Here is a 144,179-nt window from a genome sequence, read left to right on the forward strand (position 1 = left end):
ACATTTGAAAATAACGGCTCAGATGTGCACACTTCTATAAGGTATCCGACTCTTTCTTGTAAAATACCGCGAGCCACCCCAACCAATTGCAGCCCCAGACGCTGCGAAAAGAAGTGGACCGTGTCATCTAAGTGGAGGAAAAAAGTGCAATCGTACATCTATCACAGGCAACGATTGTAAACAATTTGTTTCTAAGAAACACACAAACATATTGCAACGTGTAAAGATTGTGACAAATTTGAAAATCCTGTATTCTAATGTTTCCTAGTTATCTCGATTTTCAGTAGAGAACCTTAAGAACCTACAAATTATGTTCAGACCGGTAGTGGTCTATTCAGTGACTGTACTCTTGCTCAGTGTTGTTTATTCTGATAACGTCCTGAGTGTAAGCAGCTACCTACTATTTTGTCTGTCAAATTCTGGTTATATCTTATTATATATTTGATTTGTAATCTGGTGAAATCGGCGCTATTTAAAAGGTGTACATTCTTTCTTTCAAAAGATTGTGTTACCACCTGTAACGAAATATATTTTTGCTTTAGTTACTTGCTTTTCAGATTTTATAGTTTATTGAGGTACGAATTCTAGTTTACACTGGAAAAATACATTATAGTGAAAGGCTGTAACAAGCTCAAGAACCAAATATGTAATTCAGTTCGATTTTACCTACCTTACATCGAAAAGAGGACTGCTACATGAGCGGAAAAGCCGATTTCCTGGAGGCAGCAATCAGCACTGCACGCGTCCGCTCGTGCCATTTCACAGGCACACCCACCGGAAGGTTAAAAATGAATCGTCCACTTCGGGTGAAAGATTGTAAACATTAACTGGAATATATTCGATCGCCGTACAGGCATGAAGGACTGGACTAACCGAACCATCACCATGCGTAAACGTCACCTAAGCCCGAGAGAGAAGCCGTTCTATTCGGAAGGAATCTTCACAATACAGGCATAAAAATCAGAAGCAAAATGAGCAGCACCTATCTGATCAGACGTAATTCGAATCGCATCAGCCAGCCATTCGTGAATTTCTAGAGAGTGTGGTTGCACATACACTTGCCAAACAATCGAACAGAATCCCAAATGACAGATACACTACTGGCCATTAAAATTGCTACACCAAGAAGAAATGCAGATGATAAACGGGTATTCATAGGACAAATATATTATACTAGAACTGACATGTGATTACATTTTCACGCAATTTGGGTGCATAGATCCTGAGAAATCAGTACCCAGAACAACCACCTTGATACGCCTGGGCATTGAGTCAAAAAGAGCTTGGATGGCGTGTACAGGTACAGCTGCCCATGCAGCTTCAACACGATACCACAGTTCATCAACAGTAGTGACTGGCGTATTGTGACGAGCCAGTTGCTCGGCCGACATTGACCAGACGTTTTCAATTGGTGAGAGATCTGGAGAATGTGCTGTCCAGGGCAGCAGTCGAACATTTTCTGTAACCAGAAAGGCCCGTACAGTACCTGCAACATGCGGTCGTGCATTATCCTGCTGGAATGTAGGGTTTCGCAGGGATCGAATGAAGGGTACAGCCACTGGTCGTAACACATCTGAAATGTAACGCCCACTGTTCAAAGTGCCGCCAATGTGAACAAGAGGTGATCGAGACGTGTAACGAATGGCACCCCATACCATCACGCCGTGTGATACGCCAGTATGGCGATGACGAATACACGCTTCCAATGTGCGTTCACCGCGATGTCGCCAAACACGCATGCGACCATTATGATGCTGTAAACAGAACCTGGATTCAACCGAAAAAATGACATTTTGCCATTCGTGCACCCAGGTTCGTCGTTGAGTACACCATTGCAGGCGCTCCTGTCTGTGATGCAGCGTCAAGGGTAACCGCAGCCATGGTATCCGAGCTGATAGTCCATGCTGCTGCAAACTTCGTCGAACTGTTCGTGCAGATGGTTGTTGTCTTGCAAACGTCCCCATCTGTTGACTCAGAGATCGAGACGTGGCTGCACGATCCGTTACAGCCATGCGGATAAGATGCCTGTCATCTCGACTGCTAGTGATACGAGGCCGTTGGGATCCAACACGGCGTTCCGTATTACCCTCCTGAACCCACCGATTCCATATTCTGCTAACAGTCATTGGATCTCGACAACGCGAGCAGCAATGTCGCGATTCGATAAACCGCAATCGCGATAGGCTACAATCCGACCTTTATCGAAGTCGGGAACGTGATGGCACGCATTTCTCCTCCTTACACGGGGTATCACAACAACGTTTCACCAGGCAACGCCGGTCAACTGCTGTTAGTGTATGAGAAATCGGTTGGAAACTTTTCTCATCTCAGCACGTTGTAGGTGTCGCCACCGGCGCCAACCTTGTGTGAATGCTCTGAAAAGCTAATCATTTGCATCTTCTTCCAGTTGGTTAAATTTCGCGTCTGTAGCACGTCATCTTCGTGGTGTAGCAATTTTAATGGCCAGTAGCGTATCATGGGGCGGGCAGAGGACGCCGTCACCACGGAACAGACCAACAAGAAACTCCGGAAGGCAAGAATGGTGCGACACCGGCCGACATAGACACACATACACAAGCCTGAGACACACGCGGCGCTGCTGTACAAGCGGAAGTAAGAACGACCTGCTCGCTCGATGCGCAGGCATAAATCTATCACCTCCGGCAAACCTCAGAATTCGTGCTGTTCTCGGTCACATTGCGCTCAGTGTGCCAGAGCCTCGTTTTTTAAATGACGTCTCTGTTAGACCGGTTTCGGCGACTATTTTTTTTTTAGCCAAGCGTCTAGTGATGCGTTTTCTCTTCACTCTGTATAACTGAACAGTTAATGTACATTTAATTTACTCATGTCTATAATAAATTTCGTACAAACGGTGTGTATTAGCTTCCTTTAGCATAGGACATGGTATGAACAGAAGAGTTTGGATTCCACATAGAGGTGTACTTTCAGCAGCGGAGAGTGGCCGCGCGGTTTGCGGCGCCATGTCACGGACTGAGCGGCCCCTCCCGCCGGAGGTTCGAGTCTTCCCTCGAGAATGGGTGTGTATTCTCCTTAGCATAAGTTAGTTTAAGTAGTGTGTAAGTCTAGTGACCAGTGACCTCAGCAGTTTGGTCGCTTAGGAGTTCTCACACATTTTCAACTTTCAGGGTACGAGGGGCCCTCTGGCGGTCACGCTCCTCTAACCACTTCTCTCCCATGCGCAATTCTGGCGTTAGCGATAACAGAGAGCGCTAATTATGCGCAGCAGTATGTTTTCTTTCATTGTGGCTTCTTTAGTTATTTGTTTTATAGTTTTTATATCATTCTGTTCACTATGAAAGCTGTTTATTTCTTATGTCATTATCTAGAATATTAGCACTTGAGCATATGTCAATTACTGTCTCTTAACTCTTCCTATTTTCAACAACCTAACTTTTATCGTGTTCTACTTAATCGCTTTTTATTACTGTAATGCTTATATGCCCATTATAAATTTTAGCGATTATATCCCCCCTTTATTTTACGCTGTTCAGTTAATCATTGAAGACTTATGTATGCCTACATAAGCGACATCTGGTGAACTTACAACACAAACATCTTGTGGCTACGGTATGGCAGTTTGTTTTGAACAGTAGTGCTGCTGAGAACATGCCTCGTGCATATGCTGTGATATATATATATATATATATATTTGACGATGCTGCTGGTGCTGATTTTGCATTTAACATTTGTCAATGCCACTATGGCTGCAGTAAATTAGGACATTGTTTTTATAAAACAGGTACGCTTCTTCATACTTAAGCGCATAAATGCATATGTACGTCAGTAATACTTTTCACTATGCTCTGTTTATTGCTTTAAGCTGTAGACAAACTGCTAATGTAGTTAAGTTTTTTATATTTTGCTGCAGATCTGAAGATGCACATTATACACCGAAACGGGTAATCTGTTGACAATAAATTATTTTGTGACCATAGACGCAAAATAAAGGAATGTTATTTCAGAAATGGGTTCCGCAATGTAGTGAACATTTTAGCGAGTGTGGCTGTTGGAAGATTATTTATTCTTATTTCTAAGAACAGTGATATAGCATCTGAAGCGAAAAGCTGTATTAGTCTTGTAATGAGTGAACATGGGAAGAGAGGAATAGAGCGAGGGATAGAATAACAGAGATAAACACAATATCCCACTGACACCCAGCAGGTATGTTTCATGACTATGTGAGATATGTATTTAACGCACACATGTCAGTTTTAAATTAGTTTAGTGAAAAATTTAAGGGTTATTTGCGCTTGGTAGCAGACCGATCTGTTCTGACGTGCTTTACCTCTTGTGATATGTATTATTATTGTGAGTATATTAGTGGCACATGGTCTCTAATGAAACTAATGACAGTCGCGGTGGGCGTTTTGTGTTACTAAGACGGAACCGACGAAATAAATGTAGTCTTAGTACTGTCTTTGACGACTTCTGTGTTATCCTGCGATCATCACAGACCTTTTGTGAACGTGGCGGTACAGGGCGCTACAATCAGTTAAAGTTTGTGAGTATGCTTCCTATGCAGACGACTGGAGGAGGTTCAGAATTATATCCAACCAGTGGAACAAGGCTACAATATGAGTGTTGTGTGCAATTCTTTTTAGGGATTTGTAATTGAATAGTTTAGTTTGTAACCAAAAGTGTAATAAAATTTCCCCCACGTATAGGAGTATAAAAAATTGTTTCCGAATCATAAGCAACGGTGAAACATAAATATATTGACATCGGCTGCGTATAGTGGCTATCCTGTACAGGCATGCTAGTGCGAAAGGTAACGGTTTATGTGTGAAGTTCTTAAAAGAGAAATCTAAGTATAGAGATATTAGATCACTATATAACTGGAGCACAATTGTTTTGATTCAAAACTTTCTAAAACTCACTGAGTATAAAAATACATCAAGTCAAAGTGATCATTGTATTCGATAAATGCAGGATCATTAAGTAGAAATAGGTGTTTATCGTTGAAGAATAACCATATAACTTAGCTGCTCCATAAGGACACTAGTGGATTTGACAACATATATATGGTACATACACTTAAAGATTGGCCTGAAGATATTTAAAAATAGGAAACAACCCGTGAACGTTCATATTACTACTGGGCATACAATAATAGCAATCCACAGCAGTCGTTAAATGGCTTATGGAGCTATGGAAAAATTTCTGGTGATTGGCGAGATGTTTATACCATTAATAATGACAAAAAAGACAACCGAAATAATTTTAAAAGTTTCAGAAACATATATCTTTGTGTTTCAAATTATGAGACGAATTGGTATGTTGATGGCAAGTAGACTGGGTAATCGCGCTTGGAACTCAAACAAAGGTTGCGACAATGATTGCAATTAGATTAGATTAATACTAGTTCCATGGATCATGAATACGATATTTCGTAATGATGTGGAACGAGTCGAATTTTCCAATACATGACATAATTAGGTTAATTTAACAACATACATAAGTTAATATAACAACTTTATTTTTTGTGTTTTTTTTATTTTTATTTGTTTATTTTTTTAATATTTTTTTTTCTTAATTTATATCTAAAAATTCCTCTATGGAGTAGAAGGAGTTGTCATTCAGAAATTCTTTTAATTTCTTCTTAAATACTTGTTGGTTACCTGCCAGAATTTTGATACTATTTGGTAAGTGACCAAAGACTTTAGTGCCAGTATAATTCACCCCTTTCTGTGCCAAAGTTAGATTTAATCTTGAATAGTGAAGATCGTCCTTTCTCCTAGTATTGTAGTTATGCACACTGCTATTACTTTTGAATTGGGTTTGGTTGTTAATAACAAATTTCATAAGAGAGTATATATACTGAGAAGCTACTGTGAATATCCCTAGATCCTTAAATAAATGTCTGCAGGATGATCTTGGGTGGACTCCAGCTATTATTCTGATTACACGCTTCTGTGCAATAAATACTTTATTCCTCAGTGATGAATTACCCCAAAATATGATGCCATATGAAAGCAATGAGTGAAAATAGGCGTAGTATGCTAATTTACTAAGATGTTTATCACCAAAATTTGCAATGACCCTTATTGCATAAGTAGCTGAACTCAAACGTTTCAGCAGATCATCAATGTGTTTCTTCCAATTTAATCTCTCATCAATGGACATACCTAAAAATTTGGAATATTCTACCTTAGCTATATGCTTCTGATTAAGGTCTATATTTATTAATGGCGTCATACCATTCTCTGTACGGAACTGTATGTACTGTGTCTTATCAAAATTCAGTGAGAGTCCGTTTACAAGGAACCACTTAGTAATTTTCTGAAAGACAGTATTGACAATTTCATCAGTTAATTCTTGTTTCTCAGGTGCGATTACTATACTTGTATCATCAGCAAAGAGAACTAACTTTGCCTCTTCATGAATATAGAATGGCAAGTCATTAATATATAATAAGAACAACAAAGGACCCAAGACTGACCCTTGTGGAACCCCATTCTTGATAGTTCCCCAGTTTGAGGAATGTGCTGATCTTTGCGTGTTACGAGAACTACTTATTTCAACTTTCTGCACTCTTCCAGTTAGGTACGAATTAAACCATTTGTGCACTGTCCCACCCATGCCACAATACTTGAGCTTGTCTAGCAGAATTTCATGATTTACACAATAAAAAGCCTTTGAGAGATCACAAAAAATCCCAATGGGAGGTGTTCGGTTATTCAGATCATTCAAAATTTGACTGGTGAAAGCATATATGGCATTTTCTGTTGAAAAACCTTTCTGGAAACCAAACTGACATTTTGTTAGTACTTCATTTTTACAGATATGTGAAGCTACTCTTGAATACATTACTTTCTCAAAAATTTTGGATAAAGCTGTTAGAAGGGAGATTGGACAGTAATTGTTGACATCAGATCTATCCCCCTTTTTATGAAAAGGTATAACAATAGCATATTTCAGTCTATCAGGGAAAATGCCCTGTTCCAGAGAGCTATTACACAGGTGGCTGAAAATCTTACTTATCTGTTGAGAACAAGCTTTTAGTATTTTGATGGAAATGCCATCAATTCCATGTGAATTTTTGCTTTTAAGCAAGTTTATTATTTTCTTAATTTCAGAGGGAGAAGTGGGTGAGATTTCAATTCTATCAAATTGCATAGGTATGGCCTCTTCCATTAACAGCCTAGCATCTTATAATGAACACCTGGATCCTACTATATCCACAACATTTAGAAAATGATTATTAAAAATATTTTCAACTTCTGACTTTTTGTTCGTAAAGTTTTCATTCAGTTTGATGGTAATACTGTCTTCCTCTGCTCTTGGTTGACCTGTTTCTCTTTTAATAATATTCCAAATTGTTTTAATTTTATTATCAGAGTTGCTGATTTCAGACATGATACACATACTCCTGGATTTTTTAATAACTTTTCTTAATATAACACAGTAGTTTTTATAATTTTTGATAGTTTCTGGGTCACTACTCTTTCTTGCTGTCAGATACTACCAACTCTGTGTGCTTGTTGTATTCAGATTTAGTTTCCTACACGCAATAGAAATTGTGTGCTGATACATACGAGAAGGCGTTTGGTGTGAGCAGGCACTTGAGGGAGAATGCAGATTTCACTGCGGTTTGACCCTGGTGATGGCAGAGGCGGCTGCGTTTCAGACCGGACAGCTCACTTGCAGCCCAGGTATGTCGCGGAAGGCCGGAGGTATTGTGCACAGGGATGCAGACGGCGGGCCGTGCTACCGCGAACAAGACGCCAGGCCACTATGTCACTATGCAATTGCGGAACCCATTTCTGAAATAAAATTCCTTTATTTTACGTCTATGGTCACAAAATAATTTATTGTCAACAGATTACCCGTTTCGGTGTATAATGTGCATCTTCAGATCTGATGCAAAATATAAAAAACTTAACTACTGAGTAGAGAGTACTACAGTAGAGAGTCCTCTAGAGCGACCAGACAACATACCGAGCCTCCGGCCCCGTTTTCAGACACAGCCCACCACCGCTGCACCGTTTAACTTCTACATCTACATCTACATTTATACTCCGCAAGCCACCCAACGGTGTGTGGCGGAGGGCACTTTACGTGCCACTGTCAGTACCTCCCTTTTCTGTTCCAGTCGCGTATGGTTCGCGGGAAGAACGACTGTCTGAAAGCCTCCGTGCGCGCTCGAATCTCTCTGATTTTACATTCGTGATCTCCTCTGGAGGTATAAGTAGGGGGAAGCAATATATTCGATACCTCATCCAGAAACGCACCCTGTCGAAACCTGGCGAGCAAGCCACACCGCGATTCAGAGCGCCTCTCTTGCAGAGTCTGCCACTTGAGTTTGTTAAACATCTCCGTAACGCTATCACGGTTACCAAATAACCCTGTGACGAAACGCGCCGCTCTTCTTTGGATCTTCTCTATCTCCTTCGTCAACCCGATCTGGTACGGATCCCACACTGATGAGCAATACTCAAGTATAGGTCGAACGAGTGTTTTGTAAGCCACCTCCTTTGTTGATGGACTACATTTTCTAAGGACTCTCCCAATGAATCTCAACCTGGTACCCGCCTTACCAACAATTAATATTATATGATCATTCCACTTCAAATCGTTCCGCACGCATACTCCCAGATATTTTACAGAAGTAACTGCTACCAGTGTTTGTTCCGCTATCATATAATCATACAATAAAGGACCCTTCTTTCTATGTATTCGCAATACATTACATTTGTCTATGTTAAGGGCCAGTTGCCACTCCCTGCACCAAGTCCCTTTCCGCTGCAGATCTTCCTGCATTTCGCTACAATTTTTTTAATGCTGCAACTTCTCTGTATACTACAGCATCATCCGCGAAAAGCCGCATGGAACTTCCGTCACTATCTACTAGGTCATTTATATATATTGTGAAAAGCAATGGTCCCATAACACTCCCCTGTGGCACGCCAGAGGTTACTTTAACGTCTGTAGACGTCTCTCCATTGATAACAACATGCTGTGTTCTGTTTGCTAAAAACTCTTCAATCCAGCCACACAGCTGGTCTGATATTCCGTAGGCTCTTACTTTGTTTATCAGGCGACAGTGCGGAACTGTATCGAACGCCTTCCGGAAGTCAAGAAAAATAGCATCTACCTGGGAGCCTGTATCTAATATTTTCTGGGTCTCATGAACAAATAAGGCGAGTTGGGTCTCACACGATCGCTGTTTCCGGAATCCATGTTGATTCCTACATAGGAGATTCTGGGTTTCCAAAAACGACATGATACTCGAGCAAGAAACATGTTCTAAAATTCTACAACAGATCGACGTCAGAGATATAGGTCTATAGTTTTGTGCATCTGCTCGACGACCCTTCTTGAAGACTGGGACTACCTGTGCTCTTTTCCAATCATTTGGAACCTTCCGTTCTTCTAGAGACTTGCGGTACACGGCTGTTAGAAGGGGGGCAAGTTCTTTCGCGTACTCTGTGTAGAATCGAATTGATATCCCGTCAGGTCCAGTGGACTTTCCTCTGTTGAGTGATTCCAGTTGCTTTTCTATTCCTTGGACAGTTATTTCGATGTCAGCCATTTTTTCGTTTGTGCGAGGATTTAGAGAAGGAACTGAAGTGCGGTCTTCCTCTGTGAAACAGCTTTGGAAAAAGGTGTTTAGTATTTCAGCTTTACGCGTGTCATCCTCTGTTTCAATGGCATCATCATCCCGGAGTGTTTGGATATGCTGTTTCGAGCCACTTACTGATTTAACGTAATACCAGTTGGGCGTAACACGTGTCCAAGGACTGTCGTGGGCGAGGGACTTCATGGAAATACTGTCGTCTCTGAATTTGCAAAAGCATAGGCTGTTCCCGCAGATAACACCTTGAGAAAGCGTACCTAAACGTCACCTAGCTTTAATTATTATCACATGGCTGTTGGTCCGCCAAACTGATACAAAGACAAGTAAGCCGATTCTTTCCTTTTCGTTTTCCCATGGTGGTGAAAACTCACTGGTGGGAATTACACTCGTATTGCTGAATGGTCCGTGACATAGCTCCTCAGTCCCACTTTTTAGATTACGGTTGGTGGTTAGTCAGTTGATTGTAGAAATAGTTTTACACAGAAAGGATAGAAACCATTACAAAAATATACCGTCGACCAGTGTTATTGCTAAATTCATCAGTTGATCGATAAACATGAGACGTGTGGAAAACAGCCACCGGAATGAGGAAAGTGTTTTTGGGGCACGTATGCTTGGTACGCAGAAGATAGAAAAAGATTTAGACTGCGTGCTCTGGCAGGGACAGTACACAAGGGATCCAGATTCTAGGGAGTGGGTGTCTGCGTTTTTGTCTTATATCTTTTTGTTGGGTCACTGGTTAGCTTTGCTATGTACTTCTAAAGAAAATTATAGTTTTATTTTTGTACTCCTCCATTTTAATTATTACCATGATGTTGCCCTTGTATGATTTGTGATGAGTCCTCCATTGTTTCTGAGTTTATTCATTATCTTTCTGGGTGTTCGTCTTCTTCCTTACTGTTTTTCCCTGTCAATACGTTATTCTTGTATCCCTTTATTACGCATCTAATTTCCTCTGGAGCCATCTCTCTCGTTAGGTCTCCATTGTTTTATTATGTGCTCACTTTCTGTTATTAAATTCTCCACAGTCTTGTGTGCATCCTGTATGTTGGCACTGTATTTAGATTATCTATCGAGCAGGTTTAGTTCTTGTTCCGTGAAGTGTATATGAATGTGGTTGACCAATCGTACATGAAGGGTGTGGTTTGTTTTCCTATTTTTATGACATAAGCTGGTGTGTTACTTTCCAGAACTGTGCGTAGCTTTTGTTGTTGTTTTCCTAATTCTGTCTCCAGGCTCTTTCAGTTATAAAACGTTCTTTCACATTTTTAAACTAAGTGTTATTGATACTTGACTCATGATCTGTGCAAAATTCCGCCAGGCGAATACATCCTTTATTTGTTTCCTACAAAATAAGTTTTCCCACTACTTTTTCTTCCAATCCTTAACCTGTTATTGAGTTTCTGTCCCCCATCCCAATTAAATTTTTGTGTCCCTTAACTCTCTGAATAATTTCATTCATCTCATCATACATTCATCTAATCTCTTCATCATCTGCGGAGTTAGTTGGCATATATCTTGTATCATTGTGGTCATTGTGGACTTCGTGTCGATCTTGTCTAAGATAACGTATTCACTATTCTATTAACAGAAGTTTACCCATATTCTTAATTTCTTACAAAAATATTCAAATATGTGTGAAATCTTATGGGACTTAACTGCTAAGGTCATCAGTCCCTAAGCTTACACACTACTTAGCCTAAGTTATCCTAAGGACAAACACACACACCCATGCCCGAGGGAGGACTCGAACCTCCGCTGGGATCAGCCGCACAGTCCATGAATGACTGCAGCGCCTTAGATCGCTTGGTTAATCCCGGGCGGCTTTAATTTCTTAATCATTATTAGACCCACCCTTGCATTTGTATTTATAAGCCTATTCACCTCAGCATAAGTCCTGTTCCTCCTAAATCACACTAATCACTCTTTATCTAACCTTAGTCTATCCATTTTCCTTCTTAACACTCGCCAAGTGTATTTATGTTTTTCCCATTTTTTGCTGCAGATCTAATGAGGGTATTTATAGACCGAAACCGGTAATCTGTTAACAAAACGTTTGTGACCATAGACGTAAAGTAAAGGAAACTTCTTGTAGCATTCTCGTGGCATATCACTACTGTCATTATACCTGCAGTTTCGCCTTTGTAATCAGTGTCACACATATTGAATGCATCACGTCTTGACCATCACTCCATGCATATCCTCCTATCCATCACTCTGGTCTGTCTCCTTCTCCCTCGCTCTCTGTCCATCTCCTCCTCTGCCCCTCTCTCTCCACCTACTCCCGTGCCTCTGTCTGCTCCCATCCTCTCCCTCTCACTAACTATCTCCTCCTCCCCTCTCTCTGCTCAACTGTATCCACCTACATGATACCCCTGAAATGCATTCTGATACTACCTGTATAGCATACCAGGTGAGCAGAGCTGTGTAGATATCAGGCACTATCAACGTTTGTCACCCCACGCCGCATCCCAACCGAAAAGGCAAACAAGAACGTTAATTAATATTGAACTGTAATCTAGCTCTGAGCTATGTTCGAATTCTCAGATTTCTAACTCATTGGGAAGATTGTTTAAATCAACTATAGAATTTGTACCCAACAGACAGACAAGGAAGAAACCGGCTATAAAAGTGTTAAAATTTCCAGGCGTTCCGACCGCTTTTTAATACTTCAGTCTAAGAACTCTCCAAGTAAATCCAAAATATGCAGTCATAATATAAACTGAGGCACTTCACATGCATGGTAATTCGATGATTGCTATTTTTCTCATTTTAACTGAATCTTCCGTTTGCTCTTGGTAGAACAACATTATAACAAATGAAGATTACTAGTTTACTTTTATTCTACAATATTACTTTCATTGTCTTAACTGACTTTCGGCTTACATGGCCGTCTTCAAACATTTACTGAGTATTGTCACTAAATAAGTTACAATATGTGTAAACAACATTGGAAGATAAGTTACATGTCTAGATTGAAGCATAAACGTACAGTAAGTAACTTCTTCGATAGTGTGGTGGCAATGCAATACAAAAAGTAAAACTTGAACAGTAAATAAATAAAAACGGAGTAGACAGGAAAAAGCTTTAACGCAAAATATGAACAGCATGCCTACATGACAGTTTCTATTAATAAATAAAACCAGTAAAATAAAATAAAATTAGTACTTGACAAGACTACTTCAGGAGGTATACAACATGGAGAGTAATACACAAACCAATTAAAAGAAGAAAGAATTATCAATGTAACTACAGAGTATATAACCAACGTATTAGCCAACAATTGGGTATACAAAATTACTTCTTCTGATTGTGACAAGTTTTACATTTCTCAATCAGGCAGAGACATAGCTATTAGGATGGCTGAACACAAGCTCAGCTGAAGGTTGCAGAATTCTTGCTCCACATTTGCTGAACATGTACTGAGTGAAGATCACAACCACCAGCCAGAGTCCAACACCCATCACTTAGCAAATAAAGGCCATAAACTCATCCTGCTGGAAGCCCTGGAAATTAACAAACATCTAGCTCACAGTCCAGATCTAATTTTAAATGACAAGGCACAGCTCAACACTTCCCTTCTCCTAAACTTCACATAATCATCTGTTTTTCTTTTCTTCACACACTGTCTGTTCCTACAAATTCCCATTTTTCTGTATTCATTAAGTTCTTTTATTTTATTGAAATTTTCTATGTCATCCATATAAACTGTAGTTTCAATTTTAAGGCTTTCTTTAAACTGGTACTTGTATTACTTTCCCATTTTTAATGCCCCTCGCAGTTGTCTTCAAAAATAATGTTTTTATTTTACTTGGATCATTTATTTAATGCAAACCGTTACAGAGTCACTGTTTTGAGTATAATGTTAATGTTTTTCCTGTTTGCTTCTTTTGTATTTGTGTATTGTTCAGCGTTTTTTACCTTTTAAAATGCAATACCACCACACTCTAAAAGACTGCATTTACTGTATGTTCTCTCACACTCCTCTATTTTCCTACATTTATCCGTTTCTGTTTATCTTATTAATATTGCTTAAGTTCCCTACATATTCTGCAGTTACATTTATAATTCTTTCTTCTTTTAATTGATTTGTACACTCCTGGAAATTGAAATAAGAACACCGTGAATTCATTGTCCCAGGAAGGGGAAACTTTATTGACACATTCCTGGGGTCAGATACATCACATGATCACACTGACAGAACCACAGGCACATAGACACAGGCAACAGAGCATGCACAATGTCGGCACTAGTACAGTGTATATCCACCTTTCGCAGCAATGCAGGCTGCTATTCTCCCATGGAGACGATCGTAGAGATGCTGGATGTAGTCCTGTGGAACGGCTTGCCATGCCATTTCCACCTGGCGCCTCAGTTGGACCAGCGTTCGTGCTGGACGTGCAGACCGCGTGAGACGACGCTTCATCCAGTCCCAAACATGCTCAATGGGGGACAGATCCGGAGATCTTGCTGGCCAGGGTAGTTGACTTACATCTTCTAGAGCACGTTGGGTGGCACGGGATACATGCGGACGTGCATTGTCCTGTTGGAACAGCAAGTTCCCTTGCCGGTCTAGGAATGGTAGAACGATGGGTTCGATGACGGTTTGGATGTACCGTGCACTATTCAGTGTCCCCTCGACGATCACCAGTGGTGTACGGCCAGTGTAGGAGATCGCTCCCCACACCATGATGCCGGGTGTTGGCCCTGTGTGCCTCGGTCGTATGCAGTCCTGATTGTGGCGCTCACCTACACGGCGCCAAACACGCATACGACCATCATTGGCACCAAGGCAGAAGCGACTCTCATCGCTGAAGACGACACGTCTCCATTCGTCCCTCCATTCACGCCTGTCGCGACACCACTGGAGGCGGGCTGCACGATGTTGGGGCGTGAGCGGAAGACGGCCTAACGGTGTGCGGGACCGTAGCCCAGCTTCATGGAGACGGTTGCGAATGGTCCTCGCCGATACCCCAGGAGCAACAGTGTCCCTAATTTGCTGGGAAGTGGAGGTGCGGTCCCCTACGGCACTGCGTAGGATCCTACGGTCTTGGCGTGCATCCGTGCGTCGCTGCGGTCCGGTCCCAGGTCGACGGGCACGTGCACCTTCCGCCGACCACTGGCGACAACATCGATGTACTGTGGAGACCTCACGCCCCACGTGTTGAGCAATTCGGCGGTACGTCCACGCGGCCTCCCGCATGCCCGCTATACGCCCTCGCTCAAAGTCCGTCAACTGCACATACGGTTCACGTCCACGCTGTCGCGGCATGCTACCAGTGTTAAAGACTGCGATGGAGCTCCGTATGCCGCGGCAAACTGGCTGACACTGACGGCGGCGGTGCACAAATGCTGCGCAGCTAGCGCCATTCGACGGCCAACACCGCGGTTCCTGGTGTGTCCGCTGTGCCGTGCGTGTGATCATTGCTTGTACAGCCATCTCGCAGTGTCCGGAGCAAGTATGGTGGGTCTGACACACCGGTGTCAATGTGTTCTTTTTTCCATTTCCAGGAGTGTATATTACTCTTCTGAGGTATGGGGTTGATCTATTATTCTGTTATTCTGCGCAATGGATTAATCTGAGATGTACCCTTTACCCTGTGGATCCCACCCCCACACTACTACAGAAGTCAGACAGACGCTCCTAACGTTCTAAAGAGAAATGCCTGAAAAACTTTCAGCAATAAATATCTTCTGGAGTCGTCCACTGTAAGGAAATGACATAAAAATGCACAAAATTTCTTATGTAACTAGTGGGATACTTGGGTACTGGAGTAGTGCTAGTTAGTGTAAGAAAAACATGAAACTAACGAAAGTTATTATTTATTTTGCAAAAATTCTGAGAAATCACAATGACACTTTTAGTTATGAATTGAACAAGTTATATCCTGGTTCTTTTCGGAATGTGAAGTTACCTTTAAAGGATAGGATTCGCTAATGAAATTTCTATACAATGTTTAAGATGCTTGTTGCCTTGGCAGAATGGCTGAGAGGCACGCCTTCTCAACTTGAATAATTATCCTTTAGAATGTTGTTAGGTACGGTTGAGGCTGTCATGTGTGAAATGCAGTGAAGTGTACTGTTGTGGAGGAAATATGGGGCTCACAATAGCTGTAGCGCACAATACCGTAATATGCGATGACTGCTGTCTGCGCTGCTGGCTGCTGACAAATAAGGTAACTCTCGTTCTATCTGGATTCACCTTCGCCAATCAAACTCTCCCTATGCCTTGATGAAGTCAAGTCGCCCCTAGTCTAACTATTGGCTTGGTACACTGGTCAGATAACCAGTCCACCGCGATGCCACTTAAAATTCGCTCGCAGGGTTTAACTATAACTCTCTCCATTCACACCGCACAATAAGTGTGTTGGCCAACACAGTGAACAACGCTTAATCGCAAGGACTCAATATAGAGTCGCCCTTTGATTCGCTCTCGACACTTTCCCAGTGAAGTACTGAGGAAAGACTTGTTCCTTGCTCTTTCGAGTACACGTACGAGCGCACACGCTCTCGTTACGTGTTCTCGCTCCAAGAGCGACAACGGAATGGCGCCTCTCCAAGCCAGACGTGAAGGGGTATATCTTTCGGTCTCTTCCATTATTCCTTCAGCTCAAGGCGTTAGAAATATCGTCTGCCAATCAGAATTGCTCTTCTAAAACGGGAGAATGACGTTTCGTTTAAGACGACTCATCCGGAAACTTGTAGTTTCGGCGTTTGGTGTTTTCTGTCTCCCTGTGAAAATCTCTGAAACTGCGTGCTATGTGTAAAGAATGCGTAGGCTGGCCGCCTGCACACAATGTAGCGGAATTTGCTTTTAAGCCGAACACGGGGTTGTTCCCCCCTTTCCACACGGGCCCACGCTGTCCGCTACGGGCAGTCACCGGCCGACATTTGCTGGGTCATCCTCTGAAGGGCCTGGCGTCCCACTGAGAGGCCTCTCTCCGGAACTAAAAGCCTCTGTGGCCGTCGTGTCTGGAATGTATGTGTGCATGCCAGCCTCAAGTATTTCAACTTGTCAATTGCATATCGTTTACATGAATTCATACAACATTGACTTTATCTTATCGAGTTTGGGTTCGAATGAAGCGTCTTGATGTGCGGAACATGATTGTGAGGGAGGAATATGTAAGCACTGAAGGTCAGGAGACCACGAGATCTTACCCTCTCAATGTTTTATACCTCCTGAAGTAGCCTTGTCAAGTACTAATTTTATTTTATTTTACTGGTTTTGTTTATTAATAGAAACTGTCATGTAGGCATGCTGTTCCTATTTTGCATTAAAGTTTTTTCCTGTTTGCTCTGTTTTTATTTATTGACTGCACAATTTTTAATTTTTACATTGCATTGATACCACACTGCCAAAGATGTTATTTACTGTACGTTTCTGCTTCAATCTAGATGTGTAACTTCCCTTTCAGTGTTGTTTACAAATACTATAACTTCTTTGGTGACAATACTTAATAAATGTCTGAAGACGGCCTAGTAAGCCGAAAACCGTTTAACACAATAAAAGTAACATTGTAGACCAAAAGGGAAGTACTGCTTTTCATTTCCTATTTTTCTCTTTAATGTCAAGTTTTCTCATTTTTAAGAATGCATCATTAAGTTTACATGTTTTGAGAGATAAATTAAATACATATACTTGCAGGTTCTTGATCTGTTCTGTGTAAAAGTTACGAATCTAGTAAATATTTTGAACAACGCAGTAAGCCTCGAAAGTAATGTTAGGTGACCGCCAGCCAGGCTTTAGAGTGCATGTCTACGCTGGACTGCCCTTTCACACAGGCGCATTTAATCTGTAGCCGCACCTTCGTCGCTGCTGTGGCGTACGTGCCTCTCTCTAGGTGCGAATGAAATCACTCAAGCGCACACGTTTGGAAAGAGGGACGCACCAACATTCGTGGCTCTGCTTGTGTGTGGGGCGCTCACCGGTGCCCGGTGACCAGAAGCATGTCACACAGGGGCAAATGCAGCTTCAGGTGCACCACCGTCGCTGCAACACTCTCTTCCGCCGCGTCAAGAAAAGATCCGACAATGATCCTCATGCTGACAGTCCAGGGTGCTCTAGACGTCGCGGCGCTGCCCGTGTGTGTGCCTGCTTCGCAGCCAACATCCACATTTCCTGGCTCAAGGCGCGTGACGTGACGGTACGATCCCACATGGTTGAACAGTGTTATCCCCTTGGGCACCAATCCGTGCAGCACGGCTACTCAGATGCTACAGAGCTTTGAGTATGGCTCGCCTTAACCCTTAGATTCTGTATTCACATGACAGTGAAATGCCGACCAACGTGAACAGCGACGACAAACCACAGAGTCGAACTGAACAGGTGCTGGTGAAAGTTTCTCCTACCTACATCAGGCATAACATGCGTCTTTTCGCATAGAAATACAACAATCAAACCAGATATCTGAATGAGAAGTTCACTGCAAATCGTTCCTTATATACACAATCCTTATGAATTTGCTACTATCTAATTTCGGCAGTCGGGCTGAAAATCTAATCATTTGCCCTGTAGTACGTTTCTGGCAATCCGACGTTTACTGCATGATGTCTTTATGGTGAAGTAGTTTTCATTCCCAGTTATGTACAAACAAAATAAAATTTTACAGTGCCAAAGATAAAGACAGTCCATTAGTAATATGAACCTATTTGAAATGACATGGAATATCTTTCCTCTGAGTTTCGAACTGACTTATGTAGATAATTCCAGGGAACCCACAACTTAATGTGGGTTGAGAAACACGTCTCAATTCAGCGTTTTCTAGATATACAAATTATAGTGACGGGTGATGGAAGTGATAAGAGAGGGGGATAGCGATTATCGTTGAACCACTGGTTTTCACTTATACCGTTTTTCTTTTCACGCCTCTTTACCCAGACTGTTTAAACTGGTTTCTGAAACAACCGAGTCACGATTTTTTACTACTATTATTTCCGGTAATAAACGCAGAAATCAAGCAAGATTGAAAAAGTTTGACTCTCTAAGTTTCAAGATACATAGAATCAAAATATTAAATGAAATAGGCAAATAAAAGAAAACAGTCCGTCCATATATCGCTGCTTTTATCGAAAAATGATAAGTGGTAGAATACTGAAAAAAATCTGTAATATTCTTCTTTTGTTGCTAATTTTTTGAAATTCTACTCAAAAATCACGTTGTAAATGGGAATCATACCATATTTTGGAATTACGAATAGCTAGTGCTAAAAGGTGAAAACTGAGATTGAAAAAGTCTGTTTTTCGTGTTTATATGTCCGTTTCCAAGGGCTGCAAGCTGCTGAATGCATATTATGTAGAAGGTTAGTTACATTCTATTTTTTTTGTGTTCAATGAATGAACTGTTGTTAAGTTTTTTAATTTTTTACCGTTACTATAATTTCATTGCTCTTTTATTATTCCATAGAAATGGCAGACAAATCTTTAATCTCTTACAGCAATTGAATCACTTTACTTCATTCCTACATCACTTCGTAAAAATGTTTCCAGACTACGGTTGGTACCAATACGCAAGACAACGGACGTCCGGCGACGGCACCGAGAAAGTATCGTGTAGACCACGTAGGGGCAAGTGTTGCAGACTCCATGTACATGCCCTATCTTAAGCCACGACACACGGCAGCAGGGACATCGTAGTCTCAGCAGTACTGTAACAGTTCTTATTCCACGTACTTGTTGCTGCTCGCTTCTGACAGCACTGTTATTAAAATAGCACTGATGGCTCTGACCATTATATACAATAAGGGAATATTTGAAACCAATGCAGCTTTTACGAATAAAAATTACTGCTTTATTTGAATGAAGGTATATTTAAAAACAAAAAAATAGTACTGTAATATGGCTAATTAATATTTTGGCTTCTTACTCGGTTATAAGTAAAAAACGAAAGAAAAGATCATTTATTTCTAATTTCTGCTACCAGTCACTTTTTATTTTATGTTTAATCTAACATAATGCAACGCGTTTCTAACATGTTCTGTTCATCTTCGTGCGTTTATACATACATTCATACATACAGAGATATGTTACTTAAAAATTAACAGTCTTAAACTAGATTAATCTAGAATTCTTTGTCCATTGTTTGTTACAGTAGCGGCTGGTGTGGAATTTGGGGGGGAGGGTGCAGTCCGCCACCTTGTGTTGTGTGAATAATATTTACACGTACGTCGAAGCAATTTGTGCAGTGAATATACGTTGGCAATCAGTGACAAAATACAATGTGCAATAGCGTAATGTTAATCAACAACTCCGCCATTACAGCAGTGATGCAAGTGAAGCAGCAAGATGATGAAATCGGTGTGATATCATACATAATCAACCACAAGGAAGAAAGCCAGCAGAAGACATCACTGATTTCAATTTTTCAATTTCTAGCCATCCACTGCCCCCCCCCCCCCCCCCCCCGCCTCAAATGCCACACCAACCGATACAGTAACAAGCAATGGACAAAGAGTTCTAGATTAATCTAGTTTAAGACTCTTTTTTAAGTAACATATGTATGTACAAACGCCTGAAGATGAACAGAAGATGTTCGAAACGCGTTGTATTATGTTAGATTAAACTGGTAGCAGAAATTATAAATAATTATCCCACACAGTCACAGTTCACAAACATAGCCATTATGGCCGAGAATAAAACGAAAAGGTGTAACTAGGACTATACAGATACCTAGAAATACCGGTTATTCAGAACTAAAATACTGATATAGGTTTTAACCGGTCGGTTTTTCCCACCCCTACCCACGCGATTAAACTGCAGCCACAGGTGTGCTGTGGGTAGGAGAGGCCAGCAGTGTCGCCTCCTCCCGGCCCTCCGTGACCGCGCTGCCAGTTCTTGCTGGCGGCCGCGGCAGCGGTCGGCGGTGGTCCGCGACGTCTCTTTCGGTCGGCGTTTCTCCCGCCGTGTTTTGTCCGCCACGCGCCCCTCCAAGGCCCCCGCCGCCTCCCGCCTATAAAGGCAGCCCTTTAGACGTCAGCACACATTCCTTAAGAAACCACTGGAAATGACTCAACTACAGGTAGGTGGCAATATAATGTAGAATGCCGATTTATTACTTCAGAGCGTAAAAGTAGAAGAGCACTAACACACATTTCTATCTATGCTCTGTATTTGATTTCTTATTATACGAGTCTGAAAGCACAAAACCTAATTTTTACCACAATTTCGTTGGTTTAGAATATGGCCATTTTTCTTAGGTGTATGATTGTTACTATTTCACTAATTGCAACCGAGAAAATTTGCTCTTAGTAGCCGAGCTGTTCTAGGCGCTTCAGTCTGGAACCGTGCGACCGCTGCGGTCGAAGGTTCGAATCCTGCCTCGGGCATGGATGTGTGTGGTGTCCTTAAGTTAGTTAAGTTTAAGTAGTTCTACGCTCTACGGGACTGACGACCTCAGAAGTTAAGTCCCATAGTGCTCAGAGCCATTTGCTCTTGGTAAGTGCCAAAATGTACACTACTGGCCATTAAAATTGCTACACCAAGAAGAAATGCAGATGATAAACGGGTATTCATTGGACAAATATATTATACTAGAACTGACATGTGATCACATTTTCACGCAATTTTGGTGCATAGATCCTGAGAAATCAGTACCCAGAACAACCACCTCTGGCCGTAATAACGGCCTTGATACGCCTGGGCATTGAGTCAAACAGAGCTTGGATGGAGTTCACAGCTACAGCTGCCCATGCAGCTTCAACAAGAAACACGATACCACAGTTCATCAAGAGTAGTGACTGGCGTATTGTGACGAACCAGTTGCTCGGCCACCATTGACCAGATGTTTTCAGTTGGTGAGAGATCTGGAGAAGGTGCAGGCCAGGGCAGCAGTCGAACATTTTCTGTATCCATTTAGTCCCGTACAGGACGTGCAACATGTGGTCGTGCATTATCCTGTTGAAATGTAGGGTTTCGCAGGGATCGAATGAAGGGTAGAGCCACGGGTCGTAACACTGTTCAAAGTGCCGTCAGTGCGAACAAGAGGTGGCGGAGACGTGTAACCAATGGCACCCCATACCATCAAGCCTGGTGATACGCCAGTATGGCGTTGATGAATACACGCTTTCAATGTGCGTTCACCGCGATGTCGCCAAACACGGGTGTGACCATCATGATGCTGTAAACAGAACCTGGATTCCTCAGAAAAAATCACGTTTTGCCATTCGTGCACCCAGATTCGTCGTCGAATACACCATCGCAGGCGCTCCTGTCTGTGATGCAGCGTCTCTGAGCTGATAGTCCATGCTGCTGCAAACGTCGTCGAACTGTTCGTGCAGATGGTTGTTGTCTTCCAAACGTCCCCATCTGTTGCCTCAGGGATCGAGACGTGGCTGCACGATCCGTTACAGCCATGCGGATTAGATGCCTGTCATCTCGACTGCTAGTGATACGAGGTCGTTGGGATCCAGCACGGCGTTCCGTATTACCCTCCTGAACCCACCGATTTCATATTCTGCTAACAGTCATTGGATGTTGACCAACGTGAGCAGCAATGTCGCGATACGATAAACCGCAATCGCGATAGGCTACAATCCGACCTTTATCAAAGTCGGAAACGTGATGGTACGCATTTCTCCTCCTTACTCGAGGCATCACAACAACGTTTCACCAGGCAACGCCAGTCAACTGCTGTTTGTGTATGAGAAATCGGTTGGAAACTTTCCTCATGTCAGCACTTTGTAGGTGTCGACACCGGCGCCAACCTTGTGTGAATGCTCTGAAAAGCTAATCATTTGCGTATCGCAGCATCTTCTTCCTGTCGGTTAAATTTCGTGTCTGTGGCACATCTTTGTGGTGTAGCAATTTTAATGGCCAGTAGTGTACTTTGAGAATATTTCATGGAAATGCTATATCTTTGATGAAAAATATGGTTAATCTCTGAAAAGTTATATTAATTTTCTTCATATCCAGAATTCGGTGTGATTTATCTCCACGTTTCGATACGTGATTCGTATTCTGAATCTCGTCGCTCTTTACATGTCTAAAATAGGACAAAGATCCGTATCTTCTCACTACAGGGTGTTTCAAAAAGGACTTCATAACTTTGAAAATTCATATAAATTAGTTCATGGCACCTACAGAGGTGGCTGTAGTGTCAGTTTGTAGGGAAATACATCACGTTTTCCGAGGGCAGTTAGCCAGTGCCAAATCGCACCGCAAGGAGCGCTAGCCGCTGTTGCAGTAAAGAAGGCTGCCTTCACTGGACCCGAGCGTGCTAACTGTGTGTTTTGGTTCGTAGAATCGAAGTCGGCGACAACAGCTCACCGTAATTTCCGTACACTAAAGATCCTCATAGTAGGTGTACAACTTATGAGTGGCATAAATGTTTTGTAGAAACAGGGTGCTCGGTAAGACATGGGAAATCATCAGGTCGGCCAAGCACATCTAAAGACATCGTTGAGCGAGTGTGACAACGTTTTGTCAACAGTCCTACGATGTCGGCCAGTCGCGCATCTCACGGACTGAATAGCCCACATTCGACTTTTAGGCGTTTGTTGAGAAACCGTTTGCGTAGACTGACGATCGTACAAGCAATAAAAGACACTGATAAAACCGATCACAAGAAATTCTGTTCGTATTCTTGGACAAAATCACCTTTTCTGACGCGTCGACGTTTCGCTTAAGTGGCAGGATTTAGCGAAATGAAAATCCACATCAAACATTGCAACATGTTCGTGACAGCCAAAAACTGAACGTGTTTTGCGCATTGAACAAGAACAAAGTGTACGGCCCTTTTTTCCGTGAGAGAACCATCAACGGGATAGTGTGCCTGAATATGTTACAACAGTCTTTGATACCACACATCGATGACGATGACCAAGAACGAAATGTTTACTTTGTGCAAGATGGTGCACCACTCCATTACCTGGCTGACGTCCGTATTTTCTCAGTAACCGCTCTCCAGGTCAATGGATTGGCCGTGATGCGCCAACTGCATGACCCCCACGATCCTCAGATCTGACACCACTCGACTTTTTAATGGGAATATGTCAAGGATATCGTGTTTGTACCTCCTGTGACGGCTTCTCTGCCTGAACTTAGAGCAAGAATTTACGCCGCCACTGAGCAAGTTACATCTGCAATGCTACAGCGGGTTCGGGAAGAAATTGACTTCCAAAGGGATGTGTGCAGGATATCCAACGGAAGCCACATACAACATCATTAGTTCGAGGCAAAATAAAAAATAAAAAAACTTGATGTGTTTCTCTACAAAACAACACTAAACCCAGCTCTATATCTTTTTTCAATCAATTTATATAAATTTTTAAAGTTTTAAAGTCCTTTCTGAACCACCCTGTATATGTTTACATTTTCATTGGACTAAAACTTTCATGCAAGGCAATCTAATATGAATATTTAGAAGAGTAACTTCGTCCGCCCCCGGTAGCTGAGTGGTCAGCGCTACAGAATGTCTATCCTAAGGGCCCGTGTTCGATTCCCGGCTGGATTCTCCGCTTAGGGACTGGGTGTTGTGTTGTCCTAATCATCATCATCATTTCATCCCCATGGACATGCAAGTCGCCGAAGTGGCGTCAAACCGAAAGACTTGCACCCGGAGAACGGTGTAACCGTCGGGAGGACCTAACCACACGACATTTATTTTATAGTAACGTCTACTGTGTTTTGTTGATCAAACTTTAACCAACGGAACTGAGAGCAAAGCATGAAAAATAAACAGAAGTTTAATGGTGAACTATGTCTTGGGTGACGTATAGTGTTGTACATAAATAATGAGGTGATGAAAGTAATGGGGTACCTCCTAATGTCGTGTAGAATAGTTGCTTGCGAACAAGGTGTCCACAAATAGCTGCAAAAGGTGTTCAAATAGCCGAAATTATCTATTTTCAGTCAATGATCGGATCCCACATCAACACAGCCCACTCCGCTACGGAGCAACCACCAGCTAGCAGGGCACGATTTTCCAGTTGTCTAGAGCCCAACCAATACGGCCACGAGCCCAGGAGGGGCAGTGCAGGCGATTTCCTGCTGTTAGCAAAGACACCCGTGTCGGTCGTCTACTGCCATAGCCCATACCCCAAATTTCGCTGCACTGTTCTAACGGACACAGTCGTCACACGTCGTTGATTTAACGCTATGTTGCGTGTCTATTACCAGCGACAACTCTACGCAGACGCCGCTGCTCTCGGTCGTTAAGTGAAGGCCGTCGGACACTGCGTGGTCCGTGGTGGGAGGTAATACCTAACATTTGGTGTTCTCGGCATACTCTTGACACTATGGATCTCAGAATATTGAATTCCCTTACGATTTCCGAAATTGAATGTCCTATGCATGTAACACCAACTCCCATTTTGCGTTCAGAGTCTGTTAATTCCTGTCCTGCCGCCGTAACCATATCAGAAACCTTTTCACATGAATCACCTGAGTACAAATGACAACTCTGCGGATCCATTGCCCTTTCGTATCCCGTGTACGTGATACTACCGCAATCTGTATGTGAGCGTATCGCTAGCCCACAAAAATGTCAACAAATCTACTTGCGCTCCAAACAGCACGATGTAAGGCAATGATTAAGTGATTACAATATAAGTTAATAGTGAGCAATTATTTTTGCCGCTTTTTTGCTCGTAAATAACAGTAGTTTATTTGACAAAAATTCACTTTTTTACGCGTTTTGGGAATAATCTTTTATAAGAAGATCAAGACTTTCTATCTGATGTTATTAGAGGCTATGTCCAGAAAGCGTAATCAAGTAAATATTATCAAGTGCAATGTTGTTGTTAGCGACCGAAAAAAGCGATGAGAAAGATGTGTTCAGTGTTTACGCAGTGGCCCTGGGCTTCTGTACGACTTTATGCCGCAACTCAGATCTGAAATATTTGTTCTAATATTTATTCTAATAGGATATACTGAGTGAACGCCTTATTTGTAGACCTATTTACAAGCTACGAGTTAAAGAAGTGTTGATACAGCACATACATGAAGAACGTAGAGTTATTCTTGTCAGTAGCTCGCAGAAGAGTTTCTGTGAAGTTTGGAAGGTAGGAGACGAGGTACCGGCGGAATTAAAGTTGTGATTACGGGGCGTGAGTCGTGCTTGGGTAGCTCAGTTGGCAGAGCACTTGCCCGCGAAAGGCAAAGGTCCCGAGTTCGAGTCTCGGTCCGGCACACAGTTTTTTTCTGCCAGGAAGTTTCATACCAGCGCACACTACGTTGCAGAGTGAAAATCTCGTTCTACAACGATTACATTCATAGATGATACAGATTCACGGTTTCTGATTAGGGAGTTTGTACTTTAAAATGAGAAAGTTACTTATATGTTCCTATGTGATTCAAATTGATGATAAAAAAATTGGAAAAACTATTTTCCGTAAAGTTATCCCTGCTTGTTGTCTTCAGTAAAATATGGAAGGAAAATTAGAGTTTAACATCTTGTAGATGACGAATACTTAAGATAGGGTTTTGAAGCACTGATTGGGGGAGATAAAGCAGCAAATCGGTCGTTTCAAAGGAATTATCCTGGAATTTTGTCTTCAGGTCTGCTTCCAGAAAATTTAGTTCGTCGTTGATCGAGGGAAGCATATTGAACATATGGATTAGAGGATGCAGATTATGGAATTTGTGTTGTATGATAGAGCCAGATGTTCTATTGTACTAGTAGGTGAATCGAAGATTACTATGTTCTAGCATACTGGAGTAGTCAGACTGCTAGGTTATTGTTTGCTCATGTTAAAATAGGGAGGAACGGAGACAAAAAGATCAGCGCTTAACGTCCCCTGATAGACGTTCTTGTACAAGGAGTATTAGCTCAGGTAGAACAATATAAGGAAAGAAACCGAACTAAGGAATTATTTTTGAATTCACGTCAATTGATTCAGGAAAATTCAGATAAATTCTCGATGGGAGATGGAGATTAGAATGTAAGTTCTCCCAAAAGCAAGTCGGCATGTTGCGAACGGTTTTAAGACAACAGGTACAGTAAATAAGGCACAATTCATTCCCTTCTAGGATTTCGTGGATGGATCTGCATGGGCAAAGATGAGGCGAATGACATTCTTGAGTGTGGGGACGACTGAGAGAGGAGAGTCGTACTTCTCGTCGCTGTGAAACTCTACAGACCAGTGTCACCAGAGGAGGCATGAGGTAACGCACGGCAGTGGTGGCAATGGCGTGGTGTCGCGTTCCGCATCTCGCACTCCCGTCCTGTTGTTTGGTGACGCCCACGCCTCCGGAACGGCAAGTGTTGACGCGCCGTTGTGCTGCTACTTTCACAGCCAGCGGTCGCAGGCAGCAGGAGCCATCTGTGTGCCTCTTGTGTAACTGCCACGCAACAATTACGACTCGCGAAGGTAGCTGTCACTTCACCCCCGTGGTGGCGTGCAGTGCGTGGTTGCCTGTAGGCACAGGGAACCCAAGCTCGTGTAAACTGGAACCAATGTCACAAGATTTACTATATTCGTGCGATGATCCATTCTCCATGAAAATATCAGCCGTTCGGTAGGAAAGATAAGTGAGAGCCCCCCATATCCGGCTCGAATTTTTCCCTCTGTATTTGATCATACTAAGAGGCGTTGTGTGATCTAATCTGTGCGTCATACCTACTGCACTTTTTTCCTCGAAAACATTGTTTATAATTTGTTCCGGGTAGAATACGTTTTAAGCGAAACGATAAGGCGGAATAGATGGTAAAACCTTTCATTGGGTGGAAACTACAACAAAATTAATAAAAAGAATTAAACTTCAAAGTTTCAAATGAGATCACCTCATAAAATTAGTAAAATTCGTTAAAACACTGTAAACTGAGCATTTCGGTAGTAGGCTACCCATTGTGACCATAGCACGATATAGTCGCCATACTACGCACTGAACATACACTTCCAACTACAGTACTGGCTGTTGAGATGGCACGCCATTCTTAGGCTTCCGGTGTCCAAGAAGCACAACCCGACCCAACTGCAAGGAGTGCGTGGTGTCACCGGCGTTTCGTATTTGTCCAGTCTGAGCCTGTCCTGTAGTGCTGGACACATACGCACTATCCCCTATCGTCGTGACAGTAGTCTGGGAGCGGCACAGGTACATGCATATCCGTTCCCCGTAAGTTCACAGGTGGTTGCATATGGTACCTCAGTCGCCCTTATCAATTTCCTCCTCTCCTGTTCTATTCCCACTTAGCATGTGGCACCTAGGACAGACGGAGAGAGTTCGTATGAGTTCCAGTTTCTCTGCTGCTGCTGTTGTAAGATGTTTGTGTGAGGATGTGATATCTTTCTTCTTTTTGAAAAACACAGTCTCGAAATTTTGACGGTAAGCTTTTCTGCGATGCACAGCGCCTCTCTTTTAGTGTCTGCTCCGGAGTTCTGGCACTTATGTAACGAATCCGTGATGAAAGAAGCCGCTCTTCTTTGGATATTTACCCTATCTGATACGTTTACCAGAATGGTGAGATACTCCCAAGTAACCGTCGAACGTGCGCTTTGCAAATCAATAGTTAGGTGTGTAACTCACATTTCATCACGTTCCTTCCCATGAATCTCAGTATGGTATGTGCCTGTACTATATTTCTGTGGTCGCCGTTATATACCACTCTGCACTTTAAAGTCATAGATATCACAACCAACGTCACACGGCATCACGTTTACCGTATCCTTCAAGTAGGGTTCGATATAGTCCCACACTGTCACTGTGTGCTACAATATTGTGAACTAACGAAACTTCCTTTCCACCTCTGTGACTGGACTTAGAATTCCTAGAACATAGACTTCAATAAGCTGTTTTCGACAGCGTGGAAACGTGAGACATAAAGAGACTCCGAGCGTATCCCTCATAGCTTTGGGAGCCCCGTGGGTCTGTTCTGCATGGTGGTTTACGTTAGACACTTCTAGAGGTTGTAGAGGGGACTAAGCAGATCATGTTTTACGTGGAGACCCATGTCCGGAAACGTCACCCAACAACGCTACAAAGCGTCAAAATTATAGTATATATACAGGGTGTATATATATACACAGGGTGATTCAGTGACGATGTTAGAAACTTTCTGGGGTATAGAGAAGAAGGAACGTGTGAATTTGAGGTAAGGGTCTCTGTGCCGAAAACGAAGGAGTCGGAAGTCACAAGCGAGAACTGTGGTGACACCTCTGACACTGCGATCGATGTAATGGTACTGTTCTTACTAAGACTGTAGGATAGGCAAGTTTTAGAGATGCTATTATGGACCTCAGTAAGAAAACGTCTAGTATCATTGACTCTAAAATGCATACCTTAAGAACTATGTGCACTTGTTCAGTAGGGCAGATGTGTTTCACAGTACTGAAGATGAACAAATGCTGATAGCTCCTCAAGATGCGTTTTAGAATTCATGTTTACTGGACATTTTTCCTTGTTTTGGTCCATATTACCACCTCTGAAAATTGCTTATGATTTTCGACTCGTTCATTTCCGGTACAGGGACCTCTCGAAGCCCTTAACGCGAACAATGAAACAGTCTACATACAAGGACCGATACTTATAGCGAGAAGTGGTGATTGTCCATCAAAGAAAACAAATCTAACGTATTGCTCACAAACAGTCGGGACACTCATTACTGTTCAACTGCGCTAGTGGTGGTAAACCATGTGAAAGTGGAACAGTGGCCGTTAAAAGATCCTAACCGACAGGTACCAGTTTCGTTAGCGTAGCGGAAACGTACCTCTCCGCCTTTCCTGCGAAGTCTGAATCATCGTTTCTCATTTATAATCTTGTGTATGGGCCTTTAATTAATGGGGAGGGGAACTTAGGGTTTAACGTTCCGTCGACGAGAGTGTCTGTATGGACGGAGAAGCAGCTCGGATTGATGAAGCATGGAGATAGTAAGTGGCGCCCCATTGCAAGGGAAACACCCAGTATTCGCCTTAAGCGATTTAGGAACAAATGTGGCTTGTACTGTAATACAAGTCCAGTACCTTTACCAGTCCGTGAACTGGCTGATTAATTTATAGTGTAGCGTCTGTCTTTATAAATAAGGATAAAAAATAATTTATTTCAAATATGGACGCTAAATTAAACGACGATATGTATAGTGCAGGACACAGATAAAGCTGAGGTAACAATGTGATTACAATTGAAGAGCTATCATGCTATGTGTTTCCTTCTTCGTTAAGTGGTGTGCTCTCACATACTAAAATTGCTGTCTGCAATTATATGGCTCATGTACGTACTACTACAACCAGTGACGCTGTGGGAGTTAACTTCGGTGACTTGTTCATGTCAAACGGAATAAGTGCAGGAAATGTTACACGAGCTCACTGTATTGCACATTGTTGTTGTTGTATCAGTCCTGAGACTGGTTTGATACAGCTCTCCATGCTACTCTACCCTGCGCAAGGTTCTTCATCTCCCAGTACCTACTGTAACCTACATCTTTCTGAATTTGTTTAGTGTAATCATCTCTTGGTCTCCCTCTACGATTTTTACCCTCCAGCTGCCCTCCAATACTTAATTTATAATCCCTCGATGTCTCAGAACATGACCTACCAACCGATCCCTTCTTCTAGTCAAGTTGTGCAACAAGCTCCTCTTCTCCCCAATTCTATTCAATACCTCCTCATTAGTTATGTGATCTACCCATCTAATCTTCAGCATTCTTCTGTAACACCACATTTCGAAAGCTTCTATTCTCTTCTTGTCTAAACTATGTATCGTCCACGTTTCACTTCCATACATGGCTACGCTCCAAATAAATATTTTCAGAAACGACTTCCTGACACTTAAATCTATACTCAACGTTAACAAATTTTTCTTCTTCGGAAACGCTTTCCTTGCCATTGCCATTCTACATTTTATATCCTCTCTACTTCGACCATCATCAGTTATTTTGTTCCCCAAATAGCAAAACTCCTTTACTACTTTAAGCATCTCATTTCCTAATCTAATTCCCTCAGCATCACCCGACTTAATTCGACTACATTCCATTATCCTCGTTTTGCTTTTGTTGATGTTCATCTTATACCCTACTTTCTAGACACTGTCCATTCCGTTCAGCTGCTTTTCCAAGTCCTTTGCTGTCTCTGACAGAATTACAATGTCATCGGCGAACCTCAAAGTTTTTACTTCTCCATGGATTTTAATACCTACTCTGGATTTTTCTTTTGTTTCCTTTATTGCTTGCTCAATACACAGATTGAATAACATCGGGGATAGGCTACAACCCTGTCTCACTCCCTTCCCAACCACTCCTTCCCTTTCATACCCCTCGACTCTTGTAACTGCCATCTGGTTTCTGTACAAATTGTAAATAGCCTTTCGCTCCCTGTATTTTACCCCTGCCACCTTCAGAATTTGAAAGAGAGTATTCCGATCAACATTGTCAAAAGCTTTCTGTAAGTCTACAAATGCTAGAAACGTAGGTATTCCTTTTCTTAATCTTTCTTCTAAGATAAGTCGTGGGGTCAGTATCGCCTCACGTGTTCCAACATTTCGACGGAATCCAAACTGATCTTCCCCGCGGTCGGCTTCTACTAGTTTTTCCATTCGTCTGTAAGGAATTCGCGTTAGTACTTTGCATCTGTGACTTATTAAACTGATAGTTCGGTAATTTTCACATCTGTCAACACCTGCTTTCTTTGGGATTGGCATTATTATATTCTTCTTGAAGTGTGAGGGTATTTCGCCTGTCTCATACATTTTCCTCACCACATGGTAGAGTTTTGTCAGGACTGGCTCTCCCAAGGCTGGCTCTGCCCAAGGCAGAGACTGCACATAGAGATCATAAACTTCCGTTTGCTCATGCCGTTTTGTAGCCGGTCTCTTGCGTGTATTCATTGGCGGTACAATGTATCCATTGTACCACCAATGAATAATGAACGCTATGAAAAATTCTGAAAAGGGAAGAACAGAAAAACTGGTAACTCTGAACGAAAGCGTGAACAATGGTGAGGAACTGTTTTGTTCTTGATGATGGAATAAACACCACAGCAACAGCTTACAATAAGCAATCATTTGAAGTTGTTCAGATGAAAAGCATTTATTTTATTGACTTCCTGCAAACAGCTGATATGGTCATTAACACAACTGAGATTAATATAAATTCCCGATTAAAACCACCATACTAGCGGTAAATCGGCTAAAAAAGACTCTGATGGCATAGTGTGATGGAAAATGAAAAGAGTGTTGTGAAAAGGGTGGCGAAGTGAAGATTTCCAAACTATTAAGTTCCGTGAGGTCACTGGTGCAAAGGGTGTGTATTTGAGAGAAGAACAGAGACCTGAATAGTATGATAGAATGAAACTTCCTGGCAGATTAAAACTGTGTGCCGGACCGAGACTCGAACTCGGGACCTTTACCTTAGGCGGGCAAGTGCTCTACCAACTGAGCTACCCAAGCACGACTCACGCCCCATCCTCACAGCTTTACTTCTGCCAGTACCTCGTCTCCTACCTTCCAAACTTTACAGAAGCTCTCCTGCGAACATTGCAGAACTAGCACTCCTGAAAGAAAGTATATTGCGGGGACATGGCTTAGCCACAGCCTGGGGGATGTTTCGAATCTCAGTCCGGGACACAGTTTTAATCTGCCAGGAAGTTTCATATCAGCGCACCGTCCGCTGTAGAGTGAAAATCTCATTCAGTATGATAAAATGCTTACTTGAAGTGCATAAACATTTTACTGTGGTTCAAAATGGTTCAAATGGCTCTGAGCACTATGGGACTTAACTTCTTTGGTCATCAGCCCCCTAGAACTTACGACTAGTTAAACCTAACTAACCTAAGGACATCACACACATCCATGCCCGAGGCAGTGTTCGAACCTGCGACCGTAGCGGTCGCGCGATTCCAGACTGTAGCGCCTAGAACCGCATGGCCACTGCGACCGGCAATTTGAGGAGTAAAATGATAGGTAGTGGTAGAAATATTACAAAACTTCTCTGCTGGACTTCACCCGTTTAGCAGTTCAGTGGAACTTTATTTAGAAATGCTAGTGTTTGATTTTTTTTTTTTTTTTTTTGACCATGACAAGTGATAACTTGCTTTCCAAATCAATAAGCAAGTGATAATGTCGAGTTAGTGCAGTTTTGTATTCTAGTTATTTGAGGAAAGTTTATTCTCACTAGCCTAGAAACTACATTTTGTTACTTATCCTCTTTAGTATGATAACCCTTCAATCGGCAGACACTTTCGCAATATAACAATGCTTCCTCTTACGGAAATCGACTTGAAGCCGCGAGTAATTAGGCAACTGAGGAGGGGCACTACAGCAGTATCGTGTGGTATAATTTGAGAATGTGGATCTAAATGGAGGCGTATTAGTTTAGTCCGTGGGATTGTGGTGGTAGTCAGCGTATCTGCCTGGTAAGTGGAAGACCGAGGGTCGAATCGCTGTCCAGCACAACTGTCAAATTTCCCCATTGATATAAACCAGTGCCCACTGACAGCTAATGTCTTTAAATCTTTTGTGTCTTTATAATGTCTTTTAGTCGTAACGTCAAAGTAAAAACAATATTTGTTGTGTAAGCTGTGCAGTGATGGGATTCTAGGTGAGAAATTAAATTCTGCTGGATATTTGTTGACATTCCTTGTTGGTAACTCACAGGAACAACCTTCGCTTTTCCTCGATAAGTCGACATTAATATGGCAAGTGGTAACTTGCTTTCCATGTCACGGAGCGAGTGATAATTTTTTTTTTTTTAATTGAGTTTCGATTCCCCTCGAAGGGGGCGAGCTGAGTGATAATGTGGAGGTAGTGTATATTTATGTTCCAATTACATCAATAAAGTTTATTCTCAATAGCTTAGAAAGTAAGTTTTGTTACTTAACCTCCTTAGTATGACTCTTGACTTCCAAGTCAACATGCGAGTGATAATGTGGCGTTAGTGCCTATTTATTTTCTAATTATTTGAATGAAGTTTGTTCTCGATAGCCTAGGAAGTACATTTTGTCACTTAGCCTCTTTAGTATGATAATCGGGGATCGATGAGCTACATCAGATACAACGACTGGTCTTCGACCCCCACCAGATGGCAGGCGTGCAGCCTTGGCGACTGGTCACGATAGTAACAGCGGCTTAAGACTCAACATCGTAGGCAAGATTGTTAATCAAAATAACAACATAGCTTTCGTTGCTATTGTAATTTACAAGACTAGGAGTCATTTTTTTAAAAAAGGGAAAAAGGCATCTATCCGTTGCTACGCGATCTATGTGTTGCGGTCTTCAGCGTTTTTCAGTTCTACAGGTCTGTTTGTGAGCTTGACTCTCACGCCTCCCACATTACGGCTTATCGATCGCGCCGCGCTTCTCCATACTGACTCTTACAAGGAATTCTTCTAGGTCTACTTATTATGCTACCCTTTCGTAATTACGTGCACGTATTTGTAGTTTCAAACCATGATCGAATGGCTGTTTTGTCATCCATTAGCAGGCTTGACGTTGCTTCGCTCCGCCGATGTACCTCGGCGCCATTGCCATAACTAACTTCGATGTCGAGTTTTCGCAACACTGACTGACACGTTTGACTCTCGACTGCTTCAAATCTCGGTGTTAGTGCAGATATACAAACAGTATTTAGGCAGCAAGAAGACAGTTTCATTATCAGCAGACTGGGCAGTAAATTTCTAAATGTACGCTTGTAGCCCAGAACGTGCTTGTGGCGGAGACTACTGTCCGCTGTCCACTATGATTCCTTCCCTTCCCATTCCCAAACGCGAATGGTGCGTGGGAATAACCACTATATGTAACTGACTGAACGCTAAATGAGCCCTTATTTATCTGACTTTCCCACCACAGTCATTTCGCGAGATGTCGTTGTTGTGGTCTTCAGTCTGAAGACAGGTTCGATGCAGCTCTCCACCCTAGTCTATCCTGTAAAAGCATCGCCATCTCTACATAACTGGCGCAGCCTACATCCGTTTGAAATTGCTTAACGTACTCAATCCTTGGTCTTCCTCTACAATGTTTACTCTCACACTGCCTTCTTTTATCAAAATGACAAATACCTGATGCCCCAGGACGTGTCTTATGCCTCCTTTTTTCAATAAAGAACCATAAATTTCTTAATTTCCTCACCTCGATTCAGTACCTTATCATTTGTTATACGATCTACCTACTTAAGCATTCATCCATAACATCGCATATCAAAAGGTTCTACATTGTTCTTGTCTGGTGTGCTTATCGTCTGTATTACAGTTACGCCCGAGGCTACCATTAGAAAATACTTTCTAACACATTTACATTCGGCTACATTCCGTTACCCTTGTTTTACTTTTTTTCGTGTTCATCTTGTAATCTCTTTTCAAAACACTATCCCTTCCGTTCACATGCTCCTCCAAGTCCTCTACTGACAGCATTAAAATGTCATCGAAAATAGCAGTTATTTTTTAGTCCCCTGACCTTCAATTCTCTTTCCAAATTGCTCTTTCGTTCCCAGCACAGCTTCCTCAATGAGCGGACTGAATAACACTGGCGATCGGTTACATCCCTGGCTCACTCCATTCCCAACCACTGCTTTCCTTTCATGCTCTTCGACTCATAGCTGGTGTGTGTTATAGTTAAAAGCCGTATATACCATTTTGTTCCCTGTATTTGTCTCAGAATTTCAAATTTTGTAGTCCAGTCAGTATTTCCATCACTTATTTTAAGTCTACAGATGCTATAAATATAGGTTTGCTTTTCGTCAACCTATGTTCTGGAGTAACTGATGGGGACTGTACTGCCTCGGATGATCCTACATTTCTGTGGAGCTGAAACTGGTCTCCCGGAGGTCACTTTCAACTTGTTTTTCTTCATTAAATAATTCAATTCAGTATTTTGCAACCACGACTTACTAAACTGATCTTTCAATAGTATTCACATTGGTCAACAACTGGCTACTCTAGAATTGGAATTATCACATTCTTCCAGAAGTCAGAGGGTATCTCCCAAGGATCTCAGAAATTCTGAGGTAATGTCTTCTCCAGAGGTTTACTCTTAAATATTTCAGTACTCTGCTTCCAGCTTTGTCACGTCTCTAACCTCATCTTCACCTGCATTCCCCTTCCTTTCCATAAAACTGTCCTCCAGTTTGTTTCCCTTATATAGATCCTCTATGTACTCAGTCCATCTGAACCCTGAATATTCATACAGCTACTTCTCTTTTCTCCAGAGATCTATTTTCTATTTTCCCCTAGTTCAACATGCTTCTACACCCTTGTATTTGACTTCTAACAATTCCTGGTTGACCATTATGCACTTCCTCTCAACCTCATATTTTGGATGTCTGTACTCTCTTTTGTCTACTTCATTTACTGCCTTTTTTATATTTCTTCCATTTTCCTATTAAATTCAGTACCTTCTGTCTTACTCAGGGAATTCTACGCTTTGTTTTTTAGCTGCATTCGCTATTTCATCTCTCAGGTCTGTGCAACTACCTTATATTATATTTGTTTTGCCTGTTTCAATCCACCATTGCCTAATACTCCCCCTGAAATTCTCGATAATCTTTGGTTCCTTCATTTTGTCCAGGTCTCGTCTCTTTAGTTCCTAACTATTGCAAATTATTCACTTTAATCTGCAGTTCATTAACAATAAGTAGACTCATGCTCATAAATTAAGGATAATTGCAGAATATGGTGCCACACAACGTGCCACTACACAAAACTGGCGCTAATAGCATAGGCACGTAGGGAACACACACGACACAGATCTGTAAGTCCACGGTATTGGTGATAAGTTGAGAAAACCGTCCCGAAACACATGTGCTACAAAACGCCACTGTTTCCTGCCCATGTACCCTGACATCAATATGGGATATGATCACCATGCACACGCACACAGGCCGCACAACGAGTTGGCATACTCTGGACCAGGTGGTCGAGCAGCTGCCGGGGTATAGCCTCCCATTCTTGCACCAGTGCCTGTCATAGGGGTTTGAAGACGTGCAGCGATACGTCGACCGAGAGCATCTCAGACGTGCTCGATGGGGTTTAGGTCTGGAGAACAGGTAGGCCACTCCATTCTGTTTCAAGGCACTCCTCTACAATGGCAGCTCGGTGGGGCCGTGCGTTATCATCCATCAGGAGGGAGGTGGGACCCATTTGCACCCCTGAAAAGGCGGACATACTGGTGCAAAATGACGTCCCGATACATCTGACCTGTTACAGTTCCTCTGCCAAAGACATGCAAGGGTGTACGTGCACCAAACATAATCCCACCCCACACCATCAAACCACGACCTCTATACAATTCCCTTTCAAGGACATTAAGTGGTTGGTATCTGGTTCCTGGTTCACGCCAAATGAAAACCTGGCGAGAATCACTGTTCAGATTATACCTCGACTCGTCCTTGAACATAACCTGGGACCACTGTTCCAGTGACCATGTACTGTGTTGTTGACACCAGGCTTTACGGGCTCTCCTGTTACCAGGAGTCAGTGGAATGCATCTTGCAGGTCTCCGGGCGTATAGACCATGTCTGATCAGTCGGCTGGAGACAACTGTTCCAGTGGCTGCGATAAGGTCCCCAGTAAGGCTACCTGCAGTACTCCGTGGCCGTCTGCGGGCACTGATGGTGAGATATCGGTCTTCTTGTGGTGCTGTACACTGTGGACGTCCCGTACTGTAGCGCCTGGACACGTTTCCTGTCTGTGGAATCGTTGCCATAATCTTGAGATCACACTTTGTGGCACACGGAGGGCCCGTGCTACGACCTGCTGTATTTGACCAGCCTCCAGTCGCCCTAGTATTCTATACCTTATAACGTCATCAATATGTGCTCTTTGAGCCATTTTTAACAGACAGTCACCATTAGCACGTCTGTAAACGTCTGCACACTTACTCGCTGCACCGTACTCTGACATGCACCAACGCACCTCTGCGAATGTGGACTGCTGCCAGCGCCACCGTGCGACGACCGCAGGTCAAATGCACTGCATGCTGATACCCCGAAGTGATTTAAACCCGCAAACAGCCCACCAGAACGTTGTTTCACCATGTATCTGCATTATCCTTAATCTATGAGAATGAGTGTAGTTGTCAGAATCCACATCTTCGCCTGGAAACGTCTTTAGTTTATAATCTTGTTTCGAAATCTTTGTCTTACCATCATAAACTCAATCTGAAACTATCCAGTGCAAGTCTCATCCATGTATACAGACAGCCTTCTTTAGTGATCCTTAAACCAACCGTTACTAATGATTAAATCATGCTCTGTACACAATTCCTGTTTCATTCCTTTACCTCAATCTATGTTCTCCCACTCTTCTTATTCTGTTCTTTTTTCTTACTACCTGATTCCAGCCAACATTCAACCAAGACAATTAAATTTGTAGTCTTCCTTAACTATCTGAATAATTATCTTTCTCTCATCACGTTTTCTTGCAATGTCGTCATCATCTGCACTAGAGTTGGCTTTTATGTCAATTTTGCCTATGATAATGCGTCCACTATACTCTTCATACTGGCTTACCCGATATTTTATTTTCTTGTTCATTATTAGGCCTATTCCTACATTGCCCCTACTTGATTTTCAGCTGATAACTATGCACTTACCTCACCAAAACTCCTGTTCTTCCTGCCACTGCACATCACGAATTCCCACTGTATCTAATTGAACCGAATACAAATTCTTTTGCCGGCCGTTGTGGCCGAGCGGTTCTAGCCGCTTCAGTCTGGAACCGCGCGACCGCAACGGTCGCAGGTTCGAATCCGCCTCGGGCATGGATGTGTGTGATGTCCTTAGGTTAGTTAGGTTTAAGTAGTTGTAAGTTCTAGGGGACTGATGACCTCAGATGTTAAGTCCCATAGTGCTCAGAGCCATTTGAACCACTTTTACAAAATCTTTAAATGGTTTCACGAAGCAATTTCGACTTTTTTCATGGATTACCTTTCAAAATCAGTGAGTACACCTCTTATACTTTCGCTCGTTTTGCTATGCATGCTTTATAAGAACTGCACACGTGCTACTACAGCATCCGTGACACTAGGATCTTACACGTTGCTTCCTGTACAGATACAACGCAATTTTTGGTAGAACTCTTCCAACAAGTCTCATTCTTCCATCAGAAACAAAATTAAAGTATTATTTAACCATAGGGCAAGAGCAGTTTCGTTGTAGTATGATAACCTCAGATGACCTAAATTGGTCCAATTTTTCAACAACAACATAACTGTCTTCAACAATGACGTTTTGAATAATTTCTAAGTTAATGTTGTTACACAGTTCCTCCTTATTAACACTACCAAAAAAGTCTTTTTATTAGGTAAAATTATTTTTAATAATTGTGTTTAGAGACTTTCTCTAATACTGTAATATATAGAAGACTCTAAGACAAACAAAAAGAAAACTCATTGCTAAGGGATCATCAGAATGGGACAGAAATTGTTAGATGCGACGTACATGTACAGACAAGCAAATACCATTTCAGAAAAAAACTGGATGATTTATTCAAGAGAAAGAGCTTCAGAAACTGAGCAAGTCAATAATGTTTTGATACACTTCTGGCCCTTATACAAGCTGTTCTTCGGCTTGGTACTAATTGACACAGTTGCTGAATGTCCTCCTAATGAACATAGTGCCAAATTCCGTCCAACTGGCGCGATAGATCGTCAAAATTCCGAGCCCTGCCCATAATGCTCCAAAAGTTCCCAATTGAAGAGAAATCCGGCGACCTTGCTGACCAAGTTAGTGTTTGACAGGTACGAAGATAACAGTGGAGACCGTGTGGGAGCGAGCATTATCTTGCTGAAATATAAGCCGAGGATGGCTTGCCATGAAGGGCACGTACCGCTGTGCTGTAATGGTGCCACAGATGACAACCAAAGGGCGTCTGTTACAAAAAGAAATCGCACCCTACGACACCACTCTTGATTGTTGTCCCACCGCTGTTCTGGTCTCCAGACACTTCTTCGGTCTGGAATCTCTTTTAATGGAGTGCAACTGTCTTCAGTGATGAGTGCAGCTCCCAAATGAGGTCCAATGACCAGCAAAAACGAGTGTATAGACGTCCCGGAATGCGGTGGAGTACCAACCTGACTGTCGCCCCCCATACAGTCCAACAACCAGTAGTGATGGTCTGGGGTGTCATTTATTTTCATAGCAAGATCCCTTTGGTTGTCATCTGCGGCACCGCTGCAGCACAGTAGTACTTTAACGATATTCTGTGTCCCGTTTTCTTGCCCTCCTTGCAGTCCTTGGCCTACGGAGTATCGCCTCAGTTGTGCGACTGGATTCGTGATTTCCTGTCAGAAATGTCACAGTTCGTACTAATAGATGGAGAGTCATCGAGTAAAACAGAAGTAATATCCGGCGTTCCCCAAGGAAGTGTTACAGATCCTCTATTGTTCCTGATCTATATTAACGACATAGCACACAATCTGAGTAGCCGTCTTAGATTGTTTGCAGATGATGCTGTAATTTACCGTCTTGTAGAGTCATCAGATGATCAAAACGACTTGCAAAATGATTTAGATAAGATATCTGTATGGTACGAAAAGTGAAAATTGACCCTGAATAAAGAAAAGTGCGAAGTTATTCACAAGAGTACTAAAAGAAATCAGCTAAATTTCGATCAGGCGATAAGTCACACAAGTCTGAAGGCTGTAAATTCAGCTAAACACTGTGGGATTACACTTGCAAATAACCTAAACTGGAACGATCATATAGATAATATTGTGGGTAGAGCAAAGCAAAGACTGCGTTTCATTGACAGAACTCTTAGAAGGTGCAACAGGTGTTCTAAAGAGACTGCTTACATCACGCTTCTCCGCCATATTCTTGGAGTATTGCAGTGCGGTGTGGGATCCGCATCAGGTCGAAATAGATACGTGAATTGGAGTGGCAATCATTAAAACGGGATCTTCTCATGAAATTTCAATCACCAGTTTTCTCCTCCGATTGAAAAAACGTTGAGTTGGCACCCACCTACATAGGGAGACATCACTATAAAATAAGAGAAATCAGGGCTCGCACAGAAAAATTTAAGTGCTCATTTTTCCCGCGTGTCGTTCGAGAGTGGAACGGAAGAGAGAGACAGCTTGAAGGTGGTTCATTGAACCCTCTGCCAGGCACTTTATTGTGAATAGCAGAGTAATCACTTAGACGTAGATGTAGACATTTCAAAAAGACAATATCCGCCCGCACACGGTGAGAGTTTCTACTGCTTGTCTTCGTGCCTGCCAAACCCTATTTTGGTCACCAATGTTACCGGATCTCCCAGAATTATGGGAGGGCCCTCCAAACTTCTCCGGATTTTAACGATCTAACACGCCAATTGGGCAGAATTTGGCACGTTATCACTGAAAATCCAACAACTCTATCAATCATACGAACCCAAAGAACTTATCTAAGAGCCAGACATGTATCAACGCTCATTTTGTGAAGCTCTTTCTCTTGAATAAATCGTCACTCATAATTTTCCTGAAATTGTAATTATTGTTCATCACATCTACCAATTTCCGTCCCGTCCTTCGCCGTACGTCGTTTTTGTTTGCCTTAGAGTGAAAAAAAATCATGATTTTTATTAACAGTGAAACATTAATAGCATAAGCACAGACGGCCGCAGTAGCCAGTCGGGAGTAAAAGTTACTAGTTCTTCCTTTTATTGATTTGGAGAGTGCTACAGCATAGCGGTGAACACTTAACAACAAACAACGAGACTACTGTGGTATTGTCAGCAAACTTGTGTTCACTGGGACAGAAAGTTGCTCCCAGCGCTCAAACGTGTTGGAAAGGTCGATTGGCTGGCTCTGTTAGTAAACTTTCAAGGCAAGGAACAATTGTTAGGTGTCCCTGTAATACCAACATCTTCTTGAAAAGATTAAGCCGTGGTTGTTTACCAGGTACTAGAGAAGAGGGGGTACAGGTGACGAAATTCAGGCATTTTGCTATCGTACGAAAGCAAGCAACACAGGTCGAGCAAATGGCGCCTGCACAAATTTCAAAAATTATTGTCTTGGGTTGTTATACCTCCATTGTCTTCATCGTCTATCTGATTTGGACATGGAACTTTTCAGGAAATTTAGAGTAACGTGATCGAAACTCGACATAGGGCTCACATAACCGGTGGCAGGAACTACCTGATGGTACATGGTATATGTGTGTGAAATCTTATGGGACTTAACTGCTAAGGTCATCAGTCCCTAAGCTTACACACTACTTAACCTAAATTATCCTATGGACAAACACACACACCCATGTCCGAGGGAGGACTCGAACCTCCGCCGGGACCAGCCGCACAGTCCATGACTGCAACGCAAGACCGCTCGGTTAATACCGCGCGGCGAATTACCTGATGATGCGCGGCCTATTTGACTCTGAGTTCTTGAAAACCTACATTCTCCGCAGAAACAACGGCGAGACGATTACCGAGAACTGCTGCAGTTAGTAATGATCATTCTCGGCAGCCTTCCAAAGAATGTGATATCGTTTCGGATCCCAGGAGCTGTAACTCATTCCAGGTGGAGAGCAAAGACCATAAGTATATATATACACTCACCTTACACATATTTCAAGATCAGTTTCATTTACGAATGTCTGATATGGAGAACAGCTCTTGACAAGAGTGTGTACTTTTCTTGTACTTTTATGTTCGAGCTTGGTTTCTGTCACCAGAAACAATTACGGTACATTAACATGATTTCCCACTCAAGAGTCAACTGATAAATTATTATCATACTGATCCAGTAAACAGGAAGACTGCTGCAAAACAAGCTTCAAATCACCTCCAGCACCTAGCACGAGAAACAGTGCCTTTAGCTTTGTTTGAAAACAGTGTTCCAACAAAGGTCAAGGACAATATAGCTCAAGTTGGAATTAGAAAAAGATAAAGAAGAGGAAGAAGGGAAAACCAAGTTTATACGAATATTGACTTTTCATCTTTTGTAACACCTGTTACGAAAACTTTCTTCACGGCATTTTATCAGTATCGATTTTCTCGTTAAAGACCCTTCTTCACAGAAAGACGACTCCCGTTACTAAATTACCATTTTTATGAGATAGATATCGTGAAAGGTGTTCCGGAAATAGACGTGAGACTCATTCAGGGCTACAATAACATTCTCACAAAAGACGAATCTGAGAAACAAGTTCTTTTACAAATCACTGCTGGTGACTAAATAATACCCAGGTGCTACTTTCTCCTCGGAATAAATAATATTCATTCAATCAAATTATGTTTTGATTGTACAGAGATGAATGTATTAAAGTGATTATTTTAACTAAAAATGTGTGCTTTATCAAAAATAAACTTGGTATCTCTTAACTTTTTCGTTTTGTAATAGATGATGCTGGTGTTATGGTCCAACGTCAAGTAGTTTGGCCGTTGGTTTGAGATGAAACTTTTCACAGGGTATGATTTGTCAATTGGAACAAAAGTGGGTTGTGGGAGAAGCAAAATTCTAACTTTCAGAAAATCTCGTATAGCTAAGGGCCATCCTAGCTGATCACTTAATGTATGGATATGCGGTATACGAAGAGGTATAAAAAGACAGCCAATCTTTTAGGCCACATTTCTGATACGTGTGCTAGAGATTTTCTTCTACAACTCTTCGTAGTACCTTACCCATGGGAAACACAACGCTGTAGATTGTGCTCTAATATCATAAGAAACTCTTTCCTAGACGAACAGTTCAAATTTTCTCAGTCTATGTTTATATTACATAGTCTTTTTCGTATTTGCGTGATTAATGTGTCAGCCGGCCGAAGTGGCCGAGCGGTTCTAGGCGCTACAGTCTGGAACAGCGCGACTGCTACGGTCGCCGGTTCGAATCCTGCCTCGGGCATGGATGTCCTTAGGTTAGTTAGGTTTAAGTAGGTCTAAGTTATAGGGGGCATGACCTTAGAAGTTAAGTCCCATAGTGCTCAGAGCCATTTGAACCATTTGATTAACGTGTCCCGAGTACTTTTGGTAGATAAGGTTGCACTGGGATTGAAATCCATGTCCTCTCTCATACGCGTCTGGTCTGTCTGGCTTGGCCGCTTCCTCTCGAAATCTGAACGAAAAATTAGACATGAGAAACTGGATAATTGTCGATCATTGCACAGCGTCACTTATATTGGGATCGAGAGACAATATGCGCAATTGGGAACTGTAATGAGGGCTAAAACAGCGTTCCTTCAGTAATAGAAAAATCTTATTGGTATTGTTTGCTTCATCCTTTGACAACGACTGCGATTCTACTTCACCCTTTTTTTTATTAATCCATTGCCGTTTTGAGTAAATACCATGCAGCCTCCATCACCACAACATCTACTGATTAAAAAAAGTATTGCAATCACATGTACAGCAAATTGTGGTTGGTGAAAGGTCACCAACTTGAAACTTAGTTGGAACACCACAGGCACCGACATATTGCCGGTTGTATGCCCCTGTCTCCCTCCCAACTCTGAGGCTAGTTACCCAGCCAGTTGTAGGTGGAACCTACACAGTGCAACTCGGGATTTACGCTAATTTCTTGTGAAGTGATAATGTGATTTTGCTAAAAACATTCTAAAGCCAAGGTCGCATAAATATTTCTTCATGTAAAACAACTAGTTTCGAAAGACTTTGCTGTCATCTTGAGATCTTAAAATTTTTTTTTATGAAACATGTTCATTTTAAGTTGGACCTCAAGACGAATGGCCATGTGGATAAAAAAGAGCAAATAATGACTGAATTTTCTCATTTTAAGAAGACAGTAGAAGCGATCTACTTTATGTGTTAAAAACATTTTAAAGACAAGACCACGTAAATATTTCTTTATTTAAAACAAGCGGTTTCGGCAGACTTTATTCTCATCTTCGGGTCTTCAAAAATAATTTTGTTAAGAAACACGGGACAGCTACTATATGGTGAAGATTAAGGAATACGGACAAACGGCAATGTCTGCTGATCGAAATTCGTGACGCTCTGATTTGGAACAGATAATTATTATACGTGGTAGCCACAATCTCGTAAGGATTTCTTGCTGATTTTGTAAGTGGTTCTATTTTTTGAACCAAGGGTAGAGGTGGTGTCAGTGTGACGGTGATGTGTCAGTTTGCTTCGACAAGCGATTTTTCTGAATGCGATATCATCCACACGAAAGAATGTGCGATTTGAATCAAATCCTGATGTCGAGTCGCACGAACAAGTTGGGGAGTCCCTGATTTCTTTCCGTAAACGGAAGCGCATCTTTGCTGCATATCCAATCCGGAATCCCAAATCTTACCGAGACAACCGGTTGTATACTGTAGCACTGGGGATCTCTCCGACACGAATTTTCTTCACACTCTTCTTCTTCGGTGTTTTGTTCTCTCATGTTAAGTTCAGAAACATTGTCGAATGGGTTAAAATTCAGAGTAAGTTATGCTTTACTTCCTTCGTTAGAGAATCCAAGAATGTGTTTTGTTGGAGGCCTTCGGGCGATGGCACCTGGAGAAAGTTCATTCAAGTTTCATGCCAATACAACTCCAACACTTCCTCTTAAAATGAACGTATTTGTATCTCTATATAACTGAATGATTGAGAGATGACTGTACAGTTAACAACCCAACCTACACTAACTGATCAGAAGTTCCCGGACACGTATTAGTGGACATTAACACCGGATGTATGTTCATATTTTACCTTATGGTGGCTTGAACTCTGCCTGGGGCACATATCATAAGGTGCCCGCTTGTCTGTGGAGGAATGGCAACCTATTCTTCCCCAAGAGCCGAAAATACAGAGGGTACTGACATTCCACGCTCGCTGAGGTATCATCACATGGGTGTTACACAGGGCTCAGGTCGGGAGACTGAGCCGGCCAGTGAATTTCAGGATAGTTATTATCCACATACTATTGGTTCACAGATGTTCCTTGATGAGAGGTGTATTGTCATGGGATATAGTCATAGTCTGCGAACAGTTTCTCTACTGTTCACTCTACACAACGCTGTAAAATGTGTCTACTTCCATCCGAATTTTGTTAAGCGCAATAAAAGGACCATGTCCTAACGACTAAAATCACCTGCATACCATAACACCACCCCTTGCTGCACTGTTGACACTATATGTGACTCATGCTAACATTTACCAGGCATTCACCAAACCCAAACTCGCCGTCACGTTGCTTCAGGGAGATTTGTCACTCAAAAACGCTAATTTCCAGTTGTCTACTGTCCAGAGTCGTCACTCTTTGCTTCCCCTCACGCCTCGCTTAACACTGACTACAGATACATGTGACTTATGAGCAGCTGTTCAACCATTTCATCCCATTCTTTTAACACCCTACGCACAGTCATTTTACGAGCAGAACTGCTAGCAGCAATTGGAACTCACATGTGATTCCTTGCGCTGGTTACTTCCGACTTTTTACAACCACCCTCCGTAATGCTCGACTTAGTTTAACTGTTAGTTCCTTCGCGTTACCGCTTAACTTTCATACCACCATCCATCGATTTGGGTGGCTTTAGTGGGGTTGAAAAGTTCCTATGGGGTTATTACTCAGGTGATATCCAGTGACTAGTCCATTTTCGAACAGCTGCGCCGACCGACGCATTTTGTTGTTACCACCTCTCTGCTGACAACACAACATTCCCCAGCACTCTTAACAGTGGTGGATGCGCCTATAGTGACATCTGGTGGTCAATTCCGAATTACTTAGGGATGTTGCGATACTTTTGACCAGGCAGTGAATGATCAAAATTTAGTATAGTGTAAATAGCCTGTCAAACTGATGAGTTTTCGTAATCGTCATTGGCACTCTTCTACACACTGAGGGTAATCTCAGATCGGAAAGGGTGCAGGAAGGTATACTTATCGGCCAACCTGAATTCCCCAAATTGCCCTTCAGGTAGACAAACATGTTACCCATTAAACGGGTGCATCTGGCTACGACATCTTGAGGCCAGGTAGTAGCTTGAAGCTAGCAGAAGAGACGAACATACTAGCGTTGAATCTAGTGGCAAAGAAAGAAGTTACAGAAAAGTGACATTACATATATTTGATAACGGCATTAATGATGGAGAATAGTGTGAAAGTAATATGCACTTTATGAGATTTTACCTTCAGACATTACTGGAACGTGCAGTCTACTGCTGAACGGAGTCGGAGGTGCTCGGAAAAGAACAATACAATGCCAAATATTTTAGTATGGGAGATAATTATGTTTTGTCTTGGCGCATGGAACACTATAATCATGATCCAACTTCACTGCAGGAAATATATAGGAAGTCGTTAACAACTGAAATAAAAGAGAGGAAAAAGTTGAATAAGTAGGATATGCGTTTAATTACCTAAGGAGCAACATACCAGAAGATCCATTACTCGCGCAATTCGCTATCTCACAGAAAATTATAGTGAAGACTAAAATTCATCTTTGTCTCATTATATGGGAAGACAATCCCTCTGCCGTTTTGAGAAAGACGAATATGTGCGTCTTAGAATGGGTTCATCCTAAAATTTCCATTTTTATGAGAAGCTTGCGAAGAGCACAAATAAACTTTTACAGGGGATGAATATTGTCAGCTTTGTTGCCGTACCAAAAACTGACAAAAAGAGAGAAGTGTTTATCGACTACAAAATTTTGTAATCGGCAATTACTGAAACGGACAGACTGTGCTTTCTAAAGTGTGTTTCTCACAACCGTTAGATCCTATTCTTAGCTTCAAAAACACTTTCAAATGAAGCTTGTTACTAAATAATTCCTTTTCGCCATCTATCTGTCAGTTACTGTATTTTAGTTAATAATTTACTTTTATAAATTTTTTAATAGAAATGTAATGGAGCACTTTGGCTTAACATTACAAAGCCCTTAGTATGTAGCTTATTGAACTGTTGCGTGAAGTGGCCAGGCGATAATCACAAGTCTGTTGCTAGTTGAGAAGGTCTGGTGTTGGTGATAAGGAAAGTTTTGGACTGCTTGCGGAGTTCGTGTGTTGACCAGGTAGAGGTTGCAGAGCTCGTGTGAAATGAACGCTAACATATTCTGAAGGGAGGAAAGGAGAGGGTCCGGAACACGACTATTGTGATTCGAGTTCAGGACGAAAGGCGACGTATTGACAGACACAGGTGTGATCTTCATTACAGTGGCGACCCCCCGTTGGACTACTTTGTTAGTGACTTGTATAAATGGACAAAATGAAATTGGCCCGGAAAATAGTTGGGTTGCTTATCTTAATAGAAAATACACTAACAGTAGGAAGTAGCAACACCAAAAAATAATTAATATAGAGGAGTGAAATTTTGGGAACACATTTGTCTAGGTAACGATCACAGGTTAATGTAAGCGCGAAATACGCAACTGCAAATCTGAAATTCTGGTACATTAATAACTGGTGTAGCCTTCAGAATGCTGGACGCAAGCATGGAAACGCGCTTGCACTGTGTTGTACAGGTGCTGCATGTCAGTTTGCGGAATAGAGTTCCGTGCCTGTTGCATTTGGTGGGTCAGTACAGGGACAGTTAATGCTGTTTGTGGATGGCGCCGAAGTTGTCGTCCGATGATGTCTCATATACGCTCGATTGAAGACAGATCTTGATCGAGCAGGCCAAGGCGACACGTCGGCACCCTGTAGAGCATGTGGGTGAGCGTTCTTTTGGAAAACGCTCCCTGGAATGCTGTTCACGGTTGGCAGTAAAGAAAGTCGAATGACCAGACCGGCGTACAAATTTGCAGTCAGCCTACGTGGATCAACGACCAGAGTGCTTCTGCTGTACTAAGAAATCGCACCACACAGCATAACTGCAGGCTTAAGTCCACCGTGTGTAGCGCGTAGATAGGTTGGTTACAGGTCCTCCTTCTAACTGGCCTCCTTCTAACCACCACACGGTCGTCGCTGGCACCGAGAGAGAATCAGCTGCCCTCCAATGAGATCTCATCTGATATCAGTGAAGTCGCAAATGACAGTGGTTTTGGCTCACTGGAATGCACGCAACAGCGCATCTGGTTATGTGCTGTCCTTGAAGTAACCTATTTGCAACAGTTCATTGTGCCTCTGTGGTGCCAACTGCTCCTCAATTTGCAGTTGTATTCGGAGAACCCCAAAACCAGGTGTTTTTCATATTACCTGCATTTTGCTGCCACCTACTACCATGTACTACATATCAGCGACCTCAGTAGTCATCAGACATTGTGAGAGAGTAGAACGGGCCGCTCCGCGAAACTCACGGATTTCGAACGTGGTCAGGTAATTGGGTGTCATGCATACATCTGAAGGCGAGATTTCCACACTCCGAATCATCCGTAGGTCCACTGTTTCCGATGTGATAGTGAAGTGGAAACGTGAAGGGACACGTACAGTACAAAAGCGAACAGCCCGACCTCGTTTGTTGACTGACAGAGGCCGCCGACAGTTGAAGAGGGTCGTAATGTGCAACAGGCAGACATCTATGTACACCATCACGCAGGAATTCCAAACTGAATCAGGATCAACTGCAAGTGCTATGACAGGCGGGAGATGAGTAAACTTGGATTTTATGGTCGAGCGGCTGCTCATAAGTGACACATTACACCGGTAAATGCCAAAAGACGCCTAGCGTAAGGAGCGTAAACATTGGGCGATTGAACAGTGCAAAAACGTTGTGTGGAGTGACGAATCATGGTACACAATGTGGCGATCTCATGGCAGGGTGTGGGTATGACGAATGGCCGGTGAACGTCGTCTGCCAGCATGTGTAACGCCAACAGTAGAATTCGGAGGCGGTGGTGTTATGGTGTGGTCTTGCTTTTCATGGAGGGGACTTGCACCCGTTGTTTTGCGTGGCACTATCACTGCACAGGCCAACACTGATGTTTTTAGCACCTTTTGCTTCCCACTGTTGAAGAGCAATTCAACACGATCGTGCACCTGTTCATAATGCACGGCCTGGGCGGTGGTTACACGACAATAACGTCCCTGTAATGGACTGGCTGAACAGCGTCCTGACCTGAATCCTACAGAACACCTTTGGGATGATTTGGAAGGCTGACTTCATGCCAGGCCTCGCCGACCGACATCGATACCTCTCCTCAGTGCAGCGCTCCGTGAAGAATGGGCTGCCGTTCCCGAAGAAACCTTCCAGCAGCTGACTGAACGTACGCCTGCGAGAGTGGAAGCTGTCGTCAGGGCTAAGTGTGGACCAACACCATACTGAATTACAGCATTACTGATGGAGGGCACCACGAACTTGTAAGTCATTTTCAGCCAGTTGTCCGGATACTTTTAACGACATAGTGTATGCGCCAAACGCCGAACGATATGGTCCACCCTCTCGATAGTCCCATTTAGCCCGGTCTTCTTGCGACCGTTCATTCTCATGACCATCTCTGCCTGCAGTCATGTACCGTGGCTACACTCCTGCCAAGTATTTCTGAAATATCGCGGAAGGAACATCCGTCTTCTCGTAGCTCTATTAGGCAAACTCGTTCAAACTCAATGAGGTGTTGTTAACGGTGTCGTTGTCGCCATAAAGGCATTTAACATAAGCTCACCATGTCCAATCTCGAAGGCAACTAGCCATTACGACTGTCACAGCGTATATTTAAAGCAGACCAGGTATGGATTCTCATAGTGGCACTTCTAGAGCCACTCATATTCGACTGGCGCGTAATATGAACAGATACGATCTTTAACGTGTAGAAACAAGCGCGCCAACTTTAATTTATGTCGCAGAACTCCCTCTTGGTGTTGTGACTTTTTCCCGTCACTGTATTTTCCGGGCCAGTTTACGCTTTCCTACTTGTGGGCGGACAGAGGGTGAGGCAGGTGCGTTGCGCAGGCGGCCGGAGTGCTGCTGCCGCTGCTGGCGGTCGCGGTGGGCGCCGGGAACTTCGAGTCCTTCGGCGACTTTGGAGGCGAGCGCGGCATGACGCTCATCCCGGACCTGGACGCGCAGTTCGACTCGTCGGGCGCCTTCCGAGGGCGACAGCCCGCAGGTATGTCACGTCCACAGAGTAAGAAAGCTCTGGAATGAACACAGAATACTGTACATGTCACCAACATCAAACCGAAAATGTCACTTGACTTGTGTATAACACACTATTCAGAGCAGAGACTGAAACTGTAAGATTTCATATCTATATATTACTGTACGTACCGGCCCACACTTCACTGTGGGTCAGTTTGCTTAAACGGAAAAGACAGAAGAGAAATCACACGTTTATACCATGTATGGTAATTGTATATACGTCCTAATCTTCCTCTCCTCCCTGTCTCTATCCATCTCCCCTCCTCCTCCATCTCCTCCTCCTTCCCCCTCTCTCTGTCCATCACCTTCTCCTCCTCTCTCTTTCCGTCTTCTCTTTCCGTCTTCTCTTCCCCCCTCGCTACCTCAATCTGCACTAATATCTCCCCCCTCCCTCAGTCCATCACCTCCTCCTCACTTTCTCTATTCATCTTGTCCTCCCCCTCTCCGTTTATCTCCTCCTGCAAGTAAGTAAGTGCCTAAACATCGACTGCAGTAACGTCTAAAGGTACATTTTGAGATTCTTTGTAACAATATATGTTGCTGTTGTGGTCTTCAGTCCTGAGACTGGTTTGATGCAGCTCTCCATGCTACTCTATCCTGTCCAAGCTTCTTCATCTCCCACATTCTATTATCCTCGTTTTCCTTTTGTTGATGTTCATCTCATATCCTTCTTTCAAGACACTATCGATTCCGTTCAGCTGCTCTTCCAAGTCCTTTGCTGTCTCTGACAGAATTACAATGTCATCGGCGAACCTCAAAGTTTTTATTTCTTCTCCATGGATTTTAATACCTACTCCAAATTTTTCTTTTGTTTCCTTCACTGCTTGCTCAATATACAGATTGAATAACATCGGGGAGAGACTACAACCCTGTCTCACTCCCTTCCCAACCAGTGCCTCCCTTTCATGCCCCTCGACTCGTATAACTGCCATCTGGTTTCTGTACAAATTGTAAATAGCCTTTCGCTCCCTGTATTTTACCCCTGCCACCTTCATAATTTGAAAGAGAGTATATAAAGAGAGTATATATATATATATATATATATATATATATATATATATATATATATATATATATATGGTGTTACAAAAAGGTACGGCCAAACTTTCAGGAAACATTCCTCACACACAAATAAAGAAAAGATGTTATGTGGACATGTGTCCGGAAACGCTTAATTTCCATGTTAGAGCTCATTTTAGTTTCGTCAGTATGTACTGTACTTCCTCGATTCACCGCCAGTTGGCCCAATTGAAGGAAGGTAATGTTGACTTCGGTGCTCGTGTTGACATGCGACTCATTGCTCTACAGTACTAGCATCAAGCACATCAGTACGTAGCATCAACAGGTTAGTGTTCATCACGACCGTGGTTTTGCAGTCAGTGCAATGTTTACAAATGCGGAGTTGGCAGATTTGATGTATGGATTAGCACGGGGCAATAGCCGTGGCGTGGTACGTTTGTATCGAGACAGATTTCCAGAACGAAGGTGTCCCGACAGGAAGACGTTCGAAGCAATTGATCGGCGTCTTAGGGAGCACGGAACATTCCAGCCTATGACTCGCGACTGGGGAAGACCTAGAACGACGAGGACACCTGCAATGGACGAGGCAATTCTTCGTGCAGTTGACGATAACCCTAATGTCAGCGTCAGAGAAGTTGCTGCTGTACAAGGTAACGTTGACCACGTCACTGTATGGAGAGCGCTACGGGAGAACCAGTTGTTTCCGTACCGTGTATAGCGCGTGCAGGCACTATCAGCAGCCGATTGGCCTCCACGGGAAAATCTTCTGCGAATGGTTCATCCAACAATGTGTCAATCCTCATTTCAGTGCAAATGTTCTCTTTACGGATGAGGCTTTATTCCAACGTGATAAAATTGTAAATTTTCACAATCAGCATGTATGGGCTGACGAGAATCCGCACGCAATTGTGCAATCACGTCATCAACACAGATTTTCTGTGAACGTTTGGGCAGGCATTGTTGGTGATGTCTTGATTGGGCCCCATGTTCTTCCACCTACGCTCAATGGAGCACGTTATCATGATTTCATACGGGATACTCTACCTGTGCTGCTAGAACATGTGCCTTTACAACTACGACACAACATGTGGTTCATGCCCGATGGAGCTCCTGCACATTTCAGTCGAAGTGTTCGTACGCTTCTCAACAACAGATTCGGTGATCGATGGATTGGTAGAGGCGGACCAAATCCATGGCCTCCACGCTCTCCTGACCTCAACCCTCTTGACTTTCATTTATGGGGGCATTTGAAAGCTCTTGTCTCAACAACCCCGGTACCAAATGTAGAGACCCTTCGTGCTCGTATTGTGGACGGCTGTGATACAATACACCATTCTCCAGGGCTGCATCAGCGCATCAGGGATTCCATGCGACGGAGGGTGGATGCATGTATCCTCGCTAACGGAGGACATTTTGAACATTTCCTGTAACAAAGTGTTTGAAGTCATGCTGGTACGTTCTGTTGCTGTGTGTTTCCATTCCATGATTAATGTGATTTGAAGAGAAGTAATAAAATGATCTCTAACATGGAAAGTAAGCGTTTCCGGACACATGTCCACATAACATATTTTCTTTCTTTGTGTGTGAGGAATGTTTCCTGAAAGTTTGGCCGTACCTTTTTGTAACACCATATATATATATATATATATATATATATATATATATATATATATATATATATACGGGGTGAGTCACCTAACGTTACCGCTGGATATATTTCGTAAACCACATCAAATACTGACCAATCGATTCCACAGACCGAACGTGAGCAGAGGGGCTAGTGTAATTGGTTAATACAAACCATAAAAAAATGCACGGAAGTATGTTCTTTAACACAAACCAACGTTTTTTCAAATGGAACCCCGTTAGTTTTGTTAGCACATCTGAACATATAAACAAATACGTAATCAGTGCCGTTTGTTGCATTGTAAAATGTTAATTACATCCGGAGATATTGTAACCTAAAGTTGACGCTTGAGTACCACTCCTCCGCTGTTCGGTCGTGTGTATCGGAGAGCACTGCAACATACATCGCGTTTCTACAGAATGATCTGCCAACGTTGCTCGAAAATGTCCCACTGGAAACGCGTCGACGTATGTGGTATCGGCATGATGGTGCATCTGCACATTCCGCAATTAACACTAGGCTGACTCTTGACAGGATGTTCGACGGGCGTTTCATAGGACGTGGAAGACGCATAAATTGGCCAGCCCGTTCTCCTGATCTTACACCTCTGGACTTCTTTCTGTGGGGTACCTTAAAGGAGAATGTGTACCGTGATGTGCCTACAATCCCAGAGGATATGAAACAACGAATTGTGGCAGCCTGCGGCGACGTTACACCCGATGTACTGCGGCGTGTACGACATTCATTACGCCAATTGCAATTGTGTGCAGCAAATGCTGGCCACCACATTGAACATCTATTGTCCTGACTTGTCGGGACACGCTCTATTCCACTCCGTAATTGAAAACGGAAACCACGTGTGTACGTGTACCTGACCCTTCATGGAAATGTACATGTGCGTCAGTGAAAAAGACCAATAAAAAGGTGTTAGCATGTGGACGTAATGTGCTGTTCCAGTCTCTTCTGTACCTAAGGTCCATCACCGTTCCCTTTGGATCCCTACCTAATTCGGTGCTCTCCGATACACACGATCGAACAGCGGAGGAGTGGTACTCAAGCGTCGACTTTAGGTTACAATATCTCCGGATGTAATTAACATTTTACAATGCAACAAACGGCACTGATTACATATTTGTTTATATGTTCAGATGTGCTAACAAAACTAACTGGGTTCCATTTAAAAAAACGTTGGTTTGTGTTAAAGAACATACACTCCTGGAAATTGAAATAAGTACACCGTGAATTCATTGTCCCAGGAAGGGGAAACTTTATTGACACATTCCTGGGGTCAGATACATCACATGATCACACTGACAGAACCACAGGCACATAGACACAGGCAACAGAGCATGCACAATGTCGGCACTAGTACAGTGTATATCCACCTTTCGCAGCAATGCAGGCTGCTATTCTCCCATGGAGACGATCGTAGAGATGCTGGATGTAGTCCTGTGGAACGGCTTGCCATGCCATTTCCACCTGGCGCCTCAGTTGGACGTGCAGACCGCGTGAGACGACGCTTCATCCAGTCCCAAACATGCTCAATGGGGGACAGATCTGGAGATCTTACTGGCCAGGGTAGTTGACTTACACCTTCTAGAGCACGTTGGGTGGCACGGGATACATGCGGACGTGCATTGTCCTGTTGGAACAGCAAGTTCCCTTGCCGGTCTAGGAATGGTAGAACGATGGGTTCGATGACGGTTTGGATGTACCGTGCACTATTCAGTGTCCCCTCGACGATCACCAGTGGTGTACGGCCAGTGTAGGAGATCGCTCCCCACACCATGATGCCGGGTGTTGGCCCTGTGTGCCTCGGTCGTATGCAGTCCTGATTGTGGCGCTCACCTGCACGGCGCCAAACACGCATACGACCATCATTGGCACCAAGGCAGAAGCGACTCTCATCGCTGAAGACGACACGTCTCCATTCGTCCCTCCATTCACGCCTGTCGCGACACCACTGGAGGCGGGCTGCACGATGTTGGGGCGTGAGCGGAAGACGGCCTAACGGTGTGCGGGACCGTAGCCCAGCTTCATGGAGACGGTTGCGAATGGTCCTCGCCGATACCCCAGGAGCAACAGTGTCCCTAATTTGCTGGGAAGTGGCGGTGCGGTCCCCTACGGCACTGCGTAGGATCCTACGGTCTTGGCGTGCATCCGTGCGTCGCTGCGGTCCGGTCCCTGGTCGACGGGCACGTGCACCTTCCGCCGACCACTGGCGACAACATCGACGTACTGTGGAGACCTCACGCCCCACGTGTTGAGCAATTCGGCGGTACGTCCACCCGGCCTCCCGCATGCCCACTATACGCCCTCGCTCAAAGTCCGTCAACTGCACATACGGTTCACGTCCACGCTGTCGCGGCATGCTACCAGTGTTAAAGACTGCGATGGAGCTCCGTATGCCACGGCAAACTGGCTGACACTGACGGCGGCGGTGCACAAATGCTGCGCAGCTAGCGCCATTCGACGGCCAACACCGCGGTTCCTGGTGTGTCCGCTGTGCCGTGCGTATGATCATTGCTTGTACAGCCCTCTCGCAGTGTCCGGAGCAAGTATGGTGGGTCTGACACACCGGTGTCAATGTGTTCTTTTTTCCATTTCCAGGAGTGTACTTCCGTGCATTTTCTTATGGTTTGTATTAACCAATTACACTAGCCCCTCTGCTCACGTTCGGTCTGTGGAATCGATTGGTCAATATTTGATGTGGTTTACGAAATATATCCAGCGGTAACGTTAGGTGACTCACCCTGTATATATATATATATATGTGTGTGTGTGTTAATGAATTAGGTACCTAAAAAACAAACTAGTGATGTATTCAACATTGTGTCGAAATCTCAAAGCCGTCAGTCAAGAACTTTCGGATATTAAGGATTCTGAACGAATCAACGATTTTAGTTTTATAACGTTTTCTTTTTTAGTACATGTCGTTCAACTAGCTATATAAAAAACATATGAGAATTCGAATGTAGCGTTACGTCAAAATTTAAAAGCATTTCGTGAAATGCTTTCAGAAATTTGAGATTTTTGAAGAAGCGAAAATCTACGTTAGCACCTACATAGTAACTGTGTATGTTTCTACTCCCTGATCTCCGAAAGTTTTTGACCGAATGCTTTGAAATTTTTACACAACGTGCACTGTAATACGCGTATGTTTTTAAGTACCTTTTTTAAATATGCTTAACATATAGATTTTTGAATAAATATAATAATTGGGAAACGATGTTACAAAAATTGTCAAAAACTATATATATACCAAGTAACACCACTGTATTAGAACTTTCAGAGGTTCATGACTTCCAACAAACGAACATTACATTTTTATTCATATAGATCGACAGCAGTGTTGAATAATTATTGCTGCTTCGGAAACACACCGTAATACTTAAAAGAGGAAAGCAGCTTCAATAAGTAAGCACCGGAAGATCGATTTACAGAGCCGCTTTACTTGTTGCAGCTATTAAGACATGGCTTACTAACGAGTCAATATCGAACAACTAGCTGACAGGCGCTAGACAAAAGTAAGAGAACGCTTCGAGAAATGCATGTTTGAATGCAGATGCTAACGAAGTGTGTAGGTAGCGCTGTTGTATCTGACCACAGACGGCACCTTTGCTGTGTCCTCATTGCGTTGCAAGTGTCTGTCGAGATGAGCACACTGCTCTCGGTAGTTCCGAGTGGGTTATTACGGATCTAAGCGAATTCGAATGTAGGCAAATTGTTGGTGCTTGTACGGTGTCTGCTTCCGTAACCAAAGTAGTCTAAGTATCTGGTGTCTCCGGACGAACCGTATCGAAGATTTATACCACATACAGGGAATTCAGAGAAACGTCATAAGCTAAGTCACGATGCGGACGAAGATGCGGACGTAGAGTGTTCGTTACAGAAGGTCACTGAACAGGGTTGTGATGAAAAATAAGGGAACGTTAGCTGCAAAAGTCACTGCAGAGTTGAATGTTGCACATGCAGCCCAGTTGAAAGAGCTCGCATCGTCCTGAACTGATTTTGTGTGCACAAGGATGAATTGTAGCATCTCCCGGGCCACCAGTCACCATGTTAGGGAGCCTTTATGGTCTACTCTTGAGAGAAATGTGCGTGGCCGCAATACACGCCCATCAACGTGGATTATGCAACTATAGTGCAGGGGAATGGTGTAAGATACCCTTGAACAGCATGCGAACCTATATTTATCCATTTCGAGACGACTGGAAGCTGTTTCGGGTGCCGTCAGCCTCCTTTATGAAGTGTCTAAATTATTTCACCAAAGATATATGTGTTTTTCTAATGCGCCGTTCACTTGAGGATAGAACACGTTAGCCTTTATCCTTACGAGCTTGCAGTGTCTCTTAAATACCTGTCTTGAGGAATTCGTCACTTGGTCTCTCAGTACTGCTGAGAGAATACCATACCTGATACAATTCCTCCTATCAAAAAGATTTATGTATTAGTGTCTGTGTCATTAATTTCAGACTGTACGTATCTCCAAATCATTGTGTTTGTTTTCAAGTAGTCACAATAGGAAGCTGGAGTACTAGGACCGATGTCATGGACAATGAGTGTGTGCAGTTAGTAACTTCCTTTTCATAAAAAGAATGAATATTAAATATCCTGCAAGTAAAACCGTAATTGTATCGTCCATAGAAATCCGTCAAAGTGTGATAAAACGCTAATTGTCTGGAAATATAGTTTCAGATTCAATATTTTTTCTGTGCTCTTTGTCATAGGATGAAGCCACACACCGATTCCGCCGCTGCATAATTTATTAAAGCGTAGGTCATAAGCAGTAAAAAGTAAATAAATAAACAAAAATAAAAATATCAGTGGCTATCCCTTTTGTTCATAGAATGAAGCCTTACACGACAAGATGTCATTGCTGCTGACAAAACTTCCTTGGTGTGTGGCCATGGTCCATGGAACTTCTCTGTTCCTAACGTTTCGTCGAGAGCAGATCTGGACATTGTCAAATGTGATTCTAAATCCGCTTAGTCTCACCAACCGACGGGTCGGACGTCAGAGATCTACATAGGCTTGGTAGAGATTTACACGTGGTGGATAAAGATGGGCGGCCCCGGCGGCCGAGTGGTTCTAGGCTCTTCAGTCCGGAACCGCGTGACTGCTACGGTCGCAGGTTCGAATCCTGCCTCGGGCATGGATGAGTGTGATGTCCTTAGGTTAGTTATGATTAAGTAGTTCTAAGTTCTGGGGGACTGATGACCGCAGATGTTAAGTCCCATAGAGCTCAGAGCCATTTGAACTATGTTTTTGGATAAAGATAAACCTTCCCAGAGAAGAAAATAGCTATTTACTTGTTGCCTGCCAAAAAGCTGATTATCGATTCTGTATAGCTACTGTCCATGTATCACTAAATTTCATGGATCCTTCTTTTTTGTTAAAATTATAACCATTTTAGTCGCTTTCGATGGATTTTCTATACAGCCGTCGATAGCAGTTCGTCGCTGCAGATAAAATCTTTTTTTCAGTAAGTGTACTTCATGATTTCCTGACTCAAGAAATGTCCTGCTATAGTAGATTTTTCTATTTTCTCCAGATGGCGAAGACTTTTATATTCCTCCAATGAAGGCGTAGTCCTCACCACACGTACTCGTAATTTCATATACCCTGCATTCCGACAGATGTGGACATTTAACCTTTATATATCGAAGCATTTTGTTGGTGTAAATCCGGTCTCGAGTTATGTTTCTGGAAAACTTCTCCGATCTGGCCAGTTATTTTTTAATGAAAGGTGCAGAAACCATGATTTTCCATAACTGTTTTTAAACCTTATCCTTTTGGCTACGGTTATTTTTTTTGTAAACCTCTAATCATTTCTTTTCATTAATAGCTATCTTTCTCGAAAGCCTACTCAAATATTTTAACTCAGCGTCCAGGTGTTCCGGCGTGCCAGTTCTTTTCGTTGTTTCAAACACTCTCAACGACACCCCTATTTTGCCGCAGATGATGGCTGGAGTTCCGTATGTGAGGCTTTCCGAAAAACTTCATGTTCCAACATTCTAGTATGCCAAGAGAATATTCCGTTTCATTCTCAATTTCCAGGCTAAATTGTTTTTCTTTTCACTTTATGTTATTTAGGTAACAAAAAACTCTTGTAAAGCTCTTTTACTATGTGACCGGACCACATATGCATTATGCACATACCAACCCTATCGGGGCGCTTTCTTATTTGTTTTTTCTGAAGCTGATAGTTCGATTTTTTCCATATAAAACTATCGATCGTAGGACCTAATGTGTTACCACTGGGACACCATCAATTTAAAACGTATCGTATCATAGGAACTGCCTAAAAGTAAAGCAATGTCTACAAAGAACAGTCAAATCCCGGGAGGAAACACCTACTATAATATCGTAACTTCGTTAACTAGAATTATAGTGTTTAAAGACTGGTTGTCGGCGCATACAAAAATATCTTCAGGAGCCAAAGTCAGCTCTTCAGTCTTCTCAATGAAACGTGAGTCTCTTAGCCACGTGTCAGTTTTCTCAATATGTCCCTTGATGTCTCCCTATTTGATACGCGGGAGGATTGATAGCACTAACAATGGGCGTCAGAGGAAGACCAGGCCAAAACATCAGGGAGAAATAGCGTCAGCCATCAATATGAATTTCTCACCTGCTTTTTGAAATGAAGTAGATTACTTTTCCAGAAAATTAGTTTTCTGCATTATGCCAGCTGTACGACGTTTTTTTTCCATTTTCTCCTACTGTCCTGGTATTAAAAGACCAACATAGTGTTCCGATAAAAAAATTATTGCTGGAAACAAGTAATAGTCTTACAACCACGTAACAGTAGCACAAAAGACTAGATTTAAACACAACGATGGAAGAACGTAGTTTCTCTCCCTTTTATTAAAAATGTAACTGATCAGCTAGGAAATATTTTACAGAAACATAACGTTAGACTGATTTGTCAAACGTTCTTATCTGAAAAGAATAAACGCCCTCATGTGTCGGCATGTAAGGTACATGAAATTCCATGATGATGATTTATGGTGGAGGGCGCTAAATGGTTCAATTGGCTCTGAGCACTATGGGACATAACTTCTGAGGTCATCAGTCCACTAGAACTTAGAACTACTTAAACCTAACTAACCTAAGGTCATCACACACATCCATGCCCGAGGCTGGACTCGAACCTGCGACCGTAGCGGTCGCGCTGTTCCAGACTGTAGCTCCTAGAACCGCTAGCCCACCACGGCCGGCGGAGGGCGCTAAACAGCTAGGTCATCAGCGCATGAAATTCCATACACGTACGGTATTACAACTACTTAGAGAGGTTTAAATAGACGGCTGAAGGAACTAAATGTCTTTGTGAACTATGGAAAATAGGAAAACCAACTGTAGCAGAACATTTCTTGAGTCAGGAAATCATTAAGTTAGCTTTTCGCATTCAGAATATTATATACATCACAAAGTACTATGAACGTCCATATGGAGAAGCCGAGAGATAAACATGAGTACAGTTTTAACAAAAAAGAAGAATCGTTGAAACTTTGTGATATATCCTTAGTGGATTTTCGAACGAAAAGTCGGTAGTTTGGTTTTATCTCTGGAAAGGATTATGTCTACCGATCATTTCCAAAGCTTCACCACACCCCGTATTTCACAATATTTATATTGCTTTTCGACGTCCGACCTGTCAGTTGGCAAGACAAAGCAAAAACAGGATCACGTCTGACAATGTTCAGCTCAGCTCTGGACGAAGCGTTAGGAAATTAAAAGTTTCGAGGACACGACCATACAACCCGTAAGATTTAGTAATAGGTATCCCTTATTTTTCTGTATCAAAAAAGTGGGATCTATGCTGCGGTACTTGTCGGGAAGAAACCAGTTCTCCTTGCATTTATTTCTTTAGAGCTTTAAGCAATGTTCATTCGAGATACTAAACGCAAATTTGTATAAAGCTCATGAGGCGTATGTGCATAACCCTCAGTGCCTATGTCTGTATTACGAGCAATGTTATAAAATTGTAACCCTAAACCACACTATGGTCACATGATGTTTGGAGTCATTTTTACGTGTGTTCGCGATAAAAATCCTGTTCTGTAAATCTGAATGGTAACTCCAAAGGTATTCATAATCGATGCTTTGTGCATCCGATACGAATTCTGCAGAAACTCAACGCTCCACAAATGGCATCTACTTCTTTACCCTGTCATATGGACTTCAGGGTCCTCATATTTATATAGTTGCTGTACGTTAATATAGTGTTTCTTTCAGCTTCTAAACCACGATCCTAATTTCCTGTAATGACATCGGAAAGTTTGTGTAAACTTGAACAATAATTTTAAAAAAATCATTCCATGATGAACTCAAAATTTTACGTTACTGATTACTCCAGTTAGTTCTGAATTCTTTAAACCATCAACAGTAAAATATAAAATAATCCCTAAGGTAGGATAGGATTTTAGAAAACTTTTTTCTGTGCAGCTGAAATCTTGGAGTGGGGGTGTCGTAGCGGCCCCCTATTATTAGAGGGCCCGCAGAATCGACGCGCTAGATAGGTTGCCGAACCCTTTTCAGGATTGCGGAGAGAAACATTGCCAGACAGAAACAATAACAGACTTTCCAAAAAAGACATGGAACTACTTCGCCAGAAAAAATGTGGCATTGTTCCACCAATCGGAACTCATATGACTCATGTAGCACTCCGTCGACCGGGCTTTATAAGCACTCCTAGACCGTTAGACCGGCTGTTTTTATCAACCGCTGGGATAAGCTCCTGCCAGTACTTACGCCGGCCCTAGCGTTGTATTCACTCGCCGTAGCATTGCAGTAGCACGTTGTATTTTGTAGAGCAGATTTTGGTCTTGTTTCCTTATCTGGTTTGCCACCACAAGAGTTGTGGCATTTTTCTGTTTGTTCTTGCGTTTTACACGTAGTGTATGCCAAGAAGGCGTTTCTCTTTAATTGTAATAAAGTGTAATCAAACCGACTGTTAGTTCTTTCCTGCCGACCGCAGGGGGGAAAGGTCTAAAATGCTTAAGAATTTTCTTAACTGTATGTCAAACTTACAAATATTGAGAAGTACCCTGCAATTAGAACCAAAGAAAGGGATAACAGTGGTAGTAACAGACTTTCTGCATCGAGTTGTCACAGAGCTTGATCAAACTGCAGTCTTGCAAGATGTGTCAGCTTCCACAGTGCTATTGCTGCGTGTGCCTCACACAGTTTCAGGTGTGGCTGACCTGGGTTCCTCAGTGTTCCCGCCCCCTGCAGCCGCCGCCCCTTTGCGGCGACCAGTCGTCCAAGCGCCAGCTCCTAGACCGCTGCCTGTCGCCTACGCCGCTGCTCCAGTAGCCGTACACTACTATCCTGTCCCTCAGGCTGTGGTAAGTCACTGCAATAACTTGGTCAATGGTACAGAATGTGCAGCAGTGTATAGCTTATAAACAACCAGCCACAAGGGCCGGAGATTTTCTCCGCTCAGGGACTGTGCGTTTCATCATCACCAGTGGAAGACAACGGGAAACCACCACTGGAATCACTTTCCTAGACGGTCACGCGGTGGATCTCTGACGAGGTTTTCCCCATGACAAGACCTGCCGTAAGGCAGAACACAAATTTTTCAGCCAGAAGACTATGACCATCTACCTAATAGCTGGTATGTCCGCCTTTGGCTCAGATAACAGTGGCATCACGTCATGACGTGAAAGCAGTGAGGCCTAGGTAGGTCGCTGGTTGGAATTGGCACCACATCTGCACACAAGACATCTAATTTCTGTTAATTCCCAGGATTTGAGAGATGAGCTCTGGCGTCATCTTCAGTCACATTCCACATCTGTTTTAGCGAGTTCAGATCTGGCGAGTTGGAGGGTGAGAACATCAACTGGAATTCGCCACTATGTTCCTCAATCACACTCATGGCATTAACTTAGAACTACTTAAACCTAACTAATCTAAGGACATCACACACGTCCATGCCCGAGGCAGGATTCGAACCTGCGACCGTAGCGGTCGGCGCGTTCCAGACAGAAGCGCCTAGAACCGCTCGGCCACAACGGCGGGCCCGTCATAAACGGTTGTACGCGTCTGCAACCAACGTGCGACACTCCTTGGCCATTCTGGTGCCTCGCACGAACTCCACTGGTCTCATGGATTTTCACGTGAATGTTCCCCAGAGCATAATGGAGCTGCTACCGTACCGCATCACAGGTGTGAAGGAGCTGTTCCCCTGGAAGAGGACGGATTCACGCCCTCCCATCGTCATGATGAAGAAGACATTGGGATTCATCAAATCATATAACGGTCCGCCTCTGAGCCAAAGTCAAGTGCCGATGGTCACGTGCCCATTTCAGATAGTTGCTGATGTCGTGATGTTAATATTGGCACATGTATGGGTTGTCGGATGTGGAGGCCCTTTGTTAGGAGTGTTCGGTGCGCTGTGTGTTCAGACTTACTTGTACTCTGCCCAATATTAAAGTCTGTTGTTAGTTCCAGCACAGTTCGCCACCTGTCCTGTTTTACCAGTCGATCAAGATTACGACGTCCGACATTTGCAATGAGGGGTGGCTGCCTAACCCAAAGACGTCTGTACGTGGTTTCACCACATGTTGAAGACACTCACTACAGCACTCCTCGAACAACCGGCAAGTTGTGCAGTTTCCTAAATGCTCGTACAGAATCTCCAGGACATAACAATCTGTCCTCAGTCAAATTCCTATAGATTGAGTGCCTTCCACAATCTACACACAAACAACAGACTTCTCGCCCACTGATACTACATGCACCGTGTATGTGTCTGACTAACAGTCATTCCTCGTCAGGTGACGCTGGTATCGCCTGGACGGGTTGATGCCAATAGTGGATCGGTTGTCATAATGTACTGGCTTATCAGTATATATATTACACGTGTACGTATGTGTCTGTGTTCCGATCTCATCGTAAATCACTGGACTGATTTCAACTAAACATGATACACATATCCCTTATTGTCAGGCAACGATCACTGTGGAATAAGAGTCATCAGTGTCTCATAGTTCAGGAGATACGACGTCACAAATAATGAGATTCGTGTAAAACTGCCGCGCCATGCATCACGTTTAAATTTCTTACTTCTGTGCTGCTAACCCCATTAGACAGTATTCACATGTGCCTCTAAATGCACCCACAAAATTGTATCTTGTATGACACGTGATTCGGGAGGTATGACATCATAAACACTGAGATGCATGAAAAACTGCCACATTGTGCATGGCGTTTAAATTGATTACTTCTTTGTTAGTAGCTCTATTTGCAACATACACAGGCGCCCAAACTTGAAGCAACGGACCGCTATTCCCCGTCTTGTGTCTAATCCACGATACAATCATACTAATTGTCAACCAGATGTCCGCATGGTAGTGTTCTGCACGGAAGATGGCATTCCGGTCAACGAAAAACCATGCCAATGATTACGTCAGAGCAACTATCAAACGAGGTAACCTTATATCCACAATAGCTGTGTACAAGGCAGTATGTCACAGAGAAGACGCCACTCTTCACGGTGGAGGGCCGTGGAAAGAAAGGAAGCAGGAAAGCCGCAAACTGATCTGGCTTAATGTGAATCGTTCTTTTGTTTCTCGGATATTGCGACACTTTATACAGATCGAAATTGTATTCCGAAGACCAGGGCAGGGCCGACCACATGTGGATTCAGAAGAGAGAACCTTCACTTAGCACATAACCGCCTTAATACTACACCGAAACTAGCATGTGAGCCCGCAGTACCCACTGGACGTATTGTATCGAGTCAAATGGTGTGCAGAAGGCTTCGGCAGAGTGGCCCTTAGTGTCGGCGACACGCTGTATGTCTACCCCTGACGCGAAGAGAACGTCTAGATTGGAGTCACCAACATGTCCTGGACAGCCGAACAGTGGGTCGATGGTCTTTTCACAGATGAGTCTCGATTTAGTTTGGAGAGTGATTCTCGATGGATTCGCATCTGGAGGGTACGTGGAACACGATTTAAAGGCAGATTACTTAGATACATTACAGATGAGGAAATTATTAACAGTTAATTACATTTTGAAAACTGCTTTCTTGAGATAATAATCTGAAGTTACTTCATTTCAGTAAATGTAAGGAATCCTACGAATTAGTAAGTAAATCAAGAAAAAATACACAGAGATATTTCTAGTGGTAAAGAATAACGTCTCTGAAAATAAGAAAATAGGACTTACAAAAATATCAGAAGGACAGAGAAAATTTCGTTAAATATCAATAAAAATAAGCGGCAAAAGACCCTACAGATAAATGTCCTTTACATCGCTTAACAAACACAACAATTAAAAACGGCATTTCAGTTTGATTGCATCCATGCCACAGTTTGCCTACTATCCTTCACTTATCGACATGTTAATGGATGTAAATCGATACTACAGTTCGCTTACAAACCTTCACTTATCATCATGTTAGCGGACGTAAATCGATACCGCACTTTGCTTACAAACATTCACTTATCATCATGTTAATGGATGTAAAGGTAAATTAGTTTCATCATCAAACAGGAGGCGAGATAAGGACTAGTAGGAATTTGGTTAGGCAGTTACACGGATAGCTAGTTCCAGTCGCATGTATCATACGATAAACGTCATTGAACCGTGAATTTAATTTCAAAATCTTTTCTTAAAGAATTTAATTTATTTATTAGCATTCCATCAAGAACAGTAACACATTTAATCACACTAGGTGAGCGTGGAAGTAGTTGCCACGGAGTAACTGACGAAAATGAAATTACCTTTAACAAATGGAAATTTTATTCATAAAAGACTTTTCAAAAACAGATTTAAAATTCATAAGCAGAAAAAGCACCCTCGAAATATCAAGTTACAATTTTATTTAGAGCCAGAAAGAACAATGTTGACAGTATGAGCCTTCGGGCTAAGAAGCTTACCGCTCCCTTTCAACACGGCTGTAGTCACGACCGCTCACAACCACTCTGAAAGACTACACTGGTGCAAATCTGCAACACACCAGATTACTTTGAACTAAAAATTTTAACAACTCACACAAACACATTAACTATGCACCCCGTAAGAGGAATGGAAATGGTACAAACACTCACACTATGAAATTATTTGCCACCGAAAGTGCAATTTGTTTTTTTTTTTAAGGATTCTTACGGTGGAAGGGTGGCTACTTTATAAAAATGACTATTTAAATAAAACCCATAAAATTCAGACTTACATAAAATGTACAACATGCTCTACATTACACATATACCGCCTCGCAAGATGATAGGCAAGATAAAAACATATTTCAGGAATTCAGCATTTTCACCTTAATTCTATAAATTCGTTAACACCGAATCCGACAAACATGACAGAGGCAGCTATTAACGTATGGCAGATTGACAGAGGGATAACTGAACAACCCGAACCGCAGATTGCTCTAACCCTCCCCAACTCCACAAGGGAAAAACGGACCACCCATTTCACAAATAACCACCTTCCCCCGGGTGGGCAAACGGAGAAGAACGGTGGGATGACCCCAAAACAAAGCGGCTGGTGACCTCACCAAGAAAACAAGTAGAATTTAACAAGTAAATGAAACAACATATCCCCAGTCTCTTAACTTCTAATAAACTGCGATTTCTGGCAAAGACCTGGCGCAGCACCCCCAACGCTCTCCCGAACCGTCCGCTGCCAGCCGCTTCAACGGACGCAGGAAGGGGCGCCGATCTCCCGTCTCACGGCGCGCAGCTCGCCCCGGCCAGCCCCATGTCGTGGTTTCGCTCCTGTTGCTCTTGTGTTAACCGCGAAGCCACTACCCCTTTCTATAGCGGGACTCACATGGGGACCTCACATACGCCGACGCTCAAGGCGGACAAGTCGTCTCGGGTCTCAGTGCGCGACCGACCAACCGACCGATCCAACCGCCAATGACCATTGCCCGAGCAACTCGAGCAGACTGGCAGCCTAACGTGCACACTCAGATGCAGGAACTCAGCCCCGAACTGGCGACCACTAGCTGAGTTCTGTTACTGGCGGAGTGGCAAGACTCTCATTTTCTGGCTTTGATCCAAACGACAGACATACTCGCACTGCGACGACAGACAGACACTAACTGCCGCACAAATGCGAACGAGAGGCAGACCAGCAACTGATGACACGAGACTGACCCAGACTCACTCCGATTGACCAACTGACCAGACTCCCCGAGACTCACAGACTGACCAACTGCCGAGCTCATAGCGCCCCTTAAATGCACGTGAACAGGCAACTTTTCCCCTTTCCCATCAGAGGGAGACACCAAAGCTGCGATTGCGACAGCGGCGCCACTGCCAGAAACGGAATGCGACTGCTTTACACTACGCGCTGCGGCGCGCTTTTCAAAACAGCTAACTTTACCACGCCTCAGTCATAATGTGAAATATGGAGCAGATTACCAATAACTTTTACAGCTAATTACTCCGCCTTCTTAGCTCCCTGATGAGCACAAATGAGCGGCCCCGGGTTCGATTCCCGGCCGCGTCGGTGATTTTCTCCACCTGGGGACTGGGTGTTGTGTCGCCCTCACCATCATTTCACCATCGTCGACACGCAAATCGCCAAGTGTGGCGTCAACCGGAAAGACTGGCAACTCGGTGGCCAAACTTCCCGAGGTGGGGACTTCCGGCCATCAATGCGATACGATCATTTCATCATTTCGCTATAGCTGAGTGTTGCAGTTCTTTCTGTGCTAAAATCAGATTCACTACGTATAAAATTAGGTCGTTTTTTCTTGTAGTACTGTACTGGTGAATATCCATAATATTCTCAAATTCAAAGCAACTTTAACAAGTGAATAAATGTACTGCGAGGCTGTTGTTAATAATCTTAGTTGTATCAAGACATTCTTGTAAGATATACGTGTGTAATTTCCACATATAATGCTAACTGCTGTTTTGCCCAATGAATACCTATTTACCTAAGTCAGCCAAACTACAGCCAAACGTGCTATGTAGACAGTACGATGCAGCGATGGACAATAGACTGGGAGGCTCCGATTCGCCACTGATCTGTGAAGGTCCTGGGTCAGTGCCGAAACTTTGGCAATGTAATTGATCAAACAAATCGAAGTTATACGGCGATTCAAAAATCACAGTATTTGTCTTAGAGCTAAGTAAGGTGAAATGCGACTTAGTTGAGTTACTGAGAATAATTTCTAGAAAACGTGAGAATTTTGTAGCGAGAAAACAGTCTGTATGCCAGGTTTCAGGAGAACCAAATGCCCCTCACGCTCTATGGTAGACGTAAGAGGTTGTGACTGGTGTTGTGGTGTTGCAGGCGCCTCAGCAGGCGTCGCTGGCGGCGGTGGCTGCCCCCGCCGTCTTCCGCAGCGCCGCAGCCGCCCCCCGCCCCCAGGCCCGCCCCCGTGGCCCGGCCCCTATCTTCGAAGCTCAGCCCGCAGCTGCCTACCGCGGACGCGCCGTACCAGCGCCTGCCGCAGCACCAGGCGTCACATCCTACCAGGTACTGCTGCCACATACGTCACCAGTCACCGATAATCTGGGACATATGGATCCTGGCCGACTTAGCTGAACAAAATGTTTTCGGTCTTCCGTCCGTGTGAAACTGTTAAAATGCCATCAGTTTTCGTTCAAGTACTTTTCGGCCACTGTCAATTGGGATGAACGTCTAGGGGTGCTGTTATGTCCTTATATACTATGACTGCCAGCTATGAAGGCATTTAGAGGGCACATTACGTCATATATGAGCGTACACTAACTCCGCGTTGGATGCGCCCGCTTCATCCTCGACATTACTACATGACATGGCGCGCGTGAGATGAGTGTGCTCCAGAAGTGACATGAGTAACTTTGGTGACCCACTTTTTTGTTTTTTTTTCCTTTAATGTAATTTTAATCACCTATACAGGCGGGCTGGCAGCAGCACAGTACGCTGCTCTTCAGCCTTAAGTGGAACAATAACATGACATAGAGGTGATACAGACTACAAAAAAAACGGCGGGCAAAAAATGGAGATACAAAAAACAATAAACATGAAGCCGTTCACGTTGGACGATAAAAACACTAACACTTGTGGACACGGCGCACAAAACAAGGAGAACGGCGACGGCACATGTGAACAGTGGAGTCGTAACTGCACGAAACACAAAACGAAGCACAAACACGAGATACTCATGTCGAAGATCTCTGGCGCGCGAATGTTCACTATGCGTGTGCGAGTCCGGGGACCTGCCAAGAGAGGAGGAGGAGGAAGGGGAGTGGGAGAGCGAGAGGGGAGAGCAGAGATGCCACAGACAGGGGAGAAAGGGGGGAGGGAGGAAGGGGGAGGGAAAACCCGGGGGAAGAGGGGTGGAGGGAGGGGAAGTGGGAAAAGGAAAGAGAAGGGAAGGGAAGAGAAGGGAGGGAGGGTGCCCAAAGGAAAGGACACCGGAAGTGGGGGGTGGGGCAGGGTCAAAGTTGATAGGAGGGGTAGATGGAGGGGAGGAGGGCATCATCAGGGAGGGGGAGCTGGCGGAAGCCACCTTGGGAGAGGGTGGAGAGATGGAGACCGGGTGGGACGTGCGAATACAGGCGCGGCAGCGGGCGGGGGTGGGAGAGGATCGGGAAGATGAGCGGGTGAGGAGGATCGAGTTTGCGGGAGGTGTACAGGATCCATATCCTTTCAAGGAAAAGGAGGAGGTGGTGGAAGGGGATGAGATTGTACAGGATCCGCGTGGGGGAGAGGAGACGGATGCGATAGGCGAGGCGGAGAGCATGACGTTCAAGGATTTGGAGGGATTTATAAAAGGTAGGGGGGGTGGAGATCCAAGCCGGATGGGCATAACAAAGGATAGGGCGGATGAGGGACTTATAGGTGTGGAGGATGGTGGAGGGGTCCAGACCCCATGTACGGCCAGAGAGGAGCTTGAGGAGACTGAGGCGGGAGCGTGCCTTGGTTTGGATTGTCCGGAGGTGGGGAGTCCAGGAGAGGCGACGGTCGAGGGTGACGCCAAGGTACTTAAGGGTGGGAGTGAGGGCGATAGGACGGCCATAGATGGTGAGATAGAAATCAAGGAGGCGGAAGGAAGGTGTGGTTTTGCCTACAATGATCGCCTGGGTTTTGGAGGGATTGACCTTGAGCAACCACTGGTTGCACCAAGCGGTGAACCGGTCAAGATGGGATTGGAGAAGGTGTTGGGAGCGCTGTAGGGTGGGGGGGTAAGGAAGGCGGCGTCATTGGCAATGGTGACCCGCGGGCCTGATTCGCATTCATACATAAGCTCGCGAGCCGTCTAGTCACGTGACGCGACATCAGCGCTCCTAGTCAAAACTATAGCGTCCGTGAGGTTAATGCTTATTGGATAATGCACTGACATAAACGACATCCCTTTTCCTGGTATTCCACTCCAGCAAATTATACCTCAAAAAACGTATTTTCGAGAGTACATTCGTTTTGTGTTGCCTACATCTTCAGATGTTTACATTTATTAGCGCCTCGTGAACATGTTCTTTACCGATGACGTTTTCCGATAGCTGGCTTAAAAACTTTCGTTCTGGAACGCTGTTAGTAAGGAAACAATGTTCAAGAAGCATAAATAAAAGAAAACATCTGAAGGTTAAATGCCAGGCATCTTGGAATACCATCATGTAAAAATAAACAGGTATAAAAGAAACTGGCTGCAGCTAGTTCATTAAATTACGTACCGTTTAGACAGTGGCATTGTTATAGCACTCGCAAAATGGACAAGAAATGTTAACTTTTACTTACTTATGTATAGACAAGAATTACCTGTAATGGTAATATGAAAAAGAAAAAAAAATATGATAATGAGCAAGGCAGTCCCAATTAACAAGGAGTAACTTTGCAATTTTTGGCCACAGCCAGATCATTCGATTGCTCCATATTTAGTGTGTTAATACCCACAAACTCTATAAGTCAGCATTTTTTTGGCTGTCCAAAAATTCTTTTGGTAACTTATTACAATAGCATTGGTTGTTTCTGTAAGCAGCAAATAACGTTTGTGTGTTGTCAACACTGATATAGAGGCGAAAATACTTCTCCCACCATCACTTGGACGCAATTACCTCTTTCCCCCACTCTCCGCACGCAACAGGGGCCATAACTTCGCGCTGTGAATGGAAACGTATTTCTTTTTATTGTTCAAATCTAGTGACGGCGAAATTGCTTTGTGCATGCGTGGAGTAAGCGAAACTTTCACTCGTTTGCGTCTTGAGTTGCAGACCAGAGGCGTGCGGAGCGTTGGTGGGAAAATCCAGAACTGTGTCCTGGGCGGAGTGCAGCGCGAGTGCCTCACGCTCTGTCCCACGGTCTTCTTTCACGTGCCGGATGAAAACCTGTAGCAGATGCGAACCAGCCCGCGGGTCGCCGGTTTCCCACCATTGCTCTAGAAAATATTCACCGGATCAAACTGTATACATTTTCGAGGCGGTAAATAAAACCGTATGACAAGCAACAGTTGGCAGTCAACACTCTCAGGACACCCATTGATGTTTGTTCGACAAACGCCATCCATGTGTCTTAGCTGCGTGATAGACCTCACTTTATTAGTCAAGGAGTGTTTATTCTTCGTAGGATGCTTATCAGTTAGTGCACATTGACGGAGGGCAGGAATTATATTTTTCTGTCTTAAACATAGTAACTAATTATTTCTGATGTTTCATGGGAACTGATCTACAATAGGAAAGGTGGTGTAGCTCATTCAAGAGATGTTTAACAGGATTCATGTTGGGACTTGAAGCAAATCACTCCAGCTCATTCATCTGATTTTCTACAGGCTAAGCTGTTATGTTGGATCATTCTGTCACCTAAAGCAGGCCTTCGTTGGTTCCAAACAGTGGTACTTGTCCAAAAAAATTAAACATCTTCTGTTCACAATCCTTCTATTGCAAAAATATTTTCATATAAATATAACTTGCTTCCAGTACCGCCCCACATTCGTTCTCTAGCCAGTTGCTGAATTATTATTCAGCAGAATGTAATTCTCAGATTCGAGATCCTGACATTGCGTGAGTAGGTTGTAATAATACTGATCTTGGTTTGTGGAGAACAATACCAAGGTTGTAGCAACCACTCTTCATAACATGTACCGACATATGTATATTTCATATCATTTTTAAGTGAGCATTAGTTTGTCCCCAGCTGTACCTGTAAACAAAACTTTACCGCAAGAAATATCCTTTTGTGTGTCAGCAGGCGATCTGTCTAACCCTAGACTAATCTGGCCCACACAGCGTCTCGGAAATTATCGCGGAATGATTAGCCTCTTGAAGTGAACAGTCTCTACAAAGTCTAGCATCATAAGCCACTGGTCAAGAGGAATAAAAGCACCGACCAATCCCCATGAAGAACCAATTGATCCTGCAGAAGCATCCATTCGGCGAATTTAGAACCAAAGGCGTGGTTGGCAAAAACCTACCCACTGTACTGTACTGAAAGTTTTCCTTCAATACATGTGTTATCGACCTGTGGTGTTTCAAACTGTTATCCAACGATGCTTACATGACATCTCTACAGCACATGTATACTTTCAGCGTACAGCTGTTATCGAAATGCTATAGACGACTTTTGACAGACATTCACTTACGGCTACCAATAAAAGTACAGTTCTCTTCATTTATCAGTAGTAGTTTAACTTCAAAAAAAGGTAGAACACGTGTTGACGATTTAGCGAGGAACAGGTTCCCGTTTCCAGAATGAGATTTTCACTCTGCAGCGGAGTGTGCGCAGATATGAAACTTCCTGGCAGATTAAAACTGTGTGTCCGACCGAGACTCGAAATCGGGATCTTTGCCTTTCGCGGGCAAGTGCTCTACCAACTGAGCTACCGAAGCACGACTCACGCCCGGTCTCACAGCTTTACTTCTGCCAGTATCTCGTCTCCTACCTTCCAAACTTTACAGAAGCTCTCCTGCGAACCTTGCAGAACTAGCACTCCAGTAAAGCTGTGAGACCGGGAGTGAGTCGTGCTTGGGTAGCTCAGTTGGTAGAGCACTTGCCCGCGAAAGGCAAAGGTCCCGAGTTCGAGTCTCGCTCGGGCACACAGTTTTAATCTGCCAGGAAGTTTCATATCAGCGCACACTCCGCTGCAGAGTGAAAATCTCATTCTGGAATCATTCCCCAGGCTGTGGCTAAGCCATGTCTCCGCAATATCCTTTCTTTCAGGAGTGCTAGTTCTTCAAGGTTCGCAGGAGAGCTTCTGTGAAGTTTGGAAGGTAGGAGACGAGATACTGGCAGAAGTACAGCTGTGAGACCAGGCGTGAGTCTTGCTTCGGTAGCTCAGTTGGTAGAGCACTTGCCCGCGAAAGGCAAAGGTCCCGAGTTCGAGTCTCGGTCGGGCACACATAATCTGCCAGGAAGTTTCAGGTTCCCGTTGTTTACTCTCTATCATCAGATGCTGGAATGGCTTCGGGGGAATCAGCGTCAGTGAGCGACCGAGGTAAAGATACTTTGAAACTTCCTGGCAGATGAAAACTGTATGTCAGACTGGTTCAAAAAATGGCTCTGAGCACTATGGGACTCTACTGCTGAGGTCATTAGTCCCCTAGAACTTAGAACTAGTTAAACCTAACTAACCTAAGGACATCACACATATCCATGCCCGAGGCAGGATTCGAACCTGCGACCGTAGCGGTCTCGCGGTTCCAGACTGCAGCGCCAGAACCGCGCGGCCACGTCGGCCGGCTATGTCAGACTGGGACTCGAATCTAAGATCTTATCCTTTCGTGAGCAAGTAGTCAACCCGCTAAGCTATCAAAACGCTACTCATATCATTAATTCCGCAAGTACCTCTCCCTCATCTTCAAATTTAACAGCAATTCTCCCGCGTACCTTGCGGGGCTATAACTTCTGGATGAAGAGTTTTACCGGAAAAATGGCTTTGCTTTGGTTATTCCACAATGAATTTTCAAATCTACACACTCCCCGACGAAGAGTGAGGATTCACTGTTGTTGTGTTACTTCATATGAACTCAGAACCCTGCCATTCTTCATGTTACTAGCGAGCATGAAAATCTGTGGAGATGATTTTGGGTCCGTACTAAACGGAAATGCTGTTGACCACTTTTAGCAATGAGTTAGAAGCTCACCCACAATCAACCAAGGGATGAAAAATCATCGTAAGAAATAAAGAAAATAATTTGAGGCCAAAGAAACTTCAATAAGTGAGTAGTCATCACCAGGAGCACTCCAACCAATCGGGAGTATGTTAATACAAGTGAAGTCCGCACTCGGGGATGGATTCTGTAATTCCCTGCTAAGCTGTGGACGGATATGAGTCAGCTTGTGTATAAAGTATGAAGTGAGGTTAGGTAGCATCAAAGACCATGTATTTGGGCATATTCTCCAGCCAAAGTCCATGCCGCCACCACGAGATTGTGTAAACCAGTGGCCCCAGCTGTCGTTATTTTCCAGCGGCCTCTCTGAATCACTATCGGGCCAGCATTGATGACTTCTCGTGCGTATTGCTTAGTACATATTCCTGGCTATCAAATGACTGAATACTAAAGCTACGAGCCTCAGTCTTCGACTATGCTGTGCTATAATCTGTCAAGATTATCTTCAAAAGCAAACAATCGAGTGCATGGTAGGCTCAAATGCACTATTTGATCAAAGTATCCGGACACCTATTTGTGGGGTGTATCCATGCTTCAGCTAAAGATGAACTTCTGCTCTGCTGTGGACACTTTCAGTGAGGTGTGTGAAAATCTGTTTAATAACGGCAGCCCATTTTTACTCAAGAACCGAAAGCAGAGAAGTTACCGATGTAGGACGCCGGGGTCTCGAGCGAAGTCGACGTTCCAGTTCATCCCAGAAGTGTTCCACTGGCTTCAGGTCCGTACTCCGGGCAAGCTATTCCATTTCATCAATGTTACTGTCCACAATCCATTGTCTCACAGATGCGGCCGTGTCAGAGAGTGCGTTGTCAGGCTGATGCAAACATAATCGTCTCCGGAATGTTCCTCCGCTGTAAAATTTGTTCATATCCTTCCGCATTTAGTGTTTTCTGATACGCAGTAAGGGACTACGCTCTAACTACGCAAAACACGCCTATACCACAACATTACTCCCTTCAAATTTTTCTGTCGGCACTGCCCGTGCTGGCGGGAAACATTATCCAGGCGTTCGGCAAACCCAGAACCTTTCATAGGATTGTCACAGGGTATAGAATGACTCGTCACTCCAAATCTACATCAACATCTGCATCTACGTGATTACTCTGCTATTCACAATAAAGCGCCTGGCAGAGGGTTCAATGAACAACCCTCAAGCTGTCTCTCTACCGTTCCACTCTCGAACAGCACGCGGGAAAAACGAGCACTTAAATTTTTCTGTGCGAATCCTGATTTCTCTTATTTTGTCGTGATGATCATCTCTCCCTATGTAGGTGGGTGCCAACAGAATGTTTTCGCAATCGGAGGAGAAAACTGGTGATTGAAATTTTATGAGAAGATCCTGTCGCAACGAAAAACTCCTGTGTTTTAATGACTGCCACTCACGTATCATGTCTGTGACAATATCTCCCCTCTTTCGCGATAATACAAAACGAGCTGCCCTTCTTTGTACTTTTTCGATGTCATCCGTCAGTCCCACCTGATGCGGATCCCAAAACCGCTCAACAATACTCCAAAATATGGCAGACAAGCGTGGTGTAAGCAGTCTATTTAGTAGACCTGTTGCACATTCTAAGTGTTCTGCCAATGAATCGCAGTCTTTGGTTTGCTCTACCCACAATATTATCTATGTGATCGTTCCAATTTAGATTATTTGTAATTGTAATCGCTAAGTATTTAGCTTAATTTACAGCCTTCAGATTTGTGTGACTTATGGCGTAATCTAAATTTAGCTGATTTCTTTCAGTACTCATGTGAATAACATCACACTTTTCTTTATTCAGGGTCAATTGCCACTTTCCGCACCATACAGATATCTTATTTAAATCATTTTGTAAGTCGTTTTGATGATATGATGACTTTACAAGACGTTAAATGACAGAATCATCTGCAAACAATCTAAGACGGCTACTCAGATCGTCTCCTATGTCGTTAATGTAGATCAGGAACAACAGAGGGCCTATAACGCGTCCTTGTGGAAGGCCGGATATTACTTCTGTTTTACTCGATGACTTTCCGTCTATTACTACGAACTGTGACCTTTCTGACAGGAAATCACGAATCCAGTCGCACAACTGAGGCGATACTCCGCAGGCACGGAGTTTGGTTAGAAGACGCTTGTCAGGAACGGTGTCGAAAGTCTTCTGGAAATCTAAAAATATGGAATCAGTTTGACATCCCCTGTCGATAGCACTTATTACTTCATGAGTATAAAGAGCTAGTTGTGTTTCACAAGAACGATATTTTCTGAAACCGTGCTGACTATGTGTCAATAAATCGTTTTCTTCGAGGTACTTCATAATGTTAGAATACATTATATGTTCCAAAACCCTACTTCAAATCGACGTTAGTGATATGGGTCCGTAATTCAGCGGATTTCTCCTACTTCCCTTGTTGGGTATTGGTGTGACTTGAGCAATTTTCCAGTCTTTAGGTACGGATGTTTCTGTAGCGAGTGGTTGTATATAATTACTAAATATGGAGTTACTTTATCAGCATACTCTGAGAGAAACCTGACTGGACCGGAGGCCTTGGCTTTGTTAATTGATTTAAGATGATTTGTTACACCGAGGATATCTGCTTCTATGTTTCTCATCTTGGCAATTGTTCTTGATTGTAATTCAGGAATATTTACTTCGTCTTCTTTGGTGAAGGAGTTTCGGAAAAACCGTGTTTAATAACTCTACTTTAGTGGCACTGTCATCAGTGACTTCATCGTTGTTATCGCGCAGTGAAGGTACTGATTGCATCTTGCCACTGGTGTGCTTTATGTATGACCAGAATCTCTCGCTTCCAGTCATCCACTGTTCTGTGGGGTAGCTGTTTACCCCACCTCAAGCGTCGCTTAGCAATGACTGCAGTATTATGTAGCTTATGAGGACCTGATCTGCCACTGTGCTTAATTCTACTGAACTCCCTACGCAGAGTCGTTGTGCTAGCAGGACTGATTATAGCACTTTGAAACTTACGAGTGAATCTTTCCGCTGGTTTTATGCAATTTTGTACAGCCACCCACTCACACTCTGCAATGGTCGACTATCCATGGCTGTCAGTACATGACGTCTTCCTGTTCATTGTTTAGCTGTGGCTGTTCGTGTCCTCACAGTCATACCATCAAAGGCCGACCTGGCAGTTTTGGAAGGGTTGAAATGTCTCTGACGGATTCGTTATTCAGGAGACGTCAAGTGATTATTCGACGTGAGAAGTCACTGAGTTCTTCTGATTGACCCAGTCTGCTGTCACTTCTCTACGGACAACAAAATACTCCCTTCCCGCTATTATACTGGCGCATACGCCTACCGTGACGTGTAGCCGTTAATGACGCATAATATAGGGCGTCCGTATGCTTTTGATCAGATAGTATCAGTAATAATTCCAATCCCAAGAAAAGAAGGTGTTGACAGATGTGAAAATTACCGAACTATCAGTTTTATAAGCCACGGCTGCAAAATACTTACACGAATTCTTTACAGACGATTGGAAAAACTGGTAGAAACCGACCTTGGGGAGGGTCAGTTTGGATTCCGTAGAAATGTTGGAACACGTGAGGCAATACTGACCCTACGACTTATCTTAGATTAAGGAAAGGCAAACTTACGTTTATAGCATTTGTAGACTTAGAGAAAACTTTTGACAACGTTGGCTGGAATACTCTCTTTCAAATTCTCAAGGTGGCAGGGGTAAAATACAGAGAGCCATAGGCTATTTACAATTTGTACAGAAGCCAGATGGCAGTTATAAGAGTCGAGGGACAGGGGAAGCAGTGGTTGGGAAGGAAGTGAGACAGGGTTGTAGCCTATCCCCGATGCTTTCAATCTGTATGTTGAGCAAGCAGTAAAGGAAACAAAAGAAAAATTCGGAGTGGGTATTAAAATTCATGGAGAAGAAATAAAAAATTTGAGGTTCGCCTATGACATTGTACGAGTAATTCTGTCAGAGACATCAAAGGACCTGGAAGAGCAGCTGAACGGAATGGACAGTGTCTTGAAAGGAGGATATAAGATGAACATCAACAAAAGCAAAACGAGAATGATGGAATATAGTCGAATTAAATCGGGTGATGCTGAGGGAATTAGATTAGGAAATGAGACGCTTAAAGTAGTAAAGGAGTTTCGCTGTTTGGGGAGCAAAATAACTGATGATGGTCGAAGTAGAGAGGATATAAAATGTAGACTGACAATGGCAAGGAAAGCATTTCTGAAGAAGAGAAATTTGCGAACGTCGAGTATAGATTTAAGTGTCGGGAAGTCGTTTCAGAAAGTATTTGTATGGAGTGTAGCCTTGTATGGAAGTGAAACGTGGACGATAAATAGTTTAGACAAGAAGAGAATAGAAGCTTTCGAAATGTGGTGCTACAGAAGAATGCTGAAGATTAGATGGGTAGATCATATAACTAATGAGGAGGTACCGAATAGAATTGGGGAGGAGTTTGTGGCACAACTTGACAAGAAGAAGGGACCGGTTGGTAGGACATATTCTGAGGCAGATTCAGAAGGATGTAGGTTGCAGTAAGTACTGGGAGTTGACGAAGCTTGCACAGGATAGAGTAGCATGGAGAGCTGCGTCAAACCAGTCTCTGAACTGAAGACCACAACAACAACAACAGTATCTGCCTGTCTGATCCCAGAGAACAGGTTAGGGGTGCCCTCTGGAGATACGTTTATGCGTGCAGTCCTCTTAAAAGGACTCTCGTCTCATTCAGAACAAACCTGCAACAAAAAATGTCCACGCTTCCTGTGTAGCTTGTAATTACCATTATTGCCATCGTCAGACGTCGCTGCATTGATGTTCGCAGTAATTACACAACGAATCTGCGTTATTTGCGTAGCGCAAAGTGATTTGTCTATTTTGTGGATTTCATAAGTGTTAAATTTTCGAACAGAAATAGTTTGCATGAAAGTGTATTTTTATCAGGTTTTTCTTAAATTGTGCTGATCGCACATAGTGTAATGACAGGTCTGACTGCTTTCGAATTCTGAGCATCATTATCAGAAATTCATCAGGCTGATTAGAAGGCAACGTTTTATTGTGCCAAATGAGGAATGTAATACGAACTTTGACTGTTCATCGAACCACCTTCACAATTCTCCATTATTCCGGAAAGAACGAACACCTATATCTTCCCGTACGAGTTTTAATTCCCCTTATTTTATCGTGGTGATCGTTTCTCCCTATGTAGATCGGCGGAGAAAGTTGATGATTGGAATTTCGTGAGAAGATTCCGTCGCAACTACCTTTCCTTGAAGTTTTGGTCAAGAGAAGGGCTGACGGCACCCTAGGTCATGGGGTGTATCGGAAGACAACGCACACTGATCTGTATTTGCACGCAGACAGCTGCCACCACACTTCACAGAGGAATGGGGTACTTAAAACTCTAGTACATAGGGCGCGCACTATCTCTGACGCAGAGAGTCTACCCCAGGAATTGGAACATCTGAGAACTGTATTTCGAAAAAATGGGTACTCAGAGTGGCAGATTCAATGTGCTCTCCGCCCAACCACTACAGCACAACCTGTGGAGATGGATGAAATCACGAGGGAGGAGGTAGGCACTGCGTTTATTCCATATACAGGCGCGCTCTCGGGGAAAATCGCCCGCATTTTGAAGAAACACCGGGTCGGAACTGTGTTTTGTCCTCCGAATAAAACTCGTGCACTGGTGGGGAGCGCCAAAGATGATCTCGGTTTGAGGAAGGCCGGCGTGTACCAGATTCCGTGTCAATGTGGCAAGTCGTATATTGGTCAGACGATGCGTACCGTCGAGGATCGATGCCGTGAACACCAGAGGCACACTTAACTGATGTATCCGAGCAAGTCGGCGGTCGCTGAACATTGTTTGTCGGAAAATCACGCTATGGAGTATGAACGCACGAGGATTCTGGTGCAGACGTCGAGATACTGGGACAGCGTTGTTAGAGAGGCCATCGAAATTCGCACCAACGACGACCTCATAAACCGTGACTGTGGCTATAATCTTAGCAAGGCTTGGGAACCAGCGATTGGGTTAATCACGAGTAAATCGAGCAAACGTATAGTTGTGACGACCACGGCGCACAGATCCATCACTCCGACGTCATCTCAGACGCCGTCGCAATCTGTTACACCGCGCGACCGTGGCGCGGTGCGCGGACAGCGGAGGGAGCGCGCCGCGGGCGGAGGGTATTTAAATCGGCCGCCGCCGCGACCGAACCCAGTTCCCTCTGAGCAGCCATAGCGTACGGATCTCCGTGCCGGCACGTTCACAGGAGCTCAGTCCGTCAGTTCACCTGATGATGGCGACATGCATGATCGCCGAAATATTGTGCCCGTTGGACACTGTAGACCGGCAGTACATCCGTGGATATTTTGATTAGGTGAAATATTGTTTAGACATTTCCATTCTGTTGCGTTTCTTCCGCCTTATATAGCAGTTATTTTCTTTTATTCAACTCTAGTGTTAAAATGTGATGTGCCCAGTCAGATAACATCCATACAGCTTCAGTACCTTCTAGTACTCTCAGTCGGCCTTTTTCAATGTGCCGTTTTACGCACTTTTGCAATAATTTTTGGTGTAGCGACATATCTGTGGCCAATAACTTCCCGGATCATCATTTAGCCTGCTTCCACCAAATTTAAATTCGTTTCTCCACCTAGTAATAGTTGAGTATCATGGAGCAGAGTCCCACAGCGAGTTCTGAAAATAGGTATGAATTTCCTCTGCTTTCATTCCTTTCTTTATAAATTAATGAATCACTGTTCGAATCTCGATTTTTTCTATCGACACAATTCTCTACACGGGAACGACAACAGGGAGGTGGCCGCTCCGAATATCACTGCCCAGAGACTGACGCGTTACGTATTTACTCAGAAAGAAATAGTGCTGACATTTGGTGGTCATTCAATTTTTTTTTACTAGCAACATCCAATACAAATAAAACATTTATCTGAATCGATAAAATATGCCTATCATCAGTGCCGCAACCGCTCTTTTAGTCTAAACAAAACGCAGTTCTGTCTAAAATGACACAGGCCACGTATTTTAACCTCCTGCTGCTAAATGCCAATACTCTTTTACAATGACAGCTCGTCTTGTTATGGTGGTTTGTAACGTCATACTTATGGTGTCAGCCAACCCATATGTAATAATTAAAATTATTTAATTCAAAATGATCTTTTGTTTAGTTTCAAATAACTCTGAAGGGACTGTTGTGGAACATTCAGTTAATCAAAATATAAATTGGTGCGCTCAAAGGCTTGCCTTTTCTGTTCGCATGCACATAACATTTAGAATGTATTTTGATTTAATCATCTACATCGACACTCTGCAAATCACATTTACGTGACTGACAGATGTTTCATCAAACCACCTTCACAATAATTTTCTATTATTCCAATCTCGTAGAGCGCGCAGAGAAAACGAACACCTATATCTTTCTGGGCAAGTTCTGATTTTCCTTATTTTGTTATGATAATCATTTCTTCCTATGGAGGTAGCAGCCAACAAAATATTTTCGCATTCGGAGGAGAAAATTGGTTATTGAAATTTCGTGACAAGTTCTGCTGCAACGAAAAATGCCTTTTTTAAATTACGTCCACCCCAAATCCTGTATCATTTCAGTGACACTCACTACTCTATTTCACGATTATATAAAACTTGCTGCTCTTCTTTTAACTTTCTCGATGTACTCTGTCCAGCCTATCTGGCAAGGATCCCACACGGCGGAGAGGTATTTTAAAAGAGGACGGACAAGGGTAGTGTACGAGTCTCCTTAGAAGACCTGTTACATTTTCGAAGTGTCCCGCCAATAAAACGCAGTCTTTGGTTAACCTTCATTTTTGCGTGTTCATTCCAATTGAAGTTATTCGTAATTGTAATTCCTAGGTATTTAGTTGAATTTACAGCCTTTAGATTTGACTGTTATTGAACCGGAGTTTGACGGATTCCTTTTAGCACCCATGCGGATGACCTCACACTTTTCGTTTTTAGGGTCAATTGCCAATTTTTGCGCCATACAGATATCTTTTCTAAATCGTTTTGCAATTTGTTTTGAACTTCTGATGACTTTACTAGTGCCTGCCGGAGTGGCCGAGCGGTTCTAGGTGCTACAGTCTGGAACCGTGCGACTGCTACGGTCGCAGGTTCGAATCCTGCCTCGGGCATGGATGTGTGTGATGTCCTTAGGTTAGTTGGGTTTAAGTAGTTCTAAGTTCTAGGAGACTGATGACCTCAGAAGTTAAGTCCCATAGTGCTCAGAGCCATTTGAACCATTTTTTTTTGACTTTACTAGTCGATAAAAAACAGCATTATTTGCGAATAACCAAAGACGGCTGCTCAGTTTGTCTCCCAAATCGTTTATATAGATAAGTAACAGCAAAGAGCCTATAACACTACCTTGGGGAACAACAGAAATAATATCTGTTTTACTCGATGACCTCTCTGACAGGTAATCACGACTCCAGTCACATAACTGAGACTATATTCCATAAGCACGCAATTTCACTACAAGCCGCTTGTGTGGTACAGTGTCAAAAGCCTTTTGAAAATCTAGAACTGCGGAATAAATTTGATATCCCTTGTCTATAGTACTCAGCACTTTGTATGTGTAAAGAGCTAGTTGTGTTTCACAAGAACGATGTTTTCTAAGTACGTGTTGACTGTGTGTCAATATACCGTCCTCTTCGAGGTAATTCATAATGTTCGAACGCAATAGATATTCCAAAATCCTGCTACATATTGACGTTAATGATATGGGCCTGTAATATAACGGATTAGGCCTACTACCTTTCTTAAATATTGGTATGACCAGTTCAATTTTCCATTCATTGGGTACGGATCTTTCGTCGAGCGAACGATTGTATATGATAAGTATGGAGCTTTTCTATCAGCATTCCACCTTAACATTGGGATTGAGCGGCTAGAAACTTACGAAAACAAAACTCGCAACGAAATTACCGTATTAAAAGTTGAACATAATGTTGTTTTGGATATTTTAAATGTCTGTGTAGGATTCAGGGAGTTGAAATCTGAAATCCGGCTGTCTCAAAGCAAAGCATCTGGAAAGTTATCCATACTTTTTGAGTGAGGTTTTAATCTCTTATTAATTTAAACTTAGTCCTTCAAATGGGTATTTTCTCCTCGCCCCTTGACTGAGGTTACCTTGTCTCACAAAGCATTTTAAGAAAGTGTACGTTTGTCATAGGTGATGGCACCCATTCATGATAGCAAATCCCCAGAAAACTTATTACGTCACTGCCAACAGGGGATGAATCGGACTTTCGATAAATGGTAGGAATGTTAGGCATTTTTTAGAAAGGAAACAAAAATCAGAATCTAGAATCACACAATATGAAAGTAACTAAAATGATTTTATGTTGTGGACGACAGTGTCTGCTATGGTACTTCAGAAGCAACTTTTACTACCTGAATATTTAAGATCTGAACAGTAAATACTTCTTCGTCTTTGCAATCGATTGTATAAAAATGATTGCTTGAACTGATCTTAGCTTGACAAGAATGCAGAGAATTCAAAAGATATACATCACGGCAAGGGAACGACGAAGATCCTAGTTTTCGTAACGATCGACACTCCGTATTAAATCCAGTCACTCTGAGGCTTACGCCAACGAATTCAGTAAATGTCGACTACGTTTACAAAATCGAGTCAAATTATTCACGTGAATGTGGTAGTAAATTAACTTAAATCAATTGAGAGGTGTAAAATCTGTCCCTGTATCACGTTTTCTTTAGAAAGTCTCGCTCACTGTTAAGAAGAAAACCCAAATAACTATAAATTACGAACATTACATAATCAGTTTCGTGGCATAAACTCACTCCAAAAATAACATAGTACAAGTAAATTCATTTACTACTTTAAGAAGCCGTAATAGGACAATTTTCCTATATTTAACACAACGTTCCTTCACTGACAAGCTGTGACATGCAAACTACACATGCTGCCTTAATCGTCTCCCAATAAGGAATAACTTCTTGTCTTCTATTTACCCAGAGCTGAAACTCCTAATACCGTACGCTATAACTTGGGTGTATTTCACAAGGTACGACACAGAAATTCGTAAATGTCACTAATAACATTATTCATACAAACAAGTGTAAGAGCACATTCCCCAAAAGATGCAAGCATTCACGTACAATAACAAAAGCAAAAGTAGCACATATCAGAAGTCGTATGTAGCTATTCAGAACACGAACATGTGTATTAAAGAAAGTCCGCATTTCGTGGTCGTGCGGTAGCGTTCTCGCTTCCCGCGCCCGGGATCCCGGGTTCGATTCCCGGCGGGGTCAGGGATTTTCTCCGCCTCGGGATGACTGGGTGTTGTGTGCTGTCCTTAAGTTAGTTAGGTTTAAGTAGTTCTAAGTTCTAGGGGACTGATGACCATAGATGTTAAGTCCCATAGTGCTCAGAGCCATTTGAACCATATTAAAGAAAAAGTTGAAACAGAAAAAGATATCGCCGTGGATACAAAATGAAGAAAGATACCATACCACACCCTCCACCTAAAGAAGCACCAGATTTGTCTGTTTGTGGCTTTTTCTCGTAGGGCTTCGTTAAGAATCACGTGCGTGCACGACTCGGTCAAGAATACTGAATGCACTGAAACAGAGAATTGAAGATGAGATCTGTGGTATCTCTGCTTCCATGTTACAGCAAATCAATGGGAAAACTTAAGAGCAGATTGTAAGAATGCACACTTACAGGAGAACACCATTTATAGAACGTAATTTTAAGACTTTCGTAATTTGAATTACTGTCCCTTAATAGGCGAGTTGCAGTGGTTCAGTAGCTGTCCATAACATTTTTTTTAATATTGTTATTTTACTGGGTGTATCAACAGTTTCCGTTTTTCTGTGTCATCCTGTGTAATATGTGAATACCGGGACCAACCCTGATTTAAGTATCATAAAAGCACGTTAATAACAAAATTTTCTACGTTCAAATAATTTAAAATAGTTGCACCTTCACTTCGGTGACGACGACGTCGTAGCATGCCCATATTAGGTACATCCATTATATTCCTCATGATGTGAGCGTAATAGGATTCACAACTATAATACTGCTAAAACTGCTTCTCTTGAATACATGACGGATGAAAGAAAGAACTATCGTTATCCGTTTAGCTCTCTAGCAGCATGAAATATTTTCTTCACATTACTTGTCTCCAATAAATATGTGTCTGAGACCCTCAGGTTCTCAACCATTTGGCGCACGTTTAGAGAGTCGCAGCCTAGTTTTCACAGAACTTCCACAACAGCTCTGGTTCAGGCCTTCTAATCGACCGTGTGGCTGCGATTAGTTCTGGGGGCAGATGCAGATTGTGAGGTTCCCTGGAATTCCGTGAACACGGCTGATCTTCTCAACTTTCAACGAATCGCTGGAGTGTTCCAAGTATGTTCTCGGAGTCCAGACGATAGCCACCTTTTATTCACGTTCTGCAGTTATTTGCACTCTGTCCGCTCAACGCCTGACGGAACAGCCACCTCAGAACATTTAATGAGACCTCGAGGACACCCACACTGAATTACACTACGTGATCCCCTTCCCATTTCTTGTAACGATTTCCATAATGAGTAAAATTATTCGCTATACGTTTGAAAATGTGGCTGTTAACAGCCCCACCCCCCCATCCCCCAACACCTTCACTTTTGTCTCCTCTTGACGCCCGATACAGCAGATTAAAGGTCGTCAATATACACAAAAATACGTAAAGGTCATAAGATGGAGCCATGTGGGACACCACGTCTAATAAGATCCTAGGCGGACGATGACAGCTTAACAAATGACTCTTCCCTATTGACACGATTTTTATCCGGTCAAATACATCTGATTTGAAGCATTGTGTGGTATTTCCTGTAATGTCCAGGTGCAGCATGACCGGCCTCTGGCGTCGCCCCCGCGGGCCCGCCTCTCTGGAGCCTACGCCCCCGTTGCTGCCGCCGCCCCCACACGCGGCCTGGTGTCCCGGGCACCCGCCCACACGGCCAGCAGCGGCCGCGCGCGCTACGACGACGAAGACATCCAAGGCTTCGACTTCGGCGGACAGGGATTCGGTTTCGGCGCGGACGACAGCTTCTGAGGACTCCGTACTGTATTAGCACCAGGCGCCAAAGGACGATCACGACCCTTCCGTATCAGACCGTATTATTCCTCATTATAATAGACAAGGAAGTTGAACACACTGTAGCATATCAAATCTACCAGCTCCAAGAAACTGCCAGTTGATCATTTATGAAAAGTTAAAGCTTTGTGCCGGATCAGGACTCAAACGCAGGAGCCCGTACTTCACTGTCTGAGTGCTCCTTCGTTTAAGTACCACGAGAATACGAGGGCATCTTACTGACTAACGCTTCGCTGCAAGTTATCACTGAACCTTCTGTAATCCTTCCATATCCCAGTTACTGTAAGAGGAACATTAACTTAACCAACAAAAATTTCGGAGTTAGTTCAGGGACACTTTCTGAACATTTCGGTTTAAGCGACCCGTGGTCAGCGATGGCTCTTTACAGAGGAATAAATTAATTAATTATGATGTATTAGGTTTGTTACCCCGAATTACCCTTGTTTTTGGGAATGTACCTTTATATTAGTGAATGGGTCTTTAGTACACAATCAACAATACGTACAACTGAAACCGCAGAGTAGTGAAACAATCGTCGGAGAATGAAAAAGTACTGTGATGCGGTTGCCGTCAGTGAACACATACGCGAACCTCGTACTGTTCAACAGTAAACGTAGCCATCCTGCAGTGTATCACTGTTAGCGTACAAGTAACAAGGCCGCTAAACCATACCTGAGACGTAATCGAGCAGTACTGAAGCCAAGTCTCAGAGCGAAGATTAAAGTTGTCATAACTGTTATCAACAACAAGTACCGTGAGTGAAAGGAATACAGATAAATAGATGAAATGTGGTAAGAAATGGAAGGAAATGCAATTATTCTGTAACAAGCCATCGGTAACAATACATAAAAGTACTCAACCAACCTCTGCAATTTTTCAATGGAGTTCGGCTTCACCCTTTATAATTTATCACTGTACAGCACCTCATACGCATTCTTTCAAAGAGATAGCTCTATAGTAAGGTATCTGAATTAATGAAAAACGAAGCCTTATGGACAGCAACTAATAATCCATTGAAGTACAATTAAAAGGTCTTTGTTAGCTGAATCTTACACATTAATGGGGAAACACTGGGTACAGTCTTTAGCTCACTGTAACTCAGAGAGTTTTCAGTTGACGCTAAAGAGTGACAGGTGCAGGGTGTGAGACTTAATGAGACAGACTCACATTCTGTCTGTAATGAAACGGAAAAAATGTCTCTAAAGTTGTCTTTTCAAAGGTAACGAAGTTGCGCAGTCATTTCCGGCTCTTCACTATAATGGATGTTTACAGGTCCCATACACAAATCATACTTAGCCTACTTCATTCTTATGCAGTTCATGTCAGTTGGTTGCAGCTCTATCCCAATATCCGAAAGAGGTACTCCTGGTCGTTAAATTGAAAGCCGTGTGAACTGTTCGTGGTAGGCAGAGAACGCCGCTATTAAGATAACTTTGGGAATTTTTACGTTCGCAGTGGTGAAAACATTGTTCCTATGGCAACACAGTGCAATGACAGAACCGTAATGATTTGTTCAACTTATCGCACTTCTAGTCACAAAGAACCGACTTACGTCTAACAGCTATTGAAGTCAAAGAGGCACTTGTTCGAACAAGGTTAGGAAATCAGAGGCCTCGGATAGCTTACCTGGAATAGCACTCTGAGTTTATGTCCTGATCCAGTACGTGGTTTTACTCTGGCAAGAATTTGAACTGGCTCTTACTATCGAAGTTTCTTCAAGCATTCTTTTTTAATTTAATTTCTGTGTAAGAAAACCATTACCTTCGCGGCATGTTTCTAGGTTACAGTTTTTAATTCAGAACATGAACCCCAATTACGTAACAGTTGTTATCTCCTTTGTCCAGATGGTGTTATGTATGTTTCTTCATCACTCCGACAAAACGAGTGGGTCCAACAGTAACTTACAGATTCTCTTTTGTTTCTGTTATTCTGATTCTGACTTTTCCATTGACCTGTTTTTGTATTCATTAGTTATAGTTTTTTTAATAAAATATTGTGTCATTCAAACTTATTTTTTAAATATGACCCATTCATTATTTTCCATTTCATGTACCCGCATCTACCATTACCTGCAACGCGTATCCATAAAACTGGTCATTTATCATCCAGAAACTAATGCTATCAGTGTTCCGACATCTGGTCAGTGACTGAATTCTGTGTATGTTTGACAACCATACACGATCTGAAATAAAGGAAAAGCTCGCTATTAACACAGCTTACAGCGAATTACTATAATCTGAAAATAAATTCTATAAGAGTACCGCAAATGTTATTGTTTTGGGACAACTTCTTAAAATCTACTATTGAAATGTCCCATCTCCAAGAGGATACAATAGATTTTTACTTGTTGTTACGTTATAGAACATGGTCAAGAACGAACTGAAACAAAATTACCTTGGGCATATACACTGGTGCCCAAAGTTCAAGTAACAAACTTCTATTTCGCCTTCCTGTGTCTATGTCACGATATGATCATACGGATCGTGTTCTGCACAGAAGATGGCACTCAACGGAAAACTACGCTAGCAATCACGTCACGGTTTCCATCAAACTAGAAAGTATTGGTCAGGTAGTCCGACATCCATAATCGCTGTGTACACAGTCACAGAGGGTATAGTGTGGCACAGAGAAGACGCCTACCAGCCTCTGCAGTGAAGGGCCATACGAATAATGAAGCAGGACAGTCGCAAACTCAAGTGACCCGATGGCTTAACGTGAATCGTTCTGTTGTTTTTTCGGATGTGGTGACAGTTTGTAAAGACCGAAACTGTATCACAAAGACATCAGAAAGAGATGACCATTATTTCGCTATAGGTGCACGACGGTGCTGCCTAAGTACTGCTTGGCAACTGGCATCTGAGCTCTCAGCATCCACTGGACATGTATCTAGGCAACTCTCGCGAAGGTTGAGTAGTGTAATGGCAGATACTAGGAAAATAGTGGCACATACCGAGTATAAAATATTATCATTGTGATGTGATACAAGTGAACTCTCGATTCAGTTGCATCTCTAGATTTGAGGGCTGATTACCTAGATTTATGAAGATAAATAGGATGTCGTTTGATGAAAGTGCATTGTAATTGTAATGGAAATAAACTTTATACTAATGTACATGATTAACAGGTGAAACAATTTGTGTCTTCTGTTCTATGTTTACTTTAGCTTCAATCCACACATCAAAAACTCAATGATTTCATTGCGTTCCTGCGAGTAACAAAGTTGCTAACATTATCCTCTGTAGTGTTTACATCGGGGGTTAATAACACATTTTCTACGCTATCATTAAACTAATACATTTTTATAACAGTTCAAATTCAAAATTGTAGCAATTTATTCGTCTAGTTGTGCACTATGTTTCCAAGGAACGGCTAAAGCTACGTATTGGACCTCCCCCCCCCTCCCCCAAAGATAAAAATCTTGATTGTGTTGACAGAGGGATGTGTAGCGCAGCCTTAGTTGTAGGTTAGGTTGGAAGGTGACAATTTGGTTGTAAGTTAGCGAGCCAACGAATGTGAAGGCAAAAAACCTGGCTGCCGTAAGAAATTGACCGGTAGCGAAGCCTGATGTTTACGCCTGTGCCATACTGAAAAATGGAAACGGATCCAATACGAAACTTTTACGCAAGGAATATCATTATCAGTAGATTAAATTGCTTAAGTGTGTAAATTTTAGGGAATGGTCATCATAAATACTTCCAGGTCACTGTTACTTTTGTTTTTGTGTAGAGCTTTCACACCTTCTTGTTGAGCACTTTAGAATGCCACGTGCCAGAAGTGCAGTGTATAATAGCTTCATGCATGATGCCGTGTACAGAAAACTGAGAGTAGTTTAAAATTTGTTATCTCACTGGTCAAACATATTTTCAAAATCTATTAAAGGGAGCCAGTCTTAGCTGATCGTGGCATAGATGAGCTTAGGCGGATACAGATTATCTCTCCTATACAGGGTGGTAAGAAACAGTCTGGAAAGACTGTAGGGTGTTATAAGGTAGGTTGTGCTGAGAAATAATTTTTAAGAAAAAAGTGCAACACCTTCCGCTGCTCCAAGTACATTAGCATTGACTTAAGCCAAACAGGACATTGCGCACACAAAATCAAGCGGCCCACCAGAGAAGGTGTCACCAAACGGAGGCGTCGTTAGGTTTTTTAAACCCGAACTGGAAAGCGGTGCAAAAATTGGACATGGAACGGCAGGAAGGCCCGATCCCGAACTACAAGCTGACCAGTCTCGTGCGCTGTTATTTATGCCATGGGAACAACTGACACTAATTGTATATGGCGGAGTGCTTGAATAAGCGCGCACAAAGGTGTGATTGGCTGACTTCAGTGGTAATTTATTCGCAAACGGAGCAATGTAATTTTTTTCGTAACAATTATTTCTCTGCACAACCTATCCTGCAACTCCCTTACTAGTATTTCAGACTGTTACTTACCGCCCTGTATATCCATCCATAGTAAAGATCTACTTTTCTCTCTCTGCAGATAGCACAACTTTAATGATTTGGTACAAACTTTTATGGTCTTTAATAATGATACATGTTTTTGAGATAAATGAAGCACAAAAATCTATTGTTGTACCATCTCAGTCGTTATTTATCATCAACACACAACGTTGGTGTTGCATTTGGGCGCCAAAGGTACCAACTTACTGGTTTAGATCTGAAGTGGCTAAACGATTTTTCATAGACGTTCTCTTTATCATAACGCTACCCTCAAAGACAGTTGTTAAGAGAACAGAATAATAAAGAAATTGAGAGCACAAGAACAGAAGAATATGGCAACTGGTTATCACCAGCCAACGAAGTAACTCGACAGCAGCTTTCATTGGACTGGTGGGCAGTCGCGCCTAGGTGGGTGCCACGTCACAGTGCCGTGCCAGCACGTTAGAGCAAGCGGCTGGCGGCATCGAGCCTCCTTCGTTAGACTCACTCTCTCCCACTCTCCCCTCTTGGAAGAATTAGGCACTCCAAATTCTTTTTGCTACTGTACGTGGTACTAGCTAACCTGGCGCAGCTCTAGTCGACACATTCCGTTAATCTTGGGCTCACATTATTTTCAGAAGTTCTTTTTGGCTAAAACTGATATCTTTTAACTATTTGTTTGGTGCTAGCCACTGGTTGGCCCTGAAAACTAGCACTAGTGCTGAGAATAAAATACCAGGACAGCCGAGATGTGTTATAAGACTTTAACTTTTATACACGTCATACGTGCTTGAACCCTTTTTCATGTAATTAGCTCTCCGGCTCCTGCATCACTCTGCGGACTGCCCCAACTAGGGGTCCGCAATACAGTCTAACACTTTGCCATGTCCATTGAGCAACAGTGTAAAACCATCTCATACGGGTAAGGCCATTGGGACACTGGGAGGCGTTTTACAACTGTAACATTACATAATTACGAGGGGAATCCCAAAAGTAAGGTCTCCTATTTTATTATAAGTACATAGACCTGTTTATTTCTACAATGGTCAGTTTACAGCTTGAACATTCAGCTATTTTTCGACATAATCATCATTTATGTCGATGCATTTTTGTAGACGCTGTGACAGTTTTTGTATGCCCATGTCATACCAGCTCGCCGCCATGCTGTTCAGAAAGTTATGAACCTCCTGTTTCACCTCTTCGTCGGAGCTGAATCGCTTTCCCGCCAAATGTTCTTTTAACCTAGGGAACAGGTGATAGTTACTGATCGCCAAGTCAGGACTATAGGGTGGGTGGGTGATTATGTTCCACTGAAACTGTAGCACGAGAGCAACGGTTTGTTGTCATACAGAACGTTTACGCCCTTGCTCAACATTCCTATTCTCCAGTTCCGAATTGCCCGTTTGAGTTTTTTCAGTGTCTCGCAGTACCTGTCGGAGTTAATTGTGGTCCCAGTGGACATAAAGTCGACCAACAATACAACAATACCCCTTTACGACCCCAAAAAGCGGCTGTCATGACTTTACCATTCAGACTGTCTTTGAATTTCCGCGGCTTTGGCGAAGAAGGATGCCGCCTCTGGCGTGATTGTTGCTTGGTCTCAGGTGTAAAGTGGTATGCCCAGGTTTCGTCACCCGTGACAATTGAGGCCAGAAAGTTGTCCTGTTCGGCTGCAAGGCGGTGAAGAGATGTGCGGGAAGCATCAACTCGTTGCCGCATGTGGTCCTCAGTCAGCATGCTTGGCACCCATCTTGCGCACACCTTCCGGTAGTTCAACGTTTCCGTTAAAATTCTGTTAGCGGTGCTTCGGGAAACCTTAGGAACCAACGTGCAAGGACAATCCAGGGTGATCCGCCTATCTTTACGCATGCTTTGCTCAATATTCAACACTGTCTCCTCAGAAATTGACGGTCTCCCTCTCTGTTCGTCGTGAATTTCGGTCCGACCAGCTGCAAACTCTCTACACCACTTACGAACATTTTTGACATCCATGCACGACTCACCATACACTTCCGTCTACTGGCGATGGATTTCAATCGGCGCAGTGCCCTTTGCGTTCAAAAACCGAATAACTGTGTGCAGTTCGCAACGGGAGATCCATTCTCAACGGCTGCTAGGCCAAGACTGAGCACCTCAGCGAGGCGTGCGCATGTTTACACACAATGTGTGAAGCACTCTTCATAACAGCGTGACCAACTGCCACACAAACAGAGTTCTGTACTTATAAAAAAAAATACACCTTACTTTTGGGATTACCCTCGTACATACTCGTTTATTTATCACCCTTAAATAAATACCTAGATTTATCAAAATAGTTTTTTATTCCCCTTCTTATACGTAATACAGGATGTATAAAATAATCATCCGATTTGGGACGTCCATATTTCTGAAACTAATAAACATGTACAATGAATTTTGTTTCTTAATGAACAGGAAACTCAAAAAGATTTTTTTTCCATACCTTTTCATAGGTGTTCAATATACGCTTCCTGAGATGCAGGCCATATGTCAGTGCGGTATTCAGATTGTTCCCACATTGCAGCGAGCATGTCTTGAGTTACAGCTTCCACAGCTGCTGTTATGCGAAGCCTCAGTTCATTCATTGTTGTTGGTAACTGAGGCACAGAAACAGAGTCTTTTATAGACCCCAACAAGAAATAATAGCATACAGTCAGGTCCGATGACCTTTGAGGCCAGTAATGTAAGGCTGAATCATTTGGTCCAGTGCGACTGATCCATCGTTCAGTAAACCTTTGATTTAAAAATTTCGTCGCTTCCAGATGCCAGTGTGCTATCTACCGCGGACCATGTAAAACAAGAGTTTGTTGTTTCCAACAGTACGCTGTTCATGTACGTATCTCAAATGGTTATTATTTTTTTAATTGGATGATTCTTTTTTATATGTCCTGTAGAATATTAATAGTCTATTATCTCTTACCACTACATTGCAAACAAGCTCAAAAGTTTCGCAATAGGAATATAACATAAATTATTTACAAAAATGATTCATGATAAAATCACCACAACCGCATTTCTGATCATAACGTTTGAAGAACTATTGTTTTAACCTTAAAACTTATTCTCTCATCCATGACAGCCATATTCAGCGTATCCTGCTCCATACCCTCTATGACACCACTGATCTGCGTACTTAATCACAATCGCCCGACCAGCTACAACCAGTGGCCCTTAATTCTACTCCTATCACTCAATAACATTTTCTCAAGGACACTATTCGCATCTGTGGTACCGCATTGCTTTGCTATTCCGTGTTGAGCAAGAGTTGCACAACGAGAAGACAAAAACATGAAGTGTAAGACACTGCAGAGGCAATGATCTAGTTCTTAGGACTTTCGCATGGATTATCGCTACCTCACCACAAAATACAATGACAGAAGCAGAAGGAATAAGGCACAGAAATGGAAAATAAGAGAGAAGCTCCACTCACGTGACTCACGTACTATGTGAACGTCAAACCACAGGTCAGCTAGCGTAAATCCTTCAAAGGGCCATTAAATTCATCTAAAGCAAAGTGTATATAACTCTGCCACCTCAAATATCTCTGGAACAACAATAGATATTCAAAGACGGTTTTCACCAGCATGAACGTACGGCAGGGGCTTAGGAAACGAAATACAATGCGAAATTTTAAAACGTAAACAAATACTATTTTCAACACAAAATTTTGTATTTTTAAATGAACACCCCCTATTATTCTATACGCAATAATAGCATGAAAAATCACAAAAATCATGGCTTTGGTTCATCTACATCTACATTTACATTTATACTCCGCAAGCCACCCAATGTGTGTGGCGGAGGGCACTTTACGTGCCACTGTCGTTACCTCCCTTTTCTGTTCCAGTCGCGTATGGTTCGCGGGAAGAACGACTGCCGGAAAGCCTCCATGCGCGCTCGAATCTCTCTGATTTTACATTCGTGATCTCCTCGGGAGGTATAAGTCGGGGGAAGCAATATATTCGATACCCCATCCAGAAACGCACCCTCTCGAAACCTGGACAGCAAGCTACACCGCGATGCAGAGCGCCTCTCTTGCAGAGTCTGCCACTTGAGTTTGCTAAACATCTCCGTCACGCTATCACGCTTACCAAATAACCCTGTGACGAAACGCACCGCTCTTCTTCGGATCTTCTCTATCTCCTCCGTCAACCCGATCTGGTACGGATCCCACACTGATGAGCAATACTCAAGTATAGGTCGAACGAGTGTTTTGTAAGCCACCTCCTTTGTTGATGGACTACATTTTCTAAGGACTCTCCCAATGAATCTCAACCTGGTACCCGCCTTACCAACAATTAATTTTATATGATCATTCCACTTCAAATCGTTCTTCACGCATACTCCCAGATATTTTACAGAAGTAACTGCTACCAGTGTTTGTTCCGCTATCATATAATCATACAATAAAGGATCCTTCTTTCTATGTATTCGCAATACATTACATTGGTCTATGTTAAGGGTCAGTTGTCATTCCTTGCACCCAGTGCCTATCCGCTTCAGATCTTCCTGCATTTCGCTACAATTTTCTAATGTTGCAACTTCTCTGTATACTACAGCATCATCCGCGAAAAGCCGCATGGAACTTCCGACACTATCTACTAGGTCATTTATATATATATTGTGAAAAGCAATGGTCCCATAACACTCCCCTGTGGCACGCCAGAGGTTACTTTAACGTCTGTAGACGTCTCTCCACTGAGAACAACATGCTGTGTTCTGTTTGCTAAAAAATCTTCAATACAGCCACACAGCTAGTCTGATATTCCGCAGGCTCTTACTTTGTTTATCAGGCGGCAGTGTGGAACTGTATCGAACGCCATCCGGAAGTCAAGGAAAATAGCATCTACCTGGGAGCCTGTATCTAATATTTTCTAGGTCTCATGAACAAATAAAGCGAGTTGGGTCTCACACGATCGCTGTTTCCGGAATCCATGTTGATTCCTACATAGTAGATTCTGGGTTTCCAAAAACGACATGATACGCGAGCAAAAAACATGTTCTAAAATTCTACAACAGACCGACGTCGGAGATATAGGTCTATAGTTTTGCGCATCTGCTCGACGACCCTTCTTGAAGACTGGGACTACCTGTGCCCTTTTCCAATCATTTGGAACCTTCCGTTCCTCTAGAGACTTGTGGTACACGGCTGTTAGAAGGGGGACAAGTTCTTTCGCGTACTCTGTGTAGAATCGAATTGGTATCCCGTCAGGTCCAGTGGACTTTTCTCTGTTGAGTGATTCCAGTTGCTTTTCTATTCCTTGGGCACTTATTTCGATGTCAGCCATTTTTTCGTTTGTGTGAGGATTCAGAGAAGGAACTGCAGTGCGGTCTTCCTCTGTGAAACAGCTTTGGAAAAAGGTGTTTAGTATTTCAGCTTTACGCGTGTCATCCTCTGTTCAATGGCATCATCATCCCGGAGTGTCTGGATATGCTGTTTCGAGCCACTTACTGATTTAACGTAAGACCAGAACTTCCTAGGATTTTCTGTCAAGTCGGTACATAGAATTTTGCTTTCGAATTCACTAAATGCTTCACGCATAGTCCTCCTTACGCTTTGACATCGATTAGCTTCTGTTTGTCTGAGAGGTTTTGGCTGCGGTTTAAACTTGCAGTGAAGCTCTCTTTGCTTTCGCAGTAGTTACCTAACTTTGTTGTTGAACCACGGTGGGTTTTTCCCGTCCCTCACAGTTTTAATCGGCACGTACCTGTCTAAAACGCATTTTACGATTGCCTTGAACTTTTTCCATAAACACTCAACATTGTCAGTGTCGGAACAGAAATTTTCGTTTTGATCTGTTAGGTATTCTGAAATCTGCCTTCTATTACTCTTGCTAAACAGATAAACCTTCCTCCCTTTTTTATATTCCTATTTACTTCCATATTCAGGGATGCTGCAACGGCCTTATGATCTCTGATTTCCTGTTCTGCGCTTACAGAGTCGAAAAGTTCGGGTCTGTTTGATATCAGTAGGTCTAAGATGTTATCTCCACGAGTCGGTTCTCTGTTTAATTGCTTGAGGTCATTTTCGGGTAGTGCACTCAGTATAATGTCACTCGATGCTCTGTGCCTACCACCCGTCCTAAACATCTGAGTGTCCAAGTCTATACCTGGTAAATTGAAATCTCCACCTAAGACTATAACATGCGGAGAAAATTTATGTGAAATGTATTCCATATTTTCTCTCGGTTGTTCTGCCACTAATGCTGCTGAGTCGGGAGGTCGGATAAAGGAGCCAATTATTAACCTAGCTCGGTTGTTGAGTGTAACCTCCACCCATAATAATTCACAAGAACTATCCACTTCTACGTCACTACAGAATAAACTATTACTAACAGCGAAAAACACGCTAACACCGGTTGCGTGCAATCTATCCTTTCTAAACACCCTCTGTGCCTTTGTAAAAATTTCGGCATAACTTATCTCTGGCTTTAGCCAGCTTTCCGTACCTATATTTCAGCTTCGGTGCTTTCTATCAGCGCTTGAAGTTCCGGTACTTTACCAATGCAGCTTCGACAGTTTACAATACCGATTGCTGCTTGGTCCCCGCATGTCCTAACTGCCCCGCACCCTTTGAGGCTGTTGCCCTTTCTGTACTTGCCCGAGACCATCTAACCTAAAAAACCGCCCTGTCCACGCCACACAACCCCTGCTACCCGTGTAGCCGCCTGCTGCGTGTAGTGGACTCCTATCCAGCGGAACCCGAAACCCCACCACCCTATGGCGCAAGTCGAGGAATCTGCAGCCCACATGGTCGCAGAACCGTCTCAGCCTCTGATTCAGACCCTCCACTCGGCACTGTACCAACGATCCGCAGACAGTCCTGTCGACGATGCTGCAGATGGTGAGTTCTGCTTTCATCCCGCTAGCGAGACTGGCAGTCTTCACCAAATCAGATAGCCGCCGGAAGCCAGGGAGGATTTCCTCCGATCCATAGCGACACATATCATTGGTACCGACATGAGCGACCACCTACAGATGGGTGCACCCTGTACCCTTCATGGCATCCGGAAGGACCCTTTCCACATCTGGAATGACTCCCCCGGTATGCACATGGAGTGCAGATTGGTTTTCTTCCCTTGCATCGCAATACGTCAATTACACCCCGAGAAATTACGAGCCGAAGTTGACACTTGAAATAAATGAAGCGCACAGCTAGACCACGTCCTGAGACTTAATCGTGCACCTCACGCTGCCTGTGCCAGCGGCTGACACAATGGGAAGGTATGCACAATTCAAAAAAATGAACAAGTAACACGTGCGACGTAATGTTATGTTTTTCAAATTGTAAATGTATGTTTATTCTAGCGAAATGACAATCAGAGCTACAATTAGAGATAACACACTTGAATTCACTTTGCTAAATACATTTACTAGTGCCCTGTCGCCCATATCTATTGTTGTGCATTACATCCAGCATAGAAAATACACCCACATCTTGACCAATCAACATATGTTCGAAGTGCCCTCCTTTTGCATCAATATACGTTTCCAGACCGGTAACGAGAGAGTGTTGCACAGATTGTAGAGTTTCTACAGATATTGCCGCACACGCCGCAGTTATACCATGCTGCATATCCTCCACTGTCGTTGGGGGTTCTTGATACACTCTGCCTCTCACTGCGCCCCAGAGAAAAAAGTCTAATGGCGTCAAGTCGGGGGACCGTAATGGCGGCCATCTCACAGTATCTCGCCACCCCATCCAACTATTTGGAAATGTCGCATCTGGAACGTCTCTGGCAACTTTTGCATTGTGTGCGGGACATCCACCGTGTTGGAACCACATTGATAGATGAGTTTCCAATCCTAGACCCTCCAAGAGGAGCGCTAGTGTGTATTGAAGAATTGATGCATATCGCTATCCATACAATGTTCCACGGTAAAAATAGGGACCTACAATACACTTAGCAATGGTACCGCACCGAACATTGACACTCCACTGTTGTTGATGAGCAATTTGGAGAATCCAGTGGGGATTTTGCACGGACCTGTGGTGCATGTTCCGCAGATTCGCATTACCATGATCTGTAAATGAAGCCTCGTCCGTAAACAACATATTGCTTAGGAATACTAGATTACCTTGCAACTGCTGAAGTACAAAATGACAGAATGCAATGCGGGATTCAGAGTCTTCTTCTTTGTGCAGTGAGATATGGAACGGACGAAACGGATGCCAATGCAAGATTCTGCACACACTACTGTGGCCTGTTCCTGCAATTTCTCTTACACCCACCTGAGGATTGTGCGCTACAGCAACCAGAACAGCAATTTAGTTTCCATTGCCACTCTCTGGCGTTGTACGTCGACGTTTTGTGGGAGCTCAGCTTCCCGTTTCCGTGAGTGTCTTGCAGACGTTGCCAATGGTTAGACGTGACGGACACCGCGGATCTGCCTAGCGTTCAGCATACAGCTACGGTTGCATTTATGCTACATTTTCCATAAATTAAAAGAATGTCTAGTTTTTCTTCTTTGCTGAAGGCCAGAATATCGTCTAGATAATGGCAAATATAACAAGCCACAAGAAAACAGGTTTTAATGTGGCAACGTGTTTCAATTACGTTACAGTATGAGAGCAGTTCAGCAGACCAGATTAGGAGACACTTGTACACTGAACGTAGACCGTGTCGGGGTGATATTGGTATGATTACGACAGGATACAGGCGCCACCCCCCTCCCCCCCCCCCCCACACACACTGAACCATGGACCTTGCCGTTGGTGGGGAGGGGTAGGCTTGCGTGCCTCAACGATACAGATAGCCGTACCGTAGGTGCAACCACAACGGAGGGGTATCTGTTGAGAGGCCAGAAAAACGCGTGGTTCCTGAAGAGCGGCAGCAGCCTCTTCAGTACTTGCAGGGTCAACAGTCTGGATGATTGACTGATCTGGCCTTATAACACTAACCAAAATGGCCTTGCTGTTCTGGTACTGCGAACGGCTGAAAGCAAGGGGAAACTACAGCCGTAATTTTTCTCCAGGGCATGCAGCTTTACTGCATGATTAAATGATGATGGCGTCCTCTTGGGTAAAATGTTCCGGAGGTAAAATAGTCCTCCATTCGGATCTCCGGGCGGGGGCTACTCAGGAGGACGTCATTATCAAGAGAAATCTACGGATCGGAGCGTGGAATGTCAGATCCCTTAATCGGGCAGGTGGGTTAGAAAATTTAAAACGGGAAATGGATAGGTTAAAGTTAGATATAGTGGGAATTAGTGAAGTTCGGTGGCAGGAGGAACAAGACTTCTGGTCAGGTGAATACAGGGTTATAAATACAAAATCAAACAGGGGTAATGCAGGAGTAGGTTTAATAATGAATAAAAAAATAGGAGTACGGGTAAGCTACTACAAACAGCATAGTGAACGCATTATTGTGTCCAAGATAGACACGAAGCCCACACCTACTACAGTAGTACAAGTTTATATGCCAACTAGCTCTGCAGATGACGAAGAAATTGATGAAATGTATGATGAGATAAAAGAAATTATTCAGGTAGTGAAGGAAGACGAAAATTTAATAGTCATGGGTGACTGGAATTCGAGAGTAGGGATAGAAGGAAATATAGTAGGTGAATATGGATTGGGGTCAAGAAATGAAAGAGGAAGCCGCCTGGTAGAATTTTGCGCAGAGCATAACTTAGTCATGGCTAACACTTGGTTCAAGAATCATGAAAGAAAGTTGTATACATGGAAGAACCCTGGAGATATTAGAAGATATCAGATAGATTATGTAATGGTAAGACAGAGATTTAGGAACCAGGTTTTAAATTGTAAGACTTTTCCAGGGGCAGATGCGGACTCTGACCACAATCTATTGGTTATGAACTGTAGATTGAAACTGAATAAACTGCAAAAAGGCGGGAATTTAAGGAGATGGGACCTGGATAAACTGAAAGAACCATAGGTTATACAGGATTTCAGGGGGAGCATAAGGGAACAATTGACAGGAATGGGGGAAAGAAATACAGTAGAAGAAGAATGGGTAGCTCTGAGAGATGAAGTAGTGTGGGCAGCAGAGGACCAAATAGGTAAAAAGACGAGGGTTAGTAGAAACCCTTGGGTAACAGAAGAAATATTGAATTTAATTCATGAAAGGAGAAAATATAAAAAATGAAGTAAATGAAGCAGGCAAAAAGGAATATAAACGTCTCAAAAATGAGATCGACAGGAAGTGCAAAATGGCTAAGCAGGGATGGCTAGAGGACAAATGTAAGGATGTAGAGGCTTATCTCACTAGGGGTCGGATAGATACTGCCTACAGGAAAATTAAAGAGACATTTGGAGAAAAGAGAACCACTTGCATGAATATCAAGAGCTCAGATGGAAACCCAGTTCTAAGCAAAGAAGGGAAAGCAGAAAGATGGAAGGAGTATATAGAGGGTCTATACAAGGGCGATGTATTTGAAGACAATATTATGGAAATGGAAGAGGATGTAGATGAAGATGAAATGGGAGATACGGTACTGCGTGAAGAGTTCGACAGAGCACTGGAAGACCTGAGTCGAAACAAGGCCTCCGGAGTAGACAACATTCCATTAGAACTACTGACAGCCTTGGGAGAGCCAGTCCTGACAAAACTCTAGCATCTGGTGAGCAAGATGTATGAGACAGGCGAAATACCCTCAGACTTCAAGAAGAATATAATAATTCCAATCCCAAAGAAAGCAGGTGTCGACAGATGTGAAAATTACGGAACTATCAGTTTAATAAGTCACGGCTGCAAAATACTAACGAGAATTCTTTACAGACGATTGGAAAAACTGATAGAAGCCGACCTCGGGGAAGATCAGTTTGGATTCCGTAGAAATGCTGGAACACGTGAGGCAATACTGACCCTACGACTTATCTTAGAAAACAGATTAAGGAAAGGGAAACCCACGTTTCTAGCATTTGTAGACTTAGAGAAAGCTTTTGACAATGTTGACTGGAATATTCTCTTTCAAATTCTGAAGGTGGTAGGGGTAAAATACAGGGAGCGAAAGGCTATTTATAATTTGTACAGAAAGCAGATGGCAGTTATAAGAGTCGAGGGACATGAAAGGGAAGCAGTGGTTGGGAAGGGAGTGAGACAGGGTTGTATCCTATCTCCGATGTTATTCAATCTGTATATTGAGCAAGCAGTAAAGGAAACAAAAGAAAACTTCGGAGTAGGAATTAAAATCCACGGAGAAGAAATAAAAACTTTGAGGTTCACCGATGACATTGAAACTCTGTCAGAAACAGCGAAGGACTTGGAAGAGTAGTTGAACGGAATAGATAGTGTCTTGAAAGTAGGGTATAAGATGTATATCAACAAAAGCAAAACGAGGATAATGGAATGTAGTTGGAATTAAGTCGGGTGATGCTGAGTGAATTAGATTACGAAATGAGACACTTAAAGTAGTAAAGGAGTTTTGCTATTTGGGGAGCAAAATAACTGATGATGGTCGAAGTAGAGAGGATATAAAAGTGTAGACTGGCAAAGGCAAGGAAAGCGCTTCTGAAGAAGAGAAATTTGTTAACATCGAGTATAGATTTAAGTGTCAGGAAGTCGTTTCTGAAAGTATTTGTATGGAGTGTAGCCATGTATGGAAGTGAAACGTGGACGATACATAGCTTAGACAAGAAGAGAATAGAAGCTTTCGAAATGTGGTGCTACAGAAGAATGCTGAAGATTAGATGGGTAGATTACATAACTAATGAGGAGGTATTGAATAGAATTGGGGAGAAGAGGAGCTTGTGGCACAACTTGACTAGAAGAAGGGATCGGTTGGTTGGACATGTTCTGAGACATGGAGGGATCACCAATTTAGTATTGGAGGGCAGCGTGGAGGGTAAAAATCGAAGATGGAGACCAAGAGATGAATACACTAAGCAGATTCAGAAGGATGTAGGCTGCAGTAGGTACTGGGAGATGAAGAAGCTTGCACAGAATGGAGTAGCATGGAGAGCTGCATCAAACCAGTGTCAGGACTGAAGACCACAACCAACCAGCAGGCGCCAGTGCAGACAACCGCTGCTTTGAGCACAGTACTAAATGCGATGCATTATGTCAGAAACTGTGACGCTGTTGCTATTCTTTACAAGCCACATATTTCTGAACTTATGAGGCTTACAAACGTGAAACCAAGTGTGTTACCACTAATTGTACCTGTAGTTGTCATTTCGCAACAATAAACATTATGCGCAGGATGGTTCAAATACCTCTGAGCACTATGGGACTAAACTTCTGTGGTCATCAGTCCCCTAGAACTTAGAACTGCTTAAAGCTAACCAACCTAAGGACATCACACACATCCATGCCCGAGGCAGGATTCGAACCTGCGACCCTAACGGTCGCGCGGTTCTAGACTTAAGCGCCTAGAACCGCTCGGCCAAGACGGCCGGCTATGCGCAGGACATCCATCATTCTGATACCGCATTATTTGACGCATTATGAGGTGGACCGGCCCAGATAAGGTACAGCTCAAGAAGGGGCTAAACTATCCCCCTTTAGGAGTGCCATCAATGAAATAAGGGCCAATGACGTGTTGTAATACAATACCACAGCATACATTAACACTCCACTGACGTAGTACGTCAATCAAATCACGATTGCCGGCAGCGTGAGGTGCACGTTTGAGTCTCAGGACATGCTCTAGCTGTGCGCTTCATTTATTTCGAGCGTCAACTTCGCTCCGCAAATTCTTGGGCTGTAACTGACGTATTGCCATGCAACCAACGCCATGAGCTTTGTGATTTTTCATGCTATTGATTGCATACGAAATAAAAGTGGGTGTCCATTTAAAAATACACAAGTTTGCGGTGAAAATAGTATTTGTTTACGTTTTAAAATTTCGCGTAGTGTTTTGTTTCCTAAGACCCTGCCGTACGTTCATGCTGGTGAAAATCGTCTTTTAATATCTATTGTTGTTCCAGAGGTATTTGAAGTGACAGAATTAGGTGAGACAGCCTGTATATACAGGGTAAAGCGAAATTCGCACACTCAGGCTTCGAAGGGCGAGTCCTGACATGCCAGCGATAAAAAAATGTCTGTCACACAGTTTCGTCCAGGGAATATATCCGGCAGAAAAAGGACGTTAAAGTGTGGCAATCGGGCAACACTGTAACATATGTATGGTAACTATTTCTGTCAGCATACATAAGTTCTGCTCTGTAGTTGATGCAGTGGATGGACTTTTGGGTCAGCATCCAGGAGGTCGAGGGTTCGATCCTGGGTGGAGGTGCATTTTTTTTATTTGCTAATTTCTTTCTGACATTTCATACTGTAATACACACAGTTTCTTAGGTCAGATGTACCCTAAATTTACAACATTTTGTAACGCTGAACATAACAGATACGTGGTTAGACAAATAAGAAGTAGACAGTTGAAACAAATGACTGTCATAGCGCAAAATAGCTACAAAAACAATATCAATTTCGAGATGTCAAATATGATAGCACAGTACAGTAGCACAAAATCTACTTGTCATCTATGCTACATGCAATATGAGCACTCAGATATCACATATTAGCAACCAGTGACAATAATAATGTCCACATTAATGACCGCATGACCTTCACGACAGAATAAGTTGTCCTTAGAACAACAGGTGCTCGAAGCGACCTCCCTGTGCTTCCAAACATTTCGCAACTCTCTGGATCATACAGCTCTGGACCCTTTGCAGCAAAGCTGCGTCCACAGTAACGAGAGCAGCATGAACACGCGTTACCAATTCTTCCACATTCGTCGATGGAGTAGAGTGCACATGCTCCTTCAAGTGTCCCCACAGGAAGAAATACAATGGATTTAGGTCAGGTGAACGCGGTGGCCATACAACTGGATCTCTACGTCCGAGCCATTTCCCTGGAAATGTTCTGACCAAATACTGTCGCACATTAATTAAAGAGTGTGGAGGTGCACCGTCATGTTGGAACCATATGCTCTGCCGAACATGTAGTGGAACATCTTCCAGCACATCAAGCAGATAGTTTGAAAGGTTAACCTCACACCAATGCTGGGCATCGTGCATATTGAAGACACCCTCACGAGTGAACGCTGCTTCATCCAACCATAGTATGTCGTTCACAAAGTCATCGTTAGCTTCTGTCGTTGTCGGAACCATTCACAGACTTGCACCCGCTGTTGGCGATCTGCAGGATGCAGGTGTTGTATGAAAGAATAATGATAGGGCTGCAGCCCATACTCATGCAGCACGTTAACGACTGTGCGTTGTGTCACACGCAGCTCCCTTGCTACGCTACGTGTACTTCGCTGAGGTTCTTGATGTATGACATCCAGAATAGCTTCGTCAGTACCTGGAGTACGGCGAGTCCGTGGACGACCTCTATCACGGAGTGGTGGAAGAAGAGAAGCTGCGCCTTCAGGAGTAGCTCCAGACGACAAAACATATTTTTATTTGGATGGCATCGACGAGGATACCTAGCAGCGTATTCACGAGCGGCAACACTAGTCCGGTTATCAGATGCACCAAGGACCAGTAGCATCTCCACATATTCATCGTTTGTGTATGCAACTAGTCCCTGTCTGGTGGACAGCACATACAGTATAAACACGCCGTCAGACCCGCGCGCTGTTCCACCTAAAGCACATTATCCTTCTGACAGATATTGCTCTGCATGATTCATCCAGAAATGCTGTGAAATGATCAGTTTTGAATTACATTGTTTCGCTAACGGGAACAAATGTGATGTTTCCACAGTCCCATCGATAGTACAATAATAATAATGATAATAATGATGATAATAATAATAATAATGCATTGAGAGACATACTAAACAGCCAGATTCAGTGTTGAAAGGCATAATTAGTTGGACCATGGTGATAACACATACAAATAGTAACCGAACGTGGACATTATTCCAAAAGCACGTTGGTAGTCCTACTGATAATGTAAGGCCCTAATGAAATGTAATGGACCTGAACGAGGCAGACTAATAGTTGGTACTAATCCATGGGACCGTTGGAGGATGGTACAAGAAAACAGATTTCGCATCAAGTAGACGAAGTGGTGCGAATAAATTCACGCCCACGACATGGAATGGGCTTCTTTCAAAGTTGACTAATCTTCCATTTTTACGATTGTGGTATGCGAGTGCAAATATTTTATAAAGGACTCGCTGCAACTGCTGTTGACGATTAAGATGCCAGAGACAATACCACCTGCATTACGGTTACTAAGTAAAATATATATACCTCAACTCCGGATCGAACTATCGACGTCCTGCGTGCCAACCTAAAACTCTATCCACTGCACCAGCTGTACAGCACATCTAATATGTGCTGACAGAGATACGTACCATACATGTGGTTACAGTATTACCGGATTGCCACTCTTCGTCTGGCGAGTACATATGGCAGAAAAAGGACGTTATTTTCTGCCATATGTACTCGCCAGACGAAGTTTTGTGACAAACATTTTTTTATCACTGGCGTGTGAGGAGTCATGCTGCGAAGCCCGAGTGCGCAAACTTCGCTTGACCCTATATACGAGGGTTGGAGCTTAAATAGTGGCAACTATTTATTCACATACGATACAAAAAAATGGTTCAAATGGCTCTGAGCACTATGGGACTCAACTTCTGAGGTCATCAGTCCCCTAGAACTTAGAACTACTTATACCTAACTGACCTAAGGACAACACACTCATACATGACCAAAGCAGGATTCGAATCTGCGACCGTAGGGGTCTCGCGGTTCCAGACTGCAGCGCCTAGAACCGCACGGATACTTCGGCCGGCAAACGATACAAAAGAGTTATATGTTTGCACCTGATATTGTTCTTCAAAGTAGTCACCAGCATTGTGTAGAACCCATTGCCAGCGATGTGGAAGGCGTGGTATACCGTTAGCAGAGCCTGTTCTATTGATTCAGCGAATGGAGCTGTCTACTGCGTGTCGAATCTCTGGAACAGTTCTGAAACGAATGTCACGAAGTGGTTCCTTCGTCTTCGGAATCAAATCAAAGTCACACGGATGTAAGTTCGGGGAGTATGGTGGATGGTGCAGTACTTCGTAGTCCCATCGACCGAACAGAGTAGCCGCAGCTTGCACTGTATGCGCCCGCTCATTGTCGTGCAAAAGTGTGGGTGGATTGCACAGAAAGTGTCGCGGCTTCTTTCGCAACGCTGGTCGCAGTAATACTGTGCATTGATGGTCTGCAATGGAGGAACTTAATGCATTAGGATAACACCATGACATGAAACTTCCTGGCAGATTAAAACTGTGTGCCGGACCGAGACTCGAACTCGGGACCTTTACCTTAGGCGGGCAAGTGCTCAACCACCTGAGCTACCCAAGCACGACTCATGCCCCGTCCTCACAGCTTTACTTCTGCCAGTACCTCGTCTCCTACCTTCCAAATTTTACAGAAGCTCTCCTCCCCGCGAAAGGCAAAGGTCCCGAGTTCGAGTCTCGGTCCGGCACACAGTTTTAATCTGCCAGGAAGTTTCATATCAGCGCACACTCCGCTGCAGAGTGAAAATCTCATTCTGGAAACATCCCCCAGGCTGTGGCTAAGCCATGTCTCCGCAATATCCTTTCTTTCAGGAGTGCTAGTTCTGCAAGGTTCGCAGGAGAGCTTCTGTAAAGTTTGGAAGGTAGGAGACGAGGTACTGGCAGAAGTAAAGCTGTGAGAACGGGGCGTGAGTCGTGCTTGGGTAGCTCAGTTGGTAGAGCACTTGCCCGCGAAAGGCAAAGGTCCCGAGTTCGAGTCTCGGTCCGGCACACAGTTTTAATCTGCTAGGAAGTTTCATATCAGCGCACACTCCGCTGCAGAGTGAAAATCTCATTCTGGAAACACCATGACAGTCGTACACGAGAATCAGCATAACCTTCACCATACTGAGGCTCTGACGCACTTTCGACTTTCGCTGTGACCCATATTGACGCCATTCGTTGGGTTGCTTTTCAGTTTTGTCTCGTACGATGTGGCCCATGTCTCATACAGTGTTACGATATGGTGTAAGAAAGCCTCTCCTTCGCGCTCATAGCGATCCAAGTGCGTTTGAGAAGCGTCGTAATGCATCCATTTCAGTATATCAGTTAAGTCATGCGGAGCCCATCGTGATGCAATTTTTCGCATGACCAGGCGTTCATTCAGGATGCGAAACACAGTCGTATGCGCTAATGCGGTTTCGTGGGCGAGTTCACGAGTCTTATGGCGTCGATCACTGTCCACTAACGCGGCAACAGCATGCAATTCTTCTTCAGAGACGCTAGGGCGACCTGCCCGATGCATGTCTGCCGCAGTTTGCCGACCTTCGTTGAAGGTTTTTACCCAATGTGCCACTGTTCTGTACAGGAATGCCGATTCCCCGCATGCCTCTTGAAGACCTTGATGACACTGTCGAGCTGTACAACCTCTGGCAGATTAAATCTTGATCCAACTCCATTGTTCCTGTGTGTGAAATCATATGGGACTTAACTGCTAAGGTCATGAGTCCCTAAGCTTACATACTACTTAACCTAAATTATCCTAAGGACAAACACACACACCCATGCCCGAGGGAGGACTCGAACCCCGCTGGGATCATTGTTCCTGTTTAGAAAACATAGTGACACCAGTACGTTAGACCGTTCGCTCACAAGTGACTGCGTTTCCCTCGATTGTGCGCTCGCTGGTGTTGTGGGACAGGTGAGTCCATTTGCTTGGAGGTAAGATAGGTATGTCAACAACGTGTGCTATCAGCGACAATAGTAGATTCCATTGCACAGTGTCTACACAGCAGTGTTGCCACTATTTAAGTTCCAATTTACATATATAAATATAATTTCCAGAATCTCTCTGCATCGATTACAAGTAAATTTGGCACAAAAATATAAGGCCTCGTGAGTATCAGCACTTGGGGGTTTTTAATCTCCTAGCTCCAATAGGAGAGGAGATACAGGCAGACACATGTTTCTCCCAGATCCTGGAATGTAGGCTACCCTGCATAAGAGTGATGTTCTGCCAATCCAATCTGCTTTGCACCGCAGCCTACACATGTCATGCACAAGAAATGGTTTTGTTGGCTTTGACATGTAGGCCACCCTACATGACAGGTGTGTTGTGTTGTAACAGTATTGACCTGCTTCCCATGGTTGTCCGTGTGGCAGGGGGGGGGGGGGGGATATAAAGGATTTTGAAGCCCATGATTTGCAACCTGCTCTGCATGATGAATGTGTTGTAGTAGCATATGCTTGCTTTATCGACATGCTTCGCATCGTGGCCTGTACATCAGGGGCAAATAAATAATTCTGAAACCCCTGATGCATAGCCTGCCTTGTATGACATTTATGTTGTGGGAATAGTATCAGCCTGCTTTACTGAACTGGACTCCAGGGGCTACATTTGCCTGTCAGCATGGATGAGAAGAGATTAATGTAGAAAGTGTAGGGGGTGGAAAGAACAAAGGGGTGGAGAGAGAAGGGAAGAGGGGAAAATACACAAAGCAGATGTAAAGTGTAGAGAGGTAGTGGTCAGGTAGGCAGAGATGGAAAAAGAGGGGGGAATGAGTATATAATCGAGTGAGGGGGAAAGGAAAATATATCAGAGAGAGTGATAGGAGGAAATGAACAAAAAGAACGGGAGGAAGAGATGAAGTCTGTGAGAGTGGAGAGGAGGAGACAGAAAGAGATGGGAGGATGAGGCGGGACGTCAGATGCAGCAAGAAGTGGAGAGGGAGAGGAGGAGAAGGTGTGTTTAATACACTTGTAAATCACGAACACAGGGAAAGCCATGGGGGAAAGGCTAGTAATTCACTAATTACAATAAGTTGTGCCTTACATTGTGCAGTATTTGCATATACCTTAATTTTAGTGATACTAGTGGTCTATCACACTTCAGCTAACCCTCTCCTTTCATTGCCTGATGTAATACGCTCTTTGCCAGCTCATCCAACAAACGTCATGGCACTCGCTACATAGAGCCACATGACCTGGTGGGTTAAATTACATATATGTATCTAGTTCCATTAGCTCATCCCTTGTACTCTTCCCACATACCACATGCAGGTCTATTGCTCACATAAATGAGTCATATCAAATGGGACTGTGAGAAGAAAATGGACACAAACCTAGGAACAATAGACACAAGTATCCCATGAGTGATAATAGAATAGATATGCTGCTACTTACTCTCAAATGTGCTGATGACATTAGCACCTCCACTGATCCCATTTACGACAGGCCCTTTAATTGTGTGGTGGGCGTGCTCTGGTGGAAGAAGGTGCATCAAGGTAAGTCATAAATAGCTCAGTGTGAGTAGTAGCCTTTTATATACTTCTTTCAATAGTTCACATTATACTTCATCCTCACATGTGCTAGGTGTTTGGTGGTGGATGTCGACCCATGGACATCGAGAGTGAAGTGTTGTCCTCAACATGTCTGCTGCTGCTATACTCGATGTGGTCTGTGGGTCGACTGACATTGCATGGTAAATATTCATGGAAAATTGCTGAACTGAATCATGAGCTGATGTGACAGGCTGGCGCAGCCGGACCTACTGCATAAAATGCTGACAACTTGCTCCAGATGCAGCAAAGAACAGGCGCGGAAATATCCTAACACTACAGCAGATACTGACCCGATGTTCAGCAATCCATGACCATCTTGGCTGGGTGGTCAGTATTTATATGCACGAAAGTTTGGATGTTTCGATGTTGCTGCTGCACACGTCACACACGTCATATTCCGAAGTATTCCTGGTTTTTGTAACGTGCTAATCGCCAACGGCCAAGTGGGGCATGGTGCCTGATAGGTGCTGTATCTCAATGCAGTACCAGCACTTTTTCCAAGTAGCTGCCTGTGGCTATGAGGCCTCTTGTGTTACTCGCGCCATTGTATTAATCTGTCTTCTATGCCTATCACAGGTGCTCCTAGTCTGTTTAACAGTCCATCAAAACATTTTGCAGATGTCCTAGCAAAATTGATAAACGTCTCTTTATATTCAAAAGGTTCCAAATGAGTAACTAACATGTGGCTTATAGTGCCGATGTGTACCAAAGGATGTACGCAAAGCCTTTTGTTTCTACGTCTCATGTCACAATATCAGATGTACAGGCGACAACTTCATCAATAAACATAGCTGTGGAAGAGTAGTTAAGGTGTGACATATCGGCTGCAGGCTTCCTTATGTTGTCGTGTCGTGGCCGCTTTGATGTGCCTATTTACTTATCAGAACTGCACAGTCAGGCCAGCTGCGGCCAATGTCCGATCTACCTGGGTTCTGGAACAGCAACAGCTAATAGCGATACAACTAGTGACACGAAGAAAGATTACAGCACTCTAAATGCAATACTCTCCTAATGCTCTTCAGAAACGTGTCGTCATTCCTGGCAATAGGCTTTTGATCCCGCCTCTTTGATAAAACTGCCAAAAATATGCAGCCTATTTGCAACCATACTGGCCAGAATACTCCTCTCACGTGCGATCTGTTGTATTGGTTATTCGATAGAAGTTGTAATTACATCCCTTCGATGATGAGATCATCAGAGGTAAAGCAGAAGCTCGAGTTGGGGCACAAAATAGGTTGTACAGTCTTAAGGGAACCATCCTGGCATGCTTTTAATCAATTTGGAGAAATCACCTGAGTATGGATGGTCTGAGCAACTATTTGAAGGACCATCTTCTCGAGTACGACTACAGTGTTTTATCCCTGCGATTGCTGGTCGATATAGTTGGCTGCTAAGTGATCAGTAACACTTCACAAAACTGTTATAACGGTCAAAAATGTACTAGGCCAAAGAGAAATGTTCTGTTCTTGGAGCAGAAGTGCCACCGATTTTTATTACCATCTTTTTTTTGTATCAGTTGCACAATAACGTAAGCTACGTGTTACCTTAAAGTGGAAATTTTTCTTTGTACACCTTTATAAACTAATTTTATTTTGTATGTCTCAGCAGAATAGATTCGATTGGAATGTTATAATGTCGTAAAATACTTTCCTTAACACGATTAATTACCCATGAAAATTCATCCACACTAAGTTGCTTCTTTTGTCTCTGCCACTACTTACTCGAGATGATTGAGCTGTCTTTTGTAGAACTTATTTCCAACCAGACACTTCAGTAGACAGCGAGTGGAGCAGAGGGGTCCCCGAACGGAAATGTTTGGTAGCGGATTTATAGTTCCGGCATTTACCCTAGATCCAACCAAGAGAAACATTTCAAAAGACTTGGTCGTAACTGGGGAACTGGAATCATTTGCATCCATTTCTTGAATAGTGTTACCTATCGTCTCAAGCAAAAGCTAAAATGTTTGTGTGTGTGAGAGTGCACAAAATGTTATTTCGTTTCTCACACTCATGAAATATTTAGGTATTTCACATCTGTCTTTGCAGTGACTAAAATTGCAAAATCATATTTCTTTATTGAAAAGCAACTAAGGATACTATGACAACACTAATAAAAAATTTAACACACCTTGTCAAATATTCCAGGCAATCCTACTCTCCTACTATCAGTTAAAGAAACCATACCTCAAACTGCATAAACCGACTGAAACCGTAAGGCTGAATACAATTTGGTGGGTTGCAATGACGAATTGGGAGTATCCATCACTACAGTCAACTATAGGCATGACTGCCTTTATTATAATTACTAAACTTTTCATCCAGTGCTCTAAAACATCGATGTTTTAAACAAGCTGAGTGCTGCTTTTGTTGATTAGTGACTAAAAGCAGCGTTTGCTAAGTTTACAAATAAATCCAACTCACATAAGGAATGAAAACAGGGATTGTTGGCCCAACAACTGAATGACCCACATCATTGGCCAGAAGTATTGTGGCCAGTGCTTTGTGGTGTGCAAAAGGGATATATTCTTCTTATAGATAACCTCAAGAATGATAAAACATTAACTTGCGAATACTATATAAATATTCCAGATCAACTGGACGAAAAATTTAAATGAGCCTATATTGTGATAAGTATAATTAAACTTTCTCCAGCTGCACAAAAGATGGTTATGCAAGGGGAAAAGAAGAAAATGGTACAAGTTACTGGCCTTTTTTTAAATCTCTGAACAGGTTTTTGCATAATTTGACTTCTATGTACTCCTGTGTCTTAAAGAAAGTAGTTTTCAGATGTATGAATAGATTGTGAAAGCCGTAGATAATGATCTCAGATACTCCAGAATCGAAGTTTAGAGAATGGACTCATGTGATAGAAGAATCCTAAACAGTGTGTATTGATCGAAAACAGTATGGGAGGCTGAAATATTTCCACTTTTTTCTTGTATGCGTAATTTTCCCAGTTCATATTCAGCAAACGAAAATTACAGCTGATACCGTTTAATCGGGTGTTTCAGTATACACAAGTGACACTAATCTACCTTGGAACGACTCAACGAGTGAAGTGTTTTAATACGGTGGCCACTAGAAAACTCGAATTGTTAACTCAACCGCCACATACTACTCCTAACAATGGCAATTCAGTGCTGAACATGTTGATGACTTTATAAGTGTAAATGTTGCTTTATCTCCAGCAGAATCTAATCTAACTTTCAAAGACAGAAAATAAAAAATAACAAATGCACTCAAATTTCAGTACAGTAGGTAGATAAGCAAAGATACGGTGAAAGGAGTACCAACAGACACCAAGTCAAGACTGGAGACATAGTTACACAATGATGGTCCTATTCCATTCTAGGGTGAATCTTGCATCTCTCCTGACCATCTAATGTCACGGAGAGAGTGATTGGCATCGAACGCTAATGGCAATGAAGCAACAGATGTAAGTGTTCCCTTGGTTAATTTGCTATGGCTACCAGTGGTCAAATATTTAATTAAAAAGGATCAGAACTTATTCAGTACAGCATGAAGAATTCGCATACCAGAAAACAAAGGAAGGGTAGGAGCTGAGGCCGTTTGACTACCACGTTGCTCGTGTCCATGTTCCGATTCCTTAAAACTACGGGGCTGGCGCACCGTGGTCTGTATGTAAAACTTACCTCTAGTTCGGCGTCTGGCTGCGGGGGACATCCTTGGAGGTGCATCGGTGAAGTGCTCTAAGAATTCGAGGGAGCGCCGCATATGTAGGCAGTATAGAAAGCACTTGAGTCCGTCAAATGACCCTGGCCCTGAGGCTATCTAGTGCCAACATTCTCGATTGAAAGTAATCGATCGTTACCCTGTCGGTGCAAAGCCGATATCTTTATTTTATCTAGCTTGGCACCTATCTCTTTCCTGTTAAAATTCTCATAATGTTTATAAATCTCAATAGCTCTTCTATACACGTGCAAATAATAACGCAATGTCTTCGATATGACGCTCGTCTCACTGAATTTTATTTCATGATTATGCTCTTAGTATGCATGCTCAGCTGTGGCTCATTTATCCATGTGTTCCAGACGATAATTCCAATTATTTTTGTAATGTTTCCATAACGTGAGTTCAACAGCCGTAAAGTAAATAAACAGCTCATGGAGAAAATATATTTTATAAAAAATTCCTCTTATTTTCAACAAAGCGGTTTTTAACGCGTTCATTCGTGGCACCAACATATACTAGCTCACAACTACAGGGAATTTTCTATACATCCGGAGTATCCAAAGAATGTCATCCAACTTCTACCGTTCTTAAATAACTTTTTATCTACCTGGTAGATCTGGAAACAGTTTCAACTCCATACTAGCCCAACACTTTCTCAATACGATCTGGGATCTTACTTTTAAAGGGAAGAAAAGCTTTCCCGCTGGCGGGCCATTGTTCCTCATTGATTCTCATACTCTTTCTAGGGTAAGAGCTCGAACTATCTCCTGATCAGGAAAACCATTCTTCTTAAAGGGGGATCATAGTTGGTTAACCTCGTGTTGAGATAAAACGGTTCACAAATTTTATTGGCCCTGACCAGCAAGGTTTTTATAATACCTCATTGTTGTCTGGGGTGATGGTTAGAATCTTTATGAAAGTAACGATCAACATACGTGGCTTCTTTACGCATTTATGATGCAACGTCCAGTCCGTTTGTTTAATTACAGACACTTCCAGATAATAAAGTTGGCCATTATTCTCTGTCTGCAAACTAGATTGGATTTTTAAGGCGTACTAAGAAGACATTTGTCTCTTCTGCACCATATGACCATACTATGAAAGTATCATGATCACAGCAGTGCCACGTAGCTTGCTTTTTACTAGCAGTAAGCAGTGTTCAAAAGTCTCCATAAATAAATTGGCCACAACTGGACTAAAAAGAGTACCCCGCCAATTATTGTAATGGAAATAGTTCGTGGTGCGCTATATCGAAAACGCCACATAATCACGCTCGCATGTACAGAAATTCTGTGGAGATCTATAAACACCATCATAATTTAGCAGAAAAGAGGAAGGTATCAAATTAGATAATATATGGATGTCGACCTTCCACCCACAGAATGACTTTCAGTGGAAAACGTTGCCACTACTACAGATAGTCTCGCAACCAGCGTCATGTGACAGACTGGGGTGCCCTCTATACTGCCTATATATTCAGCGCTCCGTCGAGTTCCGATTGCAGTTCGCTGCTTCACTTACAAGGATGTCTCCCGCAGATGTAGACATTACGGGAGACATTTACGTATCAAGCATGGCCGTCAGCCTGGAAGTTGTAAATGTTAATACTGGCCGTGAAAGTCTGAACTCTTTGTTCAGATTAATGACAAGATCAATTTCAAGGATAATAGGTTGTGCCTGGTTTATTCCTGTGAATCACTTTGTGGGTGGAGAGCGTTTGTGAGCTCATTGATGTCGACTGTAATGTCTGCATCAGTCATCTTCCTCACAATGTCTCTGTAGTAGGAGCCCACCAGCAATGGAGGGTGAAGTTTTGACAATGCCAGCCACTCGTGTTGGCGAAACGCCAGTAAAATCATCAGACGAACGTCGGCCGAAGAACCCTAGACAGAAGCCAATAGGCAATTTGCCAGAAACTTGTAACATAAAACTGAAGCTCTTAAAGAAGTATTCGAAAAGGCCAGCACATTTCAACAGAATTTCGAGGAAAACATAAAAACCGTTGATGAATCTAAAGAAGATGAAACGAAATAAAAACGAAAGGTAAGGCATCATGATCATCCAACTGAAAATTTAGATGTGCAGCACACAGTTATTGTAATTTCAATTTTCAGTTACCAGTTTTTGTACCTTGATGTCTATTTAATCTTTCGGGATATTATGCACATCTTTTTGTTAAATAATGATAGGGAGAAACTGATTCATTCTCTAGCAATGAAGAAACATGTATAAGCTATGGAAATAAAAAAAATTAAAAGTGACTTTTTAGGTGCTTACAGATTTATGGTTTATGTGTTCTTTTGGGCTACACAGCTATGAAATTTGTTAAGGTACTGAATGAATTACGTTGCCTGAAAGAGTAAAACAAAAACTGAGGATATTTTAAACCTTTCTGTTATTGTTTAATGGATGGATGTAGACAACCAGTTGACTGGCGAGGAGAGAGAGAGAGAGAGGGAGAAATAAGAGAGAGATGTGCTCACAAATAGGTACATGGATATATACGTAAGTGGAAAGATATACACGAGTTCTTGCTGAAAAGTAATGGCTTCTAATTTTTGATGTAAAATTTCTTTAGGCTTTTAAAGTAAAACGTACGTTATTAACGTTCGACAGTTTTGTTCTTTGTGTCCACATATTTGCAGCCGTCTTCCTATAGAAGGTTCCGAATTGTAGTGTGTAATGTAGCGGTATGTCACGTAACTATGTCGGTGCGTGAGAAACAGCGTGCTGTAATCGAGTTTCGAATTCGTGGAGTTCTTCCACACGTGGAGCACCCTTTCCTTCAGCATGACAATGCCAGACCACACATGAGGCCTGCAGCAATGCTACGCCTTGGTTTCACTGTCATCAATCATCCTTCTTACAGCCAGACTTGCCCCATTCGATTTTCATCTGTTTCCAAAACTTCAAGAACACCTTCGAGGACTTCACTGTAATGGTAATGAAGCGGTGTAAGCAGATGTGAGTTGTACCTTCGTCAACAAAGTCGGACATTCTACAGTGGTGGTATCAACAAACTTGTCTCCCTTCGGGAGAAATGTGTTCTTCGCTGGAGTGACTATGCTAAGGAATAAATATTTAGACACGAAGAATAAACATGTAGAATGTTAATAACGTTTGTTTTAATTAAAGAGCTAACTGTTTTCACAAAAAAACGGATTGATTACTTTTTAGCAAGCCCTCGCAGATGCAGAGTTCTGGGCGGAAAGAGAGCCTGACAGTCGTATTGTGAGCCCATCAGTCAATCTGTCACACAGACTAGAGAGGCTATCTCAGGAAAAGCAACGACAGTCTTGTAATTTTTTTATTATTTATTTTATCTCAGGTCGCTCTAGAAGTGTAACTACTATTGACGACTTATTACAAATACATCATCAGATAAGATGCTAAGAAAATAAAATACATATTAAATTAATTTTATACACTGACATTCGCACGTCACACAATAACTCTTCAGCTGGACAGGTCCGAAGAGGCGAACATAGTGGAAACACATGTGTGCTCTGGAAGCGAAGGCTGCTACAGATGATAACGTAATATGAGTATGGTAACTCTTAAATCACAAACATGAGACCAAAGATACTAAAAATATCAAATGGGTCGTGCAAGTTTTCTGACTGCAAATTACTAAAAACAGTTCGTTAATTACTGGTGCAATAAGCGAGAATGTACACTAGAAGGAGGACAGATTACTACTGACTGGAGACGCGATTTGCATCTTGCAGACCAGTAGGCTCTCTGACACACTCAGAAGTGAACCGTAAACGGCCAGTGTGAAAAAGAATTATCTATGAAACTACCATTACGTAAGTGTGAGTCACAAGAAAAAGGAGCCCTGAAAAAGAAAAGGCAAAAAAAGGAGAGACAACAGATAAGAAAGAATTTCACAGACGATTTTGTTATGAAAATAGGTTTTTTTGTTTAACAGCTATTATGGCTATCTTTTTTTAAATAGGTTAAAGTTTTATTGTTTTAAAGTTTACTCAAATAGCGTCCTTTAGAAACATATGACATACCAAGATTTTGATCTACGGGGACCACTTTCTGTGTGCATTTTTAAAAATTGGTGCCAAAAGCTGTTATTTTACTACCTACGTGACAACTTTCGCTAACGCAGACAGCATTTTTTTAGGTGGGAGCCCTTCCACGCTCGCACAAGCATGGTGACCAACTCAAAAGGTCTACTGTACCCTCTGCATTGTTAGTAATTATAATCGAGGAGATCGCAGGAGAGAGTAACTGCGATGTTATTCGTACATCTGGGTAAGGTTACCCATTAATACGGACGCATCTGGGTGATAGAAGTGGTCGAAAAAGATTGGCAGAATCAAGCTTGATAGAAGAGCGCTTTTTAAGGGCAGAGGGAAAAAAGTGCCAAGACAAGTGCCAAGGGAAAAAAACCTCTGCGACAGTGTCAGGTTGGGTAGTAAGGACAGTAGCGGTTCCTTGCTATCTGCGACAGATTGTGCAAGGTAAGGTTATGTTAGGGGTTGGGTATCATGCATCAATACCATAGAGCAAGCCAGATTATCATAGACTGATCAGTCCTGTCGAGGAGGTGAGCACTGCTGCTGCTGGAGCCGTTGTCGTCTCCTGGGCCAGCTGCTGCCGCTGCTCCTCCTATGTTGCTGGGTGTTCCGGTTGTTGCAGCTGGGCTCGTATGGATTCTCCTGGGCCTGCTGCAGTGGCTTCGTCCCTGTAACAAGGAAATTAGTGCGGCAACGCGCGGTTTGCCGCTACCCCCTCTGGTGCGCCGTGTCGGTGGTGACTTGGCACAGCTTCATCAGGCTGGTTGCTGATCGGCGGCAGCCTGCCGCCATTCAGCGTCGTCCTCCTCTACTGCATGGCGCAGCTCTGCCGCATCTGAGCCTCGAGCAGCTCCGCTTGTTCGGCCGTTTGCACAGTCACGGCATAGAGCGGCGCTCTCTTCTTGTTGGTCACGTTGTGCAACCTTGCGGTTGCATTACCAAACCCGGCTCGCAGCAGGCGTTCCCGTACCGCTGCCTCGTCACAGCACCGAGGTAACCCCCTGAGGAGTGCCTTGGTCGTCTTCAACCTTCCTACATAAGGCTCCTTCTCACGCGCCGGCGGCGCGTCGACAATGTGGTCGGCCACTACGACCTCGATCGTCCTGTGGTCGGCCTCGTTTGCAGCTCAAACGCAGATCAGCGAGTGTCGACAGACTCGTAGACCACCTCGTTCCGAGCGCAGTTCGTCATGGTGTCGAAGAGCGCTGTCCACCCGCCTTTGCACTTGACGTACAAAGGGGGGACAGGCCGCGACTCGTCTTCCCGGGAGTTCCTTGCACGGTCGGCAGACTCAGTGAGTTGCACAACCGAAGGACCCTTCGTAGCGGCAGATTTCCTCTGCGCACACTCCTTTCCCATGCTGCGAGGCGCGGAACACGACAATTTGCAGGCGTTGTGAAAAAAACACATGACAATTTGCTTTCCACGGCGCCCACAGCACAGAAATCTCTTCACAAGCTCTCTACGGCCAAGTAAGCGTAGCGCGCAACACCAAAGATGCGCTCGCCTCGCTAGCTCAGACCGAAGTGCGCGCACGCAGACAGCAAAACACCTGCAAGTTTGATCTACGTAGCAGGTTTGACAGGCGACACTTGCTTGTGTCGAAGTTGATTTTCGGTACTCTCGTTTCATTTTTGGGGACAGAGCTAGAAATACATTCAGATGTTTTTCTTCCGTAAGTCAATATAACGATTTGCTTTTTGTTTCACATATGTCCTCTAGAAGGCTCGTCCACTCGTTTAATCAAATTCTTATGGAAGTCAATGAGTTTTTGTAATATAATAGTAAATCATGGATACTTCTTTTAATATACAGAGTTCATCATTGTATTCCTTCTGATATAGAAGTAAAATGTATAGTCTGTCTACCGTAGACCGGAATTTCGCAAGCTTATGCAACAGAAGATGCTTTGTGTTCTCATTAATGGTAGCGTATGAACAGGCTGACTTTTACTCGTAGTAGATACTGAAACCTATTTCTAGCGTGGAATTAACTTTAGGGTGAAATGTATTCAACTTCACAGTATGCTCGGTTGGTACGACTTTCATCTCACAATATCAGCGAACCGTCGTTCTTCTCGATATGGTATCTTAGCGAAAAAGGACAGAATCCGCCACTGTCTTGCGTTATTACTAGACTGAGAACACGTTGGATGTAAACTGCCATACTGATAGCTGAGGAGCACAGGCACTGATGTGCTTAATGTTGTTGAAAGCAGATACTGAAAGCTTAAGAGAAGATGTATGGCAGAAATAACAGTTTTTTCGTGGTATTTAGTCACCGTATTGAATGTACTCATAACTTTATAACTGTTTTAATCTGTTTAAGAAAATTTATTATAAATGTACTGTGGCTGTAGGTGTATATGCGGAGAGGCGTACATATCAGTGGAGGTACGTCATAAAATACGAACCTCTGTGCAGTCATTATAGTTTCTAGATTTTGTCGCGAGAACCATTAACGCTGTCTTCAGCTGCCTGAATCAAGTTATTACCGAATATATCAAATACAGTGTCCGGCGCCGGTAGCTGAGTGAGCAGCCGGCTCGGTAGCGCAGCGTGTTCGGTCAGAGCGCCGGTTGGCCTCTGTAATAAAAAATTGAGTGGAAGGATCAACCACCGAACTTGAACAGGATGTCTTGCGACGTCCGCAACGACCAAACACAACGATCAATAACGAACAAAATGAAAAAAAGAAAAAAAGTGGTCAGCGCTACAGAATGTCAATCCTAAGGGCCCGGGTTCGATTCCTGGCTGGGTCGGATATTTTCTCGGCTCAGGGACTGGTTGTTGTGTTGGCATAATCATCATCATTTTAACCCCATCGACGTGCAAGTCGCCGAAGTGGCGTCAACTCGAAAGACTTGCACCCGGCGAACGGTCTACCTGACGGGAGGCCTTAGTCACACGACATTATTATTATTATCAAATATAGTTATCGGATATATATTATGAAGAAACTGCAAAAAGGTGGGAATTTAAGGAGATGGGACCTGGATAAACTGACTAAACCAGAGGTTGTACAGAGTTTCAGGGAGAGCATAAGGGAACAATTGACGGGAATGGGGGAAAGAAATACAGTAGAAGAAGAATGGGGAGCTTTGAGAGATGAAGTAGTGAATGCAGCAGAGGATCAAGTAGGTAAAAAGACGAGGGCTAGTAGAAATCCTTGGGCAACAGAAGAAATATTGAATTCAATTGATAAAAGGAGAAAATACAAAAATGCAGTAAATCAAGCAGGCAAAAAGGAATACAAACGTCTCAAAAATGAGATCGACAGCAAGTGCAGAATGGCTAAGCAGGGATGGCTAGAGGACAAATGTAAGGATGTAGAGGCTTATCTCACTAGGGGTAAGATGGATATTGCCTACAGGAAAATTAAATAGACATTTGGAAAAAAAATTGAACCACTTGTATGAATATCAAGAACACAGATGGAAACCCAGTTCTAAGCAAAGAAGGGAAAGCAGAAAGGTGCAAGGAGTATATAGAGGATCTATACAAGGGCGATGTACTTGGGGACAATATTATGGAAATGGAAGAGGATGTAGATGAAGATGAAATGGTAAATATGATACTGGGTGAAGAGTTTGACACAGCACAAAGATGTGAGTCGAAACAAGGCCCCGGGAGTAGACAACATTCCATTAGAACTACTGACAGCCTTGGGAGAGCCAGTCCTGACAAAACTCTACCATCTGGTGAGCAAGATGTAAGAGACAGGCGAAATACCCTCCTCACACTTCAAGAACAATATAATAATTCCAATCCCAAAGAAAGCAGGTGTTGACAGATGTGAAAATTACCGAACTATCAGTTTAATAAGTCACAGCTGCTAAATACTAACGCGAATTCTTTACAGACGAATGGAAAAACTGATAGAAGCCAACCTCGAGGAAGATCAATTTGGATTCCGTAGAAATGTTGGAAGACGTGAGGGAATACTGACCCTACGACTTATTTTAGAAGCTTGATTAAGGAAAGGCAAACCTACGTTTCTAGCATTTGTAGACTTAGAGAAAGCTTTTGACAATGTTGACTGGAATACTCTCTTTCAAATTCTAAAGGTGGCAGGGGTAAAATAGAGGGAGCGAAAGGCTATTTACAATTTGTACAGAAACCAGTTGGCAGTTATAAGAGTCGAGGGGCCTGAAAAGGAAGCAGTGGTTGGGAAGGTAGTGAGGCAGAGTTGTAGCCTCTCGCCGATGTTATTCAATCTGTATATTGAGCAAGCAGTAAAGGAAACAAAAGAAAATTTCGGAGTAGGTATTAAAATCCATGGAGAAGAAATAAAAACTTTGAGGTTCGCCGATGACATTGTAATTTTGTCACAGACTGCAAAGGACTTGGAAGAGCAGTTGAACGGAATGGACAGTGTCTTGAAAGGAGGATATAAGAAGAACATCAACAAAAGCAAAACGAGGATAATGGAATGTAGTCGAATTAAGTCGGGTGATGCTGAGGGAATTAGATTAGGAAATGAGACACTTAAAGTAGTATTGGTGGAACAAAATAACTGATGATGCTCTAAGTAGAGATGATATAAAATGTAGACTGGCAATGGCAAGGAAAGCGTTTCTGAAGAAGAGAAATTTGTTAACATCGATTACAGATTTAAGTGTCAGGAAGTAATTTCTGAAAGTATTTGTATGGAGTGTAGCCATGTATGGAAGTGAAACATGGACGATAAATAGTTTGGACGAGAAGAGAATAGAACCTTTCGAAATGTGGTGCTGCAGAAGAATGCTGAAGATTAGATGGGTAGATACCATAACTAATGAGGGGGTATTGAATAGGTTTGGGGAGAAGAGAAATTTGTGGCACACCTTGAGTAGAAGAAGGGATCGGTTGGTAGGACATGTTCTGAGGCATCAAGGGATCACCAATTTGGTATTAGAGGGCAGCTTGGGGGGTAAAAATCGTAGAGGGAGACCAAGAGATGAATACACTAAGCAGATTCAAAAGGGTGTAGATTGCAGTAGGTACTGGGAGATGAAGCAGCTTGCACAGGATAGAGTAGCATAGAGAGCTGCATCAAAAGAGTCTCAGGACTGAAGACCACAACAGCAACAACAACAACAACAAAAACATTAATTTGTCTGCCACATGTCGTTCAAAACTTTATTATGAGAACACTACATTTCGTAACATCACTTCTCATTTTCTTTTCGTATGTACCATGTATCCGATATCTGTACAACGCTACACTAATGACAAACACTTTTCGAAAAAACTTTCCAACATTTAAATTTATATTAGACGTTAAAGAATTTCTTTTCTTGCCTTGGCCAATGAACATTTCGTGTCTTCTTTATTTCTTTCGTCGTCATTTATTTGTTTGGCGAAGTAACAAAATTCTTATCACTTTTGGTGTCTGTTCTCCTGCTTTAATTCTCTCATAATCGATCGATTTAATTCAGCTGCACTCCATTACTCTTTATTTGCTTTTATTCATGTTCATTTTATAAAATCTCTTAAGGCACTGTCAATTCCGTTCAACTGACTCCTATGCCATTTGTGGTCTGTTGCACAATTACAATATCGATCAAAAACCTTAAATTTTATCTTCTCTGGATATTTCTTTTTCTTTGCATAATTCTTCCTTGTTTTCCTTTACTGCATGCTGCGTAGATAGTTTACATAACGTAAATGATAGACTACAACCCGGTTCCACTCCCTTCTGAGCTGCTGCGCCTATAACACGTCTTTCGGCCGGTATAACCAAAGCAGAGCTCGAGTAAATGTCGTAGTTAATCACTGCTCCTGTATTTTATCCCTGATAACTTCAAGTTTCGAAGAGTGTATTCCAGTCAACAAGAAAAGCTGGGAAAATATCACTGAGATAGCTTCTCAGTTGTGTTGCCAAGGACGACCTCGAGATATGTTTCACAAAGTATTTTTTCCAGATTTCGTATCGAGAAACAGTTCACTTATTCTATATATTAATTGAAGTAGTTTTCAACATGGCTGCTTGGTTCAGTGGTCGTTTATAAATTAAAATTGAAACAAATGAGCCCTCACTCACAATTTTTAGTCTTATTTACCAGGTTTCAACACTTCTAAGAGTCCCTTCATCAGAATTTAGACATTTAAAGTGGTCTAAAACATAATTATAAACTTATGGGAAGAAAAAAAATTTTATATATATATGGATGATGCATATAGAGGCTGTGATATGCTCGTATCGATATGTCTCGTAAGCTCGTGGCAGTGCTTAGACTTGAGCTCTTTGGCACGCTGCGAGACTGCACTGTTTCAGCTGTTATCACCGTAATTTGAGGTTCGATAATGGGAAGGTCCTGTCTTCCGTATTGCATAGTAACTGAGTCGTTACGTATCTTTTTTTTTTATTCAAATTTCTAGGGGAGGACCAGCTGTAGCTTCAGAGTGCTGTGGAGGATCTGAATGGGCCTGTAATTATTGCACCCTTTGGGTGGTATTTTGCCATAAACGGCTTCTGGCACTTGCTTAAATGTGCGCTGTTCACCCAAAGGGGCTTGTAATAGCTGATTATACGTGGATGAGTTGATTTGGGTAGTTCGTGGATGGTAAAGGTGCAAAACTATTTCCTTACTTTAAATGATGTGTGATAGTTTTTAAGTTACTGCAACATGTAAGGTAACATTGTTTTTTTACAACATGTGTGGTAATATTATTTTTCTCTTTTAGTGCTCTAAAACTTTTTCTCTTCTTATTCTACCGGTGTAAAACCGGTTACCGCCGGTGTCGAACATAATGGCCAGCTCTTGGGCAAAATTTCTGAGCGAGGTCGTCACACTCTTCGTTGCCATTAAATATGGGTTGTAATTTGACCTGTATCATGGTAAGAATGTTTGTACTAAGTTTAAAACCAAGGAACTATACTGTCTTTGTTCTGAGTAATGGTACCTGTAACGTAGGTATTGATATTACATTGATTAATTTAGCCTTTGAAGTCTTCTGATGCTAAACTATCTTATTATTGGTGCCCTTTGAAATTCTTTTTTATTGCATTATGTAATTTGGTCTTCGGTGTTTTTTTTAAAGATTTTGAGGCCATAGTGTCCTTTATTGGCGTCTGTAACGTATTTTGTTAATAGCAACTTCTGAGCCAATTATTGACGCCCCTTTTAAATAATTTTGATGTTAAATTGTAAGCTACAGTTACAAAAAATTGGTGTTGTGTTGCTGATTTCATCAGTGGCGCTTTAAATATTGATTTTGGTGTTACCATATCAGATCCTTTACTGATGCCATTTTCATATTTATAACGTTTGCTTTATGGTAGACAGTCTGATACTAATTCGCATTTGCTTAACTGAACGCTTAAACGTGGTCAATCTACCAGCATGTACCTTATGTAAATAGCTGGCGTTACATGAAATTGCGAAATTTTGGTTAAGAGTGGGTTTGCTCACTTACCATTGTCCAGATCCCGACATCCCGTACCATTTTAATTCGAACGAGTTGTATGGTTATTGAGTCACAATTTAATTATATAAAACATTACTTGCGTATTACCAGCGTGTCACCCCGTGTTTGCATCCTAATGACTACAGTTAGTCTAAAATTTGTATATTATTTTCAACAGATAACTTTCGAACATTCTGGTAATACGCAAGTAATGTTTTATATAATTAAATTGTTTTTCTTGTGTTGCAGACGATTATGGGGCATCAAATATTCTGAGAATAACTCGTCTGATGAAGGATTGCCTGTAATACAAGATTTGTAATGTACTGGAGGAGATTTGATTAATTACGTTAGCGGTGGCAGGCAGCATTAAGTCGTCATGTAAACATTATCTTGGGACCGTCGGAGAGGTAAGTGGAACATCTTCCACTTGCCGCGGATTTCCTCACTGAAGTGCAAGAGAGTGTGGCCACGTTGGCTGACGCCTGCTCGTTTCACATTCAGATTTTTCGCTTACAACTGCTCCTGGATCATGTCGCTAGTAGGGTTCGTGATGTGCGTCTGGTTAACATCGATCCCAAGTATTGCTGGGCATTCAGGCACTACAAGAGGAAGTATTATTCTTGCAGTGAAGACTTTCTTTTAATATTTAGCAGACAGAGAATGAAGTAATTCGAACTGACATGAGCAAAATTTAAATACAATCGAGGGGCTCAGTTAGAGCATAGCTGTGAGAAAATAATTCAGTAAGTTGCCAAAATTGCTAACGGTGATTATTCAGAATGTTCGAAAGTTATCTGTTGAAAATAATATACAAATTTTAGACTAACTGTAGTCATTAGGATGCAAACACGGGGTGACGTCTGGTAAATTTTCCATGCCGTCATGTTCCAAGTTATTTATCCATTAAGTGTCTACCGATGAAGTGGGCTAAAGATTGCAATTCTGCAGAGCAGTGGCTCGTTGAGGGAGCTACGGAAGAAGGTTATTTTAGAAACTTTTAGCCCCTATAAATGAAAAGAACTCGTTGAACAACATTTTTTTCTGGATGCAAGCTGTTAATGAATCGTTAGGGGATTATGCTGAGAGTAAACGTAGGCAACGATGGGACTATCTTAGATACTTCCAAAGACGAAGCAGTACTTAATGTTTTAGAAAGGATACAACCGGAACTGGTTGAGGGTTTTATTTGCCGATAAGCCGTACACATTTTCTCATTTTGGTTCCAAACAGTGAACATATCTTTATAGGATTATACTGAGGGTAAACGTACAACAGTGAGGCATTCTGCTTAGATATTTCCGAAGACGAGGCAATGCTTAATAGTTTGGAAGAGAACACTGGTTGAATGTTTTATTTGCTGATAAGTCCTACACATTTCCTGATTGTAACAACATGGCTCCCCATCACTGCAGTGTCACTATTTGACAGTGTCTTCATGTACGAATGCTACGTTCTATCTAACTTGCATGCATGCCCGAGGGAACAGACACTGCTAATGATCAATGGCTGTACTGAATCATGAAATGTATTTGCGAATTGCGAATATCGTACCAAAAGCTATACAAGTTATAGTAAACAAATGAAAATTTTTCCGGACCGAGACTCGAAGTCAAATCCCCCTACTTTTTTTTCAACAGGGGAAAAGGAAAACACATCAATATTTATTTTGCACAGTTAGTTTATCTGAAGAAAACAACTTCAACACAATGTACAACAATGAGAAACACAAAAAAGACTATCCTCCCAGCGGAACAAATACCACTACCTCATACCTGCGGCAGCGTACGAGGGCTTACTTTAAAAAAATATCTATTTATTTATTTATTTTCTTTTTTACAGGGGAAAGGGAATCACATAAATGTTATTTTGCACAATTGGTTCCTTGGGGTAAGAAAACAATAACACATTGTACGATGATGAAAAATAGGAAAAGACAGCGATCATCGAGTAACAAACGAAAATTCCACACACTTCTGGCTGCATATGAGTGGCTACAAGTGGATCCCGTTGCTCTGCAGTCAACGTCTGGCCACGTCGTCTCGAAGAGAAATGCCGTATTTCTCTGCCGCTGTTCCTGTGCTACGTATTCAGCACTCGCTATGAAGTTATCTTCTCATGCCTGGCGTGCCCCAGCTGCGGGAAGGGTGCAAGAAAACACTGCCCAAAAGATTGGCATCGTATTATCGATAGCATGTTCCAGTACAAAAGTCAAAAACCGAGATTGCCCTTGTCACGACTGTGGAACAGTCATGTCACAGCGTTAGTTAAAAGGCTGCGTTCACACTGCCGGCCGGGCCGGGCCGGGCTGACGCGTACTGGCTCGGCTCGTGCCTAGCCAGCTCAGGCCGACGAGTAGTGCATTCACATTGCGCGCCGCGCCGAGCCGGGACGGCGAAATGGGGGAAAATTCACTTCTCCGATTTTCATGTTTTAAAAATTCTTAGCGGTATATAAGACTTCGCCACATCGTTTTATGAACTTATTTTTTCCTTAAAAGCGTTACTTACGTCGTGAAAAAAGAAAAAGTCTACTTTTCGTTTCGCGTGATTTCTTAGTTTCGTAACGCTTCCCAACCGATTTTGAAGAAAGTATGCAGCTAAAGAATCTGATTTTTGTACATGTGGTAGCGCAACATCTTAGTTTCGCATTGAATCATTTATCTTTCCATATTTCTTAACAGTCATTGTGAAATGATGCTATTTGTCAACGTTGTGCACTTGATTTACAAATCTTGTAGTGAAAAAGTTATGTAGCGGGTAGCTTACTGTTAGATCCGTTTTAGACCATACATTGTTGGGAATGAAATGTAGCTAAAAGTACCAAAAAGCCTTAAAGGCTGCGTTCACACTGCCGGCCGGGCCGAGCCGAGCCTGGCCGGGCAGCCGTCCGCTTCGATATCAAACACATGGTTCTGAATTGCGGTGTTCACACTGGCGGCCGGGCCGCGCCGACACGGCATGAGCCTCCCGGAGCCGAGCCGGCGACATCCGGAGTGTTTAATATTGCCGGCGCGAGCCGACCGCAGGCGCGAGCCTGTGGAGCAGCACTACAGCTTCTGCAGTACACGCATCACACGTCTCCCTTCTGCTTTCTTCACAAGTGTGACTGCACACGTCTTTTATTTTAAGGTGTTACCTCACATTTCACAATCAGTGAGGAAAAATTACGTTTATTATGATGATACATGCGAAATTACTTTTATTTCATTTATTTAATCTACCGTATTTACATGCATTTACAACAATAGCTTGCCAGCGATCGCGGCATTGCCGCCACTGAATAGTTCGCATTTACTTGTAAACGGAGACAGATATGAGTGTCACTGAGGGACGGAAATGTGTCCCTACCAGATGATAATGCATTGTAAAGTCATGCTGTGGCAGTTCCTTATCAGTGGAAATAGAACCACCAAGTCATAGAGCATTATCTCAAAACTCTTCGCCTATCAATCTGTCTATCTTACAAGGTAATGAAAAGAATTCTGTGAGGTCATCAGTGGCTCCACATGATGAACCATCACCACTGCCAAGCGCTGCATCATGAAGAAAAAAGAAGAAAAAAGTTGGAAAATTCTGAAGGAGTATTTCTGCGATTCTTCGTTGAAGGCACAGCAAGACATTACCCAAAATGACCTTATCGTTATAAACAATTTTTCTTCTGCTGTTATACTTCTGCGAAAATTTGTGTTCTGTTTAGAAATTTTGTCTTGAATGTTCTGCAGCACATACTGAAATGTATTATGATTCATTCTGTAATTTGAATAAAATTTTTCAGGATAGTTTTTAAGTTCTTCATATAAAGAAAAAACTCTCCTAAATGTCTGTCGCTATTTATGGGATGAATCCATAACCTCCTAGTTCTTCTGTACTTCAAAACTCGAGGAGTTACTGCAGAGTCAAAACAATACCAATATAAGAGTGAAGACATTGTTCTACACGACAGCACAGACTAGCTAAAGGCGAGCAACTGTTGCCTGCAGCTGCGTTTTCTATTGACTTGCTTGTCAGCTGTCGAAGGGTGGGGATCTTTTTAAATTTATTTATTTGGTCTCCTGCCAGCCATTTAGCCAAAGAGTGGGGATTACCTTGACAGTGCAGCGCAGCCCGCAAAGGAAGAAAAAAAAGAAAACAATGAATAACAATGAAACGAACATCTGTGCCGATCTACAGTAGTTTCATTAACTCTCCATTATTTTTTCTGTCAAAGTAGACAACGAGATTACAGAATTGCGCTTCAGGTATCTATTAGTTCGAAATGCGAAATGTACATCGTACTAATTGTAGGATGTTGATGACAAATAATTGTTTGTCTTTTGTGATGCAACGTGTGGCCAATTATAAAAGCATAGCAGATGCCTGTCCAATAGCCGAGGGAAAAATTCTTATACATTTGGATTTATCTAGAGAATGAGACCATTAAAATAATAAGAGGGACCGGACCGGAACTAGGTCTGCGCTGATCACTAGTAATTAGTTTTTTTCTGTCCTGCATTATATGACTACACTAAACCAAACTGTAACCGCGCTAACTCCGTGGCTTGCGGACGCGGCACTGACGCCACTGAATAGCTCGTATTACTTGAGACCAGAGACAGATATCAGTATCATTATCATTTCAGAAACTTTTTGGTACTTTTAGCTACATTTCATTCCCAACAATGTATGGTCTAAAACGAATCTAACAGTAAGCTACCCGCTACGTAACTTTTTCACTACAAGATTTGTAAATCAAGTGCACAACGTTGACAAATAGCATCATTTCACAATGACTGTTAAGAAATATGGAAAGATAAATGATTCAATACGAAGCTGAGATGTTGCACTACCACGTGTACAAAAATCAGATTCTTTAGCCGCATACTTTCTTCAAAATCGGTTGGGAAGCGTTACGAAACTAAGAAATCACGCGAAACGAAAAGTAGACTTTTTCTTTTTTCACGGCGTAAGTAACGCTTTTAAGGAAAAAATAAGTTCATAAAACGATGTGGCCAAGTCTTATATACAGCTAAGAATTTTTAAAACATGAAAATCGGAGAAGTGGATTTTCCCCCATTCGCCGTCCCGGCTCGGCGCGGCGCGCGATGTGAATGCACTACTCGCCGGCCTGAGCTGGCTAGGCACGAGCCGAGCCAGTACGCGTCAGCCCGGCCCGGCCCGGCCGGAAGTGTCAACGCAGCCTTAGTGTGAGTGGAAAACGTCTCATCCAGGTTTAAACGGCATTGTGGGATCACTGCTTGTGAGGCTGTGCGAAGAAAAAGGGATCGGCTGTCACACCTCTGCAGAAGATCCACATGACGGGTAATGTGGAACTATATCAGGCAGACGACAGTGTTGACAGAGTGTGTAGTTGGCCATATCAACGGCATGGAGTTGGTTGACCACCATATACCAGGTCGTCCGAGCGTTTGAGTGGACAAAGTGGTGGTGCACTGTACACAACAACACCGGACAAGCTGCCATAGTTTGACGTTGTTCCACCACGTTCCAGTTATGTCCTCTCACCGTCAGGTAGGAGCTCTCGTACACGAGAGATAGGAGTGGATATAGTGGATGTAGTCACCGGAAAAAGTCTTGACGTGGGAAAGCGATGAGGATATACAGGGCGGTAGTGAGGAGGAGGGAGTCAGCTCGTCGATCCATTTATCTCTGCCGACGTCGGGTCCACAACTTCATCACCATATTGACATACAAGGCCGTCGCTCGTACTTGGATGCTGATGAGTCGTAGGCCGGCATCGCTGAAGGGTGGGGTGAGTGTATCGCACCGAACTTTTAGTATCAGAATCGCGGCCATGAAATAGACAAAGACCGCCGTCAATCTGTGATCCATCAACTTCGGCATCGATAAAACTGTAGCCAAGTTGTCTATTCTGGACGCCAGGTGAAAGTAGACGTAAGCAACCCTTTGAGTCATGTCTAACATCCAGAGCTGATAGCCTCTGACGCTTGTGCGTGTCCCCTGAAGAAGTTGGGTGTAACTTATAACTGCCATCTGCCTGAAGATAATCCCCAGACATTTAAGCGTATCTTGTAACTGAAATGGGCCCCACTCCCTTCCAGGAGGCCACTGCCTATTACCATTGCTCTGGACTTTGTTAAATTCATACAGCTGCCCACAACACCTCCGTATCTGGCAATCCATTCCAGTGTCCCTTGCACTTCGTCACACGGTCACGTAAAAATAGCAGATAGTCCATATACGCTCGGTGGATGAACGCGTGACGTCTCAACATAATTACTGTCAGCAGGCATTGTAGTATACGTAACACCGGCTCGAGGGCATTGGCGTGCAGAATGACAGATAACGCGCCTCCCTGGTGTACCGAACAGGCGATGGCAATTGAGCCTGCCACGTGCCCGTTGATCATCACTCGCGATGTAACACCTTGGAGTAGACGCATCACAATGGAAAAAAAGAAAAAAAAAACAGGAGAAAGCTTCGATGTAGTCGTGATTCACCCTATAGAAGGCGTGGTCTAAGTCTACCTACACCAAAACTCTGTTCAAGCGACAAGCCTCTGTCACAGTGATGGCATAAATTCCGAGCACAATTTGTATATTCCTGTTACCATCCAAGCTTGTTTGGTCAACAGCGGGACACACCTAACGAGAGCAGCTAGAATCAGGGCAAAAACTTTGAAGTCACTCTGAAGCGTAGCGAGAGAGCGATAATGTTTAACGTCCCTGCCACGCTATGGCTCGGAGATCGAAAAAAGAAGGTCTTTGACGCAATCAGATGCTAGGTGGACGCTGGGGGTCATCAGTTCCTGAACATCATCACCGGGCAAGGAGCCGTAAGATCTTTAAACGTGTTGCAGAACTCTATAGGGCCTGGTGATTTGTTGGACGCCCCTTTGAGACGAGTATATTCATGTCATTGGTCGTGATTGTGTCTGTTAGAGATGCTACATCCTCCCCGTCGAGAATCCCAGTCAATGGATGGAGCACGTCGTCCGTCGCTGAGGTGTCATGATCGTCTGCTTCATACAACCACCGACAGTGTTCCACAAAGGCGCTTGCAATATCCTTCTGTGCCGTCAGGCGTCGGCCGCCCAGCATGTCGAAGGCGCACTTGGATAGAAGACATGATTAAGGCAGCCACCCGTGAAAAGGTATCCGGGTTCGAGTGCTAGTCTTGCACAAATTCTCATTTGCTTCCAATAAAGTCTGTAGTTTTTGTGGTATCATACTCGTAATATGCGAATACATTTCATAAAAATGTTTGTCGGTGTTGACCATATCAAATTCATTGACAAAAAGCGGGATTTTGGGGGCAGAGCATCCAGGAAAGGTTGGACACTGCAGCTGGTTCTGCCGGCCAGGGAAAAATTCGGAGATTGCCTAGGAGTGCTTGTTTCCGCTGTGGAGAGGTGGGTCGTTTTGTTAAATGATTGTGAGGAGCCACAGGATCGGCATCAGAGATGTAGGAGCCGAGGAACGGTGGCGAAGTACACTATGTGATCAAAAGTATCTGGACACCCCCAAAAACATACGTTTCTCATATTAGATGCATTGTGCTGCCACCTACTGCCAGATGCTCCATATCAGCGACATCAGTAGTCATTAGATATCGTGAGTGAGCAGAATGGGGCGCTCCGCCGAACTCACGAACGTGGTCAGGTGACTGGTGCCATACGTCTGTACGCGGGATGTCCACACTCCTAAACATCCCTAGGTCCATTGTTTCCGATGTGATAGTGAAGTAGAAACATGAAGGGACACATACAGCACAAAAGCGTACTGGCCGAACTCATCTGTTGATTGACAGAGACCGCCGACTGTTGAAGAGGGTCGTAATGTGTAATAGGCGAACATCGACCCAGACTATCACACAGGAATTCAAACTGCATCAGGATCCACTGCAAGTACTATGACAGCTAGGCGGGACGTGCGAAAACTTTCATTTCATGGTCGAGCGGCTGCTCACGTCCCGGTAAATGCCAAATGACGCCTCGCTTGGTGTAAGGAGCGTAAACATTGGACGATTGATGAGTGGAAAAACGTTGTGTGGAGTGACGAATCATGGTACACAATGTCACGATCCGATGGAGGGTGTGGGTACGGCAAATGCCCGGTGGACGTCATCTGCCAGCGTGTGTAGCGCCAACACTAAAATTCGGAGGCGGTGGTGTTATGCTGTGGTCGTGTTTTTCATGGAGGGGGCTTCACCCCTTGTTGTTTTGAGTGGCACTATCACAGCACAGGCCAACATTGATGTTTTAAGCACTTTCTTGCTTCCCACTGTTGAAGAGCAATTCGGGGACGGCGACTGCAGCTTTCGACACGATCGAGCACGTTTTCATAATTCACGGCCTGTGACGCAGTGTAACATCCCTGTAATGGACTGGTCTGCACGTAGTCCTGACCTGAAACCTTCAGAACACATTTGGGATGTTTTGGAACGCCGACTTCGTGCCAGGCCTAACCGACCAACATCGATACCTCTCCTCGGTATAGTACACAATGAAGAACCGACTACCATTCCCCAAGAAACCTTCCAGCACCTGATTGAACGTATGCCTGCGAGAGTGGATGCTATCCTCAATGCTAAGGGTGGACCAACACAATACTGAATTCCAGCATTACCGATGGAAGGCGCCACGAACTTGTCATTTTCAGCCATGTGTCCGGATACTATTGGTCACGTAGTGTATACTGGGTGCATTTCGCCACAAAACGACTGTCATAATTTATACGGTGTTGACAAAGTGAATCTCCCTTCTTTTTGCTTCGACCTCTGTTCGGAACCAGTTTGTTCGATGCTGGTAGTAATGTTTCTTTAATTGATCGCCGCTGGTATAGTAGGTATCGTGGATTAGAGAATTCTCCTACGTAGCAGGCAGCTCTTGAAAACTGTACCTCTGTTTCAGGTGATCATTTAAATATAGTTGGCGCAGTTCAAACTAAGGCTTCGCGATTTCATTTGGCTTTCAAAGTTTATGGTCGCCAAAGGGCTTACTATCAAAATATAAATGGGCTGTGTGTCATATTATATGGGGAATGGCCTTGTCTTTAATTTTCACGCCGAAAAGAGACACAGATTCTGTAGCTGTGTCAAGAGTGCTGGTGCGTACAGTGTTTGGCAGGTGATATTAAATTTACTATCGGTCACTTAGATAAAACGGAGGCTGCGAAGTTATTACAGTTGCCAGATGAGTTTCCTGATGTTTCAATAGACACGTCCGTGTAAACTATGAGCAAGTACCCAAAAGAAAATTTTCAGACCTCTTGGTAAACCATTATAGTCACCAACAGCCAACTGAATATTTCAATTTAAGTGCCGACTTCACAGTCATGTAATACTTTTTGTAAGAAAACTCGTATATCTTTCACTGGTAAGTTTACTTAAAAATTACGATAGATGTTTATATAACCACAAAGTTTCCATTGTTAATGTCTGCTTCAACATGAAATATTGCACCTGAAAGTGATCCTGTTGGCGAAATTACAACCTTATTTCTTAAACCTGGTGTAGAAACTTCCACCAGTTTTCTTCACGTACTTACAATTGCACTGCGGGCACTTAATACAATTAACCTTAATTTAGTTAAATGGCTGGGAGCCTTATATTCATGCTATATCAGCCACTTCCATTATTATTATTAGGTATAAAGAAAGGAGGAATAATATTCAGATCCCTCAGCCAAATACCCACTTTATCCGAAATATTCCCGTTTCAGGGAAACCTAGCGAAATTTTTCACATCACCTACATCTTGCGCAATGAGTGTGCAGCCCACCAGCGCATTATTCCTCCTCTTTACTGTAATTTGCCCATGAATATCCTCGACCTTCTTAATTTCATAACCATTCCTGTCTGCTAAAAAACTTTATATTGTCCCGTACCTTGTTAATGCCTTATTTATAAAGCGGGACCTCATGCAATTTGTAAATCGTACATATGATGTCCGCCGGTGTGTTAGTTCTAGGGTGTATGGATGATTATGTATTAACGTATCAGTCGTGGTTTATACTAAACGTTGAAGCCATACCATCGGCAGATCCAGATAAGATAAAGCACTACTATGGTCATACTCAATAGTAAAATTAATGTTGAGCGATTGTCTATTGAGCGCCTTGTGCATATCGGCAAATTTGTCTTTGTTCTCTTCGTTAGTAATAACTATGTCACCAAAATATCTTCCGTATACCACCATTTTGCCTATAAATTTGGAATTTTCAGGAAAGAATCTTTCTTGTAAGTGGGACGTATATATATTCGCAAATGTAGTTTCCAGGGGAGAGCTGTCATATACCTTCAATAACCTTATAATAATTAAATTTCAACAGACCAATAAGCAATATAATCTCAAGAATGCATTCATTTTCAAAACTACTAAATGTATGCAGATTACTTTCAGTCAAATGCATGATCTCATTTATGGGAACAATTGTCTGTATACCGTCAATATCAAAGGAAACTAACGAGGCATCCTTATGAATCGTAGCTACGTGTATAAGTTGTATAAACTTCCTCCAAATTTTAACCATGTTATACTGAGCGTAAAGGAATTGCTGGGTGAGGACGCCATTAAGATATCCAGCAAGCTCATGGCGGCAGCTATCCATGGAATTAATAACAGGCCTTATTGGGGAACAGTGCTTATGGGTCTTCAGGGCGTCCCTAAGTGTGGGCATTCTAGGGTTCATCGGCAATAGTTTGCTTTTATGGTCTTGCTTCGATACTAGATTTACACATTTAAACATGTTTTTTAATTTTGCTGGGAATTTATTAGTGGGATCAAACTTAGCTCATTCAATAACGTAGCTACTGACAAAACCTTTCATTATTTCTTTATATTTAGGTTGTTTTAAGAGAAGGGTAGGCTTTACTTTTATCCACTCATACTGTAAGAGCGTCATTAACCAATGTTTAATTAACGCTTTTAATGATATTACGATCCCCTGTTCCTTGCCTGCCATGTTATGTTTATCATGTAACATTATAACTCTATTAATTTTTGCACAAACCTTGTTTTTTTTTTAACCAGTATAGCCTTAGAGAGATATAACGCCCCTGTACTGCGAACTATGAGATATTTTGCTTTTTCCTTAGTAACTGGGTCATTACTGTTCAAACAAAACCCCATATTTAATACTGTAACCTCCCGCTCAGTAAACTTTATATTAGTACTGTTTTGTAATCCGGAGAAAATATTGTACGAAGATTTACGAGGAGCCCCCCATCAAGCTGCATTTTTAGTATCCAACTCTGCCATTACTCTCTGAAACTTGCATTCATGCCTGTCATTAATATTTTATTTCTCGTTGTTCGAGACGTAGCTGAGATGAAAAACTTCGTTAGGAATCCCTAAAATCGGAATATTTTGGAGAAAGTGGCTAACTGACTGAGAGTTCTAAATATCATCCCTGTTTTTTGAATGAAATGATCCACATTGGCTGTAAAATAGCTGTTACTAAAAGTGACGGTAAATAAGAGCTGTTTCACAACCAGTGTGGATCATTTCACTCAAAATGTGTAAATTTTGCTGCGGTTGCTCGCAACTGAAAATAACATATTATTCAAGCGTTTTTTATACCTACTAATAATGGACAGTGCCTGATACGGCATGAATATAAGGCTTTTCAACCATTTAACAAGACGGGGCTCTATGGTATTAAGTGCCTGCATTACGTGAGGCAAACTGGTAGAAGTTTTTACACCAGGTTCAAGGAGCTTTGTACCTGTCAGTCAACTCAAAAGTGCATTATCCATGCATCTTGTGCTTGATGATCACAGACTGATTTCGTGGACGAGAACTCAATATAACAAGTCTATCCCAAGGACTTGACTCTGAACATCCTAGAACAGATAGAGATTTTCAAAGGAATAACTAGTAATCCTGCCATTGCCTTGAACGGACAGGTAGAACCCAAATAAAAAAAATAATTTGAGACACTTTTTGAAATGCTTGCTGTTGTTCCTGCCACGGTCTCTGTTCCCAGTGTTCTTTAACTATTTTTATGTTTGTTGGTCTTTATTATCTAGTTGCTTCGATATACGTTCTGTTACTCATCGCAGTAGTTTACGTTTTTGGTCCAGCATCCATGTGGTTTTGTATTATATCATTAAAAGCTTTTAATGACGTCGTCTTGGTCGTTCTCTTACACGGATTTGTTATTAAACATGTTGTAATTATATGACGTAGTTTATCCAGCATTGTATGCACTTTTGTCGATGTCTGTATTTTTACTGTCTTTGGTCTGTGTCTTATTGTCACAATTTCTGTTGTGCTGTTATCATAGAACTTTTTTATTTGACTGCCATTTGCGGCTTGCATAGCGCACTGGTTTGATATTAGAAGTGATCTGTGAAAGTTTTTGTGTTTGTTGACCGTACTGGTTTTACGGCAGGTTTTTGTATATTTTCTCTAGTTACTTCGGACTTAGTCCACTATGGTTTTTATATCGTGTTTATCTCTCGGACATATACAATTGGTGTCAGTTGCTCATTACTAGCCGGCTGGTGCGGCGGAGCGGTTCTAGGCGCTTCAGTCTGGAACCGCGCGACCACTACGGCCGCAGGTTCGAATCCTGCCTCAGATGAGTGTGATGTCCTTAGGTTGGTTTGGTTTAAGTAGTTCTACGTTCTAGGGGACTGATGACCTCAAATGTTAAGTCCCATAGTGCTCAGATCCGAGCTCATTACTATTTGAGTCGCTTTGAACTTTTATGTCAGTTCCTCTTTTGCTCGGGTGGGGCGCACAGCACGCCGTGTTTACTTCAGTGCAGCTTGTAACCAAAAGCGGTCAGTTCTCGTTCCGTTAGTAGGCGGCTCACATTGCCGCTTTCTACGAGACTTTGTCAGACGTTCAGTTTCTTAGTTGCGGATGTTTAAATACACTACTGGCCATTAAAATTGCTACACCAAGAAGAAATGCAGATGATAAACGAGTAGTCATTGGACAAATATATTATACTAAAACTGACATTTTATTACATTTTCAAGCAATTTTGGTGCATAGATCCTGAGAAATCAATACCCAGAACAACCACATCTGGCCGTAATGACGACCTTGATGCGCCTGGGTACTGAGTCCAACAGTTCTTGGATGGCGTGTACAGGTACAGCTGCCCATGCAGCTTCAATACGATACCACAGTTCATCAAGAGTAGTAACTGGAGTGTTATGACGAGCCAGTTGCTCGGCCACCATTGACCAGACGTTTTCAATTGGTGAGAGATCTGGAGAAAGTTCTGGCCAGGGCAACAGTCGATCATTTTTTGTATCCAAAAAGGCCCGTACAGGACCTGCAACAGCGGTTGTGCATTATCATGCTGAAATGCAGGGTTTCACAGGGATCGAATGAAGGGTAGAGCCACGGATCGTAAAATATCTGAAGTGTGACGTCCAGTGTTCAAAGTGCCGTCAATGCGAACAAGAGGTGACCGAGACGAGTAACCAATGGCACCCCATGCCGTCACGCCGGGTGATACGCCAGTATGGCGATGACGAATACACGCTTCCAATATGCGTACACTGCGATGTCGCCAAACACGGATGCGACCATCATGATGCTGTAAACAGAACCTGTATTCATCCGGAAAATGACGTTTTGCCATTCGTGCACCCAGGTTACTCGTTGGGTGCATCATCGCAGGTGCTCCTGTCTGTGATGCAGCATCAAGGGTAACCGCAGCCATGGTCTCCGAGCTGATAGTCCATGCTGCTGCGAACTTCGTCGAACTGTTCGTGCAGATGCTTGTTGTCTTACAAACGTCCCCATCTGTTGACTCAGGGATCGAGACGTGGCTGCACGATCCGTTACATGCGGATAAGACTCCTGTCATCTCGGCTGCTGGTGATACGTGGCCGTTGGGATCCAGCACGGCGTTCCGTATTACCCTCCTGAACCCACCGATTCCATATTCTGCTAACAGTCATTGGATCTCGACCAAAGTGATCAGCAATGTCGCGATACGATAAACCGCAATCGCGATAGGCTACAATCCGACCTTTATCAAAGTCGGAAACGTGATGGTACGCATTTCTCCTCCTTACACGACGCATCACAACAACGTTTTTTACCAGGCAACGCCGGTTAGCTACTCTTTGTGTATGAGAAATCGGTTGGAAACTTTCCTCATGTCAGCACGTTGTAGGTGTCGCCACCGGCGCCAACCTTGTGTGAATGCTCTGAAAAGCTAATCATTTGCATATCACAGCATCTTCTTCCTGTCGGTGAAATTTCACGTCTATAGCACCTCATCTTCGTGGTGTAGTGATTTTAATGGCCAGTAGTGTAGCATTTTCGTTTCCGCCAGTTTACGTGCTGCCGATCAGTAACGGCTCTCTCTGTGCAAACTTGACGTTGGTTGGCCTTTAGTAGGTATAGCTATTAATGGATCAATTTCAGCCTTACTTTGCAGCTCCTGGCTATTCGTATAGTCTCTGATTCGGCTCTATAAGGCTTATTTAGACTCTAGGTCCCGGCCGGTGCTTGCAACATACGGTTAACTTACGTCACGCACATTTGATAGGTGGTTTCAGCATGATCGCTTAACTTGGACGTGTACACTTTGTACTTATTTTAGAAACGTTCGTTGTTTTGTAATCGTATTTATTTTGAGTTTATTTCACTTTGTATAACCAGTTTCATTTTATGGGTCTTAATGTGAGAGATAATTTAATTTGGTTCTAGAATGAAATTTTCACTCTACAGCGGAGTGTGCGCTGATACGAAACTTCCTGGCAGATTAAAACTGTGTGCCTTTCGCAAATAGGAGACGAGGGACTGGCGGAATTAAAGCTGTGAGGACGGGGCGTGAGTTGGTAGAGCACTTGCCCGCGAAAGGCAAAGGTCCCGAGTTCGAGTCTCGATCCGGCAACAGTTTTAATCTGCCAGGAAGTTTCAATTTAATTTGCTGTTCCACCTGAAGATAGAGCTGAGACCCCAAGAGGGATTATATAAGCCTCCAGCAATAAAAATTTGTCCAACTGTAGCGGAAGTTGTGGACTATTTACATAACAGTTATCACTGTCTTACTGACAAATTTATGAAATCCATTTCTTCAATTAGAGAACTTTGCTACGAGGAAAAAAGAGCTTGAATATCATTATGTAAATAAACTGACGGGATGAGTGCAAGAAAAGAATCCTGTTCACTTAACAAATTCAAAACCAGTTACGATACATATAAAGTGTTGCTTAAACGTAAATCAATGTTACACTTAGTTAAAGTTATACTGCGGTTATGAGACGGTGAAAGCTTGTGCCCTATGTTCCTTTCTTAAGATCATATAAAAATGTGCAAAACTAATGCTATGACGCTGAATAACAATACTAATCACTCATTTTACAAAATGTTAGACTTAAGACAGAATCAATTGCTCAATGTGTCTCAAGCATAGAATATTATGCTTTTAGTGATTCTGAGTGGTGATTTAGTTGACGAACTTGTTCAGCCAGTAAGTGGCAATAGTGCTGTGGCATAGTTTAGACTACTCACTGCCTTTGAACATATGTGTGGTTCTGAAAGCACCCTTGAAGAATGCTTTCAGTTAAGGGTACTTGCAAATTTGCATTATTTGTTGTTTTAATGCTTACGAGGTGCTGGAAATGCTATTCACTACAACTAACTGTTAACTGTGTGGTTGATATGAGTAATTATTCCATTTAGGCTTTACGCCGGTCTTGCTTTTCATGAAATCATATCAGCGTGTCATGACAAAATGTAACCTTTTCAACTATTTTTTTAGTAACTGTTGAGTTATAAAGACCTCAGTGAGTTTATTACTAGCTGCATTCATACCTTTCAGACACTACAGTTGCAAGCAATACCACGAAAAACAGAACACACTTACCGACGGTAACTTCTCCTGGCCGCTTGCAAGTTGTCGAAGTTCTCATCCATGAGATAAAGGCGCAACCCACGCATGGCATTGCTGAGGTGCCACTCCCAGTAGTAATCTACGATGTCAAAGGGAAACAGCTTTTTGTCGGCTGTACCAAGACGGCCAAGCGGGGTCACCACATTGTCATCTTTGAATGTCCATTCTTTAGTCACGAATGGCTCCAGAGCTTGTGAGACCCCATGTATACGCGAGTACATGTTCGACAGTCTGAAACATCGAAGTGTCGTCAGTACTTCAAACCAAATCCATCAGTTGCGATTCAGTATGACGGCGAAAGTAATATAAGGCAGATTGCAACTACGGTACACATCACAATGTCCTTACAGAATCCTTATTTGGCTATGGTTTGCGATATGAGGAACAGAATGAAACATTGCGCCAGCACAAATTTCACTAAACATGCGTATTTCGAAGAGGTCGTGGATCCAGAATGAGATTTTCACTCTGCAGCGGAGTGTGCTCTGATATGAAACTTTCTGGCAGATTAAAACTGTGTGCCGGCCCGAGACTCGAACTCGGGACCTTTGCTTTTCGCGGGCAAATGTCATGAGTTCGAGTCTCGGTCCGGCACACAGTTTTAATCTGCCAGAAAGTTTCGAGGTCATGGATATTTACGTCTTCGGCAGAGGAACGGGTAAATAACATGTATGACATACACATTTTCACGCAGCATCTTGGAAAATCGTGGTATTTAATCTGGCGCTAAGTCTCTCCCTCCATTACCGGACAAATAGCGGTGGCAAATATGGATACTGGATCTCCGATCTGTAACATTATAAAGCGGATTATACGTATGAAGCACTCGTTACTCTCCAAATGATACTGTTGCCACAGAAAGTATTTAATGATATGTTTGCCTGTTTCGGGTTGGCTGACTGCTACAGCAGTGACTGAAATGACTGAACTTCTATTCACGATACTCTCCGAGGAATACATTCATGTTTTGGAAGAATGTACGCTGCCAACCTTCTAGTCTCTCTGTTCAGTAATGGAGAAACCTATAGTCGACCTCATGTAAGATAATAACTGCTTGTAAACATTAGAAACAACCTACAGTTAGGTCGACAGACCTCCTGAAGTATCGGCGTAGGGGTGTCTCTAAAAGTCTCCAAACATAAATCCAGTTGAGTATGATTAGTCAGTGACGGTTCAAGACAAGAAACTGTGTCAGAAATCTATCGAAGAGAGTCTTTGTGAACACATTTTTACTATGTGCAAGAGCACTGGCCAACATCAACTTCCAGTGTATCATCCAGCCCTCATACTCATTGAATGGTGCCGCTGTGAGAAACGATTGTTTTCGTATTAATATAAAATAAGCTACTTTTATTTTAAATTTCGCCATTTTCACACCCATCTTTTAGTTTCTGTTCGTAATAGAATGCTTTTCCTCCCACAACCTTGAAGCCTAAATAGTTTATGTCAACGGAGATTTGTAAGCCTCACACACTTAGCAAAATAATGTTTTTCATTTTATCTTTGTTGTTTTTATGTTTTTCATTTTTCTTACTGTTTAGTAAAATGTGGTCATTGTGTTCCAGCAATAAAGCTTTTTTTTCAATTTTACTATTGCATTGTAATAAATGTTCCAGTAGTACTCACTGTAAGTTTAGTATTACTTTGTAATTACAATTTTCATCTCAGTATAACCAAAACGACGACGGAAAGTTTCTTGATCCTTCCCATGGACAGCAATCTTATCAAATTTTAGTGTCATATATTCTTTGCAATCTACATGTAAAAGTTTAATCCGAGCAATACAACACTTTTATATAATACATACTACCAAGTGGGATAGTTATGCCCACCACAAAATAAAATTTAAAAAAGCCAATTTCGTTTGAAATTGTTAACTATTATTAAAACATACTTTTTAAAGACGTACTGCTGTACAACTATGGTCCATAACCGACTACCGACTACATTCTTTCTCCATCTTAGGAATACAAACTCATTCCCCGTAATTTGTGCACTGAGTAGGGAGGAGGGGCAGGGTGAGGGGGATGGTGGGGGCGGAGGGGGGAATGGGGACTGGACTTTATGACAACACCGAAAATTTTTTTAAAAATACAGATTTCGATAACTGTGGCTGACATTTGTTCACAACATGCTTTTTAAAGACATGTAGATGTTTAAGTTGGGTCCTGAATGTGAAAATGTGCATATGACATTTGCTGCAAAACATCGCATTCTCTACTAAGACTTAGATTTATGTCCATGGTTTCAATGAAAAAGATAATAGAGTTAGTATATTCTAGTATAAGAAATCGTTGAAGAAAAGAAATATTTTCTTAAAAAATTTAAAATGTGAAGTACATGAATAGATTGCAATATTTTCAAAAGGTGGGCGTACAGAACACCCCGCCTCCTTTGTATTGTGAGGTTTTAAATCAGTGGCGACTAGTGAGCATACATTGTTGATGTTCACAAATTTTTTGATTCAGATAAATTTGAGAATGTGAAATTACTAGCATCTGTTTTATAGTAGTTATGCTTATGAACAAGTTAATACAACTACAGTTACTGCCAATAATGATAATAATAATAATAACACGGTGCATAACTTATCTGACAAAAGACAGAATTGTTTTGTGCAATTTTGTTGTTTTGTACACAATTAATTACAGTTTGGGGCAATAACGAAATAATGTGTTACCTTTCGCAACTCTCCATTTCCAATTTTTGTGTAAGTGGGAGTTTTCGTGCTTTTCCGATTGTTTGGACAAATATAGAAGATCCCTAACAGATGTATTAGTTCACGAATTTTCTTCCGGGCTGAAAATCAGATATTCTTATGCTACACCCACACAATAACTCGTGCTAACTGTACCCTTCCTTGTCAGATATTCGCCTGTAGTCAAGCGTATTTGGTGTCATCACTCGTTCAATCAAAGGATCAATCCTCGGAGGCCCTAGTTCCGTTGCCTCTAAGTTTTCCTAGTAATTTATTTTTCTGTTCCCAGAATGAGATTTTCGCTCTACAGTGGAATGTGCTCTGATATGTAACTTTCTGGCAGATTAAATCTGTGAGTCGAACTCGGGACCTTTGCCTTTCTCGGGCAAGTGCTCTACCGACTGAGCTACCCTAGCACGACTCACGACCCGTCTTCACATCCTTAACATTTGAAATAAATTCAACATAGTTCGTATTCATACTGCACACTAAAGCTGATTCCTACACAGTTAACAACCAACTGCAAACACAAAGTGCCATTTGCAGGAATGATTAAACACAAGTATTAATATCTACCAACATGGTCACTTGACTGGAAAACAAATGAAGAGCTGAGATCCATAAGTACACTGTCGTCGATCCCACA

At 42.9% G+C, this 144,179-nt stretch overlaps 1 protein-coding gene across 1 annotated transcript; it reads left to right on the plus strand.

Annotated features, from left to right (window-relative positions):
* The first annotated feature begins 20,600 nt into the window (after positions 1-20,600).
* LOC124711789 (translation initiation factor IF-2-like) lies at positions 20,601-88,197 on the plus strand. Its single transcript, XM_047242008.1, has 5 exons — positions 20,601-20,615; positions 50,194-50,350; positions 62,219-62,379; positions 68,297-68,482; positions 85,948-88,197. The coding sequence occupies exons 1-5, from the start codon at positions 20,601-20,603 to the stop codon at positions 86,158-86,160; spliced, it is 732 nt and encodes a 243-aa protein (XP_047097964.1). The 3' UTR covers positions 86,161-88,197.
* The last annotated feature ends 55,982 nt before the right edge of the window (positions 88,198-144,179 follow it).

The sequence above is a fragment of the Schistocerca piceifrons genome, chromosome 8 (assembly GCF_021461385.2).
Source record: "Schistocerca piceifrons isolate TAMUIC-IGC-003096 chromosome 8, iqSchPice1.1, whole genome shotgun sequence".
NCBI classification, from domain to species: Eukaryota; Metazoa; Arthropoda; class Insecta; order Orthoptera; family Acrididae; genus Schistocerca; species Schistocerca piceifrons.

Excerpts from the sequence above, each read along its gene's own strand:
- LOC124711789 (XM_047242008.1), top strand. Across the intron at positions 62,380-68,296 it reads ATCCTGTCCCTCAGGCTGTG|GCGCCTCAGCAGGCGTCGCT; the intron begins GTAAGTCACTGC and ends GTGGTGTTGCAG. Across the intron at positions 68,483-85,947 it reads CAGGCGTCACATCCTACCAG|GTGCAGCATGACCGGCCTCT; the intron begins GTACTGCTGCCA and ends TGTAATGTCCAG.